Raw genomic sequence first — 141,545 nt, forward strand, 5'->3', positions numbered from 1 at the left:
GCCCTCCGCCCACCGCCCACTGGCGACGCATTCAACATGGCGTCGACTGCTGTTTCGCTTTCTGTTTCGCTTTCCCTTCGCCAGATGGGGTAGGGATGGGGGGACTCCCCCGTTCGGTTTTTGTGTGCGATATAAACGAAGTTTACCAAATAAATAAAAGCCCTCCACCGCTTCTCGTCTAGCGATTGGGTTGCAATATATCGCGTACGTGCTGGCATGCCATAAATATGTGGCCCATGTAGATGCGAGGCAACAAAATTATATTTCTGTTTGTATTTGCAACAATTTATTTTTCTTCACCACCCTTACCCACAGCCATTTCCCATTGCCACGCCCACCGTCGAGATAAAGCGAAAACATTTTTCCAGCTCAACTCGCTGCGCAATCGATAACGATGAGGGAGACAAAGGAGCCATCGACACCCAGACACCCAGTCGAAGGGGGGAGGCGATATTCCCGAGCTTATTAGATGTTGTATACCAAGTACACCCTGAAGGTAAACTTGAAAATATGTAGTGCAAGCAAATTTGGCCAGAGACCGCAGCTTGTGGCAAAGTCCGAAGAAGGACCAAAGTCCGGGGTCCAGCCCATATCCTTCCATATTTGAGTTGAGTCCAGGGCAAAGGTACAACGCCCTTATATATTCATGGGGCAACAAATTAAAGATTTTCACAAATCTGTCTCTCGACTCAAATATGTACAGAAGGTTGTGCTTCCGAAGGATTCTAGATGAATGCTGTGGAAGTAAGTTTAATATACCCAAGACTTTCCTTTAAAAATATATATATTATCAAAAATCATGAATAACTCTTTCTTAAAAGTTTCATAACTTTCTAAAGGTCACTAAAAACAAGTTTAAAGGAATTTCACAATAGTAAAGAAAGTAACCCAATGTTATTAGGGCTTAAAAACATTTTATGGATAGACCTATTAAATTATTTTTAAGGTAAGTTTACATCCCAATTCCACTGTTCAAATGCGACCTGCACTCAAGAAGAGCACGAAGAAAAACAAAGAAACTTCGGAGGAAAAGGAAAATGGAAGCAGAAAAATCGGAGCACAAGCAACAAGCCAACAAATTTAAAATGTGAAAACTTTGCAAGTAGTTGAAAGTTGGCAGCAGGCGAACGAACCGCAGTCGCCAGAGAAAAGCGGCAGAGAGTTGGATAATGGGCATGGGGGGAAATTCTTTGTCTACCCCTCTTTGGTGAGGGGTGTGCAGGTGCAAACAGGGCTGAGATACGGGCTCGAATACGGATACGGGACTCGATGATTTGATGTAGCTGAAAATTTGCCGCTGAGATTTTCTTTGTGGTTTCGACTTCTTTTGATATGAGAGCATTTTCCAACGTGGTGCACACTCAAGTGGAGTTTTCCCCAATCCCGGCACCTGTCATTTGCCAATTCAACTAAAACTTCAAAGAACCGTCAGTGCATCCTCCAGCCCGTAAAAGTAATCCCCCAAAGTCCGTCGCCATTTTGGACTGGGTGGCTATCACTACTCACGCCCACAAAAGAGTCGCAACCACAAAAACACGAACCTTCCCAGGAAATGGGTGTTATGAAATATGACGAGATATGAGCTCATATTCCACCCTTGGAGTACTCTTTCTCGGATTTTGCGCAGTCGCTTTTTGGGAATAGAAAAATCGTACTCCAGCCATTGACCAAGTTAAAATGGTTTCAATTTATGACAACTTTCGAATTATTATTTATATTTAAGAAAAGTTTTGTTCTAGTTATTAATAACCATGTTACCAGCTATTCACCATGCGAGTTTAACGTTTCAAAGCAACCACAAGGCACTTGGCCAAAATGCCAATCAAACTGGCGCTGAGCAAATATTATCACAACAAGGCCGCAGAACAATGTGGAGGCCATCAATCAAACAGCACTAGGCAGCCAAACGAATCGTCCATTTAGCCATCCATCCAGATCCTGGCCATCCAATCAACCAATCGCTCAGGCGTATCGCAAGAACAACAACAATTTTCCAATTAAGCGACCAAAAATTTGAGCATATGATGATTATTGACGATAAGAGTCGGACGAGAAGCACCCAACCGCCCTAGGAATCCCAAATGGTCAGCCGAAATGTGCAAATAAATCGCACAATTGTCTGTCTATCCGTCCGTTAGTCCTTTTCGGCAGGATTTCCTTCTATCTGCCAGCATCGAAACTAAAAGTTAGCTGCGGCCACGCCAAACCAAAACAAAGAAACTTTCATTTCCAATTTTCTTGATGTATTAAATTATTTACGCCCTCTTGAGCAGAGGATTCGTGTGCGTGGCTCTAATATGTGCTTCGTAGTCTGCATGGAGAACATATATAAACATGAGTATATATTATATATATGTATATGCTCTAAATTATTTTGTTAATGAGATGTCAGTTTAAATCAGTTTTTAAACTGGGTGAAATATTCAGAAAAATTCATAACAATATGTAAATCCATACTAAATACGATTTATAGAAGAAACTATACTGATTAACTATAAGATTAATCAAAGTTTAAAGATGATTATTAACTTTATTCTAAGAACTTTGTCAAAAAAAAGGCGTTTAATTTCTAAGCCTAATTTGAGCAATTATCTCTGGTTCTGTGTAGTTAGTTAGTATGACTTACCAGGTGAGAGTGTCTCAGTCACTTTTCACTGCCATTTTACTGTCACCAAGTCCAATCTGATTCACAAAAGCGAATCGCAAGGCTGGCAAATATTTACTTTAGAGGATGGTAGCTGTTGATTTTCACAGTTGGTGCGCAGAAAAGAAAATTTCTTAACTGTAGCCAATTCAATTTCACCCAGTGGGCCAGTGAACCAAATGTGCAGCGATCACCTCACGGCATCGACGGGGAATCCCCCTGCTCCAACCCGAAAGTAGTGGCAATTTATGATAACCAATTTGCGAGCTCCAACCATTCCCACAACGTCCTAAGACCAAGTCCATGGGGCAGTAGCCGAAGTCGGCTTAATCGCTCTGCTGCACGCATCGTTAAATGTTATTAGTTATTACTGAGATATGGTGTGCAGATCGGTTGTTGCCTCCGGGTAACAGCCAGTGCACAAACACCCACCCGCTGATATTTTCTGTTGTTTTTTTAAGATCTTATTAGCCATATTTATTCTTGCAGTTTCTACTCTCTTTTCCAAGAACTGATTTACTCCGAATTTATGCAGAGGGAAATATGGGCAGTTCTGGCGTTCTAGTGGTCTAGTGATCGCTTTTTATTTGGCAGATCATACAGTTATTACTTGAAAGGTAATAAAAGTCTATAACTTATGATATGGAACATATATATTCTTATGATATAAAGAGGATAATTATTCAAAGTGCAAAACATATAATTTATACAGAAAGATTATGAAAAATCATTATTTTCCTATTTTATTTATCTTTTCTTTATTAGCTAAATATTCTAGTTATCTTCTAAAAATAAAAAACTGAGTAAAATGAAATAAATAAAAATAGGATCTGAATCCATGACATATATATTGACTACCAAACACATATCCTATACGCTTATAGAAATCGAAAAGTGGCACTTTCTGGCAAGTCTCTGGCGTTGATCGCGGGATCTAAAAATCATGGATAAGCATCCATCCGTGGTTGGGTAACGAAAACATGTCAGCGACTAAGACATGGAGAGTCGGTCGAACGCATAACGAAATATGGCCAGTGCTAATTGCCCTCCGAGTAGCTACTGTTCCATCACCATCCCCAGGTCCAAGCGCCAACATCTGTCTGCGTCCCATCGAACACGCCAGTTCTTTCCGTCTGAGTGCGCCGCAATCTCCGATCGCAATTTATAAAAGCTCTGCCCGCCCAGCGATTTCGCTGCAGTAGCATCCCCAGATTGCCGGCAAGTGGACGTGGATATAAGCTATCGAAGACCCTCTTAAGTTTAGGTCCCTGGATAGCCGCAACCATTAGCAAGGAATTCACCATGAAGCGGCTCGAATGGCTTCTGCTCCTGGCGTTCGTAGCCTCCGTCTCAACGGCAGTAGCTCCACGAAGAAGACGTCACAGCACTGTGGATACGCCCGCCTCCAGCCTGAGTGATTGGAGCTCAGGATGGGGGTTTGGTCCTGAAATGGCGCTAGTGAGGAGGGTTTACGACGATTGCCAAGACAAAAATGACTTTATAGGCTGCCTAAAGCAGAAAGCTCTTCACGCTCTCAGTCGAGCACTGGATCAGGATTCCATTAAGATTGTGGATGGTCTGGTGCTGGAAAAGCAAAACCAGAGCGAAACGGAGAGTATCTTGGGCTCCCTGACGGATGCCCGTCAGTTTGGCAACATGGGACCCATCGACCGAGCCCTTCTCTCCAAGGCGGACAAGCTCATGCGGACGCATACGCTCAAGATCGATATGGACGGAGGCACAGGCATTGAAGAGGAGAATGCGGTGGGTCGTGGCCACGGGCACGGACATAAGAAAAAGAAGCACAAGGATGGGGGCCATATCAAGTACGTTGTGGCTGCCCTACTCACCGCCATGGGAATCGCTGGTCCTTTGGGTCTCAAGGCTCTAGCGGCAATCGCTGGCAAAGCTCTTGTCATCAGCAAGGTGGCTTTGACTATTGCCGGAATCATAGCGCTTAAAAAGCTCTTTTCGCACGACCACAGCGAAGAGACCAGCTTCCAGGTTCACGCCGGAGAGCACAACAGGTGAGTCCTGTCTTCCAACCGGTTCGGTTAAATATGGATTATCATACTCTAATATTAAATCCCCCTTAGGCGCAATACATATGTTATCCGGCCAGTGTCAAAGACGAGCGGTGGGGCTGGAGCCGGTGGCGTGGGCGTGAGCGCCGCCGGTGGCAGCTCATCGGTGGACCCTTATCGCTACTACTACGAGTACCACCAGCAGTAACGCGTGTGCGCAGTGTTTGGTCGGGGTCTGGAGAAATCTCTGCCGTTATGCGGCGGAGTCCTGAAGCAGCTAAGCTACCAAAGACTAACCGATCCACATATAGTCGGGCCAAGTGCAGCCCGACAAAAGCCGTTCACCTTAACATAGCCCTTAAGTTTTAGGCTAATCTATTATGCAGTTGCCTGAACCCTGAGAATGAAACCCAAATAATAAACGATATTGAAATGTACTTAGAGGTTATATAAAAGAAAGCTCCAATTTATTCAACTTAAATGGGGCTCTATAATAACAATTAATCGGAATCATCGGATATAACATAGCTGGCAACATTACGAGTTCCTCTAACGCTGCTCAGAAGGGTTTGTTGTTTCGCCGGTGCCCTCTAATCAAAGTAAAAGATTATAACATTAGAATCTTTAATTAGTTTCTTTTAAACTTATACAAACCGTATTATTTACGCTTACATCTAGCTGGGCTTTGCTCCGTGCGGCTGTTGAGGCAGTGGCACGTCCTCGTGCAGCACCACGTCCTTTGCCACGCCCTCTTCCCGTCGCGGGTGCTATAGATGAGTTCGCTTCGCTGCTCAAAACCGATGGGGACTTATTTTCTCCCTTTACTTTCACGCCCTGGGCATCAAGCATTTTTAACAGATCCTCATGCTTGTGGCGCACCCTAAAGCCCGCCAACTCGTCGTCAACGTTCTCATCGTTGGGCATGGATTCCATTAGATGATCCACGGCCTTTTCCTTGTAGAACCTGGTTAAAAAAATTTGTTTAAATAGAGATACTTGCGATTCGACGGCAACTTGCTTGACAATATTTTCTGCTGCCTCAGCATCTCTTCGCTCCACCAGTCGATAAGTCATCTCTGCCAGTGCCTTGGAGTGGAATAGCTTTAGAGGCTTATTCGACTTGGCCTCTTCGAAATAACGGTCCACCAACTCCTCCACGCGAGTGGCATTATCTGCCTCCTTAAATACATAATAATGGGAAAATTTAGCTTAATATAAATTCTCCATGATATGAAGATGTCCTAACATTGTAGATCTTTTCATCTTTCAATACTTACTAGTGCGCGTCGCAGGGCCTCCTTGTCCAGATTTACAGTCTCCGTCTTGGTACGCTTGATAAGTTTGCTGAACTGCACCACATCCTGCACATTGGCCACCCGCGTGCTGAACATCTGACTAAATCTAATGGTGTTGAACATGCAGGACTCATCTGTGTAAAGAAGGCGCAGCCGGATAAGCGGCAACGTGGGCTGCCTGGGATGACCGGTATGTTGGGAGGTTGCCCGCTGGAGCATGTCCTCCACACGATCCTTTGCAAATTGAAAGACTTTGTTAGAGGCATCGCCTTCGTCTAGTCCTAGTTCATCGGCCATATCGGGGAGTACGACAGATTCGAAAACGAAGGGTCGGACGGTCCGCAACGGAAGCGGATGGAGTTTGAATTTTCCCTTGTAGATTTCAAGGAGGCCGACGTGCTTCTTCTTAGCCTCGCCCTCAGACAATGAAGTGGGCACCGAGGAGCCTGGCTGGGAGACATAGAAATGCTTTTTAGCATTCTCCTCCGGTTCGATGCGGCAGTCGTGTTCATGACCCCAGATCACCAAATGCAGAAACGACGGCAGCAAATCCTCGGGCAAATAGTTTTTTGGTCCCCGATCAGCTCGATTCTGATGCACAACAAGAAGGTGGAACCAGTCATCCTCCACTTTCGACTCATTGCCGGCTTCACATTCAGCTGCCTTCTCGGGGCAGTTAAACTTGACCTTGAAGTCCTTGATGAGCCTGGCCAGCCGCCCGTCATGGATGTGACTAAGTCCGTATAGAGCCAACTGGCTCTCGCCCTTGCGCATTAGGACGGGGCTGATTTCCACCTGGCTAAGATCGGTCCAGCGGCCAAAGTAGTTGACTAGTCCCGAGGTGCTTAGCAGATCCAGGGAACTAAGGCGACCAAAACCACTGGGATCGTCGTGATTACCATGAATGGAAAACACTGGAATGGCAATATTTAGATTGGGATCCTCGTAATTCACAGACTGGTTGACAGCATTATGGAAACACTGCGCCTGATCGCTGAGGATCTCCAGGGAAACGGGACGATCTCCGAAAGTATAGCGACGCAGGAGTTCAATGCATCTGGTGGGGAATCCGGAAATTGCAATGGAAAAGATGCATCGTAATCTCTACTTACTTGTGCATGGAATTCTGGCTGGGTACGGCATCGTGAAAAAGGTCCCCGCCCAACAGAATCATGTCCACATCCTCGGAAACCGCCATTTCCAGGATCTCTTCGAAGGCTGTGAAACTGTCCTCTCCGCGCACAGCATCCTTTTCGCCATAGCCCAGATGATTGTCGGTGGCCACCATGATGCGGATCACGTTGTCCACATCTAGTTCTGCTCCAGCGGTGTCTTCCATGATGTCTCTCTTTAAAACCCCCAAAATAAACCGCGACTTTGCGCCTTATTTCGCCAGAGTTTTAAGTGTTACCAGGTCGCTTTATTTATTAAATATTTATACTACTTAATACTAAAAGTGCGGGATTCTTGGAATATTTGAATTATAGGAGCTGAATCATTTTAAAATTAATTAAAACCATAAGCTTTAAACAAGTTTTCAATTAAAGAAAGATTTGTCGTTTAATCTTTTAGTTATTCTTTTAATTTATATTCAAACTAACCCCTTTAAAGTATGAAATTGTTTGAATTAAGATAAAATATATTTTATTTTTCTCAAGAAACAGTGAAAAAACTATTATTAAATTTCCAGTATCATATCAACCACTTAACTTTACTCATATTTACCTAAATAATATATATAATATCTAATCAATTTGTATAAATCTCCCCTGAAATCTACAGGGATTGTAAACAATCTATAGCTAAATTACCGATAAAAGATCATTTGAGTAGCCTGTCAGCCAGGTAGCAACTTCACAATAATGCTTATTGATGAGAGCGAGCTTTTCTCCGCCATTTCGATCACAGCCCTTTGATCGCTTCAGTGCTATTATGAATGTTCTATTGGTTATTTGTTCAGTCCAGATATGGCATTATCACTTCGTGGATGACATCCTTCCGAGTGTGCCAGGCAAGATGGTGAACATGTGGTTTAATCACAATGATGAGCTTCCCACCCTCCTGCAGAGTCTTTATGCCGATGGAGTCGGTAGTGAAAATCTTTCGTTTGATGAATGGAATCACATCCATATTTTCATCGTAGTAACTAAAGTGGCTGAAATAATACAACAGATATTAAATTTCATAATATAACACATAACTTAATTCTTACCTGGATTGCCAGGGGGTGATCACATCGTCGTTAGGCCCGCCTATCATCACCAACCTATTGAGCCGCACCATACCCATCTTAAAGGATGTGGAATTGGAGGTCTTCTTCTCATTGTTAATCAGAGGGAGGAATTCGCTGTACTTCATGTATAGCTCCTGCCTCTGAGGATCATTCCAGTAGCCACCTACCGAAGTGTGCTGACCCACTCGTGAGTAGAACAATTCAAAAGCCGTCTTTGCCGCCAAATCGGGAAATATCAGATGCAGGAAGCTAGCTGAAATAAGACATTTATTTAATTATTATCATATATTAATCTTAATATAAATATGTACTATCAAAAATCAGAACACAAATCGAGACAAAAAGCGAAGCTACATTTTAGAGAGTATTATTTTTTTATGCGCTATATTTAGCCTAAAACTATGAAAATCTCTGGTAAAAAACTAACCTCACTGCAAGTTTCAAAACATACATTACATAATATAAATTAATTTTTTTGGAAACGTAATGCATTAATTCTCGGTTGATAAGGACCATTTTTATATTACATCTAAATAGATATATTTATAACCATTACTCAGCCATTCTTAGGGGAATCGACTTTAAGTTCTGAGATCACTGAGTTTAACTTACTTCCATATTGTCCCGCCTGTGGTGAAGATAGGGATATAAATGTCTTCACATTGTGATCGGGCAGACTTTGGATGGCCGCCCGGGCCAGAAGGCCGCCCTGTGAGTATCCTGAAAGTGATATTAGGAATCAGGAGAACAACAATAATGGCAGATGTACTACCTAACACTATAATGCCCTCCGGATGAAGCTTGCCCACTTCGTTGAGGTAATCCCTTACTTGGTCAACCTGCCGCCAGGCGTTCTCCAAACTATACCAACCACTGAATTTGTCGCAGTTGTAAACAATAGTCCCAGGATGAAACTACAAACAGAAAACAAACGGTTATCAGTTTTACTACGTTGTTTGTGACGCATTTCACCTTGTCACTATTGTTTTGGATGGTAAACAATAACAAGGGGAATCCAATAACAAACCTCTTCGATTTCCCGGACCAGAGATGACATTGATTCGGCTCCGGACAGGATTCCATGTAGAATGACTACCGGTTTGTAGGCCTGTGAGCTGTAGATTGCCGAGCAGAATGCGAAAAACGCCAGAAGGACTCGCAAATGAAGCCTCATTTCGCTCCGAACAATGGATTTGCTTTGCAACTGTTGTTGTTGATTGTATCCGTATCTTTATTTGCTGCTCTTCTTCTTGAACGTTCTGAATATGCGGGTTTTTAATCCGACATGCGAATGGCAGTCTACATTCAACGCATTTATGAGCTGGGCGGTATTTTTGAAAAAATACTTCTGAATAATAATTGATTTAATTAAATTGCAAATTTTTGTGCTACGATTTATTGGATCAATTCAGTAAATAAATTTAAACATATTTAAAATAAATAAATAAAAACAAATATAATAGATCTGTAGTTTAGCAGCCGATTCCAGAATCCATATTCATAAAGGCTTTTCAGTTTTACTTATAAAAAAGTTTAAAATGCAATTCGTTTAAACGAAACTGGAATGTTAAGCTTGGAATAAATCAAAATTCTAACATGTAGGCTTAATTAGCTCCAATAAAATCCCCGAGATCAGCGGAGCTTAAAATAATGCTCGTTTATTCACTTTCAACTTACACACGATCGTCGTTATATACTTTGCACTATTGTGTCTTGCATAAATTTAAGTCTAGGCGCAGCATACCCGCTTTGCAATTAATATCTACGCTCTGTGGCTGTCGATCCACAGACTCGTCTTCCATTTCTTACAATCCATTTGTCTTTCGGGCCGGGAACAAGGTGATTTCAAGGTATATCAAATATGACAACACTTAACAGTTTAGGCTTAGGGCTAGGGCGGCATCTCAACCGTTTTGTTTAAGAGTTCTCGATCTAGATTTGTAGCGGGTCTGTTCTAATTTACGTGATTCGTTATGCGGCCAGAGATCTAATAGTAGAAATCTAGCCCGTTCCGAGGGCTCAGGCCTCACCCAGCCACCTCTTCGCTGACAAAGTCCAGCTTAACCACCTCGGCCGGCAGGCACTCCTCGACGTCTACCTCGTTTTCCTGCACGTTGATGCGGTTGAGGGTCATAGACACGTCTGGTCCGCATTTCAAGCCCGCTGGCGCCCCAGCCGGTGATGCCGTGCCGTCGTCGCTGGAGGATTGGAGGTGCTAACCACATCGTCGGCAATCACCACCGTAGGGGAGAGAACTGTAGATACTGTGGACACAGTCGGTGCTACGGGCACCACGATCTGTGTCGACGAGCAGGTAGACACTACATGGGGCTGCTGCACCACTGTCGCCGTAGTAGATGTAGGGTGCTGGATGATGATGTTCTCCGTGATGGTGGGCGTATTGTTTGTCGAGGAAGCCGCAGCCTGGGCTGCCAACGCAGCGGCCTTTTGCATTTGCTGGTACTGCTTAACGGTCACCGTCGTTCCCGTCGTGGTGGTGGTCTGTGGATGCAGTATGATCTGCTTGGGCTGTGCCACCAGCTGCACATGCTGCACGATGGGCTGAGACTTAAATACTTGAGGAGGTGGCTGCTGAGGTGATTGCTGCGACTGTTGCGTTGGCAGCGTCTGGAGAACATGTTGCACCTGCTGGACGGGCACTTGCTTGGCGGGAATGCCGGCGTCCTCAAAGGCCTTCTTTTTCAGCGCTTGGCGGATCTGAGAGCTGCAATCAGCAAAGGTAAGTTGGGTTAGCATGAACACACTGGACAATAGGTTCCCTCGCCAGGATTACAGGATCACTTACACGGTGCGGTTCTTGATGCTCAGGCTGATCTTGGTCAGGTCGTCAGAGAAACGCATTATGGACGAGTGCAGCATGTCGATCTCCTCGTCCGTCCACTTTCTGCAGCCATGGCGAGGGAACAAAGGACACAGAAACACAGCGATTAGTGTCTGCCGAATCTCGGGACTCCACTGAGGATAAACTTACCCGGAGGGCGAGTCCGCGTTGGGATGCAGCTGCATGGTTAGATCGCCAAGTCTGCTGAATGCCTGTCCGGCGGCCGTGAATATCTCCCCCACCTGCAAGAGCATCCGGATTTGCATCCGGAGTCAGTTTGTTGTTACCGCGTGCAAATTCAAAACAAACGCACCGCCCCCCGCCCACCGTACGTCAACACAGAGAACATGGAACAACAAATTTCCCACTCGCAGGAGTGAGACAAACGAACGACTCTTGACTCTCTCCCGCGCCGCCTTTTTCGGACTCCGACGTGGGGCCTCTGGTTGTACGATTTTAGTGGGAGTGGTCGCCGGCGGATGTGGCTGAGCACTTGCACCTACCTTGGTTGCCGAGTTCATGGCCTTTTTTTCGCGGGGCGCTGCTTTTTAGTCGTAATTTTCTGTTTTGCCCAGCGTCAGTGTGACCGCAGAAAAGTCAAGGAAATATACTGTCTAATATATACTGACTTTTAAATACATACTTTCAATAACGTATTTATTTATGATATATACCGAAAAAAATTAAAAAACGAGCAATATATTAAAACACTGCACAACACTGACATCGTAATTTTTGCGCATATCGACTTGTCGATAGGCCAAACAGTTGGACACCGGATTCTAAATAGAGCCGTTAAAAGCCATCCTTAATATAAGATATAAAAAAAGATTTTGTATTTAAAAAGAATAGTTTATAGTTTATTTAGTTATATTGAAACAAAATAAGTTATTTAACATATTTAGGACATCTAATTTAACGAAGACCACATTTTCAGTCTTCCATATAAATAAACTCAAGCAAATGTTAACCCATTAATTTAACTAATGCTGAATTAAATTCTCGTTTTTGATCACTTCTGCTGTCTTACTATTTGTATAGCAATTTTCCCAAACAGATAATTTTAGATATACATATAAACAGCAAACTTTAAATATAAAAGGTTGAGCCTTTGCAAGTAACACTTAACAAAAAGAAACCTAATACTTGAATAACATTCATCATGACTTATTTGGCTACCTTCCCGGAGCCATCGTTTCCCTAAAATCCCTGCAGCTCATCGTTGCGAAAGTGATGCTGTGAGATGATATATTTTTAACTATCTCTTGTAACTCTTTGATGCTAGTGTTTTTAATATAAAACCAATTCCAAGCGTTGTTTGTACTCCTTATGATTGTTTCCAGTTCGGAATCAGTCTGTAGGTGCAGTTCACCTCAACACAATGTCAATTTCTGTCTGTAATTAAAATCTATTTACTTCTTATGCATCTCAGCTAATATAACTGTACTAACCCTCGGGAACCGCAATATTTTCACAATCGCGAGTGCCGTTCCAACAGGACTGCTTGCGGTGCTCATCATGAGCCGTGATCCGTCGATTTCGCCGCACCGTAAACTCAAGACCATTTAATTTCTTTTGAGAAATAAATTTTTTAAAGATTTTTCCTTGGATTTTGAGAAAATTATATGTACCTTTGGCTCACTAATTTTCATTGTTCCAGAAGTAGGCGAAACGCTGGGGGAAGTTGACTCGAGAAGTACACTGCCGCCGTTCACTTTATGAGCTTGTAAAGCCGCCACTTCACTCTTAAGGTCATTCATGATATCGGTGACAGTGCACAGTTTTTCCTCAAGGCTGCGTTTGTCTTCTAATAGGCTGGTGATGGTGCCATGCATGCGCTCCCTCTCCGTTTGATAACTGTTTTGACGAGATTTCTGCAATGAAAATCAAAATTATAAATGGCATAGTAAATTACAAAACTCCCAAAATATTACTAGAGTTGAACTCAGGTGCTCGCAGTCCCTTGTAAGCTCATTAACTCTCTGTTCATTCTCGAGGCTCTTTTTAACAGCATCAACCGTGGCTAGTTTTTGTTTAGTCAAGTCTTCCATAAATGCTGCCCGATTGGATGAAAGCTTAAGAAAAGCTTCATCCTTTTCTTTCATCAGCTGTCTGTTATTTTGCAGATCAGCTTCCTTCAATTTCTACGTTAAGATTCAATGAAAACTCTATTTTAAAACCGGAATTAATTCAATATTACCAGAGTTGATCGTAGCTCTTCGCATTGCGTTTGAAGAGAGCTATGATGCAAATCCACCGATGCCTCCAAGTTGCTCTTCTCTTTCAATATATCAGAAATGGTGGCAAGGAACACTTCCTTCTCCTTTTGGAAATAAGCCTCTTTTGATTGCTGAAATATTAATAAACAATACTGTTAATATCTTCCTTAATAGGAATATCTTAAGCATTACCAAATCTGATCGAATCATATTGCATTCCGTTGTCAATTCATGAACCTTTTCACCCAGGTCAAGGTTTTTGTTATTAGCTGCCTCCATGGCCAACTGGTGTTTACTCGAGTTTTCTTCCATGGATGCAAGTGCTGTCTTATTGGATATCAACTGAGCCTCAAGTCTAGCATTTTCTTCATTCTTCTCTCTAAGTATGGTCAGGTGTTCCTCCAGCTGTTTATTATTATTTTGCAGATAATTTTCTTTTTCTCGCTGGAATTGATTTGTTTTAGTTTTCTAAAAAAGATTAATATAAAATTAAAGTGAAAGAGGTTATTCAAATGAAATTTACTAGATCTGTTCGCAGAGTTTCGCATTCTTTGTTCAGTTCTTCAATTCTGCTGCGGCCTAGCTCCAGTTCCAGTCCTATTTCTGTGGATTTTTTATTGATTTCATCGTCCTTGGCTTGTATCCGGTCTTTGAGATCGGTGTTTATTTTTTCCAATTCTTCCAGCATTTTCTCCAGATTCTGGGTATTCTTCAGCTGTACTTTTAGCTCTTCTTGCCCGATCGCCAATTTGCCATTTGTTTCTTGCAGAGATTCAAGCTTGAGTTGCAGCTCGTTTATTGAACCATTTAGTTCTTTCACCTCACGTTTAAACTTTTCTGTCTCCATTGACGCCTTTTCCTCAACTTCTTCGAGCTGCTTTTCCAGAGCTAATTTGTACGCACTGGCAGTTTTCTTTGCGTCCATAGCATGCTGTAGCTCTGAGCGAAGCTGTTCAATTTGTACATCTCTGCTGGAGACTCCATTCTGGGCATCACGCACTTTCGATCGCAAGAGCTCTACTTCCTCTTCCAGGTTCCCGGACAATTCTTTGGCCTCGGAAAAGCAAATTTTTAGCCGTTCGTACTCGGAAAAGAGATCATCATAGTCAAGAAGCTTGGACGTAGCCGACTTCAGAGCGTTTTCCAGATCGGTTATCTTGGCTGTTAAAACTTCGAGTTTGTCCTTTAGTTTGCTGTTCTCCAACTCCTTCTGCTTGATAATAGTATGCATTTCATGTTGAACTTTCTCAAGCTGCATAAGGGTGCTTGAGTGCTGAGCATTGGCATCCTGAATCTCCGACTGTAAGGTAATCTTTTCTTGTCTCAATTTATCCAAGTCTTGAAGATATTGCTCACACTTTTCCTGGAACTCAATGGTTATCTCAGCCTTAGTAGAGGTTAGTAGACTTTGTAGGTCCTCCTGGCTCTTTTCGTACAGCTTTTGTAATTGATTTTTCTCTATTTTAGCTTCTTTCAATGCCAAATCCTGGTCAGATTTCGATTTTTCCAGCTCCCCAATAGTAACTTTCATGGTGCTATTATTCCTTAACATCTCCTCCCAGCTGTTTCTCATCTCATCAATCAAGGCCGTTGCCTTATCTCGATCTTCATCGGCTTGGCTTAACAGCTCCTTCAGAGTGGCTCCTTCATTATGTATTTCCACCAAGAAGTCAGAATCATTATTAGCTATTTGCCCCTTCCACCTCAGCCAACTTTAGCTTCAGAGTTTCTTTGATTTTTTGCAAATCGGACTGGTGCTGCGCAATTAAACCATTCCTGTCTTCCTCAGCCTGAGCAATTATCTTTTGAAGATCAGATTTAATTCTTTTCATATCTGCCTGACAGCGAGCCCTAACACAAGACAGCTCTTTCCCGGCCTGAAATAGTTGTTCCTTCAAAGTGGCTACACTGTTGTCATGTCGTTCTTTACTTTCCTCCAGCTCTAGGCTATAAGTACGGAATTTGGCTCGGTTTTCATTTTCGCTCGTCTCGATCTTCATCATATAGTCCAACTGCAGGTTGTTGATTTCATCCGTCTTTTTCCTCTCCAAAATTTGTATATCTTCTTGGGCCCTCTTCAACGATTCTTCGAGAACTTCTATTTTTTGCTTATATTCGGAAGAATCAACTGTCTGCTCCTGCTTAATCTGCAGTTTCAAAGAATCTGCCGCAAAAATGCTGCCTTCTTCGAGTTTCGCATTTCTTGCTTGGAGTTTTTCGATAATGCTTAGGTTATCGGAAAGCTCTTTCGCCTGATTCTCTAATTGATCCTGTTTATGCTGGATCTTCTCCTCCAACTCCGCAAGCCTCACACCCATTGATGAGCACCGCTCACCCATTTCCTCTATATCTATCTGCAGCTTAGCTATGTTCTCATCCTTCAGCTGCATTTGTTTCAATTGAATTTCCAATTTGGCCTGGAGGTCACACACCTTGTCCCTCAACTCTGCTAGGGATTCTTTAAGACACATTACTTCATGTAACTCATGATCTTTTTTATCGGAGGTGCTTGGGGCTGTAGTTTCTCTGGTAACTTTATCCTGGACCTCCTTGTACAATAAACTCATCTCGTCATTTTGTTTTTGTAGGGAACTCAATCTGATGCTGGTAGCTCTCAACCTTTTCTATTATAACGTTCTTTTCCAGGAGGTCAGATTCTAGGTCGGTCATCTTTACACGCATCTCACCGATAAGTGCCTTGTCTTCCTCAATGAGGGTCGTCTTATTTTCGACTTCCTGCTTTAATTGCGAAATTTTTTCACGGAGTCGCTCTTCTTCCCCTATAAAACCCTGTTCATGACCAATTCTCACAATCTGAAATCTCTGGCGCTTCAGAAAGCCTTTTAAGCAAAGAGAATCAAATGAGTCTTGCTTACCGGTTTCGCTCTCAATGTACTCCGGAGACCCGAGAAAAAGTTTTAGTCCTAGAACGCTTTGATCCCGATCCACTCGGGTGGTTCTGAAAAAGACGACTAATTCCGGAATGGTCATGGAGCTCGATCTGTTGGATGGACTCCATCAGCTTGACAAACTGCTGCATAAGATCGCTATCAACTTCAAACAAATGCTCCAGATCGCTGAACTCAGTACCTAGCCCGGAACTCTTCATGGACTCCACATCGAAGTTTGAGGGTCGCTGCTTTAGCTCCTCTCGGAGGGCATCATTCTCCAGGACACTTTCCAAAAGTTGGTTGGATAGACTTTCGTATTCCCGTTGGATATTGTTGAAATTCGACTTCAATTCATTAAGTTGTGACCTGAGAACTTGGTTTTGAGCGTTCAACTCTTCTACAAAAGATTCTGTATTCACAGTTTCCAAAAGTTTGCGCTGAGCATCTTCAACTCGCTCCTTAAGATTTCCAATCTCCGCTTGTAAATTCGTATTATCAGACTGCAGCTGCTTGCACTGCTCGTCAGATATTTTTTCCATCTGCTCATACTCCTCCTGAAGCTTCTGGTATTTTTGCTGGATAGCAACGTAATCTGCCTGCATGGTCTCGATGGTCATTTGTTGATCTAGCCACTGCTGCTCCAGTGAGTTATACCTGCCCTGCAGTTCTCCGAAGTCATCCTGGGTCGTCGATACCTGTCTGGAGAGTCGTTCGCATTCAGTGGTCTTTTGGGTAACCTCGCAGCTCGCCTGACTAAAGGCTGACTGCACGTTTTCCAATTTGGTCCTCGTTGCAGCAATCTCGGATCGCAGCTGATCACACTGGCAGGCGATCGTCTCGAGTCCCAAGTCATCCGTGATCGGCAGGTGCTCCAACTCCCGACACTTGCTGCAGATCCTCTCGCAGTTGGACTCAAGATCGGGACATATGGAACGTAAATCATCCTCTTTGCTATTGCGCAACACATCCCGAGAAAGCTCATTCAGGGATTTTTGCAAACCTTCAATGGTTAAATCCTTCTCGGAGAGGGCCGAAAGCAGTTCGGTTTCCAGCTGCTTGGACTTGGTCTTATGTGACTCAAAGCGCAGCCCCAGATCTAGTGCCTCGCGTTTATCCATTTCCAGCTTCTCAATGGTCCCCTTTAGCCTCTTCACTTCCTCCTCGTACTTCTCTATCGCCTCCTTTGCTATTTGGTTGGATTCAGTAAGGGCAGAGACCTCCAACCGCAGGGCATCGTAGCTAGAATGGTTAAAAAAAAAGAGTTAGTCGAGTGGATAGTAAAAAACGAAGAAATTAAAAACCATTTTCCTTTTAGAAGACTTTTCCACATAGGAAAACTTTTTACGCTGCCTGACTAAACGTGAGTTATCCGAGGGAATCGGGCATTTACAAAATGCCACTAAAAATAGAAGCAGCTGGCGGCATTAAAGTTGAAGTTGCACTAGGCGAGGTGTGTGGGATACACGGATATGTTCATGCAGTGGCAGTCAAAACAATAGTTGTCTCAATAATAGGTATATATTTCGTTTTGTGATTTGTAATCAGATTACGTTTTAATTACCTTTGGAAAGTAAAGCTTAAATTAACTAATTCATTTTTTCATTCCGTTTATATTATTTATTATTGCAAATAAACGTATTAATGCTCAGTGCTATTACTTTGACCGCAGTTGTCCATATGGTTAGGTGGATGCAGATCTTTTACCCTAGTCACTCACTCACTCACTCACTCTCTCCCGGTTTCAGTTAGCCAATCTATATGCGTTACATCACAGTCTAAAACGTTGGTGGATCGTCAGTAGGGCCGACGTCATCGATCACCCAAGACGATCCGCGGTGGAGTGTGGGAATAATGGGCGGAGGAAAAGCGTGCTGGTTGTTGGACAGCGGCAAATACAATGAGTATTTCGGAATTCCAGCGATTAAATTATCAAGAAGTTGGCCAGTTAACTGGCTTGTCGATCGGCTAACAGCCTTATCGCAATGCCAGAGCCACAAAGCGATCGAAGCAGGGGCGTCATCGCATCCAGTCAAGTCTATCCGCGAAACTGGCTCACAACTCTCGTCTCTTCCCTCTCCCAGATTCTCCCCAGAAAGACTTTTTTCTCGACGGCTATTTGCGTTGGCGTTTGTTTTGTTTTCGATTTCTACGCGAGCGCGCTCTGAGTGGAGCTTGTTTGCCCTTTTCGAACCGACTGCTCCGAGAAAGCGAAAAGAGCGAGCGAAAACTGCGCGTGGAAACAGTCGAGTAGAAGAGCTCGACGCGGTCTCCACCACATTTTCAACTCAGGTGAATTAGCGCCAGAGGTGAGTTTTCGCATTCAAGAGTGTGCATACGAGACTTTTTACTTATTCTATTATTTAAACCTTGATTTTCTCTTTTATAAAAAAAATTAATAAAAAAATAGATCGAAACCTTGGAGCTTGCACCAGAGCACTTTTTATTTTTACTTACTGTGAAACCGACTCCTGATCTTTTTTAGAAATATTTGTGAATACGGAAGGAATACTGCATGCCTCCTCTTCGTCCAAAAGGTTTTGGAGCTTCTGTTCTTTACTTAAAGTTGGGATTAATTCTTCTTTGAGAGATTGAGAAATACTGTTGGTTTTGGGAGCCATCTCCCTTCGTTGCGAATCGTTTGTGTGGGGATAAAACGTTGGCTTTGGCAGATTGCACATCTTTGATGGTCGCGGCAGGCGAGATTCATCTGTCACAGTTTGCAATAAAGTAGATGCATTCTCACCTTCTGATCCGGATATAGTCCAAGTGCGGCGTCGCTTCTGAATGCGGAGGTCGTTCAGTGAGGTGGCCGTAACGATTTTAAGCATGTCACGCTTGATGCGGCGCTCCAAATCCTGCACTATCAACTGGCTCTTGTTCTGGCGCACCTCCTCTGCTAGCTTTTCTTGCAACATCTTTACCCCGCGATCTAGTCGCCCCAACATAGTTCCATCGGATTGAACTTTATTGACCTGGGGTTTAATGCTGACCTTTTCGGCACGTTTAGCAAAGCTCAGGGTACATTGCGACTCTTCCATGATCGAAGGCTTGATTGTGCAGATGACGGAGGTTAAGGCATTGCCACCCAGCGATGGCTGCAGGATTTGAGTGAGTTTGGACTCACGAAAGTTGATAAGATTGTTCTCTACTTTCTCGGATAGGCTCTTGATAACGTTATTGAGAGAAATCAAGCTTTTGTTTATATGGCCGCCCTCCTTGAGGCGAGCACCACGGGCACCAGTTTGATCTGCCCTTTCGGATCCAGCCAGATCTACTAAGTTCAGCACGCTCAGAATTACAGCGTCATCGTCGCTACGATCCGATTTCCGGGACTCAATAACCTACCGGGCAGAAGGTGAAATAAGAATGAATAATAATAGCTGGACATAAGCACTCACTATCCGAAAAATGGCATGCGAGCGGCTGGATCGTTCGTTCATTTTGGTTTCGAGCACCATACGTTCTTTGTTGCCTGTACAGAGGAGGCGCAGGAGTTCGTCCTCACTGGTTATGATACACTCCTCGCAGTTTATGTTTACTACTGCGTTCCCAGACTCGAGGATTTTCACGTCCTGATTTTTTTGTTTAACAGGTCGTATATCTTCTCGTTGTAAATATCGATGTAACCCACGCGAAGTAGAAAGTCGCGCTGCGTGTCACTGGATATCTGTTGGAATATTTCCTTGGCGGCCAGCACGACGATACCCGGGTTCTTTCCGTCGCCCATCATGGTATAGGTCTTCCCTGCGATATATATATGTATTTATGGATAGGAAGGTGTATATATATATAGCACATGTACCCACCCGACGTTGTCTGGCCGTAGGCAAAAATAGTTCCGTTGAAGCCCTGCATGCAGGCGTGCACGATGTTCTTGGCCATCCGGTCAAACACCATCTGGTTGGTTGTGGCTCCATCGAATACATAGTCTGAAACTGAGGATGGGATTAAGCTAAAACGGACCAAAACTCAGATTGTCCACTTACCAAAGACACTGGGCTCCACGTGGCTGTCTACCATGTGGATGGAGCGGCCATCCTTCACCTGCCAGATCGTGGTGCGTCCGGACTCGCAAGGACGCACCTTGATGCACACCTGGATGGAACTTGCGTTCTTGGCAGCCATTTTTGAAAAATATTAAATTTTAACAAAACATACAGTAGACGAATATAAACAGAATATCAATGTTTTTAAAAAGCTCGCTCGACTGACATAGTTGTTTCTCTAAATAAATTCGAACAAATACCGCTTCGCAAGCGAACCAGTTCGAAGTGAATAACAACTTCAGTTCGAACCAGTTCGAAAGTATTTAAAAAGCTAACAAGATAATTATAATCTAGATGTAAAAAAGGAATCTCAGCTTATATCGCCATTTAATTACTAAAATATATGGCCGTTCAAAATAATGAACTTTATAATTGAAAGGAAACAAGACAGAGTAAATATTAAGGATATATTGTTTGGATTGGACACTGCGCTTGCATTGAATATTGAAATCAGAAGCTGAAAGGAAACTGAAGAAAAAACTGCCTGAGGAAATTTTAAACTGTTTGTTGTGCGCCAACATATGAATCATTTGATCACTTCTTGTTCGCTTTCATCCTCTTCACGAACCGGCTGTTCACTATCGACATTTGTTTTAATCGAACTAGTTCGATAATCACAATTAATATCGAAGCGGTTCCGTCGCTGATTATTCTTAAGCGGTATTTGTTCGAATTTAACGTCAAAAAAAGATGTCGAGTATTTTCGGTTTCCTTTGTGTCCCGTTAGAAAATATAATAGTCTTTTAACTGTGACGTTGTTATCGTAAATCGTTTAGATATAGAGCGTACAGATGGCAGCGAAAAACGCCAGCTCAATCCAGGTGTGCATCAAGGTGCGTCCTTGCGAGCCCGGGCTCACATCCCTCTGGCAGGTAAAGGAGGGACGCTCCATCCACCTGGCTGACAGCCATGCAGATCCCTGTGTCTTTGGTGAGTGGTCAAACCGAGTCCTAGTTCCTAGAAACTCTTTCTCATCCATATTTTAAGACTACGTATTCGATGGGGACGCTAACAACCAGATGGTGTTCGACCGGATGGCCAAGCACATCGTGCATGCCTGCATGCAGGGCTTCAATGGAACTATTTTTGCCTACGGCCAGACCTCGTCAGGTGGGTACATGTCCTATATAACCTCTTTCCTATTTCGTGTACCTTACCGTAAATTCATTTATATATGTCGCAGGAAAAACCTACACCATGATGGGCGACGGAGATAACCCTGGCGTCATGGTGCTGGCCGCCAAGGAAATATTCCAACAGATATCCAGTGAAACGGAGCGCGACTTTCTGCTCCGCGTGGGTTACATCGAGATATACAACGAAAAAATATACGACCTACTTAATAAAAAGAACCAAGACTTGAAGATCCATGAGTCCGGGAATGGGGTAGTAAACGTAAACTGCGAAGAGTGCATCATAACCAGCGAGGACGATCTCCTGCGCCTCCTCAGCATGGGCAACAAGGAACGTACGGTGGGCGAGACAAATATGAATGAACGCTCCAGCCGCTCGCATGCTATATTTCGGATAGTGAGTCCATTTTTATTGTAATTATCATTCGTACGTATTTTAAGTTCTGTCTCGCAGATCATTGAGTCCCGGAAATCGGATCGTAGCGACGATGACGCTGTAATTCAAAGCGTACTTAACCTAGTAGATCTGGCTGGATCAGAGAGGGCAGACCAAACTGGTGCCCGAGGAGCTCGCCTTAAGGAGGGCGGCCACATAAACAAAAGCCTGCTGTTCCTCAGCAACGTGATTAAGAGCCTGTCAGAAAACGTGGACAACAAGTTTATTAGTTTCCGTGATTCCAAACTCACGCGCATCCTGCAGGCATCATTGGGTGGCAATGCCTTAACCTCCATCATCTGCACAATTAAGCCCTCGATCATGGAGGAGTCGCAGTCCACACTGAGCTTTGCTATGCGTGCCAAGAAGATCCGCATAAAACCACAAGTCAACGAGATTGTATCTGACGCAACGATGATGAAGCGGCTGGAGCGTGAGATCAAGGTACTGAAGGACAAGTTAGCTGAAGAGGAGCGCAAGAACGAGAGCCAGCTAAAGGTGCAGGACCTGGAGCAACGCATCAAGCGCGATATGCATAAGATAATCTCAAGCAATTCGCTGAGTGACAATCGCCAGCAGAAGCGTCGTCGAACTTGGTGCCCGGCGGCATCGGGTCCTGAATCGAAGCCTGTTGAGTCTGGGATCACAGACGACCGTCTTCTCCGGTTTTCAAAGGTGTCCCACCTACCGAAACCAGAGTTTTTTCCCAATTCAAATCAACCCAAAAAATGGGACAATATTCCCAAGACCATAAACATTCTCAGTTCCCTGGATATCGGCACCGATGGGAACTCAATTAATGAGGAATTCCTCCCCGCAGAGTGCGTTGACTTTGGCTCACCACGCCCAGATGTCCATAAAGCCTTGTTGACCAGCAGGCGTCTTCCAGACCTGACCTTGACGCCGATCGCAAGTCAAATGGGACCCTTAACGTAAGTGTTATTGAAATAACTTCATTAAGATTTTGATCATCCCTCACAACATTCATCACTTAACACTCGCATCCATCTACGCTTCTCGATCCATGCACTCATCTGCAGCATGGAGAAGGTCAAGAAGGAGGTACAGGACCTGCAAATGTTCACCATCTTAGAGAAGCACTTTGAAAAGGAGTGCGAAGAGGTGCTGACTTTAAAAGAAAAGCTGGTCGAGGTTACATCTCAGCGGGATCAGTTAGAGCAAGATTTTTAAACAAGAAAGAGTGGTGAGTTAAAGGGGGTTTCTTTCGTTATGATCTCCTAAAACATAATAGGATCCAGAAAGATAAAATATTAAGATCCAGTATAAGATATAGCGAATAGTCGTCCGATATGGTTTTAATTTTCGAAAACTAGAAACTAAACCACCATTTCATATTTTCTAAACTAAAAACATGGACTAGGCTAGTGGTTAAGTTTGTACTAAAGATCGTTTCCTTCTTGTCTTATTATAGTTACGATGCTCTTCAGGAAAAGGTTAGCACCTTGACGGCAGACAACGAGATAGCAAATTTGAAAATAGGCGAATTGAAAGAGCATTTAAGTGCTTTGAAACAGAATGTGGCCAAGTTGGAAGTGGAAAACCGCGAGGCAGTGAGTCTCGAGTTTGAGTTCAAGGCCCATAAAAAAACGTCCAAGCTGCGGGAGAATGACTTGCTTTTAGCACTTTCAGAAAAAGATTTAGCTATAGAAAATTTGCAAAAGTCCCTGGATAATTTATCCCGGGACGTGTTACGCAACAGCAAGGAGGACCACATGCGTTCCATGTGTCCAGAGCCAGAAGACAGCTCCGACGGAAATTGTCATAAGTGCGGCCAACTAGAGCAGCTCCTCGTAACTGCTGAATCCAAAAACGCTGCCTGCGAGTGTGATCACCTGCGATCTGAGATCGCCCATGCAAAGACCAAGTTAGACAGCTTTGAGGCCTTCAGCCAGGCAAGCCGCGAGGACTCGACAAGAGCGATGGAAGAATGCCAAAGTCTCTGTAACCAGCTTTCTAAGGCTCAAGAAGACTTCGCACAACTGCAGGAAAGGTACGACAAACTGCAGCAACAGTGGGAGGCTCAACAGCTGGCCAGTAAGATCCTGCAGGCGGACCACGACGTTGTTCGGGAAAACTACCAGAGGTTAAAGAAGGAAAGCGATGACATGGGGCGAACATCAAGCACCTCTTCTGTGGAGTGCCAACAGTTGCGGATTGAGAAAACTAATTTGCAAAAGGAGATTCTAATTCTCGAGGAGCGAGTGGAGGAGGCCCAACGCATGCTTAAGGAAAGTCAGAACTCTGAACCCGCTATGGAAAAGATAAATATACAAAATCAAAAGCTAAAAGCAAAACTTACCGAATTGGAGACCAACTTTGAAGAGATTCAACGGGAATACGACTGCCTTTCCAACCAACTGATGGAAAGTGTCCAGGAGAACGATGCTCTGCGCGAGGAGCTGAAGCAACGGCCGAACAACTATGATTTGTTGTCCATGAAGAGTTCCGGTATAAGCACTGGATTCTGCGAACCAGAACATGAGCCCAATATAGGCAGTGACGTTCTGCAGCAGTTTATCAAGCTATCAGAGTCCGTCCAACAGATTGAACTCCAACACCATTCCGGCTTAGGTCGCCTCTTCAATGCGAGCAATCCAGGAGAAAGATCAAAACTCGCCAGTATTAAAACTTTGCCTCCAGTCTGCTGAGTACGTAGAAGGTGACACAGAACAGTTAGATACACACGATTCCGTCTGTCTCAAAGGTTTCCTTAAGCGACACAGGTTTCAGATTATGAGTCTAAGTCCGGAAGACTTAAATATGGAAAGAGATAAGCGCCTCCTTGATATTATTTCCCAGCTGGAAAAGGAAGTAGAAGAAAAAAGTGCCCTAATGGAGGCCACGGAGGCAACCATCAATGAGATGCGCGAGCAAATGACCAGCCTAGAGTCAGCCCTCCTGGAAAAGAGCGTTATAGTGAATAAGGTTGAGGACTATCAGAGGCAAATCGAGTGCCTAGAGAAACAAAATGCGGAGATGACGATGGTATACGAAGAGCTGCAGGACAGGGTAACCAGGGAGAACTCTCTGAGCGAGAGCCTGCTTAGAATTCAACCTGATGAGGATACCCTTCCAGGTAATACTTTAGCTATCGATACGAATAATAAGGAGGCGGATGCTCTGAAGGCATCTCTGGCTGAACAGAAGAACAAGGTGTGTGAACTTCAGGCTAAACTGGAAAACCAGGTAGCTCAGATAAATCTGAAAGATGATAGAATCGTCGAGCTTCAGAAGGACTTTGAGGAAATGAGCGAGCGGTGTTTATCAATGGAAGTGAGGCTTGCTGAGTTGGAGGAGGATATTCAGCAAAAGCAAGAGCTACTGGATCGCCAGGCACAGAAGCTGTCCGATGATCTACGCACCATCGATCAGCTCCAAGAGAGAAATGCCCAACTCTTTGAGAAAAATATTTCATCTGAGGTAGAGCAGAATCAACTAAAGGATCTTAGAGAATCGTTAAAGACAGCCAATGAACAGCTAATTTATATGCAGAAGACAAAAGAGGATAAAATGCAGGCCTTACAAGACGAATATATGCTGAAAATTGAGGAACGAGAGAAAGAAAACCGGGAGATTAGTCAGAAGTTGAAGGAGTGCGCGGGCCACTATGACGCCGTTGAGGCATCGTTAAAAGAACAGCTATTGCAGGCGAAGGAGGAGCTATCTACTGCTACAGCTAGCTATCAGACGGATTTGGAAAGGCTTAAATGTATTCTTCAAGAAAATATTAATCAGGCCGAGAGAGAAAGGAATAATTTGACTGCCCAACACCAGGCAGAGTTGGAAAAAATCAGGGAAATACTGAATCAGAATGTGGCTGAGGCTAAAGCACAAAACTCCCAGATTAAAGATCAATTAGAACAAGCGGAGGAGGAGCAAAAAATTGCACACTCAAAACTTGAGGAGATGAGCAACTCTTTTGAGGAGATGAAAAGTCATATTGTCGCTAAGACCGAAACCATTTCTTACTTGGAAAATATGAAAGCTGAGCAGGACTTGGCATTAGATAAACTACAAATGGAAAAAATACGACTGGAGAAGCTATATGACAATAGCCAGGAGCAGCTGCAAGCGCAGGCGGTCACTCAAGACCAGAATTTCTTGGTGGCCCAATCCCGCAATCAAGAGCTCGATTTGATGCTGGCCTCATCAAACGAGAAGATTAAAGAGTTCAAAGAAAAGTGTGAGGAGCAGGTTCGGGACTTGGACAAATTGAGGCAGGAGAAGATTGCATTGCAATTGGAAATCGAGAATATTAGTGCGCAGCATTCAACCACCTTTAAAGAAACTTGAAGAACTGCAAGCTGAGATTGGTACTTTAAGCGAACAGAGGGACTTGGGAAAGCAAGAGTTAGAGGAAAAACTCAATACATTTTTGGGAAAAATTGGTGATCTCGAAGAAAAACTTCAAGACGCACAACTCAAGGTCGTTGGACATACCGATCTTCTTTCGGAACATGAACGACTAAAACTCTGCCTTGCCAGTGCAAATGAACTGGCGTCCTCTTTGCAGAATACGGTTAAGTGCCTGCAATCGGAACTGCTTCATCTTCAGCAAGATGTCTCCAACCGAGATCTAGAACTGGAAAAGCTTCGCTTAGAACTGAAGCACGCCGTTGATGCAAAGACGACTGCGAGCACGGAACAATTACATCTAGAACATCAAGCTCAAAGAGGTCGAGGCACAGATGTCAGGCCAAACACTAGGGTTCCAACGTCAGGTGAATGATCTGAAGGGTTCGATAGTTGAGCTGCAGCTTAAGTTTAAATCTCTGGAAGGAAAAAAAAGATAGCCTCGAGTCTGAAAATGACGAACTAAAGGTGAGGCTAAGAAATGTCCAGAATCTAGAGAAAACTTTGGAAGAATTGGAAAAAATAAACGCTGATCTCAAAGAGCAGATACAAGCCAAAGACGTTGAAATTATTAAAAAATCCACGGACATAGGTCTGGAAACAGAGCTAGGTCGCAAAAAAATTGAAGAACTGAACAAAGAATGTCAAAACCTGCGGTTTGATTTGGTAAGTTTAATTTCTTTAACAATTTTAGTTTATATATTATTATACATATACATACAGGAAACCAAAACAATTCAGTTCCAGCGAGAAAAAGAACGCTTTGGCTGCACTATATCCCATCTGCAAAGTAATAATCATCAGCTGGAGGAAAAGCTGACCATGCTTAGAGAGAATAATGAAGAGAATGCCAATAAGGCAGCACTTGCATCCATGAAGCAAGACACAACTAAACACCAATTGGCCATGGAGGCAGCTAATAACAAAAAAATTTGAGCTGGAACAGAAGGTTCATGAACTCACAACGGAATGCGACAAGATACGATCAGATTTGGTAATAGTTAGGAATACCATTTTTCAACTTAAATTATTTATAAAATGCATTGTGTTTCAGCAATCAAAAGATGCTTGTTTCCTAAAGGAGAAGGAATCTTTGGATGCCACTATTTCTAATTTATTGAAAGACAAGCGTAGCTTAGAAGAAAAGTTGAGTATGTTCAATGAAAATGTGGGTAGAGCTGAGGAACTTGCAAAGGAGTTCGAGGAGCTGAAGGCAACTTTGGTAAAATGTGACAATCTTATAGTGTAGTAGATTTCTCATAGAACCGTTTTATTTAGAAATCGAAGGAAGCTGGATTTCGAATGGAGGAAGATAGCATGGCTCACACAATTGATAGTCTATTAGAGGATAAGCGCAATCTTGAGGAAAAATTGTGCACAGTCAGTGAAATTATGGCTAAACTTGAGCACGAACTGGCTGTTTTACAACCTTCCAAAGTAAATGAGTCAAATGCGCCCAATGGATCGCCAGTTGCGCCAACAGCGAGAAGGAGTCTGGATCGGAGTCCTGGTGCTAGTGGTCCAAGGGTAAATTTTTTTTTTTATTAAATTCAAGCCATTATAGTCCCTTTAATATGTTTATCGCAGAAATCACTCGAATTGCGAAAGAAAAGTCGAATTAGCGTTCATGATGAAAGGCGGCAATCTTACTGGAACGACTATAGAGAATGTGGCACCATGACAGATCCCGTGGGTAAGAGCAGTTGCTGTGGCGTAAATAGCCACTTTTTCCCATCAATGATTTCAATTTCAGACAACAAGTGCAACTGCGTAGAGCTGAACACCAAGCTGCAGGAGTGCCAGCGTCAGTCCTTCATTCATGAGAGCCAAGTGACAGCGTTGACCTTGGAATTGATGCATCATCCTTTAAAGGACGAGAATGCGCAATTAAAAAAGAGAGTTTTAGACGAGCAGGAAAAAGCACGGTCCGAGCAAAAACGGCTTAAGACTAAGCTTCAAGATCTTAACGCCAAGATCAATGATCTCACTAATACTGCTGCACTGTCCGCAAAATCGGTCGGCGACCAAGCAAAACCTCATACGACAAGTCTGAAACCTGCTACAGTACCGGCCCAAACTCAAACAGAATCCGATTTGGAGTCAATCCTAGAGAAAACGAACATAAAGTACCAGGATGCTGTTAGCTTGCTGCGTTTCCGTTACAATCTCATAAAGGAGCTGGAAGAGAAGCTCAGGCAAAATGAAAACAATGACACTTCGAATATAACATCCCTTTCGGCAGGTCAATACAGTGCGCTCAAGGTTGTTATATTTTTATTTTACCTTTACTTATTATACTTAAACTAACCATTTATCTTACAGATACAGTTTGAATCGCAAAAGAAGGAAATGGCTACGATCAAAAATAAGTACGAAACTGCAAAGCGCATATTGGTAATGCGGAAAGATGAGTTGGATCAAATGCGAGAACAACTCGCTAAATATGAACCAACTGTAAAAGCCAAGTAATTGCTATAATTTTTAAGTATTTGTTAAGTGTAAATAAGCTTTGGGGTTTGGTTTTAAATTCAAGTTTTGCCATGAAATTCTGATTTTTAGTTGATTAAAACAGCTGCTAGTCTGGATTAAATAGGTTGCACTTCACCGTGTTTTCTTTATTATAGAATATAAATTATAGTAAAATGTAATATTATTAAGTAAGCGAAATCAACCCCCATGTTTTGAGAAAAACACAGATTGTCTTTATAACGGGGCTTTATTGTAATGTCAATAAATATGTATATAACTTTCTAAGCACATGGATGTCTACTTATATTGCTTATGTAACGACTTTTAACTAATATATTTTAAACTAACGACTTAATCAACTTGCATTAGCCTTAAATGCATTTTAAGCCTACGAAAATGCAATCTATTGCACTCTCCCTGCGCCAAAATCGGGGCGAGAGCGAGAGGAGGGAAAAAGTGTCTAAAACCGAAAGTTACAAACTAAAACTAAGAAAACCAAAAATGCTCGCATTTACTTTTATTTCGTTTTATTCACATCATCTGCCTCAACCAATCTCTTGCTATATGCTAAGTTAGGTTACTCGTGAGTAATTAGAATAGATCTCATATTAAGGGTAGCTAAAACACTCAAAACAAGCCAAGTGAAATAAGTTACACATTGGATAGAGCGCGGTTAAGAGCTTACAAATAAATATCCAAGTAAATTACATTTAAATTAATTGAGGTAGAAAATTACTAAATTAACACATATATTGTTGGTCATAAGGCAAGTTGTAGCGACTCTTGTAGAGCCTGTGCTCATCTCCGATTGAAGATAACCATAAACCTAGGATAACTGAGGCATATTCAAACTAAATACATACAGGAAACGCGTAGTTACATCTATCTATGTCTTGCTTGCAGTGCTGCCACACAAACTAACTAGCCTAATTTATTTATAAATATATATATGATTCACACTGGATATCATTAAGGAGGTCCACCTTCGAGTGCTAACGACCGAATGCTGAGTATGCTGAGGTATTCAATTCTCTGACAAATAAGTACAGGCATTCATATGTATGTTTGTTTGTATCTATAAATGTAAATACGTATACCGAGTGTGCACTGTATACCGTATGTATGTAGGTTGTATAAATAATCAATTTCTTGTTTTCTGATCCCCTAAGGATACTAAATCTACTAGCAGATTTCTGCTGTTGAAAATTGGCAAGATTCCTGGAGATGGAGTACAGGACCAGTCACAACTCATGGTAGTTTTGAGGTTTGCTTCAAGGTTCGTTTGTGTTTAACTCTTTCGCTGGTTGAGGTAGTTCGGTTGAGTTGTTCGGATTCGTCCGCGAGTGTTCCTGAGATATGGTAACAACTGTGAATCAATGGACGACTGGCTAGACTTGGAACTGGAAGGCTGTGGCATGCATGGCACATCTGAATTATCTGCTGGCGTTTGGTACAATACTAACATACGTAAGTGTTAAATGCGACGGATCGTTTGGGGTCTGCTGCTGCTGGTCTAACAGGAATATTCTTATATATTTACAGGCTCTCTTTCAATGTGAAAACTATCTTATTCTAGACTACCATTACAAATTATTTTTCATGCAGGATGGGCTGTCGTGGGGGTCTCTCCCTTCCTATCTTTCTCATCGATTTGTATACACAGCAGGTACTTGTGTATATAAATATATATGTTTGTGTATAGGGGTATATATATATATATATATATAGGTAGATATAGATATCTGTATAGTTAGGTAGTTTAAAAGCACAACATAGAATTCTACTAGGCCAGCTCTGGCAGCGGCACAAATATGATTTTAGTCCTAGGTTTCACTATCGTATTGTATCGTATCGTACACATAAACTGGTATACATGAGGATAAGGCTACTCGTTACATATGTTCCATGGGTAATCGGTATACAACTGTTCATGTTCATATTCGTGGTTCCCTCGCTGGAATCTCTGGCTCCTCCTATGTGTTGTGTACTCCCTCGTCCTCCGAGTAATTCTCCTCGGCATCGGAGTTGGCCACCTCATGGTTGCTGCCCGATTGATTGATGTCTAGGCCCAGATCCATTGGTTCCGACCCATCGCGTCTTATATCGCCCTCGTGGTCCGCCATTTCATCGTGGCCCATCATCCTGCCGCCCGAGTTAAGAGCCAGTGGTCTGTGGGTATTGGGCGAGAGGCTTCCCGCAGCTTGATCGTGTCGCAGTATAGGCTCTATGGTCAGTCCGGGTCCGCTCTGTCCAAAGGCGGGATTTCCGGCGGCTAGCTTGCTAAGATCAAACTGTCCAGGGAGAAGTCCCGGCGGTAAGCTGTCTAGACTGTGTCCCATAGCATTTAACTGGGCCATCTTGGCGCGCAGAGCTGCAGCTGCTGCCTGCTCCTGGGACATACCCATGCCTAAGATTAGAAGAGAAGACGCAAATTATTCTTACGATCTCGGAAATCCAATGTGTTAGCACTCACCGAATGTGTTCTCTGTGATGAACTGCAGATATGTGTCCAGCAGGGATTGACCCGCCGCATTGCTGTTTGGCATCTGGACGCCCAAGTCTTTCGGTTGACCAAGAGCAGCTGCAGTGGCCGCAGCAGCAGCCGCTTCATTTCGCATCCTGGCATGTCCGAAATTGCTTAGCAGACTTTCATGGTAGCGGCTTAAATCGCTGCTGCTTCCGCCCATTCCATACAGACCGTTGCCCGTGGTCAAATCCTCGGGGTCCTCATCAGAGTCTTCGGCGTCATCCAAAGGGTCCACCGCTGGCGTTACTCAGATCTAACTTGCCCTGACCGCTGCCACCTCCAGCACCTCCGCCGCTGCTACCACTACCGCCGGTGGGCGAGGCTCTGGCCCTCAACTCCGCTGGAGATATCTTGACGCCTGCCTTGGCTAGTAGGCGCGAGGCCAGATCTGGATCAAATGCGCTGGGCATGGGCAGGACGGGCAGGTCCTTGGTGGAGATGCCACGATGCTGGCGTGACATGTGCGAGTGCAAAGAGTTTCGGGACTTGGCCACCGTGCCGCAGAGCACGCATCGATAGCCGGGACACACGGTGTGCTTGTCCTCCAGATGGGTGCGCAGTGTATGGGCGGATCGGTAGATCTTTCCGCATTTGGGACAAGGACGAGGATCTGTGGCGCGAACCCTCATTTCCAAGGAGCGTCGGGAAACTGTAAGATATAGATTAAACACAGATTAGTCTTAGGGGCTCATCAAAATTGCGCGTTAGAAAGTCCAATGAAAAGGCAGCTTGTCTTCGTTTGCTCTTTATTGTTCACCAAAATAGATTTGCCGCCTCCAAACACATACCTCCAGGCAACGCAGATACAAGATACTCGTACTAGATACATTTGTGTTTTGCACCTCAGACAATTTCGCAAACTAAAATGGCATACAAACTGTTGTACAATCGCTGTACTTATGGCTGCTTGTGTTTTCCCTTTAGGCTTTATAATCTACAATTGTAAAATTGTCCGCTTCGAAATAGAATTTATATTTAGTCAATATCGCGAATACAAACTCGATAGACCTTCTTCTTAGCCAGTTTTGCTGGAGCTTCCAGTTTTAGTTTTTGTGTGTTTCATTTTGATTAACATTATAGGAACCTTTTTACGTATGTCTGCTCTTGGAGTGTTATGCCGCCAATTGATTCGAATTACAGTTTACGGTCAACCTAAGGTAAACGCAACAAAATGTCTCCTTGAATTTTGAACTTTCTCTAATACAAATCGTTATCAGTTTCACATTCGTATCTCTTTCTAATGCTCAACTTTTAGATTACTTATTTTTCAGTGTTTTTAGTTTTTCCATTATTCGTTTAATTTTCTTTCGTTTTTGTTTTTGGCTAAAAATATATTACGCAGGCACATTCTATTTTGTTTCAGTATCAATATTCATAATAACTACTTTATATATTTCTATAATTCTATGTTTCTTTGTTTGCTCTTTTTTTTTAGCTCTTTATCTACATAGTTATCTCACCCTCTATGGCTTAATCATACGTATTTGCTTATGTAACTCTATGAATTAATGTTATTATTCTTCGATTTCTTTAGCTCTTTACTTTAATACTGCACATGCTGCTGTTTTTTACTGGAGCGTTACTAAAGTCGAGTCCTACATTTATATCTTCTCGTGTTTCCCTCATTCAGCTAATGTCAAGGAATTCAAAGGTTGAGATTTACTGTTGTCTTAGGTAAACATATCAGAGCTGTAGGTGTCTGCGTTTGTAATATACTTTATCGCATATAGGAACGTAATTATTGTTGCAAGTATCCTAACCCAAAGCGTTCATCCGCCGCCGCCAGTTAAGAAGCTTCTCTGGAAACTTAAATTCCCCTTCTTTGAACATCTAAGTCTTGTTAACAGAAAGATAACAAATTGGTATCATGGAAAAATTAATGAACTCATAAACATAATGAAATCTTAAAACAATCTTTAAATAATACCCCAATGAATGGCTGACTGAAACCTGTTAAATGGCCAAAAGGAACACTTATTCAGTTACAGAATAATACGAACTTAGAGAAGCTCCTCTAGCTGACTGGGCGGGCGGGAAGCGTTGCAGTAGTTGGCTTATAGGTAAGGATCTCTCGTGCGCTTACAGTTACAGTTACAGTTAGTTATAGTGGACTCCGACTGGGACTTGGACTACTTTTGGCTATCTAAGATAGATGCGAGTGTCTCGAGACTGGGTGATTCTTCTTTAGATTTGCATTGCAGAGTTAGATTCAAGTTATTGTCGCCATTGTGACTGACTGAGAAGCAGCAACCTAGAAAGCTTTTAGCGTGACTACGCGGAGTAACATTAGCTCACGGCCTCGCAGTTTCATTTGAAGTCCGGACCGCCGGCAAAGGGGCCGCCCGACGATCGCATGGCCTTCATCTTGGCCCACTGCAGGGTGTGCTTGATCCGCATGTGATTCCGCACAGAATTGGGATGCGCAAAGCGGCGGCCACACTCGATCACCGGACAGACGGGACTGTCACGCGGATAGTGTCTGTCCAGGTGCTGCCGGAAAACCCGCTGCTCCAGCGGTGTTTCACACAGCGGACAGGGCAACATGTAGTTACTGCTTCCGGATCCAGTTGCCGCTCCACTTCCGCTTCCCACGCCCGTGGCTGTGGCACCACTTCCCGGTCCACTACCATTATTCCCAGGGCTAGATGATGCCGCTGTCGCATTCGCAGCCGCTGCAGCAATGGTGTTTTGGAAGAGTTCCGGAAAATCACGTGACCTGCTCAGAGCTATAGTCCTGGCCATAAACAGATTGGCTGTCAATTGCTGCTGGTGCGACTGCTGCAGCTCATCCAGATACTGCTGCTGCTGTTGTTGCTGATGTTGCTGTTGTTGGTGATGCTGCTGTTGCTGATGCTGCTGCTGGTGTTGCTCCTGCTTCATGAGCAGCGTTTGGTAGAGCGTGGACTCGCTATCCTGGCGCGTTCGCTTCATGGTCAAGGATATGGCCGATGAGGCTGATGATGAGCGATCGTCCTCGTCCTCGTTGCTGTTGTGGTGCTGCTGCTGCTGCGGTTGCTGCTGCTGGTTGTGATTGCCGCTGCTGCAGTCCATATCCTGATCCTCCTCGCTATCGTTCCAGGATCTGGCCGACGGCGTGGGCGAAGAGTTGGCCGAGCGGTTCTTCTTCGTATTGTTGTTATTGTTCAGAATGCGATTGTGGTGATGATGATGGTGGCGCTGGTGCGGCTGATGGTGATGGTGCGGCTGGTGGTGGCTGCGCCGCTGGTCAAACAGCTGCTGCTGCTGTTGTTGCTGCATCAGTTTGGCCAACTTACAGGCCGCGGGACGACGGTCAGCGGCATGGGCTTCATGTGGCTGCTGCTGCTGCTGAAGGTGCAGTGCATCCTCTTCCGTTTCCGGCTCCATCACCTCCTGCTTGATGCCGCTCTTGGCATTCAGGAATGTGCCTGCTATCCAAACATTTCGATTGGGCGTTTGAGCGATTGGGGAGAGGAGGAAGTCAATGTGAGATCGAAAATCAGAAGCTAAATAAAGGTTGCTATTGGTTTCATTCGGCAGCTTCAATTTTGATGTTCAAGTGTGGAACGTGTGTGTGTTTTTGGTTTTTCTTTTCTTTTGGGGTCAATTTTGAGTTCCATCATAAGCAGCAGCAACAGCAACAACAGCAGAACTGAATTAACCGCGAACTGAATTTTCCAGAATTTTCTTTACAATTTTTCAGGTTAACCAATTACATTTAGAGCCCATTTCTGGTCTTTGATAACACATTCAGTTCTAGAGGTTTGGCTATTGCTTCGACTACTCTCTCAATAGGAAGTACACACACACACGCGGTTTTAGCCAATATTTTGGAAGACATTTCCATTTTTGTTTATTTGTTTAGCCAATTAAGTTCATTGAAATCTTTAGCATAATCATATAAAGTTCTTAAGTTTAACAATTCTACATTTATATTTGGTTTTGGGCAGGCAGGCAGGCAAAAGGTTATTTAAATTATATTACAAAAAGTGCAAACAATCTAAGGAAATGAAAATGGTTATAAATTATATACAAAATATTACTCTAACTGCAGTGAAACTCACAAAAATGTTGGTTTATTCCATTCATAATATATATAATTCCTGTTCTTAATAAGTTTAAGTCAAGTTTCTGATAGAAAGTTAAGTGATGGATTGGGTTTCCCCTTCTAAGAATGCAAAACGCACCAAATAGAGTGGATTTAGCCTAAGGGAAAAGGTTGGACCAAAGGGTGGTGGGAAGGCGTATCGCGTGTTATAGAACCATTGCCGGATTGGACAGACCTACAACTCTATATGCGAACTGCGATTGTGCATATATATAGAGAGAGATATTCGTGCAGGAACACACCTGGCCCCGTCCCTGATTCTTCAGATATACCTTTTGCATTCCGCCCGCTCCCATTTGCAGCGCCAGTGCCATTTCCATTTCCATTTCCACAGTTCGGTTTCGTTTCAATATTCGATAATAATAAATATTGAAAAATAAAACGCAATTTAATGTCTACAAAATTGCCAAGGCCCATGCCAGCGGGCAACTGGAATCGGAATATTGAGTCATTTTTGGGATGGCCAGGGATTCTCTATGGGGGTGGTTGGAGGAGACTTTTATACAGAAAAGCAGCAACAACAATAACAACTGGGTGCAGGTCATGACGCAAGGCGACCCCAAAAAAGCTGAAATCAAATTAAACAATTTAGTTCTGCCTTTGTGCGTGACAACTCAAGGGAGAAGGCAAACAATTCGGCTGCATAAATATATCAAGTGAAAAATACAATAAAATCCAATCGAATAAAATGGAAAATGCAATATGCAAGGGTTTACCCCCCTAACCCCACCCTCCACTATATTTTTTGCATTTATGTATATATATAGATATATATATAGCTGGCCCTGTCTGGCGAACGAGCTGGCATATGCTTAGATGCACATGAAACATGCATGGCCGCATCACAGTTTTCTTCGGCGAGCATTCCGAGCTCCTCGTCGATTGGCCGGCGCTCAAGTGCAGCCACCAGGACAGGATGGGCCAGGGACTCGATCGCTTTTGACCAGCCAAGCACATTTCGAATTTGTCACATTTGAGGAAACCGAAAGGATGTCAGCCCAGCTCACGTGTGAGGGCAGCTCCAGACTGCCAGCCAGCCTGCCTGCCTGCAAGTGACAGTCACAAGAACAAGTCCTGAACGAGGACATTGTATGTGGCCCGGATCAAATCAGGCGTAAGATTTCCCTCGCCCCTTTTCTCTGGCCAAGTGTGCACTTTTTGTGAAAGATGCGTTTGGGCACGGGGATCAGGTGGAGGAGCCTTCTCAGCCTCACCTCGAAACCCGGAACTGTGTGCGTTGGTCTGTGCGTAATTTTACAGCCACTTGGCCACTGCTCCCTCTGTCCGTTTTGGCCACCTCTGTGGCTGTGCATAATTAATGAAATATAAAATGCAAAACTCAATTTTTGCTAATAATTATGCATCATAAATGTTTATTTTTGTAAACTAAAAGGCTGTAAGGGATGTGTGGATGCCTTCTCCCATTAGATGAATAACTAAGGACATCATTTTCAATTTAGTATATGGAAATATCTATAAAAACCTAATCCTCTTGGCTTAGAATGTTTCTTCTACGGTTAGTAATTGTTAATTTCCGCTCACAAAGAAACCTTTGCGATTAAAGATTGTCTAGGGCGTGTACGTCTGACCATTCCAAGCTATTGGGCTTGGTGGGTAACTGCCATTGGCCATCAATTATGGCCGCATGCGAGCGCGTTTTCTGTGCCAATTCCCGTTAAGGAAACCCATTGGGTTATGCAAGACATTGGACTATAGAACCTCCGCACCCACATCAATTACCAGCGGAGCATTCAATCGCAGCGCGACGTCAATCAGTCGGAGGAAGAGTCCGAGTCCGAGTCCGAGCCTGAGTGCTACTACCTGAGATTCCAAACCCTCTACGAGGACTCGCATGTCGCGGTCCTGTTAGCGGCAATAGAAATTAGCTTTATTATAGATAAAGCGGCGACGCGACTCGGGTAACATTTCCTTTCGCGCCAAGGGGCCATTATAACGAATAGCTCCGCCTCTCACCCCTTTCCTTCATAAGCTTCTGGACTCCCGTTTTGCATTTGGAAAATGGAGTGCAGAATGCGAGGAGTCGGGGTGCGAAAGGTGCTGGCAAATAATGAATTTTTCTATATAAATCACTCGCGTCAATGGGCCTGGCCCATTGATATTATGGCCTGGCCACCCATTCCCATTCCGCGGCCAATGTGTAAACATTTCCGAGCGGCGCTTTGTCTCTGTCCAGGGGTCAAAAGGGTTGCCAAAGGGTGCGTCGTAGGTGTGTTTAACGGTCATTTCTCGATGTCTTGCGATCGTTATCACCTCGCTTATTATTATTATTATTATTGCTGTTATGCATATTTTGCCAGCGTAGCCTCTTGTAATTTTGTCCAGCCTTTTGTTCTTATTGGAATTTATTACTTAATAAGTTTTCTGGGGGTAAAATGGTTTTTGGCTACCCCTGCCCTGCCCAGAGACCCCACCCAATCTGATTTTTACGAGCGCTCACTCAGCAATATTTCCTTTGGCTTTTGAATTTTTGAAAGTGACCAGAAACGGCTGGTCCGCAGGGTCCGCAGTGAGGCAACCCGAAATCTTGCCAGATAATAAAACTATAAAACTGACGGTCGGACACTGGGTTTTTATTAATTTTTATAGTCCGTTTTATTTGCGAATTTTTGGCCATAAAACGGGTGAATATCTGCGGCTCAAGTATCCGTCAGATACAAATTGGCGACGTCCTGCAGTTTTTACGATCTCCGACCCCCGAGAAATAGTTGTGATTGAATTATGGATAAAGTGGATTACTTTCCCAGCAATTTCATATGCGACCAAGTGTCGTAAAATCGCTGACCGTATTCATTAGATTCATCCGCACTTCGTTCTGCGTCCGCAGTTAATTAGCTTTCAGGGTTAGCTTTTGTGGAAGGAGGGGGATATATATACCGGAGTGGGCAGGATTTATCTTTGGAGAACCCACTTTAGATTGCCAACGCTGCCCAGATGTCAGACGACACATGCCGGGACAATCCATCTCTGCATTTGTTTATCTTATAAATAAAACGCAGCCACAAAAGAAAAACAGCACGACGAAAAAAAAATGGCAAACTTTTGTCCGCTGAGGGGGCGGGGCATCGGCACGTACGGCCAGCCAAAAGCCAAACGAAATGTTGTTTAAACTTTGCAAACAAGTTTGCTTGTTCGCTTTGCTTTCTTCCACTTTTCTTTTTGAGATACTCTTCCAAAGGTTTGCTTAGGTTTGGGTTTGGGTATGGGATAAGAGACTAAAGTGATTTCGAAAACGAATCTGGGTTTTAAATTGATATTTTAATAATAATATTAATATGCGTAAAACAGGATCAAAGTTTAGCTTCTTAAAAGAATCCCTTTATCACTTCTTAAAGTTGGCAACGTAACCACTGCTTGTTAGGGTATCTTAGGTATTCGGTACCCTTTCTTCCTTTACCTTTTTTATCTTTGTTGTCCCTGCACACACAGATGACTGTAAGTGTGGGCGGCGACTTCGTTTCGCATTCCCTCATAGATAGCATTTGAAATTGAAAGCGAAATTGCCGTTGAGCATGTGTGACGACAGTGGAGTTCCGCAGGGGTAGAGAGGGGGGTGTGGACAACACCGAGTGATATATGAACTGGCAGGCGGCGGCCACCTCCCCCCACCAATCTTCCTCCAATTTTTCCGAATTTCCCAAACACCGACATCAGCATTGACATTCGCCATCGACATCGCAGTTTTTGGGAGAAAAGAGGAAGCAAAAAAAATGGTAAGTGACGCCTCGAATGCATATTCAAGGCGGACACATGCCAAGATCAAGTCGAGAAGTTTTCCTTAACACACACACATATATTGGGTATGGGATTCGAAGACCCAAGGATTCCAGGACATCTGCTCCTTGGCCTGTGACGAATGTTGATGGCCCGGGCCGATAGTAACGTTTGTTTGTTGGCCTTTTTTTTAACTTTTGAAATGAGAAAAGTTTTAGTGGGCCAACGTGTTTTTAATATGATTGAGGGTAGTAACTTGCAATCCCGAAACCAGCAATAGAAATCCCACGCATAAAGTGTTGCCTACTTAGGCGGGCCAGAATCGAAATTAGCCGAGCTTAAACGGCGGAGCCAAGCTGGTGGTGGCCATAAATTAGTCACTCGGCCCAGATGTGGGTGGTCCAGTTGGGACGCACACACACATACACATTACCTCTCACACACACACTCGCACATGGAGATAAAGCGAACAGGCAAGTTAAAAAGGATAAATCGCTTGTGTTCATCGCTCTTCGCACATAATAAATGTATCTTTTACTTGCGCCGCATGAGGAGCGTAAGTAACTCCCCGTGAACCACCAAGAAACACCACTGCCCAACCACCCAACCACCCACGCACCCACACACATGCAGCACAGCACTCGTGTATGAGTTGTATATAAAGTTAACAGCATTTGGCTATCTTTTTGCAATTGATGTATTACACATAAAAGTTTTCAGCTCGACCCGCACACACACACATTGAGACACTCTAGCATCCATGTACTATATATTATCTATGCCCCCCATATGTCTCCCCTTTCCTTTATATATATATATATATATATTCACGAATGTATGTGTGTGTAAGAAGTCCAAGACATTCACGAGACCACGTCCGCAAACAAAACGCACGCATACAATTACAAAACTGTTACACGTACGTGTGTCCCTTACGCCAGTGTATGTGTGAGTGGGTCGAACGGTCGAGCTTAGAGGAAGGGGATGGTTCGGGTAAGACAGCAAAGGAATATTGTTAACCGACTACAAAATAAATACGAAAACTTTTAATGCCCCCGGCTGCCGAGGCAAACGTTGAAAAATGCTTTGCCTTCCACACACACACACACAGACACATGAATGCCACACACTCACACAGACAGACCCATACCAACACACACACACACACACACAGACAGCCGTAAGGACAGCTGGGACGGACATGAACGTCTTCGGACTCATTGCCACTTGCAAAACCCAACTACACATACAGACAGACAGACAGCCAGAGTCAACTACACGAACACTTCAAGGGGGGAGAGGGGGCGCAGAGGTGGTTTCGTCCTTTATCTTGCTCACTCTCTATCTCTTTCTCACTGGGCTGTGGGTGTGCGTGTAAGGACATATGCATGCGAACCCTTCGTCCTCACCCGACGGCCCCATAACTCATCTATCAATTTTCACGTACTTGGACCGCAGTTGCCCCTTCTCTTCTTTGTACCTCATCCGCTCCTGCCACGCCCCCCACTTCCCGTCCATCCTCATAAAGCGTATGGGTTCGGCGATTGTGATTGTATGGTGTTTGTACGCCTGGACCAAAGAAGAAGGCGTCTTATTGCCAAAATGTTGCCCTTTGCCATCTTTCCCGTGGGGTAAAAACTCAGGCACAGTGGTGAGAAATTTCAGGGGTTAATCAGATACTAGAGATGGGTATTATAATAGTAACTTAAGACATCTGATTTGGTAATACAAATGCAACTAACTTTAATAAGAACACTTTCTAGAAAGATATTTGGGAGACTTCATAGAATGCTCTTTCAGTTAATTTTTAAAATTTTTCTAAATAATTTTATAATTCAACTTTGTATTATATGAATATGGAAATTAAGAATAAAAGTTGTTTATAATCTTCAAATCTTAAAAAAATATATCCTATAAAAAGTCCTTTATCATTTAGTTCCACTGTTCTTTTGGCCGGTTTAAAACCGAACCCGACTCCTTGGGACCTGTGTACTTAAAGTTTTCTTCTCGACATCCGCACACTCACTTACCCGCACAACTACACACACACAGCACAGCCCACACACACTCATGCAGGCACAGTAACAACACAAGAACGGACCCAACAATGAAAGCTGACAGCCCCAAATGTCATTCTATCTTGGCGGTCATTAGAACGGAGTTCAGAAGGTGAAGGGGGTGGTGTGGGTTGGGGTTGGGGTTGGTCCTGGGGTTTTTGCGATACGAAAGGGGTGGTGAGCGATGTTGGTTCTTGGCAAGCAATTCGCTCCTCACTTCGTCTTTGGCCAAGATTATCTCCTTTACTTTTGGTGGCAAGAACTTTTTGCCCTCCTTCCCTTCCGATGTCCTCCCCAACACCCCGTTTGCCCATAGCCTGGCTGCTTCGTCTTCTTCTTCGTTGTCTGTGCTATTCGATTCGGTTTTTTGGCTCGGTTCTGCATGAAGTATTTTACTCTTTTTCCATACACTCTCCGTCGCACACACACTTGTATTAACTTGGCCCATTGTTTTTCGTTGTCCTTGTTGCCTCATGCAACTAAACACACACATATACACACATAGAACACACAAGGGTTGTCGGTGTGTGAGTGTGTGCTATTGATGCGGCTAGTTTGATGTATTACCCCAAAAAACGAAATGTCTGTATCGCTTATGCGGGGTTCTAGACCCATGGAATGGAATAGAAATGGGCATTTTGGCATTTCGATTTAGTGGCTCACACACACACACTCTCGTATATTTGTGGAGAGACAAACGATGATTACGCCATCGGTTGCTCTCATTCTAACGTACACTTACCCATCTCTCTATCCCTTTTTTTGTTACTGTTGTGTGTTGTTGTTGTTGTTGCTGCTGTTGTCGGTACTGTGGGGTGCTCTGTCTCTTTCATGCGGGCCTTTTTATGGGCATTTTGTATAATACATCATCGACAAACATGTTTGCAAAGTGTGTACGAATATTATATGGGAATCTAACTTGTTGTTGCTTTTTGCGCACGCTTTCGCTCTCGTGTTTTCCTTCTTTCTGTCCATGTGTGTGAGTGTGTGTGTGTGTGTGGGGGGTTTCAGTGGGTGGTCCCTGGGAGGACTCGGAACAATTGCAAGGACATGTGCGATGGATGCTGACGTTGACGCCAATGGTGTCGGTAATGGAATGGCAATGGGCGATGGGCAATGGGCGAAAATGCTTAGGCCGTTCAGGGGCGTCGGTTGAGAGGGGGCAGTGAATGGAAGAAAAGGGGGCGGTGGACTCCGGCCAGCTGCTGATGGGGTTGGAGCGAAGATGGATGTTCGGGTGGGCGAGGGTCCGAAATGTATTCGCTTTGAATTATTCCAAAATATACAGCAGCCCCGGCAGCGACGTCAGCCGAGGCAGCAAAAAAGTTTGCCCAAAGTTTGGCCCACTGTATATAAATGTGAGTGTGTGTGTAAGTGTGTGTGTGTGTGTGTGAAAATCCACATGTACATCTCTCCATGAGTGTGTGTAAGTTCGTCTCGGTTAGTTTGGCGTACAGTTTTGTGAATTTGAATTAAATGTACATAGTTTTAGATTGCGTAATTCATTAGTACAGGCTGCAGCCTGATGCCCAGCCACCCTATCACTCGCACCACCCACCATCCACTGGCCACTATTCTCACTATCAACCAACCCCATCCCCACCCCCAAGAAGGCGTCAGCACGCACGGCCAAATGATGAACGATGCGGTCGTATGTGGTTAACGTTGCCGGGGATTAGGCGATCAGGGGTGTGGGTTACTTTTTCGATGTCTGCACGGGGGGTCGGTCGGTGGAAAAGGTGGGGGCGTCGGGGATTTACTATGCTGATAGGTGTACGTATGTGTGTGTGTGTGTGAGGGGGGTGGCCATTCAGATGCTGCGTTACATTCACTGAATAGCTTAAATAGCTCAAGGAGTTCCAGTCATTCCACAAGCTAAAACTTCGGTGATGATGATCTTAGCTTATCTTGGTCCTTAGTCCTTTGGGATTTCCTCAAAATTTTAAAACTACATTCTAGATTATTTATTTAATTTAAAGTATTCTATAAAGATTAACACTCTAAAAATATATTTTATAATGTTTCCTTTCCTTGCAAAAACTTTTCTGATAACCTGAAAACAAACCCAATTAGAAGAATATGTCCTTACATCCTTACTATCCCATCTTAGATGATTTAAAATCAGTATATAACCCATCCACTCTTATGTTTCAAGAACCCACCATGCTAATCTTTCTTCTGGCTGGCTGCTGAATCCTTTGCGGTTGCGAGCAGCTGTTGAAAGGAGCTCTTCGACTGAAAGAAGAGTCGAGTCAAAGATGAATTGCTTCAGTCAGTGGTCGAGGGTTTCCTCATGCATCCCCCCACAACCCTTTAGTTTCCGCCCGTTTTCCTTCTCGCTGGTGTCCTTCTCGCTTACTACACATCCATCTATCCATCCATCCAGCCTTCTCCATCTATCCATTCGTCCACCCATCGAACACTTGCGCCGCACTATTTACGGTACAATTTATTACTTTATGAGCAGCGAACTACTCACCCACAGCCGTCCCTGCCCCGCCGCCCGCCGCCTTTGTTTACGGACCAACGATTGTATTTAACTTTATTGCAGGGCGAAGGACGTTGTCGGGTGGTAGGGTGTCTTAGGTGGGTGGTTGGGTGTGAATGAAATGCGATGGTAATGAATGTATGAATTTAGAACGCAACTGAAAACTGGCGAGACAGTCGGTCGAGATAGTTTTTGCGCCCAGCTTTAGGACCCTACCCACAGGGCCGCCCCCCAACAACCCCCTTTCTATTCATCATCAGCAGGCGATGTGGTTGGGGAGCAGGACAGGAAATGAGTAGAGGAAGTTTTAGTTTCATATTCGCACGGATGAGGGTATCAGGGGCGTAGTGGGTAGTAGTGGGTGGCCGAAAAAAGGGGTTTTTAGATTGGCGGTGCCTGGGCGCTGGCGATGTTGGCACTGCGGTTTGGGTGGAGTAACGGGGGTATTAAGAGGGGGTAATGGAATGCTGTAGCTCCATCTCTATCCCTCGCACAAGCTATCCAATGCGTGACTGCCTCTGTGTGTGTGTGTGTGTGTGAGTGTGTCTATTTTCCTATGTGTGTTTGTGTTAGAAAGTTTGAATTGTATTGAAATTGTATTTTGTTAAAATTCATGTTTGTTATTGCTGTTTTAGTTGTTGTTTGGTTGTCGTTGGCCAACCATTTTGTCGTCCTGTCTAGCTCTCTCTTTCTCTCGCTATCACTGTGTTAGTGTGTGTGTGTATGTGTATGATTGCGGCACATTGGGCGTATGAGTAATTTCATTTGACTGCCTCTCCCGGCTTTTCGGTTTTTGCGTGTAATTCTCTGACAAAAACCGAGAAACTCTTTTTGTGTTAGATTTTAGTTGGCAATATAAATAGTGCAAAATAATATAGAAATATTCAGAGCTGAGGGGGGATGTGGGGTTGACTAAATCAATAAAAACACTGCACGAAAAAGGAGGACATTTAATTCAGATTATGTATCGGTTTTATGCCGAGTTATTCGGGTTTTCCTTTTTTTTTTTTTTTGGAAGGGGTGGTGGTGATGGTCCCCCTGTTTTGGGTCAAATGCTGGACAGTGAAAGGACTCGGGGAAATACATCATCGACACGTTCGCCGGGCGGCATAACGAACCATCCCCACCCAAATCCCGTCCCATAACCCAGAAGCCAACCCCTCTCGCCCACTTAGGCGCAGGATTCGATCGCACAAATTGCTCATTGCTGAGGAAATATTTGCAATAAATTTAGTTTATGGCGTCGGCTGTTGGCGCTCGAATGCCCGCCTGACTGACACCCCCTGCGACCCTCTTTGGCACCCACCGACACTCACTCACACACGCACATTTAACCTCGTTGTAGGTGGTGGCCCCCTGTCAAAGCCTAAATTATATGCCAGAGTGTGTGTGATATTTGGAAATATTAAAATGCAGAGCTCACCCGGCCATACGTGCTGGTTTATTGATGTAATATCCTTCAATTATTATGGATATTTGGCGCATTCCCGCGCAGTTGGATTCTTCTGTGTATCGAAATGAAGGGGGAGGAGGCGCCGCAAAAGAGTTATTTCTGTTCTACGTCCGCCCTTAATTAACTGACCTCAAGCGACGGCTGTCAACTCACCGCCCTCTGATTTCTATAGCTATCCTCCCCACCCCCTGGGAACCACCAAATCCCAGCTATTGGGATGTTAGAGACACACAGAGATCTGAAGGAAATGAAATGCAAACAAATGCTCCGTCTTGTGTTAGTGTCTGTGTGAAAAGGGATATGTTGGAGAGGCGGACGCTGAGTGGGGCCCACCTCCTCCTCCAAGGGGCAGCAACTACTTTCGCATGTGCGGCAATAATTCATCCATTAAAAGGGATATCAATGCGTCAGAGGTGGAGGACGAGGAGCGGGTTCGGTGGCAGCAAGCTGAGACCTCTCCACAAAAGGCAAGACGAAAGGCGGAAGCCAAGGAGGGGGCTGGGATGCGGTGGCATCGGGGTCAAATGGAAAAAGGACGAGCCGAAGCAAGTTTTCGTCTTCCGTTTGAAAACCGCACGCACACATGGAAAACCTTCCTTTTCAGCTCCCAAACCTTTCTTAATGCACTAAGGAAAATGGTTTAGTTTGTTGTTTTAAAATCTTTAGCTTATGTACTAAGTAAATGATGATATAAGGACAAGTATTATTGCTGATTCCTAGCTAATTATTAAAAATCATAGAGATTACAATGATCGAACTGCTCCTAATGAGAAGTAAATGTAAATTGCCTTTATTTTTTCTAGTGTAGCTATCAATAGAGGCTGCGAACGAAATCCGAAGCTCCGAGTGATAAGCGAGAAATGCCGACAGATTGCAGGCGCCGCAACGAAGTGGAGCCGAAGAACCGAAGAAGGCCAAAAGGACTTCAAATGGACTCGGCCATGGGACTCAACTCGAGTCTCGAGACTCACACACACACACATGACCGGCAACCATCCATATGGATTTATGTAAATTCTATGCCCAAAAATGACCTTTTTGCGAAGGTATTTCGGAAGTTTGGGGGCGGTAAAGCAGCAGCTCTGTCTTTGACTTTTGTAATATTTTCGTTGGAAATAAATTCGCATTTGAAACGGACTCGGACTCGGATTCGAATACGGATTCGGATTCGGATGCGGATTCTGTAAACGAAATCCTTAAGCATACAATTGTGAAAGAGGTGGGTGGTTGGGTGAGGGGCAGATGGATGCTTTGTTGCTACATACGACCACTTGAATTTAAAATACAACGTGGCAAAAAGGGCCACTGCTCGACTGGCCTGCTGCTCTCAACCCTTGGATTCCTTCTTTTTGGGAACCCCAAAATTCAACCCTGCCCGAAAAACGAAATAGTTTTGAGCAAAACTTTTGCATTTGGGCCTGTGTCTGTGTGCGTTAAGCTCAAGTAGCAAGCAGAGATGGGAATTTTGTTTAAATTTAATGTATTTCCTATGGCAAACACTTGTCCACTTGTCCACTCCCACCCACTCAGACCTATTCCTACATACATAATAATAATGGTTTTTCATTTCCATTTTTCGCATCTATTTCCAAACTGTTTGTTCGAGTGTGTGCGTGTGCCAGTGTGTTTGTGTGCGTGCAAAACAATTTCATTTGAAGTTTAAGCAGAAAATTAGAATTTTCAAGTGTTGCAATGGGTTTTCCAGCACCGGGACCACCCCTCATATATGCTATATGTGTGTGTGTGTGTGTGTGTGTGTGGAAACCTGTCCGCTGTCCGTTGCTGGGTTTCTGGTTTTGGTTTTTCCTTCGAAAGTGTATTGGTGGTGTGTGGGAGGATGCGTGTGTGGGGCGCACAATGACATAATCCCTCATCTACATAAACATTAGAGCGGGAATTTAACTCAAAAGTTTTTAGTCTCGGTTTCGTTTTCGGTCCATCCCCCAATTCCTCTGCCCCTGCCCAACGGACCGTGTGTGTGGGCCCAAAGTGTCTCCGGTTCTGGCACTTTTGCCACTTTGTTGCCCAGCTTTCGTCCCGCCTGTCCTTCTATCATACATATACATATAAATCTACTCTTGTGTAGGCCAGTGTATATCCCTGTATATATATAGAGATAGACGACACACACACACACACACACTCACTTGAGTGTGACGTGCAGCAGATGGAGTTTTTGAAATTAATTTGATAACATTTTTGTTTTGTTTAGTTTTCGAAGCCAGGCGGGCGTGGCATTCGGCAGCCGTCTAAAAATATATAAAGCCATCAGTGCATATATATTTGAAAATTATCTGCAACTATTTCAGGCAACTTGGACTTGGCAAAAAGTGAGTTCTTCTAAGAAATGGTTAGGACTTAAGTTTAAGTTTCAGACATTAACAGACAAGCCAATGTTTAGATCAGATTAAATTATGATGAACTTTAAACAATTATAAAGATTACTATATCCTTATCCCTTTAAGAACTTTCCAATATACATAGGCAATTCCCTTATTAATTTTCTCCTACCATACAAACTTAAGGAAATGAATTTCCCTCAGTTAAGTACCGGTTCATGAGCGGGGATCATCAACCTTTTCCACACAGCTCCCTGCCGAGCGACTTTGAGATGATGACATAACAATGTCTTGGACAAGGATACATTGAACGATTGAAGCTGGACCAAGATACAAAGATACAGAGCTACGGATACATGCGACAGCCGCACGCACTGCAAATGTATTTCCAATCATTTTACTCATTATCCGGGCAAAAGTTTTGCGGGCCCCCACATAGGAGTGAGTGTAAGTGTGTGTGTGTAGCTGACTATACTTGAACATTTTCATGTCCTTCGCTCATTTGCAGCAGCTGGAGAGGGATAGGGATAGGGATAGGGATGGGGAGGAGGTGGGCTGACCCATAAGCAAAGCTGGCCACACTAGGCGCGGTGAGTTACTCGATAAGGACCCCGCAGATACAGTAACTATGTGTGAGTGTGTTTGTAGGAAAGTGTGCGGCGTGTTGGCGTTAATGGTTCTTGATGAAATGAAATAATGGGTGCGTTTATTCACGTAATGTATTTGTATTTGTTACAGCAATAGCAACAACAACAACAACAACAACACTAGCAACACACATATTTACAATAATAACACAGCTCGTAAAATGAATAACTGAATGGAATGAATGATTGAATGCCGGATGGAATGAAAGCGGCGCCCAGGCGACGCCGACAAAGGGCCGAAGAGAACAGCTAACAAAACGCTTTTCGTTAGTTTTCATTATTTTCCGCATTTAAGCGTATTTATTCCGTTGTTAATCGAATTTATTAAATGCAAACACGCCAACAAAGCTAGTATATACACAGGGAGTAAGGGCAAAAGGTAGTCCAGCCATCCTAGCACGCACCTTTCGATGGAAATCCATGAAGTCTAAGCCAAACCCCACCGACCGACGGACTGGGTGCGTTTTGTTTGGGCCGGAAAATAATGTTTCTCGCATGCTTATTGCCTTGGCTGTGCCGGCTGCTAATTTTACGCATTTCACGCAGTATCAAGAGGGGGTGCAAAAGGTAAAGTTGGGGGTTAGTCAAGGTACGTCATTAAATGTCTATATCGGCTGGGAGTTAAAAACCCAATATATACACTCCTAAGTAAGTTATCTTTCCAGCAGATTCTAATCCTTTTCCTTGGTACTGAGGACTTTGACTCAGCAGTTTATAGATCAGAAAGATAATTAGGACAAGGAATGCAATTGACAGCAGTGATCAAATCGATCTGTAGAGGTAATTAGTGGCTTATTAATACATACTGCAACTACTTTCCCTTCATCTCATAACCAAAAATCTTTCTACTAAGCAACATTAGTTACCCAAGCCACTATGACAAATGCAGACAAGCGATTTAATCATCTAGATCACATGGAAAATGTATGCCCAACAGTTTTTCCTTAACTTGGCTCTGCAGTCGAAGGAAATGACATAAGATAGACGAGGGAGCGACGAAGACCAAAGAAATGCATTTGTGAGCAGCTGGCAAATAGCTGGGCAAACCAAATCGAAAGAAACTTTGCGCATTAGCTTCCAAATGCCAAAAATGCCCAAAAGACAGACAGCGCCAGTTGGTCCGGCCAACTTCTGTTCCGCCTTTGCCACGCCCATTGGACGCCCCTTCAACTTCCGGAAACTTTTGCATCTTTTGGTCTGGCCAAGAAAATGAGCAACTGGCCTCATATGTCAATGATTTCTTTCTACATCTTCGCCCACGTCGTCGTCATCGTCGTCGGCGGCGCCAAATGCAGTATTCGCACCTATCGCACTTGCTGCCAGGAATCCTTTTTTCTTTCTTTAACTCTTTTTTCTCTCTCAGATCTAGCTGATTTGAAGTAAGCCATCCTCCTTGGTCCTGTCACAGGCACACACACACACACACCACCACCAACGCCACCCCTTTGCTGTTATTATTTTGGCTGCCATTTATTTGCTGTCAATGTTTGGGCCACCTCTGGGACCACATCCCACCCACCTGACGAGGCCGCAGCCGCCGGCCTGGCTGTCCGCTTTCTTTTTTGTCTCCCCGATATCATTTTCATTTTAAAATGTCCTCGGCGAACGACAGCGAAGACGCCTCCTAGAGTCCAGCTTTTCTCTGTCCTACAGTTCCTTGACTACACTGAGGGAAATCTTTAGGTTTCTTTCTTAAAAATCTAAATTTGGTAAAATTTTGTAAAAGTATTTGTATAACTTCAACTTAATTCAAATTTTTCTGAGTGCATGTTTTCTTATGTTATTCTAGTCCTTTTTGTGCCCACTCCTCGAAGACAATTTCGGGCTAGCTCTAGGTTTTGGCCAGGCCGGGGGGGCCACTTTATAAATGTTTCTGCAATGGATTTTTGCAAAGTAAACTTTTTCCTCTTTTTCTCGTTCGTCTTTTGTAGTTTTCGGGGCCCGCATCTGATTGCGAGTGTGTGACATTTGTGGGGGCGGAGTTGAGAGAGGGAAGTAAATATATTAAAATGCAAACCCAACTCATATTACTGGGGACAGGAGCAAGGGGGAAGGAACCTTAGCTCTCAAGTCCTTGCGCACACATGTGCGCAATTTCCAAGTCCGTTTTCGGCCATTGCCAATGCCCACCAAATAAATCGAATGCACAAAAAAGCAATAAAACGAAATAAAATCTAAATATGTATGGTCTCGAGTGTCGCCCTTTTTTCTCTCTCTTAGAGAGGGGGTAGGGTTAGCAGAGTGGGCGGACAGGGCCAGGAAAAACAGAAGGCTGGCTAACAGCAACAGCAACAAAAAAAAAGAAAGAACTTATCATTTTTATCATTGCGCAAAAGTTTATCCTTTTTGCTCGGGCCGTTAATATTTTCGATTCGGATTTCGAAATGGCCAAAAGTCCCGGGATCCCAGGACCGCCCCTTCACCGTAACTGCTCGGAATTTCAAATGACTTTGGCTCGTTCCGAAGCTTATTGAATGTTTATGCTTTATTAAATTTGATTTCTCCCTTCTCTCTTTTCTCTCAAGTCCCAACTAAACTGACCAAGTGCTGGCCAACATTTGTTGCAATGATCTATGTGCCTTGAATATTAAGCGACACGCGGGGCTTAGAGTGTCTAGGATTCGGTTAGGAGACTGGCTGGTCTCTGCTCCTGAAGCCGGGGCTATTATCATTTTAATGTGCGTTAAATGCGACATTTGCGACATCGGACAAAGTGCGTGTCATGTGCTTAAGGAGCACAAACAAGCCGAAAGGAGCTGGGAATAAGGTTTCGGTCAAATCATATTTGTAACGCCTTTTCGTTGCACTAAGAAGAAAGGCCAGTAGATGTTAAGAAAGTTAAGGCAGTTTGAAGGTTAGAAATAATGCCATCTTAAGACCTCTTTTTCTTTCAGTGTAAGTTATCCCAACACATCCTTCCGTTCCACAATCGAATGGTAATCATAATCACAATAACCGTAATAGCAATAGCAATAGCCGTAGTTATGTCGATAGCAATAGTGTTTGGTAATGGCAATAATCATTTTTTGCCGCCCGTTATGTAGAACATTTGCACATACGTGAATGGCCAAGCGGACATTACGTACCCCGAGCCGAATGTGTTTATAATCACACGCTGGAATATCCTGACCAACAGTTACATATCTGTATCCTGGCCTAATGCGACACGTGCTTCGCGCATATTTCTTGGCACGCTGGACGGGATTGGGCAGGGGATTTGTATGGGATCTGGTTTCGAGGTTCTCCCTACCAACCAGCTAACAGCGACAGTTGGTTATGGGCCTAATGATGGCCGCTCTTATGGGCTGGTCAGCTCGTTAGAATCGAACATTGGTTAAACTAAGCTTGTTTATATTATTCGAATTAGAAGGAAAGGTTTTGTGAGTTTCACTGCTTAAATGCTAGTCTAATGCTACGACTTAGGATGGTATTTATAATAGTTTTACACACAAATATTGAATGCAATGATTAGCAATAAACCGATAAGTAATCGATAGGTAATTTAGATTCATTATTTCGCCAATTGATTGATTTACGATGATCATTATCGGCTTATCATCAACTGATAGTTAGTTACTTCCTAATATCTATAGAAAATAATGCAAATCATATACAAATATCAGTTTTCTTCTTTTTTTTTGGCTTTATAAATAATACAAAACAGGCACATATTCGATTAATCGATAACTGTTTTTTGTTTGTTTTTATTTCTAATTTATGTATCACTTTTTTTTTGCGTTCCTAGCAGCCTTAGGAAATAAATCACATTTTCGTTATTTGCCAATTAGTTTGCTGTTTTAATTACGTGTAATCCCTAATTGTTTATCGATAAACCGACAGTTAGTTACTATGCAAAAACATGTCCGGCAAAATGCAAATCATATGTGTAATGGTTTATCTCCTCTTCCAATCGATATGTAAATCATACTCAAGAGGCATATATATCTATATATGTATATAGTTTGATATCGTATCATAAAGTGTAAACGAATGGCAAGCTTGTAATCGATAATGAAGGAAAGATATTGATAGGCTAAACTCGACTTACCGAAATCACTGTTGATGCCGGAGGGTCCTGGCAGGAAGGCCGGGAATGCCCTGGAGGCCAAGGAATGCATTGGGGAACGAGTGCGAGCGCTGATTGTCGATGCCATCGAGGGTTCCATCGTGCTGACCATCGCCCCGGTCCGAGGGCTCTGTATCACTGCTGTTCGAATCTTCGCCCGCGCTCTGACCGAGATCGTGTTTCTGTGATGGATACGGAATATCGAAAGTTATAAATATCTAAACTTAAACCTAAGATCCTTATAGTTCCATCGCCTGAAAAAGCTACCCACCTGATTGGCCTGTTGTCCGTTGCTATTTTCCAATGCCTGCCCCAGTAACGATTCCCTCAATTCCATATTGCGCTCGCGGTCCTTGGAAGTATCGCGACCGCTCCTGTTCCGAGTAAGAGGATGCTGTCCGGCCACGGGAAACTCGCGGTCCAGCAGCAATCGCTCTGGACTGATGCCATGCTGGGCTCGGAACAAATCGGCGCTCTTGATGCGTTTCTGTGGCGGCGGCGTCAGGTGGCTCTTCCGGCTGCCCTCCATCTCACCCATGTCCCAGTGGTTGCTGCTGCTGGCCTATAGAGATTGGGGGAGAAAGATAAAGATATATCGTATGTGAGTTAAAGTCTGGAAAGGAGCAACCAAGTCGAGTGCTTGCATTTCTTGGAACTGCACACTTTACTTTGCTGGGATTGGGGTTCGGGTTTCTTACGGGCGACGCTGCCGACGATGCCTTCAGCTCCTGAATGGCGGGCGTACCGCTTGTCTGACCGCTGGTGCTGCCACTGCTGGCTGTGGCTGCCGCTGCTGCTGCCACGGCGGCGGTGAGTGAGGCAGCTGCTGCTGCTGCGGCCGCTGCACTCGAGGCGGTGACCGGTGGCGGTATTTGTGGCGCGCTGAATGGGGAGCTCAGGCTGCTGTTTAGGGATCCGCTGTTGTTGTTGTTGCTGCTGCTGTTGTTGCCGCCACTGCTGTGGTTGTTGCTGCTGCCATTGTTGTTGCTGGAGGCGCTGGTTTGGTTGGGCGGCAAGTAACTGCTGATCTTGTTGTGATTACTGCTCTCGGCTATATTGTTATTGTTATTGTTGTTGTTGCTCAGGCTGTTGCTGCTATTGTTATTGTTGTTGTTGCCGGTACTGCTGTTGTTGCTGTGACTCAAGGCGGCGGACAGGGCCTTGGAGTAGGGATAGCCACCATTGACATCCGCCAGACCACGAATCTGCAGCAGGTGAGCGGTCTTCAGGAAGTCGGGCAACTGTTCGTGGCTCACATTCACCTCACCATTGTACATAAAGCTAAAATTTTAATAAATAATATAAAATAAACATAACTTTAACCCTTATCTTAACCCCTAATTAAGACTAAAACTCACCTCAGCAGATTCTCAACATCGTCGCATCGCACATCGCGCAGGATGACGATCGGATGCTCGCAGGGATTGGCCTTGAGCAGCCGTCGGAAAGTAGGGGCTGCAGGCGCTCAAGACAACCTTGTGGGCGGTGAAGGAGCGCTCATCGCAGGCCAGCGTCACGTCCACGAAGTCCTCCTCGTCTCGCAAATGCCGAAAAGAGCTGAGGATCGAGGTCTGAAAGTCGTTCCACTTGAGGGCGTAATGTTGCTGGTGCTGCTGCGAGTGCTGCTGATGTGAGAGATTCAAGGAGGGCGGGGGCGTGGCCGGCGAGAGGGCGGATCCGGTGGCAGCCATCGAGAGCGAGGAGAGGGAGGACAGGGCGTGGGCGGCTGCGGCGGCGGATACGGAAACGGAGGAGGTCGCCGGCGGCGGGGGCTCCATTTTGACCACGCCCGCGTTGTTGTTCTCCGCCGTCTGGAGCTGGGTGGATTCGGTCATTTAAGTGGACCTCGTCTAGCCGGTATGGGATCTTATGGGGTTGTGACTGTCTTAATGGACCCGGTTGCTCCTTCTTTTGTGGCTAATTCCTTGGCTATTGTCGTTCAAATGCTTTCCCTTTGTTAGGTGTGTGTGTGTGTGTATGGGTGTGTGTTTTCTTGTTCTTTTTTTTGTGATAGCCTGGCAAATATTTGCACTGCCCGTCCGTGTGTGGATTTTCCGGATTCTCTGTTAATTCGGCGGCAGCCTCGCGCGGCCTTTGTCCATTTTCACCGGACTCTATATGCCGCGGCGCCCATGGACGGAGCTAAAAGCTGGAAAAGGAAAACGCAAAAAAAAAGAGAAAAAGAAATTGAGTTTAGTCTTCGAATGGCTCAAATCCAAATACAATTGCTCGGGCAGGTGGGCCAATCATTAAATATTATTACCAATTATTCATACATAAGCAGCGGGACCGGGCCGCTGACTGCCGCTGGATCCGCGGTTGGTCTAATGAAACCATTAATTACACGACCGGACCGGGACGGACCCTACGAACCACCACCAGACCAGACCAACGGGCCACTTGTCGGGGGCATTAGACGCAAATCAATTTAATTTAACCGTTTACAAGCCACAAAACAATGGAGCTCAAGTTGCCCGCCACTCCAGAGATCTTTGACATGCACTTGGAGAAAAAGATGGTAGGGTTTTCTAACGATTAACCTAAGGTGCCTGTAGTATCATGAGAGATATCTTAGCTAATAATCAGTAATAAACTGAAACTAGAAGAGAAAAAGATTTCTAAGACCTCTTACTCCCAAAAAGCCATTATAATTTCTTTCAGTGCACCAACCAAATAATTGTACAAGATCATTAGAAGAGCTAACCACCAACAATCCATCCATCTTCCCTGCCCCTCGCTCTATGACCTGATCCCAACCTGATCGATGTACCGCCATCAAAATATTTATAAACGCATTCATCTCGGGGCCGCTGGTCTTGGATTACTTTGGCCCTGCGCTATGGAAGATTCGGAATACATTGAATCTTAAGAGAGAGGCGGAACTACCCACTCCACCTGCTCTCGAATTCTTAGCCTGCAATTGGCGCCTGCAGTTGCAGTTGCAGGTTGGTAATTTTTCATGGTTCATGTGGAATTCCGCTGGAAAATCATGTTCACAATTTCCTTGGGTACTCACTCACTCACTCACTCACTGACTCACGTCGTTGACTTGATTAATGATGGGGCTTTTTAAACTCGATTATGGCCATCACTTTTGGCCGTGACTAAGACAATCGCAGTAGGCTGGACCAGCAATGCAAGGGTTAATTGTGCAATGAGTGAGTGGTGTATGATTAAAGTGGTTAGGGGAACTTTACGTTGGCCAAGTTAGTAATGCAAAGATTGTTCAAGGTAAGTAAGTACCATTAGGTAGTATATAATGGTTAGTATATAACCAATACCTAGTAACACCCTCTGCGTGCCTTCGTTTGCGCTAATTTATGAAGTAACCCAAAACAATTTCATCATAACACATTTGCTGGCAATTATTTCGTTTATTGAACAAACATTCGCTTTGCCTCGCACATCGCATAAATCGGTAGGTGTGGGTAGGGGGCAACTGCCACCATGCCACCGCGCCATACAATACAATAACTAACCCGGCCAAGACACAACGAAATAAAACAACAGATAGTTTCCGGCTTGGTAACCGAAAAATATGTAAATGAACACGGGCCAAGGGGCAGGACAAGGGGGCAAAAAAGTCAGCAACAAATACGCTTTTCACATGTAATCAGCAGGATATGTGTGACTGTGTGTGTGTGTGTGTGTTTGTGCAGGACGCAATTGCATTCAGCATGCCACACTTCAAAAATGTTCAACTTTCAAATGGCAGTGGTGCCTAAAAACAAAACATTTCACGATTTGCGTTTTGGCAGGCCAAAAAAGGCCAAAAACCGATGTGTGTGTGTGTATGTGTAATTGAAAGGGGGGTAGGGGGAAGGAAGGCATGTCCTGGGGGGAGTTGAGCGTAACATAATAACAAATAAATGTAAATGATAATGGTAAATAAAAAACGAATTACTAAACAACACACAATCATCCGCAAATACACAGATATCTAGGCATATATACACACCCATCAGGATATATATATATAACGATCCACCATATATATACATATATATGACTGTTCAAACACGCGTATGAAGAAGGGTTGGGGGCAGCGTATCTAGAACTGCGGAAATAACAGCAACAAAGGCTGCTGGCCATGGGCACAATCACAATTTGTACTAACTATTTGAATGCCCCGAAAACTTAAGCCCCGAAGGGTATATCAGACTAAGAGAGCACTTTGTGACAGCAAAAATAAAATAAAATAATATTTTTCTATAGTGATTTTAAACTATTTTCCTTAAGCATAAGACAAGATACAGAAAATGAAAAATCAATAAAAAATATTTGAAAACAAAGTGACTTAAAAACCCATCCAACCTACTACCACTTTCTCGCTTTGTTATTTTTGGTAAATTGATACTCTCCGCCTTGGCAAGTGAACTAAGTTCCTTGGTAAATATTTTAGCCCCTTGCAAACACCACCATTTCCCCTGACATAGACACTCCATCCATCCATCTATCCATTTCTAACTAGGATTCCCAAGGAGCTAGGCAGTCAGGAGGGCGCGTTATGATGATGATTGTTATTTTTACGATTTGCATTTGAGCTGTCAGTGGGAAAATCATTTGAATGTACACAAAGTCCAAAGTACAAGCTTCCTTTGTGAGTGTGTGGTGTTTTTTTATCTGCTTGTTTCTCTCATTATTTTTACAGTTATGTTTATATCGTTTATGACTTCACTTCATTGTTGGGGGGCGTTCGTCCTTATAAGGGGAAAGTGTTTGGGGGAAAGACATAAACCAAACTCACGCATGAACATAAAATCAGGAAATTGAGTTAAATTGGTTTAGGATGAGACAGTTTTCAGGGGTTTACTGTAGTTTGGAATATTACTTCTTAAATATTTTTTAAATTTTCTATTCCCTTTAGCAGTCTGCCTGATTAGTTTTCCTCTGAAATTTCGTTTAAATTTTTGGCACAAAATGTCAAATCGAATTATTTGCGATGTCAACAATGCAATTTCGGCAAGGCCTAATACACCGGCCCTCTTACCTCTCACTCCGCTCTAATTTTAGCCTTGCTTTTTATACACTTTTTTTTTAGAGGGGTTAGGGGCAGGGGCATGTGGCGAGGACCTCGCTCAATGCAGGCAAATTAGTTAAAAACCAATTAAAATCGCTCATCCGCCACGTTGACCAGGCCCACGCCACACGATGATTGCGGGGGAGGTTTTTGCAAGCATACTCGTATATACTTATATATATATATAGCAACTATACATAGGTTTAGCAGATACACATGCACACATAGCCTACACAGCAGGACGAAATATTCTAAAAATCCAAATTAGAATGTCAATAAAATGCCGTTTTTAATGAAATAATTAATTAGATTTTGCACATCAGCAATCTAACACGCATTTGCGGACCAAACGTATCTATGCCTATGCATGTGTGTATCTATGTTTTCTATTTCGAATAAAACCATTTGGTGGGTTTGGTTCGTTAATCGTGAGTGGAGATGTGAAATTCACACGGGGCCAGCCAGCCAGGCCTTTGGTCAGTTCTTTTCAAATTGGCTCAAAGATTATCGAAAAATCTAGTTAAAAATCAGAAATAATTACCAATACTATAGGAGATATAATATATTATATATATACTGCTAAAATAAAATCAAGTTTGAAATTCTGACAATTTCTGTTTGGTTTTGGCATTTTATAACCGATTTATTTGGTTGTATTTTCCAGCAGATTTTTAACCAAAAACTCTCTCACGCTCCCTCTCTAAAACACATATCAAAAACAGATGTATAAATTAGCATACAAACGCAATAGTTGTTGGACACCATTTTGTTTAGAATTTCAAGTTTCCAACGCCACCGCCAGAATTTGCATGCGTTGCTATCTCCATTTTCCTTATTATTCATCATGGTTTTCCCAGCGCGATTTGTTCGATTTTCAATTATTTAAATGGTTTTATTTTCGTTCGCCTCACATACACTCATTTGCATTTCTGGTCACCCCCCCCAGAACGCCCTCCCCCTATCGAGTTGGACACGCATCAAAGTGCCACTCAATGGCACTGGCAAGGAAAAACTAAAACGATAAGAGAAGACGACTCTGCTGGCAGCAGCGACTTTTCCTAATTGCCTCGGAGACTTTAAATTGAGACATGAAATTGAATAATTCAAAATAATTAGCAGGCCAGAAGACAGCCCTCAGTCGCAGTCTCATTCGCAGTCTCAGTCTCAGTCTGGTCTCGTAATTGCATTAATGATTTTGACAAATGACCGTCGCCAAAGTCGCCTTTGACTTTGACGTCAAGTCGCGGCGATGCAGATGAGTGGCCCAACTATATCAGGCCGAAGACTGGGTGTCGAGATGGATCCCAGGGGAATTCATTACATTTAAAGCAAAAATCAATCAAGGTGAGATACACTTTTAGAAAATGTTAGGAAGCTAAACTGGAAAAACATCTTATTTCAGAATGATATCCCTGTTAAGGCAGCATTTAAGCATATTTTCATATCCCATTTAACCCGAAAATCATCCAAAATCATTTTCCCATTTCCCCCTATTCACCTTTAAAGACACCTTCCAACTACCTTCTTTTTCATCTCAGTGCACTCAGCTTAGACAAATCTGCGATCTATTTCATGGATAGACATTGACGGGGCATTCGAAGCCAGCTGCTAATTAAACTAATTGAGTAATTTCAGAAATTCAGAAATTAAATGAGCAAATAAAAATGCCCAAAGACAACAGCAAGCTAAGTCAAATTTTTGAAGCGCAATAATCGCGAACGCAATCGAAACTTAAACCTGAAATGGCCTCTAAAATGGGCTGGTGACGAGGGGCCAGATCCCTCTCAGCCATCCGTCAGATGCGTGAGACCATTACTCATGGATCGCTTTGGGGCGATAAGAGTCAACAGACTGCAATGCGTTTTTATTGGCACCCACTATATATCCCTCTCTACTATATAGTAAGCTCAGGCACAACCTGTCCTAATTAATTTCCAACTTTACCGAAATGGCTCTCTTAATGGGGCGAGTCCACTGGCCGATAGCCATCTCAATGGGCCGCAATTAGCCCGAGGTTGTTATTGTTAGTTGGTAGTAGTTGTTAGTTTCGCATGGCCAAGAAATGTGTGGCCAAAATTTATGCAAATGCCAGTTGAGAGATGCCGTCACTCCGCCAACTTTTCAACTTTCTTTTGACCAACAGAAAAAGATACATAACTAGATATTAGATACAGATACATATGTATAGACAAAATGTCAATGAACTGTCGCCTGGTTAATATTGAAAAATATAAAAACTAAAACGAAGAACTTAAAAGAGAAGAAATTGAAGATGCTGGGACAGAAATTGATCTGCTGGCCGAAAGATTTTGTTAGAAAGAGTGAGTAGCTAAGCTGTGGTATTTGAAATTTACATAAAGTGGCCATAAATTAAATTAGCCAAAGCCAAAGCTGTAGACCAAAGTATCCGCCAGATACAAGAGATGCAGGCCAACAAGCGACCCAGCATCATCATTATTCGAATACAATTAACACAAAGAGAAAGCAACTACGACTGCTGAAGATACAATGGCCGTAAGAATAGCTCAAGATATATATATACTATGTATATACTGGCATTAATTTTCCCTTTGGTATGCCCACCGACTTTCGGTATTGAAAAGCCATAAAAAGTGGAGAAGGAGAGATCACGGCCAGTGGATCGTGCAAGCACAGATACAAATGTATCTCTCGTCGTAGTATCTACATCTTATAACATTTAATTCATTGTTCACTATTTGGCCTTTATGTGTATTATGTATTATGTATTCCATTTTGTAGTTTTCGTTTTCTGACGTCGTGTTTTTATGCTTTTTTTTTCAGCTCTCTTTCAGCCGATTCGATCTCGCGTTGTAAAGTGCTGCGGCTGGCTGGCTGGTTGGATGGTTGGATTGTTGGCCATAATGGAATACGCGTATTGGCCAAGTTGTGCGTGGCGCGTTTGTTGTCATTAAATTTGCGTTTATTTCATTGGTTAACTTGTCTCCTTTTCTATTTTTCTATCTGCCTCTCTCTCTTTCCCTTTTGGCCTCTTTGTTTGGCTTTTATTGTCTCGCGTCTTGTTCGTTTTCAATGTTTTATTTAATGATCGTGTTTACATACTTAGCCCATCTCCCTCGCCCACGGGCCTTAACTAAATTGTTTCTAGATCCGATTCAGATGTGGCCAATTCAATTTTGGCCTCTGGGCTATCAAAATTATTGTTGTTTTTTTTGGGAAATAAACTAGTTTCTAGATTTTATGAAATAGTGTCATTGTTTTAGTTCTTCAATGATTTTAGATACAGTATCTTATATGAAACTTGCTTTTAGAATGGCTAAATATGGAATCATTACTCTGTTTTGAATATCATTCATATCTATCCTATATCTATATATATACTATATATCTTAAACATTAAATCAGCACATTACAAACACCTTCTAACTGCCAAGCTAGAATCTAACCACCAGGAGACACAATCTATTATCGCTTCCTAACCAAAAGTGTCAATCCGATTTTCAGGTCTTGACCGGGATTATCCGGCCAAGCGGCTTGGCTTTGATTGGGTTCGGGGGTCAACTGATGGATGGATCGATATGCGACTGGCGTTGACGGCTGCGGTCAGGTTAATTATAACATTAGCCAACATTAGACAACTGGCCCAACTGGCCAGCCAACGTTTCTCGGCTCGAAGTATCCAATCCAAGTAATCGAAACACACACAGTCCAGCACACACACTCATGATTTGTGAAGCGGAAGGTGTTTGGCATCGCCAGCGACATCGTTTGGCATTATTAGTATCCAAATATACTTTTCCCACACTCGAGGTGGTGTTCACACCGACCGACCAGAGCAACCAACCTTCCCCTCGATGAGATTTCAGGTCCCCCGTCCGGGTTTTTCGATCGGGTTCGGTACTCGTAAATTTCCATATGACATTATTAGGTGGTTCGCTGCTCCTCTCTGGATGCCTCGGCCATGCCATGCCAGCTATTATGTCATAATTTTAGGAAAAAGTGAACCGCTCAACCAAAATAAATTAAAAATTGCTTTCATGCTTGAATTGTTCGGCTGTCAGGGGGAAAGGGAAAACTCAGTGAGTACTCCTCCGGCTGCCTGCGAATCTCAAAGCGAACTTCATTACCGGTCCGTAAGTATTTATAAAAAACATTGTGACATTGCCACGGATCGATCCGTTTGTGCCCCCATCCCTCCTACCCTCTCTCAAAGTGTTTATGGTCGATTGGAAGTTTATAATGGATAATATGTATGACCCCCTTTTTCTGTTCTCTGTTTTCTGTTTTCGAGATTCAAATTTAGAACGAACGAACGGGAGGCGGATGAATGAAGTGCGCAATATTCAATTAAAGTCATTATTATTAGTAATTTCCCTTCGTCAGCAATTGCCATTGATTGTTCGTTAGATCGATCCAGAGATCGAAAGATCTATCTATCCATCGATCGATCGATCCATCTAGAGGTAATCCCATACCCACCCGCACTAATTGATATTCGAGTGCGATAGACTCTCTCGGCCTGCCTGGGGGCCAGCTGCATTTCGTTTGGGGAAGCTAAGGGAGGAGGACGGACACCATACCGGAAAAATTCATCAATTTTCAATTTGTATGTATTAAGGCGAGTGCACCCCCTACCCTTCTCACCCCCTCCTTCTGGGCTTAGCATAATGAGGCATTATGCAAAAATGGCCGAGTATATTTTTTCGCTAATGAAGAGCTGTATTTTCTCTGCTCGTTTGCCTACATACGGACGTCTTTATTAAAAGTAATTAAGTCGTTGTAATTGTCATTTGACGAACTGTCTATTAAGTGGAAAATTTAGTGGAGGAGGGGGAGGCTAAATGAGATTGTTTTGACATCTCCTAGTAAGCCAATTCAATTTTAATCCAAGAAGTAATGACAGTTCAATAGATACTCCTAGGTTACAAATCTGATTTCTATTGGCTTTACAAGTTCCAGTTTCAATATCTTGGCTTAGGAATTGATATTAAAATTCCGAAACTCTAACAACTTGAAGTTGAAAACTACCCCATGGGGTGAATTTTCCCCCTTTGGAAATGAGAATCTTGCCTCATTCCACACTCGCTGGCGTCATTGAAGTAAGTAATAATTGTGTCTAAATTTGTACGCAGACCATTTGAATCTCAATAAAATTTATAGTTATGACGAAAATATCTCCCCCCAGCCCCTCATCACATCTCTGCGCTCTCTGCAGGCGAGCTTTAAAAGCATTTTTGGTTTTGGTTTTTCTACGTTTTGGGTTTTGGGTAGCCAACGCGACCGTATAGAAATTGAACTCAAGTGCAGACAATTGAAGCTCCTCAGAGAGATTTTTGGACTGCGGGTTTTCGCTTTGAGGTTGGCTGGTTTGAGGATAGCTAAGGGGGTACAGCAGGGGTATGGCACCCCTTTTTGATGATGTATATATATGTGTATGTTTGTACATATTTTTGATTTTGATTTCAATTCTCTATTTATATGTCTGTCGTTTGGTTTTTATTTTGTTTTTTTTTTTTGCAAGCGGTTATTAACCAATGCAAAAGTCAGCCGACTGTCGAGTACTCGCGCCATTTGGTTAATTGATTCCATCGTTTGCCTTGCTCCTCCCCCCTAACACCCACCCACCCTTAACCCTCTACAGTCTTGCCTTTATGTTTGACCAATTCGAATGTGAATTTGGATTTTTTATTGTTGCCATAGAGCGATGGACACGAGTAAATCTGTATCGCAGAGTGGTCAGTAGAGAAGGAGTAAGAAGGGGTTACACAGAGAGAAATCTATTTACAGTTAGATTAACAGATTTAATTTAAACTTTTTTCTTGAACCCTGCTTAGATTTCCTCAAAAATATCTCAAAGATATTCAAATATTTCAATTCGATTTAGTAATCTTTTCTCTCTGTGCACTGCCAAGGGGGTGAGCTGTATTTTATAGCAAATAGAGGCACCAAGGGGTGAGGCATTGGGACTTAGAGGAGACTGAGACCGCCACAATTACGCCAAATTAAAAGTAATATTGCGTCGCTCTTTGATTCTATTAAGACTGTTAACCGAAGGGGCAGCGAAAGGGGTGGTGTACAAAAGAGGGAATAGAGAGCAGCCCCGTCGAGGGGGATGCCAACTCGTTCAAATTTAACAACATTAAGAAGCTTTTCAATTGCGCGGCATTCAATTAGCGAATTGATTTGGCCAGTCCACTTAATGGAAATTTGAGTGGTACTCACATGTTGCTGCTGCTGGTTAACGCCGCTGCCGCTGTTCCACAAGATTCCTATGATCTGATTTAGTTTTGCCTCTCTGTTGCAGCTTGCTTCTTTGTAGATGTTGCTGCCTGCAGTTGCTTCTTCGCCCTTCAGCTGCTTGAAATTGACTCAGCCTCTGTAACAAAAGATCGAAAAAAAAACAGTTGACCATTAGAAGATATTTTAAATTGACCCTCGATTCGTTTGGGCCGGCGATAAAAGTGTCAATTGCAATCAGAATTTATTGCCACCTTTCGATGCGTGGCTCAATTCGTTGCATTTAGGATCAAAGCCAATATAGAGATCGACCGACCCAGAGAAATCGAATTCCAGACAGACCCAAAACTCTCTATGTGGGTTACCTGTTTACCTGTTCGTTCAACGGTCTAATTGCACCCACTTAGCACTCACACACACACACTCAGGGGAACTGCAACAATTGCTGTTGAATTTTTGGCCCTTTTGATCTTACCATATATAAATTTCCAGTTTGACAAGGCGGCCTGACCGCCTTTTGTCCTTGTTCTGTACAAACTGAAAAGATCTTAGTTTTTGGAGATCCCTTCTTGGACATGGCAAGTTGGTGCTGCGATTAAGGGTTAGTACCAAACATTACCCCATTTTTGACCCGAAAAAGAGAGCCAACAGAAAAAGAAAAACAATAAGCAAACTAATTACTGATACGCGTGGAAATTTTCAGCAATAACAACATCCAGAAAAAAAGGGTTCGGCCGGTGGTGGAAAATTATGCGCTGCAATTTTTATTGCCTCATTGTTCGTGGCATGTTGCTGCTGCTGCTGTGGGTGCTTTGCATTGTTCCGGCTTTGTTTCTTTGGACATTTTTGGGTTAATGTTAATTACCCGAACTGCTTTCGCACAGAAGAAACCCAAAGCAATTAAAATTTTTATGACGCACTGAGTTATTACTTCAAATCCACAAACTTGAGTAATGGCCACGCCCACGCTTGCTGACCTCACCCCCTCCAAGCCAAAGGACGTGAGAAACTCTCCCAGAAAACAAAACCAAAAAAAAAAAACGCTAAAGAAAAGGAAAACGAACGCCCACAAAACAGAGGGAAAAAGAAGCAAAAAAAAAAGAGGCCAACAGAATTTAGTTTCAAGAACAAGGAGAAGATATTAAAAAGATTTATTGTTTTATGATTTTCCAAGGGGTCACGACCGGGAAAAGTGCAACTGTTACGCTCACGATTTTCTACCTGGGCGGCAGGAGGTCAAAGGTTAATCTCGCTGGCTCGAAGGCTCCGATCGCAAGCCTTGGAATCGAAAATGGTCAGCCAGGTACTAATCTAAAACCTCAGCCACTTGCACTTTCACTGCCTCGAACAGCGGAGTGAAATGCTGTAATTAAACTCTAACTATCAAAATGCAATAAATTATACAGAAAAAAACCCCCTTTCCCTCTTTCCCTACGGCATTTTAACTCATCTGCGACTTATAACTCTCCACATTTCTTTCGTTGATAATTTACATAAAACGATTTTCGGTTAAATCTCAAACCATTCAAGCGGCTGCAAGTGAAAAGATTTCCGAAATCAGATATGTGAAAGTTTATTAATTAGCCAGCAAATGCCAGATCTCCGCGAGAGACCCAAATCGGCGACGTAGTTTGGTGTAGAAACTAACAAAAAACTTAACTAAAACTGGTTAAGGTTATTGGTAAGCTGATATAGTACAGAAGGTGTGGCAGAACTAAACTTTGAGACACAGAATGTGGCTTAAATTTTAGTGTATATTAAGTTAAATCAGTTATTTTATCAATAACATCTCAAAACGAAGTTGGTAGACTATGATCTTGGCTAACAAAGACCTACCTTTGACTAAAATGTAAACTTAACTTCTACTTGAATCCCTTACAGATAATTACAGATATGATTCACCGCTAATTATGCAAATAATGCCCGGTGATTCCTGTGTTTTTTCCTGTGATCATTAATTGAGGGCTGACGTCATTTTAGCCTTAATACAAGCCGAGCAGCAATGCTTGTAATTACTTCTTCTTCCACTACAACCAACAACTAACAAGCCACAAGCCAAAGTTGTTTTTCCCCCGCGCAAGTGGGCGGAAATATCAGGTCCAGAGTGGGGGGTAACAAAGGATTGCATGATTAGGACGCATATCAATTACTGGCTACAAGACTTCTCTCTCTCTAGCCGAGTTACAAGCCAAATGCGATTAACATAAAAGGTCAGCAGGAGCTGCGGGAAAACTAGAGGGGGACCAAAAACCCCAAAAAACAACAACAACAATGGAAAGTGGTTAAAAAAAAGTAGTAATAGGCGTAATAAGAATAATTGGTGATAGGGGGCCTTTCAGGGGGTGTGAGGGAGTCCTGGTGCGTGTTATGGGGTTAGTCCTGTCTAGTAGTTGTTGTTGTTGGAACGCGTTGACTTGTGACCATTTCATAAATACCGTTATAAACAAATTACGACAATAATAACACACTCACACAGCAACAACGTATAGCTGGAAATATGAAATTTATTTTTTATTGCTCACATTTACACATGTCCAAGCAACGCCCTTCGACATAGCCTACCCCCTACCGCCTTTTGACCCTTCTGACCCATCGAACCCACATACATGAAACCCAAAACATAACAACAAAAAAATATGAATTTCTAATGAAATTAACCTCCTGCTAGGCCAGCTCTTCTCGGTGGCGGGGTTAGAGTGTTTATTTGCTGACGGGCCCACAACTATCCAACCATCACAAAAAGCAGGCTGACCAAAGGACAGTTGGACACCAGAAGGAACCTCTGATCCTTACTCCCGAACTATGCACAGAAAGATAGGATTCAATATAGAACCTTAAACTTAGTTTTAGGTTACAGCATTTTTAGCATCTCAAAGGAAAGTTTAAAAACTAAATATCTTTCGGAAATACCCATTCTTCTAACTTTGAAGTATCTTATCTTAATTAACACATATCTAATAGTATGTAAAGCTTAAAAATCTAATGTTATATGTACTTCCCTTAGATTTTTTCACAGTGTACTCCTGCCATTGACCCCTTCACTGTTAACCGCCTTCCTTTCCGTTCGCACATTGTAATTTTTGGTAATAAAAACGTTTTTTACTTCATAATTTTTCGAGAAAAGGCGACTGCATTATAGGGGGTATATTAACCCACCTAGGATAATTGCAGGACTTGGGAAATTACTCAAAACCGAGGTTAAGGTAAGCAGTTGCAGAGGGAGGGGGTTGTAAGCCAGAACAAAGTTAAATTTGGCATAAAGCATCGAAATACTTGGAAGCGTTTATTTATGCGCATTGTGAATCACCTTCGGCAGATGGCCAAAAAAGAAAGAAGAATCTTAGCCAGGAAAAGAAGTCGGAGCAGCGGCAACTGTCCAGTTAAGCTTAAGTGGGTATTAATTTCTCCCCAGTGACGGGACGTCCTTGCCCCCGCACCACATTCCATTGACCCAACTGCCCATCTCCACCTTCTTACAACCAAAACAAGCGATTGCATTACCGCAAAACTTTGTGCCCAAGAAGGGGGAAGGAGCGGTAGATGAGGTAGGGAGGTAAGCAGTTAGTCACAAATACAATCGCGTAATTAATTAAGCGCGTCAGCTGGACACTGACCGCCGTTAGGGGATGGGGCATGAGGGGCAGGAAGCCCATAATGAAAGGATAAATACAGTGGAGTCAATACAATATTTTCCAAGTAAATCGAATACTTTTGTTATTACATTTAGGTGCATTGTAACTACCAAAATGTATGAACAAAGTAATGAAAAACTAAAAATAAACAAAACTATAGATAAATGATTTACTAATTCAAAATTATGAAAGAAAATAGAGTTATGGCCCACTGTCCAGAGTGGATGAACCCATGCTGGGCGGCAGTGCTTAACCCAAGACACACGCATTGTTGACCGGATGGATTGAATGTGGAATCGCAGTGGGACGGTTTGGAATCGGTGGAAACTCAGCAAACACACCTCAAATCGCGTTTTGTCCTTTATCAGGTAATTCACTTTTTAACTTGCTCTTCGCCTTTTATTCTGTAATTCCACTCCGAAGCCTCATTCTTTTTCTCCTCCAGCTCTCGTTTTTGTTTTTGTTTTTTTTTTTTTTTGTAATTGTTTGCCATTAATTACAGCAAAAGCAACAACAACAACGAAAGCAATAACGAGAGGCAACAAAGTCGCGCAAATATTTCCGCCTTAACCTCACTTCTCCTCACTTGGCTGGGCTGGTTGTTAATTTTATTTATAAGTCCGCATGACACACCTTCCTTTCAGTTCGATTTACGATCCGTGCATTAACGGTTAATGGCAGAGTCTGGTTTTTTCTTGCTGCTGCTGCTGTTGTCTCTTTTTCGCACCTCTATCCCTGCCCCTTTGCAGGCTTAAAACAATTGGCATTTGGCCATTTAATTGCAATCGTTGATGGCATTAGAACTTGCCCAAATATGATTTCCGTTTCCGGTTATTGCCTATTGCCCCCTTTCTTGTCACCACCACCACCCCTTTGCCAAAAGATATCATCGAGCAGGTTCGATGCAACACGAAGCTCTCGAAGATTCGTTTCAAACTCGAACCGAAGTTACCGAATGCCCATAGAACGAGATGGGACGAGTTGGGGTAAGAAAGAGAGCCACGCACTCATATTCATATTCATTCATGTGGTTGTTCGCTCGCCAGCCGGCAAAACGGCAAGAAAAACAATAACAAACCCCAGCTGAGAAAATCGGGGGGTTTCGGTTTGAAAACCTAAGAGAAACCCCAAAGAGATGGAGCCACCAAGAGCGCAATTCCCAGACTGCAGTCTCAAGTTGCACCAACACCAGCAGCAACAGCAACAACACCAAAACCAAAACCCACATTGAAGAAGAATACCCATAGAAGGCCAGTCCGAGTGGCGACTTCTTTGTGGAAAGGGCTCAAAAGGGCTGAAACGTCTTTTATTTATTGCAGCTTCGATTCTGCCATAGAGGTTGGGTTGAGGATTCGGGGGTGCAGTGGTTATGCCATCATCTAAGGCAACTTTCTGCAAGATGGTGTGTGGGCTAGCCAAGGCTCTACAGTGGTCTCTTTAAAACTTGAAAACTTTATAAAAACTTTCTTAATAACAAAGAGTTCTGAAAAATCAAATACTTTTAATTTGGTTTTTGAAGTTATTGATAATTTAGAAAATCGAAGACTGAACAGATCTCATTTTCCAGCGACCACTGTATCCTTTGGGTGTGTGCAATCTTAAGCAGTATTTTCGTTGTTTGCTTTTAACCAAGTTGGCGCTTGGCTCGCGGCCAAATCGAGAAATCAAATCAATAATTTGGCTGTGTGGCAAGAACAGCGGAGAATTGGGAAAAGTCTGCCAAAGAACTGCATTTGCGGCACGTTGCACAGGGCTATTACCTCCGCCTCCCAGTTTGTGCCACCAAAACAGACGACATCGTCATCATCTCGTCATCGTCATCATCGCCATGGGGTTTCCCCGATTTGTCCTGTCTACGAAAACGCTTTCACACAAGAACAACAATCGCGAACAGCGAAATCAAAAGAAAATCCGCAAGCATAAAAATCAAATAAAGCTGGGGGCCAAAGCGACCATGAAAAAAGGGAAAAGTGGTGTAGGGTGAGAGAGCGAGGTTGGCGGTAAATGGGGAAAGCAGGAGAGACACTGGGGAAAACGCACACGATGAAATGGGCGAGTCAGCGATGACACGTGCTTTTTTGCAGCTGTTTTTCGTGGAAAACTCGCAACTGTGCGAAAAAAAGGACAAAAACAAAAATCGCAAAAGCAACGCACAAACACACACACACATAATATTCGTTAAAAAAAGCGAAGCAAGAGGAAGATGAAACTGAATCGCGAATATTCACAGCCGACGACAGCCGAAGGCGATTCGAGGCCGTCAACTGCAGCAGCGGAAAAAGGATTAACAACGGGCCAAGGGTCAGGGGGGCAGTGCAAAAATCGGAGCAAAGAGAGCAGCGAAGAGTGCACAGTATCAAACGACAAGAGTCGCATCGTTTGAATGTATTAGTTTGCCCGCAAAGTGTGAGTGCAAAAGACAAGCAGCCTGCAGGTGGCTACCGATTTGTTGCCTTCTTTGTAGCCACAGTGGGAACTCCATAAGTTCAAATTAAAAAACATATTCAATAGTTTAATTTTATAATAAAACGTTTTCTATAATTTTTCTCAAGAGGAGTTAAAACTGATAAGATGTACATTTTTTGATATTCTACAAAAAATTACATCTTGTTAGTGATTACTGTACATTTGTATCCTTTGGTATTTGTGCTTTTGTAGGTGTTCGTATGCTTGTATGCATGCAGAAGGCAGAGGGATCCAGAAGGGGGAAATGAGACAGACAAACAGACTTTCAGAGGCCAGACAACCACAACAACAACAACACCGCAGTCTTTTTGGCGCGTGACGTCGAATATTCGAAGCCGGACGGAACGGAACGGAACGTCGTTCCATGGCAGATGGCAAATTGCATTATTATGCGAGTGTCTGCAATCTGCACAACCAGAACAACAACAACAACAGCAGCAACGACAGAAGCAACATCAACACAAAAACAAAGTGCAACAAAATAGGGAAAAAAACAACAAACAATATTTGGACGCTGCATCCATTGGCATCGGTCCCTGAATCGGAATCGGAATAAGAATCGGAAAGTCTCGCTTCGGTTTTCCATCGTTCGGTCGATTAGAAATGTAGGAGTGGCAATGGTGGCCTGGGTGCTTTCGGTGGCGATGGGTCATTTTTGCAGGGATTACATTTCGTTTTGTTCAAAAATTAATAGAATTTCATAAGCTTTTTCGGTTGCGTCGCTGTCTCTTTCTCTTTTTCTAGTTTGCTCTCTGTCCTTCGAATAAGCCTGTCTCGCTTACTCATTGCAGCACTCTCTATCATCTATGTAGCTATCTCTTACGCTCTCTATTTGCCGGCTCACTCTTTCAAATGTTAATTTGAATTTTTATTAGGTTTTAGGCATGCATTGTTGTTGTTGCTTCTGCCTTTCCACTGCTGTTGTCATGCATTTTATTTTCACTTAAAACTGCAATTGTTGGGGGGCCTTTGTTGTTGCTGCTTTTGGGGGGCCTCAGTCACTGTCGGTGCCTCTGCCGGCGTCGCTGCTGTCATCGTTGAAAGTGCGACTGCGTTAGAAAATTGTATTTGATAATACTAAACACACGGACAGCACACTCTGCTATAGTCGCAAACATATAGAAATCGCTTTTTTTAGGTCGTGGGCTGGGCAGAAACGAAATGGGCAAAATAACTCAAACTGCCGTTGTACTTTTCGTTACGTTACGTTCTCTTAATACTTAAAGTTCGGCTACGTTACGAGTCCTTAGGGTGCTGGGAAATCAAGAAATAGTTGATTCTTAAGCACTGAAGATAAGTGTCTTGCAATTAGACTTTGGAAGCCACAAAAATCTTTAAAGATTTTTCGGTCAGTTTTAGTTTTAGGAGATCTTAAACTTGAAATTTGGTTTCTTGAACTGGGCATCTTTCTTTATAGATTTTTCAGTTTCTGTCGTATGACTTAAAGCTTCAATTTATAATTAACCACGATCAAAACATCAAAAGCAATAAAAGCATTTTAATTTAAATTTAATATATGACAAAGCTTCCTCTTTAAAAAACTTGTTTTACGCAGTAGGAAATAGAGATACCTATTAAAACTTTATTACGTTTAATAGAATACGTATTTTAAAAACGGCATTAAATTGGTTTTCATATTTTGAATAATAAACTTTTTTACAAGTAAAAACTCACTATTTGATGTAAATTAAATATACAAAAGAACAGTCTGTTTTCTATGCTTCTTCAAGTATGTATTTCCGAGTGACCACTGTAAGGCACCCCCTAAAAACGCAAATGTTTACGTTGGCTTACGTTTTGAAAAGGTGTCGTTATAAGGTTCTCGAAGAATAACGGCAAATATTATGATGAGAGTATTTGTACAAATCGATGTAGCTATGAATATTCCGCTTAAATCCTTTGCTCCTGCAATAATATTTTTGAAGGATATATTTTTTCTGTTTTTTTGTTATTTTTTGATGATTTTACATGGCAGGTAGCTTTGAGAAAGTGCCACATCATTTTCATTTTCCCTGCACTTTCCGTGCACTTCTGTGAGCGATTTACTGATTTTGTGATTTTCTGATTTTGTGCCAACTCATGTGGCAATCGCGACTTTGGGCCAAGGCGCCGTCGGCGAGTGAGAAAGGCAACCATTGAACGAAATGGCCAAGTCCTCAGAGAGTCCTTTTCGGGCATTCCTTTGTTTCTTGGCCCGCTCCCTTTGGCCTTTCTTTTCGAGCGGAACTTCAATTACACATTTGCTCACATGCGAAAAAGTGAAAAGTCACTGGCCTGTCATGGCCCGCAAATCCAAATCTCATCTACCGACGGCATTTTTTTAGGGCCCTTTCAATCCCCTTCCCACCCCACAATTTTTACTGCCCATCATTGCATATCAGGCGGACTCTTGGCCACTTTGAAATCTCTTTTCATTTTTGATTGGAATTGTTGTCGTCCCGTTTGTGCGGGTCCTTGGCTAATGGCGATGGGCCATTTTATACCCTTTTTCGCAGGCAATAAAAACATTTTCCTCGTTTTTTTTTCGGCCACAAAATAATGAATAATATGAAGAAAAATACTTGCCCGCTCTCGGTTTTTCTTCATTTTTTGGTTCTGCCTTCTTGTGGAAAACAGAAAACGCATTAAGTGCGCGGTTTCCATTGTTTATAACATTTTTGCCACCCCACTGGAAAAAAACGGAGGCCAAGGGATAATTAAGAATGCTTATTTATCTAGAACGCAGTCACGGCGCCGATTGTCCAGCTCCCTTCCCAAATTTTCTGACCGCAGGGGGGCAGGAACCCCATGAAAAGGTTCGTAAAAAGCCAAAAAAAAACTTTTATTTTTTATGATAAATTATAAGGAGTGTGAGGGCAGAGGGGTTCTAGAAGGGGAACAGGGAATGAAAGGATGCGGAGAAGACGGCGCCAAGCAAAGGTCATTCGGAAGCTAAGTAGAGAAAGGAGGACGAGGCTGGAGGACTGATTTGAGACATGATGAAATGAAACGGAAATGATGGCTAAATGTACTTTTTTTCAACACTTTTTTAAGAATTAAACTTAAAAATAAAGGATAATGGATATTCCGAAAATATCATTAAATGTTACAAAATTAATATTATATTAAGTCAAATCCAAATGGGTCATAACGTAACACGTATTTATGATTCTAAACTAACCAATCGATTATTTTTCTTTAATGATATTTAAGGGCCTTAAAACTTAAGTCAAAGGTCACCTGTTCTTAGACACATTACCTCTCCACTAGCGACCCACAAGAGTTCAGCCTGCAAATGGTCATTCGGCTTCTGCCAAAGATTTTCTCCGCTAATTAGCCGGGGCCGAAAGTTGGCGAGTTGAAAATTACCCAACGTGAAAAAATCTTAGAAACCGAGCTGGAACTGGAATCGATGCCGGTGGGCAGCAGCAGCAGCTACAGCTACAGCGGCAGCGCACACGCAAATCACTTGTTTTTATGTAATTAACTGCTCAGCCCCGCCAACCCCCTTTGGAGATTTTGTACCCCGAAGGTTAACGGAGATTTGGCCTGGGCCTTAGTCCGGGTAATTAACCAAAAACCGATCGCTTCTTACTTTGTGTTTTTTTATTTTTGGCATAATTTCCAGCTTGGCGTTTTGCGTTTTTGGCTTGTAAATCTTTGTTAACTTGGTTTAGGTGTTAGTGGTTGGTCTTGGTTTCTCAACCGTTCAATGACCGATAAAATTGCCTCAACCATCGCGACCAACTCGACCGATGCCTTTTAGCGGGCTATTGATTATTAATATTTTGTATTTCTTTCTTTCTAGCCTTTTTCTGGTTAGTTGTCTTCCCAACACACACATTTTTTACCATTTGCTGTAATTACAGCGACGCGTTAATTGTTCGCCTCCTCTCTGCACTCGGCATTCCCCTTTTTGTTTCCCAGCATCCCCATGTTGCCACACATCTATTTGTGTTTGTTTTCAACGCCGGTGAAAAAACAGCGAGGCGAGGAATCTACACTTACGCGGTGGTTTCAGGTATCGAAGACCCCCCAACTCCGAATCGAAAATCCAGGCAAGTTCATTAGCTGCTATTACCATTATTGGCCATACTGCTATGCTGCTGCCACTGCCTCGCATAAGTTGGCAATTACTGCACAAAATTCCCCCCGAAAACATTTTCCAACACAAAATCTAAAAGATTCATTTATCAAATCGGAAGAGGACACACCATTTGGTGGGGACTGTCCTCAACGACCGCCACACCAATCATAAAAAGTATCTTAAAATTTTTCAAAAGATTCACACATTTTGGTTTGCTAGTTTTTGAGTTTTTTTCAAAATGTTAACGCCTTTTGTAAGTCAGTTTTTTCTGTAAGCCATTAACTTGGCTTTACGATCACCCAGAGAGATCGCAAATAAAGATCATGGTCATAAAAGATTTGTTAACCTAAATCAGTTTATGTTAAACAAAATCAAAGACTGAAACACAGGGCCATTTAAGAGCTAAACAAGCGAGAAAGTTCTAGTTTACTGTATTTTTATTGCGATTTGAACTAGTTAATATGGAAAATGATTTGGCTTTGATTTAAAGTAATTAAGATGGAGGTAAGTTATCTTTTTGATGACAAAGTTTTGATATTCTCATTTTAATATATGCTTTTCAAAATAAGTTATAAAAAACTTATTCTAAAAAAAGTTTCTGTTTTAATTCAGAACCGAGAAATATCCCTTAGCTTATGTTAAAAAAGAGTTCACTTTACCGTAAAAAGTGTTTTACCCAAGTTTATCAAAAAGTGTTGAATAAATGAAAGGGTTAAAATAAATATTTTTCCGAAACTTACCAACTTTACTGTTGTTTCTTCCAATTTTCTTGGAATTTCCCAATGATTGCAGAAGAGCGTCGCTGATTTTGCTGATGCTTTGGCGCAATTGTAAAAATTTGAACACTTTTGAAACACTGATGGTTATTTTCCAAGGATTTCCCTTTATGAATTCGTTTTGTTTGTTTTTTTTTATCTGGGACTTTTAGCACTATTTTGGTTAGCCGATTTAGAATTTAGTTTGATTATTTAACACTGCACAACTGCAATAACAACAAGAATAAATAAATGAGAATCAAGGGCAAAAACAGAAAGCGTTTTCTCCTGGATTTTCCGAGAAGCCGAGAAATAGAAGAAAGACGCCACAACAAGGAGAAGAAGAAGAAGTCGTCGCGCTGCACTTGCGTTTTCTGTTTTTTTCTCTTGCTTTTTTCGCAGCAAGTTTCGTGTTCTGGTTTTTTTTTCTGATTCTGATTGTGATTGTGAATCTGGTTCTGTGTGAATTTCGTTTTTATTAATAAAATGCACAACTTCCGTTATTAATTTTGCAACGACAACAATTGAGGCATGTGTGTGTGTACGCTTGTGTGTGTGTTTGTGACAAGCGCTGACAGGCAGGCGAAAAGCAAAAGCAAAGGCAACAAAGTGACGAGCATGAGCGTGTGTGTCGCCTAGGAAAAGCGAAAAGGAAACAAAAACAACATAACAAAAGAGCTAGAAAAAAATAGGGGCGGTGGGCGGCAAATCGAACGGGACAACCTGTCCGCTTTTTTTTCCCGCCGCTCTCCTTTATTTTGTGTTGTTTTTTTAACGCCCCCCTTTACTTCTGCGATTTCGCTCCTGTGCACGCGACTCGCTCCGTCTCGCTCTTTTGTTGGCGTTTTTTTTGTCGCTGTAGCTGCATTCATTCATAAAAATCAGGTTGTAAAAAAAGAACAACAACAACAGCAGCAGCAGCAAAAAAAATCGACTGGGATTTTATTTATTTATTTATGCCAATTTGCCGACGCGTTGCCGTTGCAATTTTGTTTTAGTTTTTCACTGGAAACTAGAATTTCACAAATTTTTAAGGAAAATAGTTAACACAGTTTGTTTTGGTTTGTTTTTTTTTAAAGTGTTTTTATGTTTGTTCCTTTTTTTTATCCAGTATTTATTTGATATTAACTTTGGTCTTATTGCAGTTTTGATAGTTTACTACCAAGCCATCAAAACATTGTGAAAATCACAAAAAATATTATAATTTAAGTGTTTTGTTATTTTTTTAATTGAAATATATATTTTTTTATTTTCAGTTTGTTTTTAATTTATAATTAATAACAAGAGTTTATTCAGCAGCAATTGCTGTTTTAATTTGTATCTTAATCTTGTATTTTAGCCGCACTTGAACCACGACACTTGCTGCCCGACTGATTTCTGAAAACTACGCGTAATAAGAGTCAAATCCGACGCCTTCGCCAGCTCCAAGTTCGAAGTTCCATGCGCGATGTTCGATGTCCGTTGTTTGGTGTTGCCTGGCAAACATGTTGTGTGCAACGCGTTCTTAGCCCCCTGCCCAAATGGTCCAACTCACACACACACTCATGCGAACATCGTTCGGACTATTATCTAAGCCATACAATCAGATTGTGTTTACTTTTCCAACCGGGCAAAGTGGCAAGGTGAAGACTGCAGAGAGTCCGGGAAGAAAGAAAGCCAACCAGCGTCGACCAATTGAATTGCAGAATTGCTCAAAAGTGTTTTTGGTAAGAAGAAGGCTAATATAAGAAGAAAAAGAAGAGAGGAGCAGTCTGAGTTTTTTGATTCATTGGGTGCTAAGTGCCAGAAAATGTGCCTCCTCTTATAAATTATAGTTACCATAAATAAAAACGCGTTTAATCGAAATAACTTATACGCCGTTTGACCTTGTTTATGTTTATTTTTATAAGGTAATAGGGAAAAAAGGATAAAATCTTTGATTTTTAAACTATGATGGCATCTTTATTAAAAGTTTCAAGAAAATATATTTCTTAAAAAGGAATTAAGGATAATGTTAAAATGAAATGATTAGTTTTAAAATTCTAAAGAAAGTTGGTTTTAAAAATGTTTTCCTAGCCTATTCTAAAAGTCATTGGAATGCCCAGTAGTTGGCACGCGGATTGCCATAAATCATTTGAACTCGTTTGAAAATGCAATAGAAATGACGCAACTGAGGAAAAATGTTCATTTGTAGCACAAAGGTGGGAATTAGATCAGTACTTAAAAGCGGATTTAAATGAGTAATTTCAATGCCTAATTTACATTACGGTTATCAGTATGTTAAAGGGAAACCGTATAGTTATTAGTTATTTTTAATATATTTTCTCATAACAGAAAAATCCTCATAATTTCCTTTCGTTATACTTATATTCATGCCAAAACAATAATTCTAAAATCTGAGACAGTTTTCATATAGATATACCTCACCATAATCTTTCCCTTCCTCAGATTTCCCACTTTCACAGTAGTCTCGCCCCTGCAGGAAGTCATTAAGCTGCCTAAGGCTGGGAATAAATAAAGTTTTCCCACCCACTTCGGCAGCCCATAGCAAAGCTATATAAGGTGCCACCCCGCGGCAGATGCAACTTTATTAAAGTCGACAAAAACAAAATAAATTTACGTGTAAAAACACTTCAAATGCGAGAACATCGAAATTGTCGCAGCAGCAGCCAGCCAGCCCAATGATGATCTTCAGATGCAACGATCTGTGGATGCAACAAACTGTGGATGCAACGGTAGATGATACCAAAAATGGAGCACAGAAGTTGGTGGCATGCGGTGGCTAATGTATCTAATAGATACAAGACAGCATGTCAAATGCAGCCATTGAAGCAAGGTATGAAATTGGATGGGTGGCGAGGGGTGTTCTTGAACAATATGCAATCTCGCACTGAGAGAAAAGTTAATGTATATCTTTGGTTATATCTTAGTAGAAACTAAAACAGGGATTATTACCAGTTTTGATTAGTGAATAAGAGGTAAAAGTTTTTATTAGGCCCAAAGATAATGCAAGAGAAGGAGAATTTTATCATTTCATAAGGAAATCTATTAGTAAGATATTATTTTGATTCCTTATTTATAGTACTTAGAGTCATCATAGTACCATAGTTTAATTATAACCAAAATATCTTTATTTAGAAGTGTTAATCATTCAATCTCTTCTTCTCCCAGTGTAAAGGGGAGTTTCTCTCCTCTCTCCACTTTTATCTCCACCTCAGCCCCAGGTCTGGCCCCACCTCGGCCACATTCTCTTCGCTCCTCGTGCTTCTCTAATTAACATTGGGATTGTAGTACGCTTTTAATTTATATCTTATTGATGCCGGCGACATTTGTATTTATTTTTACCCAGAGACCCTCTCGATATATATATATATAAACTATATCCAACAGGGGGAGGCTGGGTAGGTACTGTCCAAAATTCACTTCCCAAATCTATGTTTCCTCTCCTATGTGTGTACGTGTGGAATGTTATTTTTATCGAGAGTCAACGAGAACAAAATGAAAATTGTGGAAAGCTAAAATTTATATGGAATAGGTGTCGCATCTTGATATTTTGGGTATAATTATTGTTAATATTTCTTGCTGCCGCTCTCTCTCTCAGTTCGTTTTCCTTTCCTTTGTTGTTGTTTTTTTATATCTATACTCTAATTAAAATATTCGGTTGTTTTGCGCTTGATATATCTGCCTTTAGATATAGATATGTACATATATTTTAATGCCACGATCTGTCTAAATGATTTTTGTACGCATTTCAATGCTAGAAAGAAATTGCTATGAAAATCTAAAACTAATTCGTGGGCGGGGGGTTCAAGTTTATTTTTGATAAAAAACAAGAAATTTCTGTATTTTCAGGTTGCTTTTAATGGTTTCTGTTTATGACATTTGTAAGATTTTTTTTGTATTATTTTAGAGGAAAAGTTATTTCAATTTATTTCTATAGAAAATCATTTTCCTTTTTGTCAATTTCTATTTTTTATTAAAATTTAATCAAACTGTTAAAATATTTTGAAAATATGAAAAACTCTTTTTAAAACTGTTTTAAATCGATAAAGTCTCCCATCTATATAAGATATTTGTTATTTGTAAGTTCAAAAAACTAAGACTGATCAATAATTGAAAGACCTGATCTCCCCCACTGCCTAGTTTTTCCATTTTCCAGCCTATTCTCCTACTCTCCCCTTTAATGGAGTCATCTTAGACTGCCATTCCAAGGCCTAATAGGGGGATATATCAGCCATAGCATAAAGTCCCCGATCAGAGCCGTGGCAAATGACATTTCATTTGTCTTGCAGCTCTTGCGGCCCGGCCAAGCGGGTTTTCCTAGAGTTTTTCCAGGCAGTTGGGGGCAGGTGAGGGAAGTAAGCATTTGCGTTGGCGACCAGCATTCGATGTCAGGGATGAGTTATGAAGGCTCGCATTGTGCCATGTACGAAATAAAGCTCTCAGTTCCGGTGATCTCTGGCTGAGTTATCAAAGTGAAAAATAGAAACATGATTATGAAATTATCAAAAGAAATGCGTGTACGTGTGGAAATGGTAGGGGGAAAAAGTCATAGCACATAGTGTGTCAGTAAGAGATCTAGAGAGAGAGAGAGAGAGAGCAATCTTCGGTTGGGTGGCGCTTTCGTTTTGCCTGACATTACCCCACGGCCTTAGATTGGATGGAATTTGTAGAGGCAACGGCGGCATAATTAAAATCAACAACTAAGAGGGGGAAGATGGAAGGGTAACGAGAGATTAGATACCCTGGAAAACTTGGAATTATAGGATTAGGGAGACGATTTCCCTTAGAGAGTTCCCTAAAATATGCCTTTTTAAGACGTTAACAGTAACTAAAAGTTTAAAATTTTTTTAAAATATTAATAATTAAGAAAATTTAACTGTCTCTTTATATTTAAGCCATATTCTTTACCATAAAATCTATAAACTTAAAATAAGATTAAGATTAAGTTAAAATTTTCTTATAACTTTAAAGTTAAAAATCTATCTACTGGCTACCATCTGTAATTTCGTGGATCTCCGCGCGCAGCAATCTTTGCTCTGCCTACACACACGCGACTTTCCATCTCTTTCTCTATGACCTATTGCTCTCCTTTTCTATCGAACGTGTGTGTGGACAATGGAAATGATCGAGGTAAATATGACTGTACATATGTACGTTTATCTGTACCGCTCAACTCACCTTGCGGCGCACGAATTAAACGCCGAAAGAAAGAAAGAGAGATAGCGTGAGAGAGAGAGAGAGTGAGAGAGAGAGAGGGGGAGAAAGATCAAGAGAGCGTTTTTTTTTGAAGATGATACACGAACCATGAATTTAATTATGATAGAGGAGAAGAAGAAGAAGAAAAAACAATTTTATGGCCAACAAAAGCACGCAAATAGCGGCTTATAAGAGTATTAGTACGGGTCAGTAGGTGTAGTGGTATGTACCCCGATGTATGAGTGTGTATTGGTGCGGTTACTATATCTGTTATTATGTAAAATAAGTTTGGAATTAGGTACTGGACGGTGTATGAGTGAGTATCTGTGGAATGTCCGTCTGTCGGCCATCGTTTTTGTCTACGAATTAAGTGCCGTTGGCTCTATTACTCGCCTCTCATAAACCAAAATGGCGGCGATCACATTGCACAAGGTACAGTTGCCTCCAAAGCTTAGTGGACATACATAACTCATAAGACTAACTTGTATGCTTATTACGTAGTTTGATAGTCGGTTTTAGTTAGCCAAAATCAGATGTAGATGGAGTTTTAGTGTTTTTTATTTCATATTTCTTAGGTATTTTTGGCCTTTAAAAGTTGTTAGATTCCAAACTGAGGTACTAAAGAGATTACATCTAATAAGTTTAAAGATAGTTACATAAGCTAAGATCTTAAAATGCGAATCATAGTGTAATTTTTCTTGATTTTTAAACTAATTTCAGGACTTTCCCTCTAACAGTATTCAAATTACCAACCTCCTGTCTAGTCGCATCTACAAATTTCTTTGCAGCAGCCAAAGACAGCAAGAAAGAAGTTGAAATTAACTTGGACTAATGCTGCAGCTACCGTAACACATTAAAATTATTTAGTAATTCCTTCTCGCCTTCAATTAGTGAACCCGGCCAGGCAGTCTTGGGCCAACGGTTGTACTTCACCCATCATCAGTGGCAGAGTTGAATGAACCAGGCCAACACCAATACCAAATACCAAATCGGAGTTGGTCAGAGCTCTGTTAATTAGCCAGAAGCGCAGGCAAAACGGAGACCCGAGCACCAAAAATGCTAATAATAATGATGCCGCGAGAGTCAATCAATCATTTTGCATTTGCCGAAAAACAGTTTCACAGTGCAAAAAACACTTACACACATCTAACCATTTATCTAACAATCTAACTAACAATCTAACACACAATTTAGCCGCTGAGAGGTCGTTGCGACAGGCGGTGGCATGTGGTGCTGGATGAACTAATTTTACAGCGATTGGGCCACCCATTGCTGACGATGCAGCTACCAGATTCAGATACCAATACATTTTGATATAAATCTAAAGCAGTGAGAGAAAAAGTAGAGATTTTTGAGTCATAAAGTAGATATAATAATCCGGTTAATTCTTAAGGAAAATCAAGGACACTGAAAGACAACTTACCTTTAAATTAAACTTTTGTAAAACTTTAAATCCACAGTTTCTTTCAGTGTAGAACAACTGGCTGAGAACAAAAACTTGGTGCCGCATTAAAATATCTGCAATCATTAAAATTGCGCACGCTGACATTGTTTTGGAAATTGGTTGGCGGCATTGTTTAGAAGCTTGCCCCATCCCCGTGACAAGTTGGTAAGCTTTTGCTGCATTTTCGCCGATGACATCGCTTTTCCTTTGTGACGATCCAACGATGGATACAACGAATTATGCCCGATGAGAAAGGGTCTCGAGTGCCCTGGCCCGAGGCATCGAATTTGGAACAATAAGCTGAAAATGCGTCAAGTCTTTGGTACTGCAGGGGCATCTTCCCTTCCCTCGGATGACAAAACCCATTCACTGGATGATTCACAGCCCAGGAAGCCCTACGGCACACATATTAGAATGTAATCCCTGCTTCTAGTTTAGATGGATTTCAGCTATCATTTATAGTTGGGTTTCCAATGGGAATAAAGTATATATCTTTCTGTATCTTTCTGATCGTCTCTAAGGCATCCTTCTTACTAACACCTCCTTCTGCCTTAAATCTAATCAACTTGATTAAACTAAATTTAAGTTAATAGCTGCACTTAAGCTTGGCTAATGAAGTTACCTGACACCATGAACTCTTCAGTTTCCTTAACTAAATTACCATAAGAAAAGTGCATTTTCCCTTAAACATACAGCTATCCCACCTGCACTTTACTTTGACCTTTGACCAGTACGAAAACACAAACTAAATTTGTAAAAATGAATCAAGTAATTGGGCTTAGTAAAAGCGAATGTCAGCTGGCTTATCACGTCCATCGATCCGCTGTGACATCCCACAAGTGTCAGCTGCAGTTGGCCAGTAAGTATGCCTTGCAGGATGCCTCATTTCGGGTGTCCGAGCTCCTTTGAGCTGCTGACTGCATCCAATCGATGGGTGTGTGTGTGTGTGTAAGTGTGTGTGGAGAGTGTGTGTGTGGGCTGACCTAAAAACCCAATTGGAAGGGTAAAGTCAATAAAGAAGGCTTCGGCGAAGGGCCGACTGGCTGGATGGAGTTGGAGATACTCGAGCTCGGCCCTCAGGCCACCAGCTCCAGCTCCAGCTGCGTCCATTTTCGGGGCATGCCCGAGTGCATTCGACCGCAGCGCCTACCTCCTCTAGCTGGGAAGGACACTCCCCTCTCCCTGCGTGCGCCATCAATATCAATGGTCAGAAGTCAACCCACAGCTCGGCTCTGATTTGAATGGCAACACTGGGATTGAGGGACGTGGAGTGTGCATGTGTGTGTGCATTGGGCAGGGTCAGGGGGCAAGGTGGGTTCGCCAACCAACAGCTGGACTGCGGCGTGGCACGTGCTGGCGCCAATCTAGCGCAGATTCAACATTGCGCACTGGAAGGCTCAGCATGTGGATGCCATCCGAGCCAAAAACTTTGGGATAGGTCGCGCTCAAAGCTTGCGACCTCTCTGAGCAGGAGTTTGCACTGGAAAAAAAACATTACTTTCTAAATTTTGCAGAAGAATTTTGCAAAAATCATAAATATATTTCAGGTCAGTAGTTTGATTATTTGAATGAGTCGTTCTGGACCATTTAAGTCTTCAAAATATATCTAAATATGTTTTTAATCATAAAATTGCTTAACCTCTTAAATATTTTTCTAAGTGCAATTGGTTAAGGGTGCCTGCTTGTGGCCCTTGTTGGCCCTGAGCTTTCTGCTCGTGGTTGGGAACCCGGCTGGGCCTGGAACTGGAACATAAACGTCCGTGGGACGCGACACGGACACCTCGGTGCAGCAGCACCAACGACCCGACGCGACCACCAGCCAGTCACCCAAATTAGTTGCCAGCGATTCGCCTTTGCGAGTGAGTCCTCTCTGCCGATTGTCGATTGCCGTGTGTGTGTCTGTGCCTGTATGTTAGTGTCTGTGCCAAGTGCCAAGTGCTGGTGTCTGTGTTTGTGTTTAGCCAGGATTGCATTGCTCCAGCTCCCCCGATGAGCCAAAGCCAAAGCCAGGAGCTAGGCCAAAAGTGAGAGGCTGATCCTGTGATCCCGCCTCCGGTCCACTGTGCTGGAGTGAGTGTTAAAGTAATATGGCAAATGGATATAATATATATATCCTGATATTCTGATATCCTGACATGGTGATAAGTGAAAGGCGGAAGAAAGCTCGGGGGAAATCATGGCCGAGTGGCTCGCATCCTTCTTGTCCTTGTGCCGAAGTCCAAGCAAATGGGCACAGTGCCCCCTTAAAGCTGTTTTTCCCCGCAGGTTTAAAGCCCAGTCAACGCGTGCCGCCGTTTAATTATGTAAAAGGACTCGCAAGCACACATACACACATACACGTACACTCTCACTACTCTCAACTCGAATTGAGGCGCATAAAACACACATACATATATATAGATGTTTGTGTATGGAGGGCAGTCTATATCTTGCTGGATTTTATTTGTACCCCGATTCGTGGTCAAATCGAAATTTCATTCTTAATACAAATTGATTTTTTCCCATTTGCTCTTGCCACGCCGAGCCGCCTTGCTCCACATTTGTGTTTTGTTTTTGTTTTGGGCATCCGGCGGCGCACGGTGCGTATGATCGATTTTGAGTAGCTTTTTGTTGCAAGAAAGACAGAAAGAGAGAGAACGAGAGCGAGAGAGAAAGAGAGGCGGCCTGAAAAGTGCGGCAATTAAAATTAAATTGTTGTCCCCTCGTTACGAGGGGTTATGCCAGCCGGTTCAGTTACCCCACAACCTATGTGTGCTCCCCCCTCCCACACCCGTTGCCACCTCCTCCTCAGCTCCTTTTCCCTTTCCCTGATTGTGTGGCACGCGAGACAAGTACACACGCACACTCTCTGGAAAGGCAGGAGGAAAAACAGAAAGGCAGCAGCGTGTGTGCCACATAGAGTTGCTAACTGTGCCACCACAGCAGCTGGCAGGAGTCGCTCCAAAGACAGGCTTGACAGAGCTTTATATATATATAGGTATATAGACAGGGGAGTATATGTATGTGGCATATCCTTTGCATGCACGTGCTTCTCCAGCCAAAGTAATTTGGCCTAAACGGCCAAAAGCCTGGAAAAACAACAGCCAGAGAGCTGTGGAAAACAAAATTGAAGAAACCAAAAAAACATAACAAACGGCACAAAAGATAGCAAGGAGAGAGAGAGCCAGCAAAAATATTGGGGCACAAGCAAGGGGCAAGAACAGAGGCAGGCCGGAGAAGAAAAATCAATGATGCTGCCAAGTGCCTTTGGTATTCGCAATAAGGCAAAAAGAACCCGTTAACAGTCGGACTTTTCAGTGTATGGGTTTTAACTGCAATTAAAACTGAAATGGAATAAACATTGATTGGGCAGCCCTAACGACAGGCGACTTAAATGTCACTAGTTATCGGGCAAAGGTGGGTTTCTATCGGTATTAGAAGTTAAGCGGTCTAATTAGGTGGCTTGGAACTTGTTTAATTGCCAAACAACATTGAAATATCAATCAAAGTGTGAGTAGCAAGTTAATTATAAACAAATTCTAAAATAAATCAAATCAAGATTTAAGGTTTTAGTAGACTTTTTTGAGGATTTCATGAGAGACTTTCACCTACAAACAAGCAGCTGAATTCTAAGAACATTTATTCACATTCTACTGTAATATTATTAGAGTGAACTACTAACTACCATTAAAATAAACTACCTTTTTTAAGAAACTAAAACTAGAAAGTAATATTTGTGGGACTCATCATCCGTAACTAGGACTCGCCTAACTTAGCCAAGCAAAAAGTCCTTCAAAACCCTCCAAAATTGCTTATCTCTTCCTTTCAACCTCCCAAAACCTTATCCTATTCCTTTTCCCAAAACTTAAATAGAAAAAGCATTACGCAACAGTCAGCCTCAGAGCCTAGCATAACTGCAATCCCCTGCCAAATGGGTCAAGTTTCTGGCATCCAGCTAGCCTTGACTCCCCGACGACGGCTCTTACGCAGCCTCAGTGCCAAATAATGACGGGGATATGGATATGGATTTGATTTCGAAATGAAAAGTTCTGGTCAGGATTGGGCTCAACGCCAGGGATTACAGAGGCCTTAACACACACACAAACACACAGAAAGAGGGAAAAATCAGGGCAGAGTAAACAGGCAGGAAAAGCTGGTGAGAAGCAGCGACACCTTTAGAGGCACCATCTAACCTGCCCAGCTGTTACTAAACCTGCAGGGCAGTGCTCCTGAGCAGGCACTCGACTGGGCACCCTGCCCGGACACCGAGACTACGGGTCTCCGAATACGGGGCTCCCGTGGCAGCGACCACGGGACTTTGTTTACCGCACAAATTGCATGCAAGCTGCAGCTGTGGCTTCTGCGGTGACTGCCTTTGCACTGAGAAAAATTGCTAAAAGGTTTAAACAAAGTAATATTTTAGCTTATTCAAACTTCTTCTTAGGAAAGCTCTTTAAGGTTGGAAATTTGAAATTTCTTAAAATAGATGACTTCCTGTTTTTTTTTTTTTGAGTGTCGCCTCCGACCTGTTCAGACTCTGCCATGCGCAACTTTATTAACCCCGTTTTGAAGAGGTGGCAAAGCCATGCATTTATGCCCATTGTTTCAACCGGGCTGCTCCTCTGCCGCAGTTCCCGTTGCCACGCCCCCAGCTGCTCCTATTTGTTCCGATTCGCCCCCTCTCCATTCCCCCTCATCTTTTTCCCGCCCAGGAGGCCAAGTGCTTTTTCCCGTATCTGCAAAATTCTGGCTACCATCTCCAGTCGTTGTCGTTGTCGTGACCGCGCGCTGATGTTTGCCTCGAGAGGTTGCACCACCCCCTTGGAAGCAGCCCACCACCTACTTGATGTTAGGAGCTAGTGCACAGCAATTACCACGCCTCTTTTACCCTCTCCCCCCCTCCTGTGTTTGTTTGTTTTGTTGCTTGCGAGACGGTGGCGTCGACGACTTGGCTGGTGAAAAGTTTATAATTTTATTAGGCCCTACAGAAATTGGGTTAGTGTCGCTTTTAGTTGCATTTCCTAGCGACGAGTGACAACTTGGCAGCGGCGCTCAGATAGTTTCCACGCGGCTTTGTAGTGTTTACATGAACACCGCCATCTCCCCTCTTCCCTTTGCCCTTCTCCTTTTTTCAATTTTCCTTTCTTTGCCGCGCCAAGTCTTAAGAGGCTGTTGCCCGTCATCTTAGCGGTGGAAACGCAGCATTATGCTAAAAGCCATGTCAGCGAACTCTTTTGGCTGGCTGAGTTGCTTTGAGCCAGGTTTGAACATTAGGAATTGTTAAACAGAAGGTTTTCCAAGAGCTTAAAGGAAAGTTCTTACTCATAACAGGAACTTTGAACTTGCGGAGGGAATTTTTAAACAGCCAATCAATAGTTTAGTTCAAATTATTCATAGGGAAAGTTCTTTAGCAAGCAATTTCAAAGTTTTAAAACTTGCATTAAGTGAGTTATTAAAGGGTCATGGAAATACTAATACTAACCCATTTGCTTGGACTGGCAACTCATTTTCCTATCACAGAAAGTGTGAAAATCTATCAATTGGAATAAAAATCTGTGTAATGATCGCCGTTTTGTGTGAAAGTTTTGTACTGGAAGCGATCGTCTTCATAGTGAGAATTACGTCAGAAGATTCTTTTGGCCAAGTTACAAGCTAGAAACTAGCCACCAGCAAAGAGCAGGTAAGATGAACTCCACTCTGATTAGTCCATTCAATACGGTTTTTTTTTTGTATTTCTATTTCTATTTTTTTTATATTTGTCTTTTGGCCGAAAGAGATTTCTATGTAAATAAGAAGCCGTTTGTATTGTCTAGTAGTTGCTTTTCGGCTTTATCGCGGTCTCAGCAATAAATTTCATGAAAGTACGAATTTTAAACAAAAACTTGCCTATTAATTTGTACATATATGTATGTATTAACAGTGCGTATCATAGTTATAAGTCATAAGTTTCAAAATCTAACTTTAAATCTCTGAAAATGATTTACAGAAAAGCCCTTTTTAACTGCTGAATATTTCATTTTTAAATTATTTGGTTTGCCTAGCTATGAAACGCACTGTACCCACATTGACTTTAATATGTATCTCAGCTCATGTTGGCATCGAAATTTATGCATACGGAATCGTATTTTCGCCTCGATTGGCCCGATGTGTGGCTTTGTGGCTCTGGCTTAATGAAGATGGGACAATAATAATTTTTAATAGGTTTTTACTATTTTGGCTTAGATCAGCTTACGCGCACAGAGAGAATGGCCAAAAGAGCTGACGACGGGGAGGGAGAACTCGTGTTTCGACCAGCTCAAGGCAAATGGGCTGGCAATATTCAAATTGAATCGCTTTTATCTGTGTTTTGTCACTAAATACTAAATTGGCAACTAAAGTCGTTGAACACTAACCCGAAATCCAAACTGTAGCTACTTGCGGACTCCCAAGTTCGTCCGACGATTTGGTATTTGGCATGGGCACTGGCTATGCGCAAGTAACCAAGCCAATGAGATCATGATCCATATATATACTATATATGTATATAGTTAAAGTCCGAGCTAAACGCAAATTAAGGCAGCTTCTCTGATTGAGATGATTTGATTAGCATTTATCGCGGGCACTGTAATTGCTTTTAAGTTCTTGAGTTTATGGCGATTGGCGGTTAAGATTTGTTGATAAAAATATTTGTTGATGGTTACAAAGGAAGAGTTGGGGACGAGTTTGTATTTCTGACTATGAAACTGAGAGGAAAAGTATATATAATTCAGAGATCTAGCCATCTTAGCCATCTTATAAAAGACAAACTTATACTAATATTTTAGTTAAACAAATATCTTTCAGACTTCATTTTGTTTTTATAGTGCTAATAATTTCTTGTCTGCCAAATCAAGTCTTATATCTTGATATTTATCAATACAAAGGCCATAAATATGAATCACTTTCAGATGAGATTTAAGAAAGATTTGCCTTTAGTAAGCAGCATTTAAAGATTAAAGTGCTATCCCAGGAACTATCTTTTATCTAAGAATTGGATCTTTCACTCTAGTTTAACCTCCTTAGCGAATAACTCAATCTCCTCACCGCAGACCAGAGATACGAAAAAAGCCTCGACTGGCTAATGACGTTGGCGAGGTGACGATGGCTAAGTGGCTGGACGAGAGGTGAGAGAGCCAAGAACTGGTTCCGTCCGAATGAGACCGATCGGCAATTGGCTTGGGGCGGGGCCAGGTGGTGGTGGGCCACAGAGTCACGGGCCGAAACACTTCCGTAAATACGCAAAAACCAGTACACGGACGGAACAATCATCTCGGGCATTACTTAATCTTGCCCCGAAACGAGGTGCCAGCGTCGTCTTCTTCTGGACTGGCAAACCAGTTTGTGTCCCCAAAAAATGCTTTCAACGGAGTTGAGTTATTTAAGAAATAAATTTAAGGTTGACTAAATTCTGTTCAATTAGATTGGATCCATGGCTAGGAATGTGTGGAACGAGCCAAAGAGTCGATGAAATGCCCTATAAATCATGTCAGGTTACGCGGAGTTCAAAGAACGATCGAACCTGCAGCTGATTCTATGGGATGATAGGAGAAACTAAATACAGTCCCGAAACCCTAACCCCTATTCAAGTAGAGCCACGCAGCAATGTCACAGGTGTCTAGCGCATAGATACCTTTATATATGTATCTTTGTATCTGTATCTTTGTATCTCCTCATAGCCTTGTGGTCTATGACGTTGAGCAATCAACTTAATAATAGCTTAAGAAATTACATTTCAACTTCAGCTTGAATAAATTATCAATTATATTTTTGGTCAACTTGATGTGGGTTTCATGCTATGAACTTCCATAGAGCTGGCTTCGTTCATCGTTTTCCTAGAAAGGCTATTTGCAATAGCTACCTGGATGGATAACTATGAGGTACTAATAAGGTGAAGATATAACTTTGAATACCCTAAAACTACAGCTTAACTAGATGACCTAAAGAATTAGAGAAAAGTGAAGGGTATTAACTTGAAACTAGAAAGCTAAATTTTATCCTTGAACTAAACTTACTTAGATCTATTTGAGTAAGAGATCAGGGTTCAGGTATACCCCTTGAAAGAGCATACAAACAGTGATACAAATTGAAATGGATTCGTTGAACTGGCCTTTGCCTTCGCGGCGGCTTCCGTCAGAGTCAGCCACTGAAAATAATGAAAACTGCATATGAGATTTTTGGGCGGCCATGAAAATGTATATATAGAAAACTATTCAGATAGAGTTGGGGCTGGCTTTGTTCGCAGCTTGGCTGCATTAAAATGTTGGCAATTGAGTGGATCCGTTAATTATATAGCCCGATCAATTATTCATTTCCCGGATTACCTGAGAAGAGCGGCCAACGAAAAAAAATGAACTTAATTTAAAATGATTCTGCGAAATTCGTTTTTACTTCGCCGACTCTGTGCTTCCCAGTGGATCTCTCTCTCTCGCTGGATCTCTTCCTCAGTTCCTGGCTGATTTCAATATTCTTTATTGTCTGATTGAAGTGTGACGTTTCACTGGGCAGCTGTAGGTCCCGGCTTCGGGTCAAGCCCGGTCGGCTTTTGGCAAAGAGATTAATTGAGGTTGGCCTGGGGTTTGGAGATCTTTCGATCTGGCCGAAAACGGGAATTGCAAGCGCACCAATTTCGCAGCTTAATTGTTTGCTTGCATGGCAAATTGTTGGAGATATATGTATATATATATCTGAGTTTCAAGTGAATTGCTGGCTTCTAAAGCATCATCAATCTTGCCAGGCGCCTTTCAACATTTCCAAGGCACATCGATTGCGTTTCCACCAACTTGAAGGACTTCCGCTGGCGGGCAAATACTCCGCCATATACACCCTCAATCGGAACTTAATGCTTCTTTTCATTTCGCAGAAATCCATTCGAAGTTAAATCAGAACAGTTCGTTGTGGGATTTTAGGTTTATCCATACTACAATTGTACTTAAAATGATAGATATTTTATATCAAGGCAGTCATCAAAATGCTTATGTATAAAACTATTTTTTATGATTTTATTAAACAACAGTATCTGCTGATATATGTCATTTACGCTTTTAGAATGCATTGGGGCATAATTAATAGTTTTTCATAAAATCAGTCTAGCAGAAGTAATGATAAATGGCATTTAAGCAGAAAAATATTAACCTGTCAGTACTCAAAAAAATCTCATAAAATCACAAAAATATATTAAATATAAATACAAAGGTCAGAAATAATAAAAGAGCTTTAAAAAATGTAGAATTTCTAGTAAAAATAAGCAACCTTAACATACGTTACAACCCAAAGAACATCTCTTTAAAAAACTTCCTAACTTTCTGATTTACCATAATTTTCGCTACAAATTTTGGGTGGATTCCCCGTTTAGGCCTTCGCCCGCCTACTAATTAACACTTTAAAGACGAAAGACGGGAAAATTAATTGGCCAGAAATGCCAGAGGAAGAGATGCGAGTGCAGGCTAATTGGGCTACTCGGCTAAATGGCCTCAAATTGGACGCTTCGATGGCTACAACATGTACGAGTATGTGCCATTGCTTGGCATTAGGAGCTGACGATAGACGGAACATTGGCCAAGGAGCGAAGTCAGTCCCGGTGACGCGTTTTCCACCTGTCCGCGCTGCCTTGTGGTGATGACGTTGACCACCGGGGCAGGTGGAAATTTCCCTCAATGCCCCTTCTTCTTCGATTTTCAGCGGGTGCGTGTGAATGGGACAGTTGTGTGTTGTTGACTGGCCTTTTTTCCATTTTCCATTTACCTTATTTTGTTTTTCGTGCTCGATTTGTAGTGGGTAAATAGTTTTTTGTTGAAATTTCAATATGGTGAGGCGACAGGACTACAGGTAGATAGACCGCAAATGAAATCATCGAGCGAGTCAGCGGCCGTGGTCACGGTCGAGGGACATTCCGTGTCATAGATGGCGTTCAATCGATTTCCCATGGCGACGACGACGACACAGGGGAAAGGTCGGTCAGTCGCTGGCCGCAGAAATTCGATATCGGAGGCAGGATCTGACTATGGGAGACCAAAGCAAATAGTTAGCCTTTGGCAAGGACGCGCAAGGACCTCGTCCAAGGACCGCTCAGACAGACAGCCGGCGGGCATCATCATCAGCCTCATCCTCATCCTCGTACTCATCTTCCGCCACGGAGGCCGGTCAACAAATGCCGTCATCCCACCAAAGGCAAACACTTGCAACGCAGATGCAAGGATGCCGGGATGCAAGGATGCAAATGCGGTGTGGATAGCCTGCGGGAAGTAGATGAGTAGGGGGCGGCAGTGCTGCTGCGTGTGGGAATTGTAATTAGTGGCACTTTCCCAGTTTGCTTTGTTTGCACACACTCGAGTGTGTGTGAGCTCAGAGCAGAAGAGGTCCTGTCGCAGCATCCTTTTGCCTCCTTGTCTCCCCCTGACTTGCCAGCTCATTCACACAAACTCGTATATCCCCGTCAAATATGCACTGCAAATATGCCGAGTGAAACATTATATTTCACTGGCACTGTCAGAGGTATCACGGTGGGAGGGGGGCTGGCCGGGCAGTCAGGAAATCAGTTTCTGATGCCTAGGAATGCACTTAAGTGCAAGCGTGTAGTGCAATAATTAAGACAGGCAAATAACCAAGGATATTAATCCTGCAACTAAGGCTAGTATGATGTATGATCTCAGCGTTTGGAAGATATCCTTAAGATATAGAAAGGGTAAAATGCTGAATTAATCTTTGAATATAAATCTAGGAAAATGTATGATTCAATTTTGAAATATTTCATTAAGTTTATAAAATATTTCGAATCTGTTCTTTTACTCCTTAGGGTTGGAGTTGACTTCCTCACCTTAGAACCTGGGAAATTCCCATGATTTCCAGAGCTTTGAAAGTCACTTAAAGATGTTTTTCACACCGATTTAAGCCACTGATATAGCCACGCCTAGAGAAGGCCTAATTTCCTTTTTGTTTATTTATTATTTTTGGGATATTTACTTTCGAAAATGTTAGGCCAGTTCATCAAAATTATTTCAAAATTATGCAAATCGTTTTAGCTCAAAGCCAAAAACTCAAAACTGGAACGCACTTTCCCAAAAACGAAAGAAAACTCGCGCCTCAATTGGCCCTAAATCATTTTACTACCATTGGCCACCGTTGGCTGGTCGCTCTCTTTGGCTTTTAGCCCAAAAAAGTGGTTGACCGGATGGGGAAAACGTTACCCGCCACACACATCTTGGAAAATTATTTGCCATTGTTTGTTGGCCTCTTCGAGCGGGGCTGCAATTGTTGTTGGGTCGGGGTTTCCACCATAATTCTTTTAATTATATGATCTATTACATATGCTAACGGACATATTTCTCGCACACTTGTAACACATTTTAGCATATTTTATTAATTTAAATAATTCACTCGGGTTGCTCTCTGAACTGATGTTAGAGCGGCGATAACCCAAAGGGGATGAGTGGAGGGAAGTTTGTTCAACGATCAGTAACGAAATGTTAGGGAATACCACTTTCATACACTGTTGGACAAATATTACACCTAATGGTTAATCTTTTATGTTATAAAATACATTTTAACCTCCATTCTTCCAGTGTAGCTTGAGTAAAGAAATTCAAGTTGAAGAAAACCTAGCGGAGCGTCCAAGCGACCGCATCCACCTCCGTTAATTTGTCGAGACTGCTAATTAAATTCAGTGGAAAACTGCTGCATTTACAGCCCAGAGTCCGAAAGAAACTACATTTTAAATGAATTATTTTACATTCCGTAATTCGTTTATTATTTAACCTGCCCCAGGGCCGCCCTCGCATCTGGCCAAGTTTGGGTCTCCGGTTCGGTCCGGTCTCTGGGTCTTCTGATGGATTTGTCGGCGCTCTGGCCAAGACGGGACTTGAATAATGGGTATGTAAGTGACGTCTACGCCCAACGACATTCAAATGGCGGGAAGAGCATGGCAGAGGAATATCAATTTGTTGGCCAAAAGGGAAGTGAGATGGCCCAACTACGGCTGATTTTGATTAATGCGATCTGCAATTAAGGGGATTATCTTAGATAGGTTTTTTGGTTAGATTATTCCATAGACGAAAGACTTTTTAACTAATAAATAACTGTTTTACCTTTATTGGTATAAGGTTTTTAAATATTCAATAAAGTTTAATATTACATTCCTTAAAGAGTTCTTAAAAGAGTTTTTAATTTACGGTAATAACAAACCTATTTATTTTGAAAAACTAAAGTCAGTTTGATTTCCTACAACAAAGTATATAGACCTATATAATTTTTATGTAAGTGCAACAACATCATTTTCATTTCAAAACCTTGTGTAAATTACCTCATTGTTTGCCCTGACAATGCCACAAAGTGTACACGTTGCACCTGAAACCCTCGGGAGCTAGGGAAGCCCTGGCAATGTGGGTGCCAAAAGTCAACAGCTTCCATAATTCCCACTGCAACCTCCGTTGGCTGCCACACACAATGGTCGGGGATCCAAAGAAAAGATCAATCTGGCCCAGAAGCCAGCTTATTAAATGCAGCTAATCCTTTGGCGCCGCTGCATCAGCGATGCGTGCGTGTCAAGTGGCTGAGATTGAGCCGCGGCAGGGCGATGGATCGTCATTTGAATAATGAATGGGAAACTCAAAACCCAAAAACCCTAACAATGGAAAACAACAAGTGGCTCTTGGGATCCTCACGCGCCATCCGTCACCTGACAGACGACCCATCAGCGGCTGGCGGACCTCGTTCTGATGTTTTGACATCACAACATCATTATCTACTCGTCTAACTCGGACGGAGTAGGGCCATGCCCATGCTTGAGGTCGACCCCTTGAAGTCGAGCTGCCGTATGTGCCTCATCATCATCATCATCGCTGAGGTCGTGGAAAAACTCTTACAGTTTTCTTTGCCAGCAATTCATTTGTATTTCTCAAATGGCATTTAATGGGTGGAAAGTATTAGGTTTATAGCTTAACATATTGCAGATCAACCTGGCCCTTCTATCTAGATCTAGATTCTGGGGAATAACAGAATTTTGATTTATATTTTAAGGCAGATTGATTAAATTCTTGTTTAAGATATTCAAGACTCAAGATTAGGGTATCATTTAGTTTTTTCGATTCGTATCTGTTTCTTTTACATTTCTTTAAGACTCAACCATGCGCTTGTCTTGACCCGTCAAAGTTAAGTACTTGCTGGCCAGTTTGTTTTTGACGACACTGAATTGGCCCAATTAAGCTGCCACAATTGGTAATGGCTCCTCCGTGGGGGTGGAGAGGGACTCAGAGGCTGGCTGGCACTCGAACTAGAGACTGGGACCTAAAACCAATTAGATGTCACTGCTGGCCAGGGCTGTAAAGATTTAATCACTGTTGATCTACAACCAGAGAAGAAGGAGGAAAAGACCATAAACTAGAGAAGCACTTCAACGCCATTGCCATCGCCTTTCGATACATCGTGTTTTACAGCCAAAAAGAAAGTGTGAATCAATTAGCCCCGGACCTCGGGCTCAATCTCAATTGTTTGCTTTGGCGAAAAAACAATTAGAGAATTTTATTACCTTCGATTTAACTACGGACTGGGACCCAATTGTCTTGTGCGGTTGTCGCATGTTTGCCCGCTTGTTTGTTGCCGTTGTTGAGGTCGTAAAAATGTTTGCAGCTCATCCCAGGCCCGACGACGGGTCGTCGCCGGGTGAAAGGCTACACGGCGATAAAAACCACTTCATTGGATATAAGGCCCAACTATGTTATGGAGTTATGTCCGATGACGATTGCCATAAGTCTGGTTAGTACTGTTTTGGAAAAAGTAGGAAAAGTTATTGGAAGAACGACTAAACTCGTACTAGCTAGCTGGCAAACGTAGTCAGATTTAGTATTCCCATTCAAGATACATTTCCACCATATTAGTCTACATATGAACCAAAAATCTTTGATTAAGATTAGAAGAACTAACCCTAATAATATCACAATTAAGTGGCAATCATATTCCTGAGCAGGAAAACCTATGTTAGAGAGAATGAGGAGTCTGCCCAGTCAGTGGGATCTTTCATGAAATGCCCCGTCATCGTCATTGTCATCGTCACCTCCATCGTCAGCCAGCCGTCATCGTCGTCATGGCTGTTTCTATGAGGGATTGAGGAAGCGGGATCGGCAGAGGGGGTGAGCCAGACGTTTGGCACGCGTTCTCCTCACCGATCTGCCGCTATGCCGCTCTACCGTTCGAATGAAAATGATTAGTTTGTGTTGTCCATTTTGACAAGCGTTGTCATTTAGCCTGTCCAAACATTTTCGCTTGAGAAATTGAAAATTTGACAAATCCCCAAACTTTGTTTAATGATCTTCAATTTGTTTGAAATAAATTAGATTCAGTTTGTGATTGTTATTCTTAATATTTTATAATATAATATTAATATAAGCCACTTTTATGATCTGGAATCTCGATCACCAATTAAATTTCAGTAATTTCCCAACTCTGATTCGTACATAGACAGAACTTTAATCATAACCGAACCATAATTATGGGCTGAACCCAATTTAAGGGCCTAGGTTTAGGGAGCATTTTATGTGCAGCCTCCAATAAAAATGCTTTACGATACGATATGTATGTATTTTTCCCATAGTTTTCGTCCCGGATCGCATATGGAACGAATCTTTATTTATGGCATAATGATCGCCGACGTCCAGCAACTCTAAGACGGAGTAAGAAGGTTTTTGTTTTTTTTTTTTTGGGTTCCCAATGGCCGCGTCTCATCGCTTTACGATCAATGTTCAATTTGATTGTGTGAGTTGGGACTCATCTGCAGCTCTGCCCTCTTCTCTGGGCTCTCTTGATAATTCTTTATTATTTCTCTAAAACTTCACCTTTAATTAAACACGAAACGAAATTATAAAATTGTACCTGCTTTAGCAGCCGCCGTCGCTGTCCAGCCTCAACTCGAAGTCAAAGAGTCGCGGTCGCAACGGTTGTATAAGTTGATACCTAGGGTTTTGGATGGGAGGGGTATATCAGCGGGATGTATAATATGACAATAACTTATTCTTTTCTCTAATTAAACGTTGATTAGTGTACTTTACTTATGTTTAGTTATTAGTAGATGATTATTTGCTAACGTAACCTTAAATATAATCTATTAAGGTAAATCTTATGACAATATCAGTATTTCATATCTATATATATCACAATTTACTGGGTAACTGAAAGTTTCAACCTCTTAACATCCCCATCTTACTTGTTCTTATTTAATTCCCTTCAACTGCGGGAATTTCTACCTGGCCAGTACACCGCACTCCATCTCTTTCTGTTAACCACTGACTTACCAATCAAACTAGCTCTTTCCTCTTCAGTTGCTCATCTGCTTGCCCCGGTTTGGTGTCTTGTGTGTGTCCCCAAATTCGATCAATTTAGATACAAACAGCCATTTATGCATCAGTACCTTTTATTAAACTACTCTCTCTGTGTAAAAGTATCTGTATCTGTGTCTGTTTCTGTATCTGTATCAGTGTATCTGTTAGTGTGTGGGTTGACAGCAATACGTGCTGCCTTAATAAGCCCGTTAATGGAATATTAGGCAAAGAGTTTTATTTTTTTTTTTTTGGGGCAGGGGTAGTGAGCAGGGGGCATGCTGCGTCACAAACACTCCGATTGAGTGGGACAAAAAAGAAAGACAGAAGAAGAAAAAACGAAGAGGGGACACCGAAGTCAAGCTGAAATTATCAGAGGCTGGCTGCTGCGGCTGCTTCTTCAGCCTCTTTGCACACTTCCCAGCGAGGTGGGTATCTCACGGATACAGATACTTCTCAAACAGACACACACACATACGCACACGCACTCACGATCGAACGATTTTAGTGCTGGAATGCAATAAAATTGTATTTTTGTTTTGTCCGATTTGATTCAAGTTTTATAGTTTCGTCTGCTTATTGTGTGTAGGAGACATACTACTACATACTAAAGCGCAGAACATACACACAGATACACAGTGTTAGTATCTGTACAATGACAAAAAATTCCTAAACTGGTACAGGTATCATGGCTGAAATCGATTTACAAAACTTCGGGCACTTCACGCGGAGACTCACCAAATTATGTCCAACTGGAAGCGATTCGAATATTTATGGATACCGAACTAAACTAGTTTTTCTAATACGGATCTTGGGTATAATTAAAATGATCATGCTTGGAATGAAGTTTTTATAAAAGATCTAGATACATTTAGAGAGCTTCAAAAGTTAATAAAAGAATATTTGATAAAAAGATATAGTAATTAAAAAATATGAATAATCTTTTTTAGGAACAGAATATGTTAAATCCATCTTCTACTTTCATTTATTTATTAAATAAAAATATTCAAGTTACTCCATAACTTTATATAAACTAAACACACTTTGCAGATACATTTCCCAATGCCTTCAAAGATTTTCCTGATCCCACCCCCCAACCCCATGAATTTGTCATCCTTGCTGCCACAGTTGTAAAAGCTAACTATCTCAGGTACCAATGTGTGTGCAGCCGAAGGAGAGATGCTGGTGGAATGGGAAATGTATCTGTGGCTGACATAAAGCAACTAAAAATAATACAAATACAAAGCGATAAATCTTGTAGGTGAAAGAAAGTCGCAGGGGGTAACCTGGAGACGTGGCCATGGGGAAATGCCAGAGCTCTAGAGCTAGATGATGTTACTCGGGATGGAAATAGGGATGGGGATGGGGATGGGGATAGGGATAGGTCTAGGGATAGGGGTCTGCCCTTGTCGGCTCTCCAAAGTACTTTCCTCTAATGGCAGTCACACGTATTAGAATTACCGTTCGTATCCACTTCTTTGGGCCTTTATATACACACATAGATACCTATAAGTATCAAACTGTTTCAAATTAACGAAGAAAAGGGGAGAGAACGAGGCATGGCGACGTTTTTCGAATCGCTTTTGAATAAATTTTAGTCACAGATCTTTGGGGTCGGTCGTTGTCTTCGTTTTTGGTAATAACATTTGTCTAGTCCCTCCTCCTCCTCCTCCTCCTCCTTTCCTCTTTGCTTTTGGAGTCTTGGTATATACCAATATATATAAGTCCGAGATCCTCCTGCCCGATAAATGGAGAGATGGAAAGAAAGCATCTTGTTCATTATTTTGTGGCCAGATGGATGATGCGGGGGGAAATCTGTTGTTAGAAAGGTATCGTTTTCCTCGTAATAATTTCCCAGCCTCGGTCCAACGGAGAGGGCCATAAAAAATGCATCTCCATTGCTGGTACCGCTCGATCAAATTATGTAAATTTCCTTGGGTTTAATGCTAGTATCGAAATAAACGTTCCAACTACAAAGACAACGCGCCTGGTAATCAAGAAAATGTAGGAAAAGTATGGTAATGTTTGAGAAGATAAGAAAATTTTAGTATTAGTAGAAAAACAAATCATAAATTCGAATTTACAGACTTTGAACTAAAAAATCTAACTTTAACCTGCACCTTCCTTAAAACATATTTCCCCAAACTTTAAGTACGATATATCACACAGGTAATAAAGTTAAGAAGACAAAAGAAAAGAGGTCAATAAACTTGGCCAATTGTGCGGAGGCGGCGGATGGTCTTCTTACCAAAACTCTTTGGGTTGGGTTAACCAATTTCAGTCTTAGTCCGGCCAACAATTTGTAATCAAATCCATAACTAGATTTCTTTCGAAATATACAAGTGACCCCAGCAATAGATCATGGAACAAAGGCACTACCAACTAACCGTTGCCGAATACCATTTGTGGCAGATTCTGGTCAGTCTTTTGGCTTGCCACGTACAACAGCGAAATGTATAAATAATGTCTTGTCGCTAATTTCATAGGAGTTATTAATTAATGTATGAGCCCGAGTGTTTCTCGTGGCCAGCTCTAACATCTGCGGTCATTCCCATCCCCTACTCATTTGTATTCCAATTCCAAAAACCAAAACTAAGACTAAGACCAAGTTCGAGTCCAGTTGATGTTATGCTAATCGGAGGCGGAGAGCGCCCAAATGGCGGATGCTGGGGACGAGGGGCTCTACGGAGACATGTTCTCTGTATAAAATTAAATACCATTTGATTGCCTTTGTGTGTGCGGAGGGATCGCAAAGCATTTTTCTATCTTATTTCCAGTTTGTTTTTTTTTCCTAATTCGCTTATTATTATTGTTCCCTTTCGTGGCCAATAAATGCCCACTAACCAAATTTGAATAAGACTTGAAATTTCTTTTCAGTTTGGAAAGTTCATTGCACTGATCACTGAGAGGTGAAGTGATTAAAGTTTTATTATTGGAATTTTTGTTACAACACACTCGCTGGGTAATTCCCGGGAATCTAGAAAGGATTCTGCTGATCGTGATTCTTATCAGCAGGTGTCCTCCTCGATCGCTCAGTCCAATTATGAACCAAAATCGCATTTGTCGAACGTGATTTCGCACTCAAGATAGTTGCATTCCCGCCCCTGCTGTCCTTCGCTTCTGGGAATTGCAATTTTCCAAATGCATTCCTTCGGTGTCCTTTGTTAGCCACGTATTCCCCGAACGTGCGTCTTGCCAGCATTTTCGTACTGTTTCTAGATGACACACATGAGCAAGTGTTCTAATTCTAATTGTTTGCCTCATTTGCTAAAAAAAAAAGGGAAGAGAAAGAAATGCTTTTCAAATTCTTAGTAATTTTCTTACTTGATAAAAGATAAAATAAGGTATTCAAAGAGATAAATGGCTAGGGAAAAGTATGTAAATGGCAATTGTTTAGATGCCTTCATAAAATGAAAATCCTTTTAGTTTAGTTTTCTGAGGTAAAGTTTTTCATTTACTTTATATAAATAAAGAGGTTTTCTTACACAAAATGTGGATTTCCCAATAACAGATTTAAGCTGCATTTTAATCCCTCAGTAAACTGCTTTCTGCTGACTAACTTGAACCAAAAAACTACCATAATGTCTCAATGAAAACCATCTTGCGGGAAAAGCTGGGAAATACCTGCAAGGAATTATTGTCTTGCCACAAAACTTCGCCGAGCACTTACATTTCTTATTGATTCACATTTTTTACCGTCAATTTGCCAGCTCGCGGTCGAAATTACTCACAAAGTTTTCCAATGAAATGCATGAATAATGCCGAAAGAAGTTGGCCAAGTTCGCGGTGCAATCACAATTATTTTGGCTGCAGCTACCAAATAATGGTGGTAAACCCCTTTTGGCCTTATAGCCACTGAATGGGATTGGGCTTGGGGGATGGGGCATAAAGCATGGGAAGACTGGAGAATGTTACCGGGCATTCAGAGGTGGTGAGTCAGAGTCAGAGGGGCATCGCATCAGTAAACAGGAAACGCAACGCGAGGAAGGAGGAGCCGAGTGCCTGCAGCGCGAAATGTTGCACCATGCAGTCAGGCTCCACACATCAGGGGGAATAATAAAAAAGATTCTTTATTTCAGAAGGAGTAAATGTCTGAACAAATTTGAGTTGCAATGAGCGCACAGCCATAAAGAGATTACTTGGCAGCAGATTGCAATATCAGGCTGAGGCTCGTTAGACCCACATGAGATATAACATATAGATATATATCGAGAATGTGATTCTGCAGAAGAAACCCACTGCCAGATACAGATACATGTGCAGGGCAGGCAGATCGACCTTGAAAATGCAAACTATGCCGGCTAAAGAAGGCGCTACAGAATAAGTGATGAAGTCCAGGTCCTATCTGCTCTTGCCCCATGGACCCAGATCGCAAAACGAGTTTCGCCTGCATCTGTGTGGGGAGCGTATCTAACAGATACATCCGTATCTGTATCTGTATAGGGATACATGGGAAAAGTCAAAGCGAAGAACCGCAAAGCAAAACTCGGTCTTTGTGCCAATAGAACTTAGAATGCGGTAGGACGAAGACGACGAAGGCGGAGATGCGATGCTGCGGCAGACCCTGCGAGTTGTTATTCTCCGCGGAGAAAGAAGATTTTGCTTCTCTGTTTGTTGATTTCGCTTGGTGGGGCACTGCAAGAACCACTCCCAAACTTAAAAGTTTACTTTTAAAAAATGATATAAGTAAATTAATTTTCCAGTAAATATTTTTAAGATTAGGTTTTTCCTGATTTGCTTAAGTATAAAAATAAACTCAAAAATAAGAGGTGTAGATCATCATGTGCCTTTAAAAGTTTGCAAAACTGAATACTAATTATTTTCTCTAAGTGTAATATATACCGAAATTTGGCAATTGTGAGAAATGGGAGCAAGTTAAGCTTCTAAACTCGTTCACATGCGTTTTGTTTCTCGTTTTTTCGGTTTAGTTATGGGTTTTGTTTTTGTGGCAAGTCTGTGTGTGGGGGCGGCGATATGCCAGATTTGATTTTGACTTCACATGCATAATGGATACTCATTCAAAATTTAATTAACTTCATTTGTTTGCCACAAATTTGACACTTTTCGAAATTGAAACTGAGACAGAAGTTGCCACGTTGTCCCTCAAGCAACACGAACATACAATATGCGAAAGTAACAAAGTGCAAAAATGATTTATTATAAATTTTTGGCTAATGACTTCTTTTGAAAGTTGAAAAGCGATTTAAAATAACATAAGTACATATGTATTTTAGAAGATAATTAACCGTTAAAAATAGAGATGGATATCCCAAACAAGGTAAAAATTTAACTTTTTCTGCCAGAAACATATTTTTGAGAATTTTCTCTGTCACTTTTCCCATTGAAGTGCAGAATAGTAGAGATTTTATTATCCTGACTATAAACCACTTCAATGGAACTTCGGAGCTTTTTCAAAGGAGCCTCCAAGAGAAATCCTTGAAGGTTCAGCAATCAGCTACTTATCTGTACATCTGAATTCCTTGAAACCCATGAAACCATACGAAACCCCAACTATGCATTATTGCCACAGGCAAATCAGGCTATTACATACCGTCCAAGCTGAGATCCAAGTAGTCCGAGTGGGAATGACAATATAGGGCTTCATAAAGATGAGCGTTTTATGCATCCTTAACTTACACTCTATTTTAATTGCCGCGCGATCCGAGGCTCCGAGGCCCAAAGACTTTAAGTCCAAGTTCCCAGACCCGCCGATCTCATGTGCAATTAAACAATCCGTGGGCAGGAAGGGGCCTTTTAGGGGGAGGGGCAAAGAGGGATAAGGGTAAAAAGGCTGGTAAAAAGGCAAAAGCAAATTTACGTCCGCTGTCAAGAGGCAGCGACGTAGCGTATTTAATATTTTTCAGCGTGCTTTACCTTTTCATGTTGTGTCATCATCAGCATCAGCATTCAGCCACTGAGCGAGCGAGCGGGCGAGCAAGCGTCATTGCAAAAGATACAGATACTCGAACCCAATCCCAATCCCGATCCCGATCCTGTTCCTCCACAAATTTGTACGCTCAACTACAAACTAAAAAGTCTTAAAGTCTTAAAAGCATTTGCGGCCAAAAGGCAGAGCGGCGTTGGCAAAAAGTAAACACAATAAAGGCATAAAAATTGCGAGTGAGCAAAACAAATAAAAATCGAGCTGAGCGAAAAAAAGATGCGAAACAAAATGCTGACCACTGTCCATGGTTGAAAGAGGGGTTCCTTCCCCCTACGGTGAGGGGCAGGTCAGCACGTTGTTTTGTATCTGTGCTGCTCATTTGCACTTGGAATACAAAAGATACATTTTCGTAAGACCATTTTGACATGACAAGATAACGACAAGCAATCCGACCGAGCGACTCACCAGCCGGAGCCATCTGAGGGGGGTTCCTCAGCCAGGGGACACCCTGTTCCGCTCATTGGCTCCTGGCTCTTAGCTCCTGCCTCCTCCTCCTCCGCCAACCAACCACACAGAACCCACCGAGCCGACCTTTTACTGAGTGTTTCGTATTTTAATTTTCATTACGGCCACCTCGGCTTACCCTCCCAGCACTGAAGGAAATTTTCAGGAACACAGAATTATAGAAAATAATTTTAAATTTGGATTAAGATTTTTTCTTCAACCGAAACCATTAAAGAAAAACTGTTAGTCAGGCAACTTAGTTTAAGCTTGATTTTGAATTGAATCCCAAATTTTTCTCAGTGCTTTTTGCACTCTCCGCCGCCAGCTTTTATCCACTAAAGGTTCTTGAGAAGCTGCGCCAGCGACGACAGCAGCGAAGTTCGCGCAGGCAGCAGCGCAAAAGTGAGTATTTCCAAGAAATTGCAAATTATTTTTGAGCCGAGCGCCTGCGCCTGTTCCTCGTTCTCCCAAACTTCTCATCCTATACCTATGCCGAGCTCCTGAAGCTGGAACCGTGAGGCTCAAGTTGAGGTACCAAGGCAGCTCCTCGGCAGAAGCCGCCGCCAAAATGAGTTAGCATCCCAAAAACCCGGCCGGCTGGCTCTCGTGTCTGGGCAAGTAGAACCCTTCGTCCCGCGGCGAAAACCGCCGGTACTTCTACCCATTGACACTCACGTCCCGCAATCCTCTGGTCCTCCTCAGATGACTTTCTGGCCAGTGATCGCCGACCAACGCCATCAAGAAACTCCATCTGCCCCGATCCCCAGCTCCAGCTCCCTCCATAAAGTCGTGTTTATGCCTTCTCATAAACATTTTTATTTTAATGATTTTTATTATTGCGCACATTCGTTACTTTTTATACAACCCCGGCGAGGATCACTTCTGGGACCGCTCTGGCGTATCGAATTTGATTCGGCCGCCGTGTCCCCACAATTGTGTCCTGATCTTCGCCGGCTAAGTAGTTGCGCCTGTACCTGCTGCCCACCTATACAAACACACATAAATTTATATGTTTACTTAGCCCTGAAAATAAAACGCATTCCATTGATATGGCTGGTGGTAGCAAATTCAAGGATTTCGCCTCTTTTGGAAATATCAATTTGGTCGTTTAAGCTAAATAGAATGAATTAATAACCTCCCGTTTTTTAAAGGCATTAAGACTTTAAGTTTCTCCTTAAACATACATTAAAGTTCTTAAAACAAATTAAGTACTTATATAATCCCAATCAACTTAACTTAAAAGTCTCTCTTATCCTACCGGCTAATCAATTTAATCCTTAAAATTTATCATTAACAAAATCAATGAATGTAACGATTTAATCATTACCTTGGAACTTTGTTCCAAAGAGTATTTTTGGATGCCTGGACAGACATCCATTGGGGACACCTTTCATGTGGCAGGGACTGGGATAAGTTGATGGCTGAGCTGGAAAGGTCTCCGCATTTGCAACCAATAAAAATTAATTTACGTTCGATTGCAAGGTTTTCGCGCTCGTATCAAGAGCGCCGGAGCCGCCTCCGTTGATGACACATAAAATGCCACATTTACGGCCCCTTTAAGATCCCACTCGGTCTCTTCACTTTTAGCCAACATAAAAATGCTGACTTCGAAAAATGGCGATGTTTAAGGGTAAAAGCACAAAGTTGTTCATTCGATTTGCGTACTACTTGCCTAAAAAAAAACTAAGGCTTGAACTGAGAGATTAACCGCCATTGCAGAATTGGCTCGGCGCAGTTGGCCATTTGGATATTATGCCCCTTCTCTCTGAAACCCCCTTTCGATGGTTTGGGGATCGTGAAACCTTTCCAGGAATCAGAAACTGGGATCGACCGCACACCGCCTGACTGCTGCTGATATCTTCCCTTTTGCCTGTCCAGCTCGGCACTTCCACCTTGAACCTCATTGCTTTGATGTTTGCCCCGTTTGCGAGGCAGAAATTAATATCTCATTCGTTACTGATATGATTTGGCCAGGGAAAAGGTATTATGATCCCAATCATGAATGTATGAAGGTATAAAAAAACAAGAATTCTACTATTGGATTAGGAAATATTCATATTCATATACAAAAATGTCGGATTTAGCAGGTGTTACAGAGATTGGATTTAAATACATCTACAAAAAACACCCAATAAACATTATAAACTACATAATTTTATTGAATAAGCAACGTCTTAAATGCAAAGATTATTTATAAATAGGTCGCTGTGATTTTGGTTTAAATGTATCTTAACTTCCGGAAATAGGAAGTCCGTCATCTAGCGTCGACTATTCTGCTCCAACCGCGCCACTGTGCGCCGCAACTCGAGAAGCTCCGCCTGAAGGCGATCTACGGAGTCCGGATCTAATCCACTAACAGCTGATGGAGCTCCAGCAGGAACTGGAGCTAAGGGATTGCCAACGGAAGGTGGAGCACGGCGAGCAAATTTAACAGCTCCTTCTACGCTGGCAATAGAGAAGTCTGGATGGATCTGTGGAGTGGTTACTTGGCCACTGCCAGGAGTTGGAACAGATGACGCAGGTCGTGGTTGAGTTGATGAATGTTGGGCAGTGAGGGAGGGAGGGGTTCCTCTGTGGTTGGCTATTAGTTTTTGCAACTTGGACACGGCACTTTCGCGCTGCGATTCTAAAAGCAGACGCATCGCCTCCTGGTCACCCGACCTAGCCTTTTCCAACGAATCGGAGCCTTCGTCGATGAGCACATAGTTAACAACATGGGCATGAGTTCCTGGCTTTATCCGATATATAGCTTGACCGCCATCGCCTCCACTCAACTGCGAAAGGGCCGGTATGTCGCCCATCTTAGCCATCTCGCCACCCACTTGAAAAATCGATGTGTGCCCATTGACGACCAATGGCTTGGGCATTATGTACGGAGCGGAAACAAATTGGGAGCACTTCCTCTTGGTCTTGTCCACCACTGTGGCCACTTTGCAGCCGGCGGTGTTGCAGGCGCGAAGTGGAAGCAGTGCATCTCCGCCAGAAGCCGCATTTGTCGGCTGCTGCTGCATTTTCCAGATATTCAATAATTGATGTGGTGAAACACTATGTTTTGTTAGCTCCGGCGCTACAGTGCCTGTTATTGAACTATTATCTTAATTTTATCTTTTAAACTTGCGCTTTTGCCAAAACTAGCGTCTTCTGTTTTAGTGTGAACGTGTCTGTCAAGAGTTATGCTCTCAAGGGATTTGTTCGGAAATACCGAAAAATACTAGCGTGGAAGTGCGCATGTCGATAGACCGATCAATATATGGCGGGTAGTTTGAAAAGAGGTTACAGAATGTTAGGAAATAAATAAGGGTGACTGCTCTTCTTAGGAGACGTTATGGTGATTTTTTTTTATCTAGAAATGTAAATATTAATTATTATATATATATATTTTTAGACATTTCGGGTTATGTATTACGTAATAGGTTGCAATATTTGTTAAATTTACCCATTAGAAACCAACTGCATAAATTAAAAATGACTAGTATTGTTTTTAATAGTGTCTGTTTAATAAATGATGTAAACTCAATTGAAAACAGTCAAGTTTTAGCAAGTCGCAAAGAGTGATAATGAATAATTTGCATACGAAATCGTGGTGAGAGCATTCAGGTGTCTGGGAAATCATGCGTGGGTGCAACGACCACCTCAATGACCTCGAAACGGGGCAAATGGAGCTTGGACGACGAATCGGATGATGGGTGAAGCAAAGTGGAGTGGAGTGGAGGAGTTGCACCCGCTTCATTTACATTCCAAGTACTTTAAAAGCGGACGCGTTCGAAACGCGCGGGTCGTTAAAAGATGCTGTTCGGACATGGGGCAGCGGGTTTTTAGTACTGGAACTGCGACCGGACAGTTCCAGCCGCCAGCTTCTTTAATTTCCACTCGTCAATCATCCATCTCGGCGAACTTGGCCGGCACTCAGAGTTGCAGCCTCATTGTTGGCTCAAATGAAATAATTACTTTAGCACACAGCGACTGACTGACTCCGTCTGGAAATGGCCCGGCCAGGCCAGGCCAAGACAGTCCCAGACCCAACCAGGCCCTTCGTGCATCTGCATCCTTAGTCATGGCCAATATATCGACTCGCATTAACCACGACAACAACTGCAGTCGGCGAGGGCAGTGCAATAAAATCCTCCAACACGTTTCGTCCCGAGTCCGGGAATAATAAGAAATGAAATGCCATTTATTAAGCATTAATAAGTGCAAGCATCCACGTCCATCCATCCTCCAACCTCGATCTCCATCTCCATCTTCTCCAAGTGCGCGAGGAGCACTCCCATCTGACTCAGCATGCGATGGCTGACGCGATGCCTGTGGGCATTCAAATCGCTCTCCTGCCCCTCAACCATCCCATGACCACTTGGTTAGTGTTATGCTAACATGCAGCCTCCATTTTGGCCATAAAATCGCGTCAGAAAGCGCTGGGAGATCAACTCACAGGGTGGCAGGATCAAGGTCTAACTATATCTATCTAGCAAATGCTTATAAATGTGGGTCATTCCTCAGCTATTATATAAATATATATTAATTATTATAAATCAATTCAGAAAAGAACTTTCAATGAAATCTTTTAAAATGTTTCTCATTGAAACTCCGGAAAGGTTGTAGGTACATCCAAAAAGACTTTTTATACCCTTTGATGGCTGTGACTAATCAGAATTCTGGCCGAGTACCTGGGGCCTTCAAAATAAAAACACAGCAAAACGGCAAAAACTGCACACAAAAGGACCGTCGGCACCTGCAGGGTTAACTTAATTAAATTCCATTGCGTTTTGGCTCAGAAATGTGAGCAACATGATGCAATTATGAATTATAAAATTAATATAAAGCGCACTTAACATGCAGGACCGTCGACGGCAGCGGAAATATTTCGCCGAATCCAGCCCACAGACTCAAGCCCCAAAGAGCCAAACCGCAGAATTCTCCACAATGGCCTGTGAATAAGAGCTTCTCCTTAGTTCTTCTTTTTTGAGAGGTTCTTGGTTGCGGACCCTAAAATCTTAATTGCAGAGAAGGAAGGCATAAAGTGCAGCAACTTGGGGAGCTGTAAGTGCGGATTCGAGGGCAGCCTCTTTGAAGGCTACACCTCACATTTTGTTCGTATTATATTCTTGAAATGCGGCCCTAAGTTGGTATTAAGTTTAATTGCTAAAGAGAGTATTTTGATGTTGCAGAGCTTTACTGTACTTATGTTATTGATGTCTTTAATCAAACTTAGAAGCTGTCTTGAAATTGATGACGTTATTTATTATTAACCTGATTAGCTGTCAAACTTACTTTGAATACAAATTTAAGGCTATGTAAAGCTTATTACCGTAAATATGTTTCCTGGACTCTGAACTCTGCACCTCCACTCCCCAACTTAACCCGTGCTTTTGGACCCTCATCAAGGCTGATCGATTCGGACAGTTCGCATTGGAAGATTGCGAACTTTTCGGCGAGTCATGCCACTTTACACGGAATTTCGAGTAATGAGAAAGTATTAATGCTCTTGTGGGTGGGGCGTGGCAGGTCATTGAACTCTCTGAAATGATATTACCTGGCAGCAGGTGACAACCCTGTTCAATTGCTAAAATCCATGAGATACCAAAAAAAGAAAATGCGCACCAGCATCTAATGGCATGTGAACATGTCTGGGACTTGTCTGCCACGCCAAACAAGTTGCATCTCCTCCTTTTATTTTAGCCTTGTCTTGCCTTACTTTATTCCCAAGTTTTTGGCCATTGCATTCCACGACTGCGCCGGCCAACACTTGACAACCATTTCGGCTATAGTAACTGTAGCAACAACAATAAGAACTTTGGTTAAAAGAAACCAGTACGAGATGTTTTTTTAAAAAGGTGTATGACACTAACATAACTCCCTTATAAATCTTTCAATCTTTCTTTACTTTCAATATAAAACGGAAAGTCAAATAGTATATAGTTTAGTATAGAACTTAGCCTCTACAATTTCTGGGATTTTTTAAACAATAATTTTAGAATTGATCATGCACTGTTAAAAACTCTCCGCTTTCTGACCTAAACATAAAAAATAGTTAAAAATAATAATTTAAAATATTCTTTTTGATAAGAGTTAAACATAAATATAGAAAATTTCTCCCAAAACTTTTTAAAATATTCTTTTTTAAAGAGACTCTCTGGTTCTTCTTATATCACATGCGATATAGTTCGCCAAATTCCCGGGACAGCTCTGTACTTGAGTCCGATCAAGTGAACAGCAAGCTGCAAAGTCTCCAGACGGACGAGCTCAGGAGGTTCGGGAGTTGTTGTTGTTTTGGTGTTGGTCGTCTGGCAGACTGGATTCAGACACAGCAACAACCATAGGCGGCGGGACAAGCAGACAAACAGACAAACAGACAGAGGACAACACTTCCAGCAGTGCAAACTCGAACTGCGCAGTGCGCATGTCCAGCGTATGTAGCTGAGCTGTTAGACCCACACACAGACAGACATATACGCTACTCACACTTGCACTTGCAATGCGAAGTTCAGTGGGCAAAAGAGAAAGAAGAGGGAAAAAAGGAAAAGAAACGATCGCGAAAAAGGAGACGACGAAGAGACAACGAAACGGGCAAATGTTTCTGTTAACCTTGACTTTGAAATTCTCATTGCAAGAGCCGAGGAATGTACGCCAACATAGCCACATAAATATTTATATGTAGTGAATGATCGTGTGATCTCGGGGCTCTTCTTGCTTTTATTTTCGATTTCCTGTTCGGCGTGCCATTTGGTTACTTAATAACCATCTCTCCACTCTCTACTCTATCCTTCCAGATGAAACTAAGCTAAACGAGCCGTTCGAACTGATCTCAGTAGCTAGAAGATCGGCATTAAAAAGGAAGAGGCAGGAAGGCATCGTGGTTATAGCTCAGCTCCATTCAGGAGCCAACCGCAGCACTTTTGTACGCCGTGAGAATTGCGGAACCAAAAGGTAAGGGTCTAGTCTAGTATGATCTATTAGTTTAAACTTTTAAGCTTATACTTACTCTATGATTATGTATTACAACTTGCTACTTTGCAGAATTTCAGTCTTAAATCCTACTCTCATAAGCAATAAGTAAATATTTTTTAAAGGGTTTTACCAATTGGAAGTCTTTAAAATGAAAGTTAGTAAAATCCAATTTAGAATTTAAAAAAAGCTATAAAAAGTACCAAAAAAAGAAGTTAACCCCACAATGGCTTATTTACAACCTAATTATAAAACCATTCTATGGATTATCCTTACCGTATTCTTTTCGATTAGAAATCCATTGTGTATGCCCCAATTTCGACCAGCTGAATTGCATTCAGACTGCCAATAAATAAAGTTTTATTTAATAAATGGTCTCGACTTGTATCTGTGACCCACAAGTAGCCCAACCCAGAATGTCCCTGCTCAGGGCATCCGGTGCCCTGTGCATCCGCCGACCATAGTTGGCCCCATTAATCGTATTCAATACGACTATATCCTAGGAGTACGCTTCCCCTTCCCCTTCCTTATCCGTTCTTGCCCATTGAAATCCGCGTTGAATGGAATTTGAAAATCGATAAATGGCAATGGCGACGGAAATTGCTGTTGCATGGCGGTTGACACCGTGTTAATGGGCCACTTATAACGGCATTGTTAGCGCTGGTTGCACACGGATCTCATCCCCCATGCCAATTTATATATGTGGCAGTATCAGCTCTCCTCCCTGATCCCCTACTTTTGGCCTTGTTAGGCCCAATGTTGGAGCCTTTGCAGCTGCTCCTGTTTGTGGCCAAAAACAAGACACGTGCCCGTGTTCCAAAGGCATGAATTATAAAGAGGCACACACCTTGGTGTTCCGCTGCCTGAAAGGTGTTCCTTCGCCTGAGCTGCTCCTGCTCCTGCTGCTAATTAAATTTAATTTAAAACAAAGCTCGGCATTTCTTCAACATTTTGGGATTGGAGGATCCCTCTTGCCATCTCCATCTCATAATTGACGACTGCTGTTGGTGGTGGTGGTGGCAAGGAAACAGGGTCTTAAATTACCACAGGAAGAGTGTGGCAATACATTGGCTTCTGCTTTTCTTGCACAAAAAACTTAGATGCCTTGAAAATTATTAGGCTGCAGCGGAACGACTGATATTCCAAGCTTAAGGCACTGAAAAAAGTGAAGAAATACTTTTTCAACATGAAATATCTTATTCTGTCTTCTTAATATCACAAAGTTTAAAGGGTTAATTAATTATTTTCCAAATCATATTCCAGAAGAACATTTTCTCAGTGCAAGGAAAGGCATAATGCCCGTGGGCCAAGGATCCTGATGGATCTGGCGCCGGACCTTCCGCTAAGTACCGAGACATGTTATTGGCTTGTCGGTTTTTGTTATTTCTGTTGCCCTTGGTGCTTGTCTCCATGTGTGCGTCTGCTATGGATCCTCCTCCTCAGCCGCAGGACCAAAAGCAGGAGCAGCTGGGTCAGACTTAGTCGCTGTCTAAGCGAAGGCAGGTGGCTCGAGCCATTGGCGATTAAAGCCACCGATCCCTGGCCATTTTTAAAAAAAGGTTAAAAGAGGACAAAAAAGTAAAAGACAATAAAATATCAAAGGAGCGAGATTTTAGGCTTAGTGAATAAACCAAAGCCTTAGCCTTGGAAATGGGCTTAAATATTCATTGATCATTTGGCTGAACCAATAACGAATTAAAAATTGTAGCTAAGATATATCCCAAGGCCATATACTGATTCCCCTTCGATTGCATCTTCAATTGGAGTTCCAGTTAAGATGTATATCTTGGGGCCATGTCTGGTTGGCTCTCACAAACTGGACAGGTATTTGTTTACCGTTAGAAGGGGGCAATCAAAACGGCTCTGCTCTCGTGGCTGTCGGTGGATCTCTCCACTCCACTCCACTCCGAAACGAAGGTGCCCCACTTTAAAGGCCAGCGGCAGGCGATCGACTCAAAGCCTATGATTAAAATTTAGGTCCGACGGTCCATGTATAGTATCTGGTGCATGTGCGTAATTGGCCGTCCCAGTTCAGCGGTCGCGATCCTTCTCAAATTAAAGTTAACTCCTACCTTTCTTCAGAGGGGGGCAGGGAGCTACCTGCGGCCAAACTTAGATCCAAAACAATATCAACTTTAGAGGGGCTTTCCAGTCGCATGAGAAACGATTTGTTTTCATCCACAAATTGTATAACTAACGCCACAATTAGAGTAACTCACGTATGCATTAGCCTCTGAGTTATTGATCGAACCAAAGTTGGTAAATTAAATAATCAAAAAGCATGATAGGAAGGCAATAATATCTTTCAAGTCTAAGGTTATAAACTTGATAAAACCAATTATTCTTCCATTCCAAACAGTTTCATATAGAATGATTTTTTGATATTCTTCCAGGAAACAACATTTGTAGATTTGCATAGGATACATTTTAAAGAATGGTCTTGCAATTTATGCACTCTAAACTGAAATTTACGATCGATTTTTCTGGCTCAATTAGGATTTCCATAATAACTGAAGGCAGGTCAAACGGAAGTTTACGGCTAAAAATTGACATAAATTTACCATTGAAATTTCCATTTATTAATCAATTTCGATAAAGGGGAATAAATAAAAAAGAAGAATATAAACAAAAACAACAACAACGACAAATCTAAAAGAAAACGATATTGTTGGAGACTTTATTTTTCAAATTACGATAATCTACTGACTACCGTAAAGTCTCCAAGTTATTAAATGGTTCTTATATTCGCTAACAAAGACTGATCAGTTGCGCGGATTTCCGATAGGTGGCGATAAAGATGCTCTCCACGTATTTTGAATTTTCTTTTATTTGGCAAAATAACTAAATTACGATATCAATGAATAGTTCTGAACATTTTCTCGTTGCTTGGGCAAATATATTTTATATACGACTTTTGAAGAACATTCCCATACTTCTAGAGGTCATTTGTCATAAGTTCGTAAAAACTGGTCTCACAGTTAAAATGTTGAGTTTTTGGGCAGCTAATGACCAATACTAACTAACCGTTTAAGTTTTTTGATTATTTTAAAAAACATGTTTTTTGTCAATTTTTTGAATTTTTAGCGGTACGTCCATTTTTGTGAAAAATGGCAAAAAATGTCATTTTATGTCAAAAAATGCAGTTTTATTGGACATTAAATCATTTTTGTCTTCGTTATGGGAAATCAGGATGGACCAAATTTCGCATTTTTGGAAAGAGGTACCATGGTACCATGAAAAATGGCCAATGGAGACCATTTTTGGCTTTGCTATTGAAAAAATACTGATTTTTGGGGGAACATCTGGGTTTACATTTTAAACTGTGAATACAGTTTTATTGGAAATTAAATTATAAGCTCAACGAGATATAAAACTCCAAATTTGGACTATTATTGGCTTAGTTATTAATACTGGCGTTTTGAGGGAAAGCAGGGGTACATTTTTGCAAGAAATAGTAAAAATATAAAGTTTCTACATTTAAATGAAGTTCTATTGGGAATATAATTACGAGCTTAACAAGGTATAATATTCTAAATTCGAACCATTTTTTGGAATCCTAATGCAAAAAAATATTTATTTTTAAACACGAAGAAGCTAGAATCGTACTTTAAACTGCTTTAATAATATTTTAGTCATTTTAGTTTATTTTAGCCCCACCTAAATATTAGGTCAATAAACAGCTGAAACGGTCAGATTGTCAAAATACCTTTTCGCACTACACTTTGGATGCAATTATTTATTGGTTTTATTATTAAACCTTAAAAGCGGGACAGACTGCATGGAGACAGTGATTGTTGGTTTGCAAGACCGCACAACCCCAATCAGCTGTAGTTTTTACCCAGTTTAATTTGCTTGCTATGTGTTGGCCTTGCAGTTTTTCCATCTTACGCAAAAAATGCCGAGTTTTAGTTTAGTTAACGCATGTTACTATAAGAGTACCTCAGTCAAATTCTGAAGATACAGTTGTAGTTCCAAGAATTAATCATGAAGATCGTTGCTTTGACCATCGTTGCGTTCATCGCCCTTGCCAGTGCTACCTGCCCGTATGCTAGCTCCTACTCAGCTCCTACCCCTTCGGCTCCTGGCTACCCGGCTCCTCCTTGCCCCAAAAACTACCTGTTCAGCTGCCAGCCCAACTTGACCCCAGCTCCATGTGCCCAAGAGGCTCCTGCCTACGGATCCGCCGGAGCTTACACCGAGAAGATTCCGTTCTATGTGGGACAGCCCAACCGTGAGCAGCTTCAGCAGTTCCACCAGCGGATTGGAATGGCCGCTCTCATGGAGGAACTGCGCGGCTTGGGCCAGGGAATCCAGGGTCAACAGTACTAGTGACGGGATTGGATTGGATTGACACTCTGTACATTATAACTGGATCATTAAAATTAAACTGTTTAAAAAAAACACAATAATATTATTTTTATTTATCAAAATTCTACGATAGAAACCCCCCATTCGTCACCTGACATAGAATTGTCGCCTCTTCCGCTGTCTTAGTGTATATTATTACTGCAGTCGTCATAAAATAGATTATTGAAAACCATTTTCCGAGCGGTTCACCTCTTGAATTTCCCATTACTAAATGACTCTCCGCGATTGCCGAGGGATTCTCTCTCGCTGTGGGCATTTTTGTCAATGGATGTGGTGCGGGTGCCAAAAATATTGTCAGTCGAAATTGTGCGGTCTAGAGCGGTCGGTTGTGTTTCGTCTCCGCTGCGATTACCGTCCCGATCTGCTCCACATTGCCTAGCCAAGCAAGTGGATCACGCCTTCCGATCGCCTATATAGCCCGATATTTGTGCATATTATCCAGAAGTGCAGGCTGCCATTCCTTAAATCCAAATCGTTGCCATGTGTTGGGTTCCAGTTCTGCCCCATCGTGACCCCATTCGTTAAGAAAAAGTGTTTGTGTGAGAAAGTGTGCTTAGTTCTTGGCCATTTAACGATTAGTGGCCATAACGGCAGAGTGTTTGTTTATTTTGCTGTGCTGTGACCGCACAAAACGATTCCAAAAATGATTGCATAATTGGCTTTGGGGCGACAATTCACGCGAGACGCTCATCCATCTCAGCATATTTCGATTTCGATTCCTATTCCGTTGCCGTGATTCCATTTCGGAGCTAAGTTGCCACCATGAAGAAGCTGCATCTGGGTGCCAAGCACAAGGGCAAGTCCTATAAGCCCTTTAGGAACAAGAACCGTCGGGTGAGTTGAACTAAACTAAAGGATCTTCTTGATAGATTCCCCCCCTTAACTTAATTTTAATGTCGCGGCCCTGCCCCCGGGCCCGGGCGGAATCCGTATATTTTTATCCACTCGATCGCTAGCAGACTGCTCGCCCAGCTTGTCAGGCTGTTTGCGACCATTTAAATACATACATACGGAGTGCCTACAGTGCGTATTACAAATTAGTGGCTATAGGGCGGATGAGTGATGTTCTAAAGTTTATAGGATGCGAGATTACACATACGACGTGTTTACAGCAGGGATATTTTTTATATTGTTCTTAAAGATACCTTAAGTTAGAGTGTTTTAATCTCAGTAATAGCATGTTAAATAGCTGCTTATTTATACTTCACAGTTAGTAAATTTATGTTAAGATTATGTTTTTTGCTTTTTAATAATGTTCTTAAGAATATAAACTTATAATACGGACTGTATTTCGGTGACTTTTTCGTGTTTTTCTTGAAATTCTCTTGGTTCTCTCATATACATTTTGGGGGCCAAAGAGGCTATCAGACCTCTTACTCATCGTCGAAATCTGCTTGGCATGGCTATACGCATAGTCAATGTTGATACTTTTGCGGCACTCGAAACCACTTTACAGATTCTCGGGTTCCCCTTGCTTTAGCTTTCATGTTGTTTTTAGGCAGGCTGATTCAGAAAATCTTTGAAAATTGCATTTATTAGGTGAAGGTTATGTGCCCTTACTAATTATTGCTTCGCTAATAATGCTCAAAGTCAAAAATTATTTAATATATTACTTAACATTTCAAACCCACAGTTTTTAGTTTAAAGAACCGACCCTTCCCCAATCATTAATAAGCGATTGGCCAATAAGATTATTTTTATATCAGATTATCATTGTGTTAATGTCTTATCCAAACTTCAGGGAAACCAAACTAATTTTCCCTCTAATGCACTTATTGCAATCGCCATTTAAGCCATCCGAAAATGCTGACAGTGCCAAATGGCAGGTGAGGAGTAATTTGCTGACGCGCGGTCATCGACAGAGCCGGAAAAGTGGAAAACAATCGGGCTGACCATGAAAATATTTGTCAAAGGGGTTCGGGGCAGGTAATTGCACTGGAATCCAGAAGCAGAGCGTTGACCCACCCGCAGAAAAAACTAGCATGCAAAGGGGGAGGGGGTAAAGTAGAGTGGGTGGCGCTGGGGTATCGATGGCAACCAAAGTTCATTACTAGTTGTTGGGCACTTTGCCCATTGCAAAGTTTGATGGGGCTTTTGGGCAATCGGCGAAAGGTAAACAAAGAATCGACCCGAGTAACAGGCCTCCCCACCTCCCTCTTCAATACATCTGCAATTCAGGGGGATCCCCTTTGTTTTACGTATCACCTTTTGGAAATGTGTAAACGCAAATTCGGTCCGTCACCCGCGACCTTCCCTGTTAACGGTTTAAATGGGGAGAGGGAGAGAGCGTGGAAAGTAGTAAAAGTTAGCGGCTGCGCAGGGTTAAAGTGGAGAATTGACACCTGCGCATGCTCCTTCGCTCTTTCACTCTCTCGCTCTCTCCGCCCCAACAACGTGTCATTCTCTCTCTTCGCTCGTCTGGAAGTAATCGGGCGCTCTCTCCTTCTCGTTCTCTCGCCTCCTGTCATTTTGAGTGAGGAAATGGAAAACGGAATGTTTATGTTATGGGCACAGTGTGATGGGGAAATGTATTAAAAATGAAACAAAAATTCGAAAAACAAAATATCTTATTAAATAATGTTTTCCAGTTTAAGTTTGTAATTATTTAATATTATTTTTATTTTGTAGCCAAGGACAGTTTTGTATTGATACAATATTATTATTTTTGGCTTCTTTCTTTATGCTTAACCTAAAACTTAATTTTGAGTCCACTGCGTATTTTGAATGTCTCTTTAATACAAGTTAAGCAAGGTCTATTAAATTTAAAATTAGTTTCCACCAATATTCGTAAACTTTCAGCTTTTCAAATAATAATAATCGCATTAAAAGTAGTCACAAAATTGCATAGCTTAAGCTAAAGAGTCTTTTGAGCTTTAGATAATCTTAACAAAGGTTATATCTTAAACACCGTGAATCTTTCAGTTAAGTACTTACTATAGCTATACCTAATTTAAGAACGACTGCACTACGACCAACAGCTGTAACCCTTTTGGGAGTGGTTGCCAACAGGTGGACGCACCGCCACCACCCTTTTCCACCGCCTCAGCGACGTAAAAGTGCGGGTGCTATCGATTTTCCAGGCATCCGATGACCAGCGATGACAGCGCGCTCATTTCAATGGAGATTTGGTTTCTGAAGGGTTTTTAAGGGGGTGGGAGGTTGAAAAAGTCTCCCAATTCGCAGCACAAACAACTCCAGTCGCACAGTGGAACGAGTCTGCGGAATTTGCACTTGAAAACGAAATTTGTTTACATTTCTGCTGCCACTGGTGTTGGTGTGTGTGTCCGGGAATGTTCAGTATATATATATATATATTTCGAATCGAGTGGAGCATTTACGCACTGGAAGCGGACGAGAAAACTCTACACGATTTTCCCAGAGCGGAGCGGACTTTTCGCCTTCCACATACAGAAACGATTCAGTTTGCGTGCGGAGTAGAACCGTTTGAATGTCGGAAAGGCTAGGGACCCCAGTCGAATCGAAATCAAAGGATGTGTGAATCGAGTGAAATCCTGTGAAAGATAATACCAAGCAAAGGATATAGCTGCCAGTGAAAAGGTTTCAAAAACAGAAGGATTCGTGTTGGCTTTCGCAACGAAGAAAACAAAAAGAAAAACAAAGGCCACGCTCAACGGAAATCAGTTTTCGCGACCTATTCGACCCCCTCCGCCCGAGTTTTCCAGTACATTTTGTGTGCATATACTAGAAGAAAAAAAAAGTGCTGTGAGCAGAGAACCGCGACCCGACGCCACTGACATAAATTCCTATTTTTAACTTCCCTGGGGCCAAATCCCCACCGATGCGGAATCAATTCCGAATCGCCAGCCGTATGCAAATTGTGCTGAAATTAAGGCGAGAAAAGGCTGCGGAAATCCCTTCCAGTTAACAATTTAAAGCTATTTCGCCTGTGGCTTCCAAACCGTTTGACAATCGCTATCCTCTCTCTCTCTGTTCTGTCTATCTTTCTCTTTATCATACTATCCCACTCGCACACTGGATATCGGTGTTTTTGTGTCAGTGTCAAAATTGAATAGCGCCTAACCCGATGATTAAGCCGTTAAACGGAGAATATTGCCAATGTCAGTGCTAATCTTAATCACAAAAAGTGCAATAATTAAATTTAAATTTGTGTCCTGCCAAAAGTAGAAGTTGCAAGTGGAACAATCTTTAGGAATTTTGTACAAGTCAGACTGCTTTTATAGTCCTTTTACAACATAGAAACTAATGATGATTGCAATCTAACTAGTTCAAGTGTTAAGTGAGATCAAGTACAAAAGTAATCCCCCCGATAAAGTCATTTTGCCAACTTAAAAGACACCGAAAACTATACGTAACCATTGCCAGCTCAACAACTTGCCAGCCAGCATCATCATCATCACCATCACCATCATCAGCATTGCAGCATCTGGTGGTGCTGGTGCTGCTGTTGTCCTCGCACCGGGTCGTCGAAAACATCGGCAAGATATCTTCGTTCGAAGAAGACTACCGGGCTGACAGGCCCATGGTGCAGCGCGCCTCTTCCTCGGATGTACCCTCCGTTCAGGGTGGCCAACATCGAGAGTCTCGATTTGGCCTTGGATACCCCTCCTACCAGAGTGGATACAATAAACTATTCACACAGGTGCTATTCATATTGATGGACCTTAGTTCATGTTATAAATCTAAAAAGCTAAAAGTCCATAACCTCTTTAACAAAAGTATTAAATTTATTACTATTACTATTATTATACTTATGAGAACATCTTAAAGATAATGATTAAACCTCTTAAATCAATGTTGATAATATTTTAGCCAAGTTTTGAATTGTAAACTTGCCAACTTTTCACCAAAATGATATTACCCAGCGAATAATGAACGAATTTTGCCAACCCAACTTTGTATACATGAATCATAATTGCCTAGAATATTGCATTAAAAAAGCTTTTAGCTCAAATCAAAATATTTAGCCTCCTCCATTGGCAGTATTCTGCCTGTGTACTTGCCACCAACTGTTGCTTCATGTGGGGGCAACAAGAAATAATCAAAATCCAACATAGTGGCCTGCATTGTTGGGCCATTTGGGCTGGGCTGGTCTTTTGGCAGCAGGCCAATTTAATTTGTTTTGAATTTCAGATGGCCGGGCTAACTCACTTATCTTTAAAGCAGCCCTATTTGGGAAAAGAAAATTACTAAGTGGCCCCCTTTGTCTTGACTTTTCCAGGGTTCTGCCGACTCAAACTACTCACAACCGTCATCCGATCTGTCGCTAGACGAGGAAAAGGAATCGCTTCGGCGAGAAAAGGAACGTCAGGCCTTAAGCCAGTTGGATAAAGCGAGGGTGAGTTGGTTGAGTTTTTCTTTAATAGAAATGAAAATCGCCTAATGATTTCCCTTTTCGAAATCAGAGCAAACCAGTGGCGTTCGCTGTGCGAACCAACGTAGCATACGATGGCGCCATCGACGACGATTCGCCGGTGCAGGGCGGTGCAGTTTCGTTCGAGATCCGGGAGTTCCTGCACATCAAAGAGAAGTACGACAATAACTGGTGGATCGGCCGGCTGGTCAAGGAGGGCTGTGATGTGGGCTTCATACCCAGCCCCGCTAAGCTAGACAACATTCGCATGCAGGTTGGATATGAGATAGATCTTTCTCTTTTTTGGAATGTAATCCTTAAACAAAACCTAATTCAATTCTCGAAAAAAAAAAACAATTTCAGAACCAAACCAGACCCTCAAGACTGTATGGCACAAAGGGCTCGTCGAGCGGGAATCTTGGTGCGGGCGGACAAGCAGGTGCGGAGCCATCTCGAGGTAGCACACCCCCCACACCTGGTATGACACACATTTCATTCTCCTGATTTCTTTTGGGCGAGGTTTTATTTCGTATCTGTTGAATTCTGTGAATCGAATTAATTTCAATCTATATATATTTTTCGCTGTCTTCTATGTAATGTGTTTACTTTTGTAAATCGCCACAGTGGGGCCTCCTCAGTGAGGCCCGGCGTGTGTCTATGGGGCATCCATAGGTCCAAACAGACGGATGCCGAGCCCGGCTCGAGCTCTTCGATGTTTTATTGTAATTGGAGGCGTGTTTTATGATTTTCATTTCAAGCGAACCAAATCAGATCTAAAACAAAAAAACAAAAAAAAAAACAGTCAGCCAAGCTAAATTCCCGTAATTTTGTACTTTTGTGTTTGATCTAATTATATCATGCGACATCCATAAAAAAAACGAGTGCAAGTTTATGCTTAATTACGTAATGAGTTCACCTGGCAATCCGATGCAAATTCGATCCTACTAGTTATGCAAACGGTCTATATATATCGGCCTAGAGCTAGAGCCCCAGAGATCCCAGCATGAAAAGCCGAATCCAGATCGGTCTAGAGTGCTTGATCCCTTTGACTTTCCCCATAATCTCACCGCTGTAAACACACAAAAGTACACTCCTTATTATACTCGTACAGCTTAATTAGCCACGATTTTCTCCGTCCTAGTTTTGTCCAAATCAAAGCTCCTCGTTCATGGTCTGCTTGTAAACTAATTTAGCCAATGTGAACACTATTAAATGCACTCAAACTCTCTTTTATCCAAACACAAACGGTTGACAACACTAACAAAATGAACAACCAAACCACAACGCGACCCAAGATCCCTACAGTACAACACCGCGCAAGAAAAAAACAGGTTTGTCCACGTCTCTCATCCGATCTTCAGAAATCCATTTCAATCGCAAAATCTATCGCTAGAGTTTATAGTGAGTTTCAGGCTAATATGAAAGTATGAAAGGGAAATGGAAATGGAAATGGAAAGGAAAAGATTGAAAATAGTAGTTAAAAGCTTTTTCATTTTTAAGCTAATAAATGCGAGCCATAAAATTGAATAGTTTACAGATTTTTAAACTATAAACAACAGAATTATTAATCAATTATTATATTTCAACTTCTTAATAAATTCTCTTCAAATTTCGTAAGTAAAATGTTCTAAAAATTGCAATATCAGAAAACACTCATTCCAAAATACTTCCCATCTGTCTGTAAAACCCAAACACGCTGGTTTTTGGCCTTTACAAACGCTGTAATCTGTCAAAAAAAGTTTCGTAACAAAACCCACAAATCAAAACCCGTATTTAGTAACCAATTATCCATAGAGTTGTGTAAAATCTAAGCAAATAGAACACTTCATAATCGAGTAGAACAAAGTTAAATACTTGTAGGAAAGAAACCTCACCCTCGAGTTGGCATTTTGAAAAGCATTAAATGGTGCGTAGACCGGTTACAAAAACAAATTTAAATTCAAAACAACCTGAAATTCCAAAACCGCCGTAGACCAACACAATTTACCTGGCACAAAAAACACACGCGGATCGCTAATCTGTATGAAAACACTGTATATACTATAACTAACTATAACTAATCCACAAAGAAGCGTCTTACGTATTTACGATAATTAATAAATTGGCCTAGCAATTCGTACTGATCGATCGCACTGGCTCGTACCAATCATAAGCTCGCTCATCCGTTGCCATTATCTCGTCCTATTTGCCATGATACTAACGATCAGGTGACGAATCAGATTCCATGGGACCAGGACGACATGGCAAGACCCCCGTGGCGGCGGCCAACAAGGAGAAGCGCAAGCCGTTCTTCAAGAAGCAGGAAACTGCCAGTCCCTATGACGTGGTGCCATCGATGCGTCCCGTAGTTCTGGTGGGGCCCAGTCTCAAGGGCTACGAGGTGACCGACATGATGCAGAAGGCCCTCTTTGACTTCCTTAAGCACCGATTCGAGGGTCGGATCATCATTACGCGGGTTATGGCCGATATCTCTTTGGCCAAACGCTCCATCATGAACAATCCCTCGAAGCGGGCCATCATGGAGCGATCCTCCAGCCGGAGCGACTGCCTCGGCAAGGTGCAGGAGGAAATCGAGCGCATCTTCGAGCTGGCCCGCTCGCTCCAGCTGGTCGTGCTCGATTGTGATACAATCAATCATCCGTCACAACTAGCAAAAACTTCATTAGCGCCAACAATAGTGTACTTAAAGATTAGTAGTAGTAAGGTGAGTCTTTTGTTAGTTATGGTCTTAAATTTTAAATTAATTATCAATTTTTATATTTATTATTACAGGTTTTACAGCGTTTGATCAAATCACGTGGCAAATCGCAGGCGAAAAACCTCTCCGTTCAAATGGTTGCCGCCGAGAAGCTAGCCCAATGTCCACCGGATATGTTTGATGTAATCCTAGACGAGAATCAGCTGGAAGACGCCTGCGAGCACATTGCCGAGTACTTGGAGGTTAGTCAAATCGTTCTAACTTTGTGTAATTACTAAAAGACTTAGAATAAAAGTAATCTCCTAAAAAAATTACGTTACGCCCTATAGGTTATGACTTAAGAAAGAAAACAAAAAGTCACCAAAAATATAATCTCTTGCAGACCTATTGGAAGGCAACCCACCCAGATATACGAGCAGTACCGCCCATCGCCCGCCCATTGCCGCAAGAGGCTTCACCATCCGCCGATCCCGCGCGTCTGGGTCCGACGCCACCAGGTAAAGGAACACCTGCCCATCCATTCCGGGCTCATTTACGGTCGCATTACCATTCTCATAAGCGCGAATCCACCAAGTCCCAGTCCATGCCCAAGAAGCTGCGAAATTTCAATCAACCCAATATCGATATCGAAATCAGAGTCACCCATTGTCTCACCCCCAACGCAATCGAAAATAATAATCGATTAATCGACCCATTCAAAAAACACATCAGTATATGTATACATTGCAAAATGATGTATGCACATACCGAAAATCGAAATCAGATATCAGCAGTAAACTATTTTCATTTGCTTCTCAAACATACTCAAAACACAATTATACAAAATACAATTCTAAAATTTGTCTTTTTCAAATTCAAATTCCCATGACTGTACCGTTAAACCAATCGATTCTCATTCTGCCACTCTCTCTCCCTCTCTTTGGTGGGCACTCGTGATGTAAGCAGTAGATGGCGAGGAGTTTATCGATGAGCAGGAACCCAGGATGGGCATGTCCGGCGGAGAACGGGAGGGCAGTCGGGAGCGTGATCGCGATAGCAGGGAAAGGGAAAGGGAGCGCGAGAGGGAGCGGGATTATTGGGATCGGGAGTTCAACAGAGATCGCAGCTCCAAGGATCGGGAAAGGGACCTCGAGTGGGAGCGAGAGAGGGCACGCGAGTGGGAGAGAGAGCGGGAACGAGATTGGGATAGGGAGTTCGATTGGGACCAAGGTAAATTTCCGTTTATACTGTTTCCTTTCATTTCGTTTCCTTTTTACTGATAATATATACGTAAACTCATTAAGTATCACCGTTCGCCTTCAGATTCGAGTTTTGATCTAAAACTATCGAATGGTCCCATAACCGCAGTTTAGTTAGAACTACCTTGTCCCAAGATATAGCATAAACCAGTTAAAGATTTAGTAATATTTTAAATATCTCTCATACATTCTGTACATAGACGCAGGTCCCAAGTAGCTTCGGTACATATGACATACTTCGGCCCACATCTCCACCCATCGATTGTATGTAGCTACAGATCATGGCATATATTTACAAATCCCGCTTTCTAGACACCTTTTTTTTAACTTATCTTATACAGAAACTCCGGTATCCTCAACTTTTTCGTTTATTTCTATTGTTCTTTTGTGCCCACACTTTACAGCATTCACAGCACGTGATATACCCGGTCCCTTTACAACAATGCTATAGATCAAAACGAGTTAAAAACCAACCAACCAACCAACAAGACCAACACAACTGCGACATCAACAGTACAAAGCCAAAGACAATCGAATTGAATCCGAAAATAAAAACCGAAAACCAAATCAAATGGAACAAGCTTAAGCTAAAGCACCCACCGACCGACATCTCCTCTCCGACGATCAAGTACAAGTCTTTGTCTTTGCCAAGATCTCCAGATGAGATGCCTAGAAAATCCCATAGATTTTCCCCACTAACGTTAGCTGACTAAGATTATCTCTCTGCCGTTTGAGTTCTACTAACCGATTAACATGGAAAATGCACGCCAATCGTAGAATCCCCCCAGCGCGCTTTCTCAAGCATCCGACATCTATCGATCCAATCGATGTTCATGCATCCGAAATACGTTCGTTTTACCGACTGATCTCTGTACTTGTTTTTAGTTACACCGGGCGTTGTGCGCCTTTAAGCTGCCGCGATCTTCGCCAAGCTCTTCTACTCGATTTTCACATTCTTCCGGGTGTTTTCCAAGATCAGCTCCCAACTCAACCCGATTCAACTCAGTTATATAATATATATATATATATATATGTACCGTTATGTGTATTCCGTTGTTGTCGATCCTTATGTTTCCACCATTTAAAAGTTGCAAAACCAAATCATCCAATCGTTTAGATCTGGTTTAGTGAGTACCGAACCCCCCGTGATGTGTTTGCGTTACATAATTTTTGCCATATGGACCTTTGATTATCTTTATTACTGTCTCCCGACATCATCCTCGTTTCCCAGATCTAGTACTATGCCTAACTGACGCTAGGATTCGTTCGTTTGCTAACTTTTATGTTTCTTATTTTCAGCAAAAAAATATTAAATTTTTGTTACTGAGTTAAAGAACTAACCAAATGTTTCATCTTCCATTAACACCTTTTAGTTAAGTCTTATACTAGCTGAGTAAAAACAGAAATGGTTTTATTAGAAAGACATGTTTTTAAAACAATCACAAAATAGTTAGGTAATTATCCAAACTAAACTTCATTTTTTATAGTAAACTTTAGAAGTTTTCATTATATCATTCAAACTATATTAGGAACTTAACAAATAGAAACATTCAAAATCAAACATAAGTAAAAACTTTAAATCAAAGTAGAAGTCAGTTTTTAACTCCTCTATAAAGTTAATAATTTATCAAAGATCTAAGCACCGAACCTATATACTCCCAAGGAAGTTAAGATCACATTCAAAGAGCTTTCCTTGTAAAATAATTCAGAGAAAGGTATTCCCCCTTAGCTAGAGACCGCACAAAACACGTAACCATTGTTGATCAACATCCGGTCATCGAGACCTTTGGCCTGTTGCCTCCGCCCAACTATCGCCTATTGACCCCCTTTTTGAATGCTTTAGTTCTGGTTCTGTTTTCCGTTTTTCGTTACCCTTAATACCACAATAATGACTATATCTTCACTAACAAATTGCTGCGTTCATCGTCTTGCAGGAGGAACCTCTTACCAGCACAGCCGCCGACAACCGACCTCGAGTCGCCATCAGGAGCGTGGTGGTGGCGTGGGAGCCGGCGGCGGAGGTGGCGGTGGTGGCTATGAGCGGGACCGCGAAAGGGAGCGGTACGATCGGCGCGAGCGTGACCTCATGCACTACGACCTGAACAGCGACGAGCTGCTGGACGAGCGCAACTTTGAATATCCGGCGATGAGGAGCGGTCCCAGCGGCGCCTCCCACCACGGCCATCTGTCCAGGGGCGGACGCCTACTGGACGATCCGGACTTTGAGCGCGAAGAGGCCCAGATGAGGATGAGCAGCTCCCGCTATGGACCCTCGACCCGGATCGACGACCCCCGTGACCTGCCGCGGGGAGCCACCGTTGTCGATCGCGATGAATACAGTCCGCACAGAGGTGGTGGGAGTAGTAGGAGAATGCTTAATGCCATGTAGGAATCGTGGATATAGGGGTGGGATCAGATCGATGCGAGAGTGCCAGGTTTGATGGAAGCACGCGACAATAGTTTTGATCTTGACATGATACACCAGCCTCCGTCTCAGTCTCAATCTCAATCTCAGTCACAATCACAGTCCAGGATCAGGTCCAGACCGTTGGGCCTGCCCCGTCAATCCTCCCTGCCCAGTAATAGAGCACCCATGTCCTATCTGCCACGTCAGTCTTCATTGGGCACCCATTGGTTATCCTCCTCCTCCCAGAGCACTCTGGATTCAGGACCCCAATCTCGCCGAGAGCTTTATCCACTGCTGCACCAGCCGCAGTTATATCCCCAGGCCCGAACTCAATACACCCATTCGTACACATCCTCACAGCCGCCCCAGCACACAAGTCAGTCGCGTTCGCAGTCGTCACATGCCCACTCTCAGTATCGATACTCCGTGCAGGACACGTCCTTCGCCCACCCACCAAGATCGCTGCGCGAGGAGTTCCTCAGTCCCACCATGAGCAAGGTCGAAGCTGTCACGCACGCCATTCGGAACAAGATCATCGTGGAGGAAGACGAAGAGGATATCCTGAGCACGGATCGGTTCTATTAAAGAGATTTCAGTCGCCACCCCGCGTCGCTTAGGTTTTGGGTAACACTTTTCCGGGGGCAAGTTAGCAAATGCGCAGCAGTGCCAAAGACACACGACACATTTGTAAATGTTCCATTCGATGATCAGATCAATTTGTTAGTTAAAAACCACACACGAACACGAACACTAAACAGAAACACACACGAAAAGTAACAAAGGTTAAAGTTAATGAGAGCGTTTAAAGTGGCGGTTAGAGCAAACGTTAAAACAAACCAAGGAAGCAGCCCAATGCCAAGTGGGGCCTTATGTGTCTTAAATGCTATAGCTAAGTGTAATCAGATTTTATTTGAATAATGTGAATTTAAATTAAATGGTCTAAGCCTAAGATTTAAGCTAGTCGACAGTTGAAAAAAAAAAAAAAAAAACTAATTAAAAGTTAAAGGGGAGTCTGCAGCCACCCAACAGGATTTGTTGGTCTCGTATTTGTTATGCAATCGATTGACTAAGTAAATAAATAAGTGTCAGCTTTAATAATTTAGTGAACGTGTCTTAATCTAAGTCGAGCCACACAAACACAAACACACTCCTAACACACACACACACACACTCAATTGACTGTGAACCGATTGAAATCTCTTTAATCTCAAACCGATCTCTAATTCTCGCATCCATTCTTTATCTTCCTCTACGCAGAATTGACAACTTCTTTCACTTTCTTCAGCACATCTGCTAGGAATTCTTCTTCTAGTTGAACACTTGAAAAGAGTACAGTGCGTTTCCTAATTAAATCACTCTGACATTTTCTTTTGGACATCACTTAGACTTTATATTTGGTGACTGAAAAATCTTGGATCTTCCTAAAAAGCTAGAAACAAACTTGTTAGATAACACCTAATAGTTACTTCTAAACACACATTTTCATTATCTATAATGGGAACTTTAATGAAACGCACTGTCTTGTGTAGACTTTCTTCTTCTACTAGCAATACCTTCGACCTAGATACCTTGTCACACCATATCATGCCACACACCTGCCAAAAGCGCACAGTTCGCGTTTGCAGTTCAAAGTTCAAGTTGGATTGCACGCGAACAGGCCTCCAACCTGGGTTGGGATCGAAAGCTAGATCCCAGCTATGAACCAGGTTTAGGTATAGCGATTTAAAACTACCAGTGCCTTATAAACCATCAAATCGAGTTACACACCAGCACTCCACAACCCCGCCCTTCTGATATCTTCCATTTCCCCTGCCCCACTACCCACTGCCACCGCTAAAGTCAAAATTATTGTTCAAGTACTGTAAGTACCTACACGTAATGTCGAGACGAGAAGAGAAAAGTTGATCTGGCCCATTCCGAACGAGCACTCCTTTTACAATTCCAACCACCATGCTAAATTTGTCGATCATTAGTTGTCGAACTGAGCTAGAGCCCAACAATGATGAACCGCACTGCATTCAAATCGATCGCCACCTCGAGTAAGAGTTGATGTTTAGCTACTAGCTAGTTGATCTGTAAGCACACCCACAGAACCCATCCTAATGTCCAAGGACTACAGCTGAAGCCCCCAAAGGCTATAGAGTTTGTAGCACAGTGTAGCCAGGACAGGCCAGGCCCATGGACCTGAAGCAAAAGAAAACAAAAAAAACCCACAAAAATCTAGTACTTTTTATATAAGAGATACAAGGTGATATAACTAAATTTTTGGAGAGCAAATTTGAACAGCGCACGACAAATACGGATACCTAAAAGATCTTTCCAAATTACTTTCAAATGGTTAGCCTTTCCCCGAAGACAGAGAGAGAGAGATGGGGTTGGCCAAGGCACTGGAGGCGCTTTAACGAGGAACAAAAAATATTTAAATATAATGGAAAGCAGCATACGATACGCAAGCACTTCTTGTAAAAAGTGGCAAAAGAAAAATGATCTATGTATTAGCTAAAACCTAAATGAAATATTACTTTTTAATACTAGCATAAAGTTAAAAACAAAACTAGATACGATCCTTCGCAGCTAAGGAGGAGACAAGCGGAATACTTAAGTTTAAAAGATCAGTCGATGGGAATGTGTATAATGTTATAGTATTGCACATAATTCACAGAACTGGTAATTCAATATATGATAATGGTATATATTTAAAAAAACAAAACCAAAAACAAAAACAAAAACAAAATGATTCATATACATTTATACATGAATATGTACGTTCTTACTATAATTAACAAAATTTAAAACGATACAGATACATCAGCAGGCATTTTGGCGTGAAATCCAAGATATGAACATAAAAAGAAAAACAAATAATAAGAGATAACAGATAATAGATTATCCCAGGTATTGTTAGATACTTTCTGGAAACCGAAAGGTGAACTTTGCCATGAAAATTTCATCAGATCTGATAGGAATATGTTGAAGATATTTTGTAAGATGCCTTAAATTTCTCAACTCAAATTCTTTGAAAGTTTTGGAAAGCTAAACTTGATAAATTCATATATTCCATTACATAACCTTTTAGCAGATGGACAAACCAAGTCCTAATCAATTTTTGCAAAACAAAAACAAAAAACAAAAAACAACAACAGGTTTGCTTCTAATATATAGCAATTTTTTTGTAATAATAAAATCTTATTTCCGATTAAAAAACAAACAAAAACAAAAGCGAAAAACAAAGCAATTTCAATTCGTTGACACTCTTGAAAAAAAAAACTAAAAAGGAACACACACACACATGCAAACAAATTTTATAGCGAAAATACTGAAACTTTAAGAAGAGAATACGCCTATATATAATTAAATTTAGCGGTAATAACTTCTCTACTTTTCAAGCCACTTTAATACATCCAAAAAACAAAGCAAACTTTATTTCTTTTAGCCTAAATCCCTAATTAAACTGGAAGATTTGTAAAGTGGAAAGATTCGACAAGAGCACGCCTGAAATTTCCGTATTCAATATATTATGATTAACCAAAAGCTCCCTCCCACACACACACACACACACACACACACCGATTACCCCCAGAAAAATAAACAAGAACTAATTGTGGAAATATCAACCCCACACCAAATTTATATAGAATATTTTATACATGCAAAACATATACATATTGTAAAAACAAAAAACAAGAAACGAGAAAACAGTAACTAAAATCCAATCAGCAATTTCCAAGAATTGTATGTAAATAGTTTATGATATTTCAATTTGTTTACCAACTTATTTTGTTATGAACTTTGTAATATTCCTTTGATTTAATGGCTAGGATGCCTTCTCCTCGGCCATGATTTGTTGTTTTTAGTTTTCATTTTCCGCATTCAAATGTTGTTCACAATATGTTTTTGGAAAATACGTAGTTAAATGAAAGCTAAATTGCAAATAAAAGCAAATACAATAAAAATATTGAAAATAAAATGCAAATATGTTTTCAAGTGACAGGGTCAACGGTGGGTTAAAATTGTTGTTTTGCAAGCAAATTCGAATTGCCGTTTCGAAAACAACTTACACGCATACCGTAAAGAACATATCGCGTGGATGAGAGAGAGAGGACTTGGGCTCTCTCCCTGATCTCTCCAGTCGGTTATCACAAAGAAGAGCAACAACAACCGCAATGCATTGGAGAGTAGCCACTCAAAGTCAGGTTCGATGGCCCGGCAAAATCACTCTCAAAGTCAGTTCAATTTGTTTGCTCTGTGGCGCAGATCGTGAGCGTCTGAAAGTAATTTGCAAAAATTAGCACAATCGACCGGTTGTCCAGATTCTTAAGTATATTATTTAGCAAAGCAAATATGCCCCTTAATATCAAAAAGTGCTGGTCTGCGATGCAGTGGACAAATCCTGCGTGGAGCTGCTGGAACAGCATGGGATTAGTGTAAGTTCCCTGAAGCCCATGACGTGACAAGCGATTATGTGCTAAAATGTACAAAAGCTTACACCCATACAAGTGCTTTCGAGTACAGTGTTCACTCGGATGAAGGAATTACAAATAACTTTTAACTTATTACGGTAACTAAGTTGCTTTGAAGCTTATTTTGAGGTTGAAGTTGATATGGATTAGAACTATTATAAATTGATTGAATTTGTTACCTAGTCTCCACTGTATTTGAACTTGTAATCATGTAAAAGTGCTTCAGTGTGTTGCATTTAATGAATTGCACAATTTAATCAATGTGTTGACCATTTGTTTTTGTTTTTGACAAGGTTACCTACAAGCTGAAACTCCCCGTGGCGGAGCTGTGTGAGGAAGTTAAGGTAAGTGGCTGAGGGATTACGGCACAGGTGAAAAAAATTAAAAAAAATCTATAGTAGTATGTAAGAGATATGTAAGGGAAGCAATTGAAAGCTTTTTAAACCATTGAAGAGCCGTTTCAAAACACGTGCAGATGACTAAAGTATTTGTCAGCTTCACTACATTTAAATGCTGTTAAATGTAAGTGTTACATAATGACAGCATAACAACAATTAGTCAGTAACTAAGCACATAAGCTGAAAATCCGCACAGCACATGTATGTAATGTGTTAAACACAGGACTACACTAGTTAGTATGTGCCAAAGCATAAGTGTGCTCAAGTGTTATCGGCAGACTGATTTCCATCTCAACCGATTAGCAAGTGCTTTTAATTAAAATTGATAAGCTCTCATTCGGGATTAGTGGCAATAAATTGACCGACATTTATTTCATTTACATCACTGCTAATAAATTTAACAACAGTTAATCGGATTGTAATTATGTTTAAAGCACTTAAATCAAACAAAAAAAAGTTAAGCCATCCTGACAGTTTGTTGATTTTCCCTTAAATGAAAATCAATTATTATTCTTTAATGTGTTTAAATTTACGTTCTATTGCGAATGCATGTAATCTATGCAAACCAGAATTTGTTTTCTTTTATTTAAATCCATTCATACCTGCATGAGCACGTATAATAAATAAATATTTTGGATTTTATTTGATTTAGAGAAAAATGCTTTCTGTTGTTCGTTTCACAAAGCACAACAAATTCCAAGGGCCAAAAAACAGTATTCGATACAAAAATATGTTTGCCTTTGGTAACAAGAAAAACAATTTAATTAGACCAAAATTAGTTCATTTTAAACTGTGCTACCCAGTATTCCAGCATTAGAATGTTTATTTTAGTTAACTTCTTAGGCACAAAAAACTTTGGCATATTAAACTACATTTTTTGGCCATATTATTCTTTTTGATTACTAATAACTAGGCAGCGCTAGACATTCTTATCACCACTTTATAGGTTTAATCAATAAATGCTTATCAAACATACTTCCGATCAGACGATGTTGCCTCAACATTAAATCTATTGTTCCAAGTGAAACCGAAAAATTCTAAGAAAAACTCAGGCAGACCAATTAATACAGCCAGACCCTTATGCCATATAAAACCATTTTCAAGATAACGAAACTTATTACTCAACAGGTGCTAAGGGGTATCAATCACGCTACTAGACACCAGCAATTAGAGCACTTAGGGTGGTCAGTGCAATGGTTAAGGGAATTTTATGACAAATATTTGTATTTACACAGTTGCTAATTATTATATTACCCCGCATTCCAGAACTTTGACGCCGCCATCGTTCGCTCGGATACGAAAATAACCGCGGAAGTTTTGGCCGCCGGAGCCGGGAGTCTAAAGGTTGTTGGCCGCGCGGGGGCGGGTGTTGACAACATCGATGTTCCTGCAGCCACGTCGCATAATGTCGTTGTCCTCAAGTAAGTCCCTCATAAGCCTTTTGCGCACTGCAGCCCGGGAAAGGGTTTAGTAGGGGACAGTAAACAAAAATATGAACGTTTTTCAATGAAGTTTACAAAGTTGTTGATATCGTTGCCTGACGTGCTAAAAACCTTTCTTTTAATGATGAAAGTTATCGAAATCTAGCACAACCTAGAACCTAGGGCTGCATAGAGTCGTCTCCAATGAGGCATCTTCCCAATAATTATGCGCATTCTGAATCGCGGGATTGGCAGTCGCTATCGCAACTATCACAGCCCAAAAGCAGGGCCATGACTTGGGTCAATTGACGCCGTTTGACACGCATAATTAAGGGCCGACGAGTATCAGCGTGGGTTGTGGGTTGGTCGCGTCAATGTCAGATGGCCCACCGCATTGCCAAGGCTACAGAGGCAAGCGCGAATATTGCCACATTTCGCTCCCATCTTCTTTATTTCGTTTTTTTTTCGGGGGGAATTTGCATAATGCTGTCTAGTCACAACAAACGCCACCCAACAACCACACCAATGTCTATCGAGGCATTTAGGGAATGTTTAACTAAACTCTCGTCGCTTTCAGCACTCCGGGTGGCAATTCTATTTCAGCCTGTGAGCTGACGTGCATCCTAATTGGCTCCCTGGCCCGCCCCGTTGTCCCCGCTGGTCAAAGCATGAAAGAGGGTCGCTGGGACAGGAAACTCTATGCCGGCACTGAGCTGTATGGAAAAACCCTGGCCGTTCTCGGACTGGGTCGCATTGGTCGCGAGGTTGCCATTCGGATGAAGACCTGGGGCATGCGGGTAAATCCCCGGATTGGGTATTTACTTTGTGTGAAATTTTAATCGAACCATGATTGTCTTACAGATTATTGGATACGATCCCATCACCACGGAGGCGGAGGCAAAGGCAGCGGGCATTGAGAAGATGACGCTGGAGGAGATTTGGCCACTGGCGGATTACATAACCGTACACACGCCGCTCATCCCGGCCACCGAAAGTAAGTTAAGTCCTTGGACACAAGCTTTTTAATTGCTTGAAAAAACTGGACACGTGCTGGGAAAGGGTTTTCTCTGTTCAGGAAAGTCTTTAAGAAAGTATTTTTCTTTAGATCTAATATCAACGGAGACTCTGGCCAAGTGCAAGCAGGGTGTCAAGGTGGTGAACGTGGCCCGCGGCGGTATCATTGATGAGCAGGCCGTGCTTGATGGCCTCGAAAGTGGCAAAGTGGCCGGCGCCGCCTTCGACGTTTATCCCGAGGAGCCGCCAAAGTCTGCGGTCACCAAGGCCCTAATCAGTCACCCCAAGGTGGTGGCCACTCCCCATTTGGGTGCCAGCACCTCGGAGGCCCAGGTTCGCGTTGCTGTCGAAGTGGCAGAGCAGTTCATCGCCCTCAATGGAACCTCTCCCAAGTACACCAGTTATGCGGGCGTCATCAACAAGGATGCTCTCGCCCATTACCAGTGAAGTGAATCGAATTTGGACTTTATAAATAAGCTTACAATAAACATTGTAAAAAAAATACAAAAATCTTAAAATAAAGAATTAATAACTAACTAATAAATCAAAATACTCAGCACTCTCTGTACTTAATCTTTAAGTTAAATCGCATTTAATAAGATTAACTTCCTTAATCTCATTCTTCCTTTCAGTGTTTTGGCTAAAAATTATAGCTTTTTCCTGGGAAGCCAGTTTTATGCTGCGTTTATGTTGGAAAAGTTCAGTTTTCTGTGAACTTTTTTGGCCACTTTTGTGTAAGCCTAGAGCAAGTGTTGGCGGGTTTATCCAACTGAATAAACATGAATAGGTTGCAGTTCATTCACTGGTGTTGTTATGTGGATATACTTAAATATTTAGCAGATTAAAACTGAGCACACAAGTACAGATTACGCATTCTGTTTGGAATGCTGCAAGCAAATGGGAAAAGCAATCCAACTGCATGGAATTAAGTAATCAGAGAGAGATGTTGGCATTCTTAATGGCTCGTGTTGTTTTTGTTTATTAAATTATTAACATTTAGAGAAGGCAACTTTTCGTTTAAGTCGTAATTTATACCTTTGCAAATTTTTCTACGATTTAACAAACAGATTTTTATTGAGAATAGATTCGCATTTTCCTACATCAATATGGAAAAGCAACAATAGAAACGCGTTTTACGACTATGAATGGACCAATAATAGACAGAAATTCAAATAAAGAAATAACTTTCGTATGCAAATTCCTGAAATGCGAATTCGATTCCCAGTAGAGTGAACAAAAGTTTTTCGCAAATTATTATAAAAGAAAATCGCTTGCATTAAATTGTTTACATTTAAATATATTTTCCAGAAAATTTATGCAACCGGAAATTCGTGACAAATATGAATTATTTTTAATTTTAATGGTTTCATTTTGGTTCCCAAATAAATATGAGAGTAAATAAAAGTGAAATGAAATATTAAGTGATATGAAATATAAGGAAATTCATGTCCTGGCCATATTTCAGCACAGAAGGAACTACTCTTGTCCATTCATTATTTACGCTGGAGCTTCCTTGCCAACTCGATGGCACCTTTGCACGAATATTGTCATATGCAAACGAGTCCCAACAAAGGAGGATATGATTCGTCATGGTTCCATAATCGTCATCCTCCGACTGGTATACAAAGGAGTAACCAAATATTGAAGACGAGGAACAGGAGCTAAAGTTCAATTTCATTTCCATTTCAATCAGCTTACAAGTCGGCTTAACTGGAATCAAATTGTTAGCTGGGATAGAAATTGAACTTGGACCTTTGCTTTGCTTTACTATTACCATAGCAATTAAAGGATGCTTATATAAAGGCATTAATATAGATACCAACCATTATTTGGCTAATTTCGATTTGGAACTCTCCGTGGGTCTTATATTATATAACACTCACATTTCAAGTTCCATGTCATGTCATGTCATGACATAGAAAAAGACTTATACTTCTGTTCCACACTGTAGCTCTTACTGAGCTGCTTGGGATATGTATTGGAATTCTCAGTTGCAAATTATACCTCATGGCAATTGAAAATGAATCCAAAAGACAGGTGCTAAGCAAATGTGAATGCTATAGGCTGTAAGCTATGTGATGCCACTTAGAAAGGACTGGGGAAATTTAATTAGAAATCGAAACCGAAGGCACGCAAATAATTGTGCAACGCAATTAATGTTAACAACGAGGAACTCCAGTGCCCCCAAATAGTCTCAGTTGCCTCAATGCTCAGTCCAATAGCTCCCAAACTGTATGGCAAAACATTTGCATTTGGATTTTCGATTAAAAGTCCCATCATACCCCTTTTGTGGCACGCTGAGCCAGGATTACGTTGGGAACCACTAAAATAGATGCCAAATTTGTGTCCTTGAACTTGGAATTCTACAACGCACCTGGATAAAGGGTGTCCTTTTCATTAGCAGGAAAAGGGTTGCACTTATTTAAATTATTTGTTAATTTAATCTAATTCATTGGAATACTACCGCATTGAAATATCCTTCAAAACTAGAAGAGACTCCCCCTTAAAAGGCCTTTTTTTTATAAACAAACTTAAGCTCATTGATCTATTACTTTGCCCATTACGAGAGCATTAGTCCGGAAAACTCTAAAATCTGCTACACAATCTGACGAGGGGAAAACAAAAGGTTGTTCACATAATTGACTGTCAGACTGAGGAAGTATTATTGCAATTTGCGAAGGAAAATTGCCTCGATGGGTATCAGGAACCGGAAAATAATGTGCTCAACAGGAGCAAAAGCTGACTAAGCTGGCTAACGTGACCCGAAACTGGGAGCCAGGTGCTCAGCCAAGTCATCATTGGGGTCACTCTAAATTTAAAACGAATGATTTTTGACTGCCAACAGGAACAAATAAACAAAGTCCTCAGCATCCTGTCCAAACTGACCAACGGCAAACGGACAGTTGCGTCGTCCACTTGTCCCGCTCTTGATCCCCAGACTCTGCTGATTTTGTCATTCATAGACCACTTAATTTTGGCGCGTCCTCCTGGCCACCCAACAGTCGCCTACCTCCAACACCCACTGCCACTGTATCCCAGCCGTAATAGAAACGAAACGCACCGAAGGACACGAAGCACAGAGGCTATAAAAGCAGGATAGCTGGTGGCACGAACGCAGTCTGCAATTGACTACGGGCGTGTTTGAGTGCCGGAACGGAATACGAAATAGCGGAGCAACAAGTTGGATTTCAACCAGCGATATACGCAACCTGTTGGGATCAAGGATTAAGGATATGGGATTTAACTAAACAAATGACATCCGTTCTTTGTTGAATCTTTGCTCCTTTGACCATGTGAAAATCTATGACCATTAAGTGCTCCAAAGTCTGTGGTCCGTGGTTAGGTTGTCAAGTTGTCCAGTACCCGTGGCGGTGTCAGTTTCAGTTTTCAGTTTCGTGGAAAATAAAACTTTATTGCCTCTGAGGATGCCTGGCATTTCCGCCTCCATCGCGGCATTTTCATGCGTCTACGTCCTACTCGGTTGTCAGTGGAGCAATCCTTTGGCCTCTGGAACTGCTGCTGCTTTTGCCTCCACACGCCGTCTGTCGGACACGATAAATATTGGATTCCTCGCTGAATATTCCCAGATGCGAGTGAGTAATAAGAGATAGCCCACACATCCCCTCATGGTTATTGCTTTAAAGTTGGCCGAAATATTATTCAAAATAATTGGAAATTATCATTTTGTGCTAATTTTGTATGTACATGCATAATACATCAACCTGTCACATTTACAATTCAAATGCCAATCCCATTTTGGGCCACAAGTCAACGCATCCTGTCCCAAAAATATCATGGAACCTACAGCTCGGCATAATGATTGAAGGGACGATTGTCCTGCCCCAATCAAACACATCATGCGTCCCTTGAGGCATTTGACTATCATACTCTAACATTGCTGGTTATGTTATATACTTAAACGGATTATGCCAGACACTTTTAGGTTACTGAGAGATTTTAGGAATGTTTAAATATTTTATGAGAGTTTTTATTAAAAAGTTACACTAAATTATAGAAACCGCTAGTACGTTGTTTCTTTTTTACAGAAAATCAAAGTGTTTTTAAGTTGATTAATATAAATAAGTGGTGGGTGTAATAGTAAAAAAATCATCATATACAAATTAGAAACGGTTCCTAAAACCAAATTAAACTTCTACATAAAATATTTTAGGGTATTTCATAGCCTTTCCATAAAACCGAAATCGTTTTCATCTTGTGTTGATTTTCTGATTGTTTTTTAAAGAGGATTGACAGCGGCCATCTGTGCTGGCAAAACAATAATGGAGATAAATGCATTTTTGTATATCCTTTACATATCCCAGTAATCCATTCAAATCTAGGATCCTTTATGCTGAATTTAATTGGAACCCGGGAAAAACTCAATCATACTTGCAATAGTCTGCTGATGGCTCTTATTTATTTGACTGACTGACTAACGTAAAAGGAAGGCTTAAAAGCAAATCCGTCAAGAGTCCTGTTGGGATTTATAAACGGACCAAAGCCAAGCGATTCGGAAGTTTTTTCGGTTATGTCATAAACACACAAAAAATGTGAATATATAAAGATATATATGCAGTTTTTGTAAGCTGAACATTCGGCTATCTGACAGATTTATTAAATCAGATATTATGTTGACTCAATTGACTTTTTTATGAACTCGATACACGTTACAATATCTCTTTAAAAAACAAACTGTGTGAATCAAGTTTTTAAATCCACATAAACCGAAAATGGTTGCTTTGTCACTCATATTTATTTGGCATTGCCTGTTGACTGTATGTCAACTTTTGACAGAAAAATTCTGTATGTTTCCTTATTTGTTTTTCTTGTAAGTTTCATTTTTCCCATGAGCCCCATCGCTGTCCAGCTCAAATTGTCCTTTAGGGCATTAAAAACGACAAACGCCACATTTCCCTCCACAAGTATAAATATTAATCCGCATTAAGCAAAGTATATTAATTGCTTTAACAGAAATAAAACAGGAATGACCGGACTGGTTCGAGGAGTTACACATTTTTCATTTCTACAAACGGAAAATTGTATTTTAATTGAATAAATTTAGCAAAGCTCAAAGTTTTCTATCAAAAAAGAAAACATTTTAAATTAAATTAAAAATCGCCACAAAACAAATGAAGTTAAAGAAAAACATTTTCGGGGAGCATTTCCTCTGTCTGTCCTTCAAAAATCCCTTTTTAATTACACCTTAATTGACTTTTAAGGAAAGCAATCATAAAGGAAAGTATTTCCCTTACACTTTAAAAGGCCATTTTAAATGCGTTTAAAACATTTTCTTTTCATCTTCATTTCCACAGGCCATCACAATCTTCAAGTCTAATATATGTTATTAATAATTCCGAATTCCTCTTTAATTCCATGTATATTACAAAAGTTTAATAACTTAGTTAGTAACTTAATTATTACGACCTATTTTTAGTTAATTTTTAAAGCAAAAAAGCTGAAGTAGAACCCAAGTGGCTACAGTTTCAAAGACCAGAAACTATAGCGACGAATACTCCTTGGCTTTTGGGTGGGAGTATTTCTACTTTTCGCTTAAAATCCGCGTTCAGTTACAGAGAAAAATTTTGCCAAGTCCAAGGTTATGGTATTTGAAAACGGTTTTATGTTAACATGTGTACTTTAATTGCAGCTACCCATGAGCTTAAACCTCATCTTAACAACTGTTCCCTGTTACTATGACAGCTTCATCCTTAATTCATATTACTTCATGTGCTTTCCTCTCCCTTGGTTATAAAATGAAAAATAGGGCAAGTCAGCTATTTAATCTGAAAACTTGCAATAAATTTTTCCTTGGCAGTAGGAAGTTTCATAAGAGTCAATATAATTAATTGGTTATTAGGTTTATTTTATTTGCTACATTTTTGCCATCGAATGATAACTTTGTCATATTTAACTACTTAAAATTCTTAGTGAATATAAAATATCCTTTTGACCAAGGGTTTATACTTCAACTGTCAAAGATGAAAGAAATGACTTCGACCAGGAGTCTCTTACAAGGAGTCTTTGGGAGGACTTTTTTTTCTTACAACAAATTGAAACACTCATTGTAAGAAACTCTGAAAGCCTTTTGAATCATTAATTGATATTAAATTTATTCTCCTTTCATATTGATTTCTGGCATAATTAACGTAGTTCTTGCCGGAGGTGTCTGCCGCATTTCCTGCCCATGCCAATTTCCCAGAATCGATTTCATGACGCCGACTCAGATTTAAAGTCTGAACTGTGGAAAGATTAATTGAAGAAATCCGATTGGGAGTTAATTGTTTTTTAATAAGAGATTAAAAGAGCTTATCATGTGTATTTAAAACCATTACACATACCAATTAAATTTCAACTTTAAACGTTTTAAAAGTTATAAGAATGCTTTAACGGTTGCCTTTAATGCAGTTTCATTACCATTATTACTATTATTGTAATTGCCAAATGCAGTCAGCCAGTGAAAAGCAGACATGATTTGGGTAAAATTCCCAAACTGTTAGAATATTTTAATTAATTACCATTGAACTAACCACAAAGCAAATCTGGATTTTAATTGATGTTATTACCGCCTTTTAAATGGATTGATTTATGGATTATGGCTTTTGGTAGACCAATCTAATTAATTATTAGAACTAAAGCTATTAGTCGATTTGGAAGTGAGGTAAGAGGATGTTTTCAAATCAAATAAATTTTTCAATTAGATATAAACAGCATTTAGAAGGAAATCTATTAAAAAATTGTCTGTTTTTCATAAGAGTAGTTAGCTTTAAAGATGTTTTTGAAATCAAGAAGCTTAATTAAGTTTTTCAGATTTCCCAGAAGTTACTTCCAATTATTCTTTTCCCAGTTTCGAATTTAGCCAGAAATTCCCGCTGCGTTTCCAAGGTTTTATATTCAGATTTTAATCTGTTAAGCGTTTTCAAGGCCTATAAATATCCCAGCAGGTTTTCATGACAACGGGAAGGAGTAATATTATCCTGACCATGAAAAGAAAAGGAACACTTTCACTTACTGTCTGGCATTATTGAGAAATTACAAAATTGATAAATTGTTAACGCTGGGAAAATGCGTGATTATATAACCAAATTTATACGTTCACATCGCTGCCTCTCCGTTTTTACGCTACTCCAACTGACTTTAATGCTGTCGATGCTGGAGTTTACAATCCAAATTGACCAATCCCCGGAGCTCCAGCGACCTCTCGCCCGTATTTACCTAGTGTGCAAGCTGGGAGAGCTGGCCTGGAGTCCTTTATTTTCCGGTTTCGCCATGGGTGCCATGTTTTACGGCTATGGTTTGATATACCTTCCCACCAAGTGTCCCTTCGGGGGATTCTTCTCCAGGCTTCGTATAGCAGGTCTGTCCTTGTGGCAGCATTGCAGTCCCGTGATGTTGCTACCCTGGGGCCTAAAGGTGGCCCAGGGACTTGGGCGTTTCCCTTACCACATTTGGGAGTGCCTGGCTGAAGAAACACACTATGAGGCTGACAATTTTTTATTGTTCAGTGTCCTGGCTGTCATGCTCTGGAACTACTTGATGATCCTGGCCATAAGTAGCTTTGTCTTGGCTATAGGGCTTAACCGACGATTGTTGAGTGCTCGACACCTTGAAAGCAGAAATCACGAACTGCGGGCCTATGCCCAGGGAATCAACGAACTGCTCGGCTTTGAGATGTTTGTGATGACTTAATGTTGGGATTTGGAGGTCCAAATTAAACTTCTAACTTAAATGAGAGACCATTTTGATTTATAACTAAAATTATTGGTTTAAAGAAACTTTGGAACTCTTGAAACTGACTTTTAAACTTTCACTCTGCTTAACATTAAGCATCAACTTAGCAGGTGTCTAATTTAAACTAGGTCAAGCAGGAAGAGCCGAGACTTGGCATAAAAATATCCATAAATGGTTTAAGCATACTTATTTTAAATCAGATATCCTTGAAGTTTCCCAAATTAAGCAAGCAAAAAACTCAATAAAAATAAAGTTAGTTTTGCCTTCACTAAATTAAAACTTGAATATTATTAACCTCGAAATGCATTCCTTTGCAATAGAGAACTTTATTTTTGAGGAATTTTTAAATTAACCCCCCCATCCACAGGGGGAAACCAAGGGTAAATATTATTATGTTTTGCATTGCTTTGTTTATGCTTCTCTATGGCCCTTAACCACCTGCCTCAACATGCATAAATTAAGTGCCAGCCACAGCAGGGAGAGTTTCTCTGAGTGCCGAGATTCAAGTCCAATTATCCACGACTCAGCGCTGACCTTAAATTGCACTCCTTTTTTTTTGTGACACCTTAGGTGACGCTGGGCGGACTGCCCCTTGCCATCGAGGATGTGAATAAAAACCCAAACCTGTTGCCGGGCAAGAAGTTATCCTTCAAACCCGTCGACATTGGCCATAAAATGAGCGCCTACCGTGTAAAGCCTTTGAGGTAAATCATTCAATTACACCATTATTAAATTACTCCTGCATCAGTTACCTTCTGAAATTGTCCCTTTCCGGTTTCCTGTTTCCGTGTCTTTTTCCCTTTCCGTTTCCAGGGCGATGACACAGATGCGGGAAACGGGCGTAACCGCATTCATCGGTCCGGACGAGAGCTGCACCACGGAGGCTCTGCTGGCCTCCGCCTGGAACACACCGATGCTATCATTTGTGAGTAGACCCATTACTCAAATCTGGGTCACCAGTGTTCGATTCAAGAGTTGTAGACTTTAGCTTTCACATCTGACAGACCATTTTGTGAGAGTTAACGGGGATTACTGTTCCCAGGGGGATTGATTCACAATTTATTTGCCTATTG

The 141,545-nt window shown here is 41.9% G+C and overlaps 13 protein-coding genes across 25 annotated transcripts in view; 7 read left to right on the plus strand and 6 right to left on the minus strand.

The window, feature by feature from the left end:
* Positions 1-3,946: 3,946 nt before the first annotated feature.
* On the plus strand, positions 3,947-4,876 carry LOC108111655. Its single transcript, XM_017221189.2, has 2 exons — positions 3,947-4,671; positions 4,741-4,876. Exons 1-2 carry the CDS (start codon positions 3,947-3,949, stop codon positions 4,874-4,876), a joined length of 861 nt encoding a protein of 286 aa, XP_017076678.2.
* A 230-nt stretch (positions 4,877-5,106) lies between these two features.
* Positions 5,107-7,305, minus strand: LOC108112389 (double-strand break repair protein MRE11). The gene is made up of 5 exons (XM_017222233.2): positions 7,076-7,305; positions 5,946-7,020; positions 5,687-5,847; positions 5,323-5,632; positions 5,107-5,258 (listed from the first exon to the last, which is right to left on the minus strand). Exons 1-5 carry the CDS (start codon positions 7,300-7,302, stop codon positions 5,169-5,171), a joined length of 1,863 nt encoding a protein of 620 aa, XP_017077722.2. The 5' UTR covers positions 7,303-7,305; the 3' UTR covers positions 5,107-5,168.
* A 347-nt stretch (positions 7,306-7,652) lies between these two features.
* Positions 7,653-9,437, minus strand: LOC108112400 (lysosomal thioesterase PPT2 homolog). The gene is made up of 5 exons (XM_017222245.2): positions 9,224-9,437; positions 8,969-9,110; positions 8,809-8,916; positions 8,176-8,449; positions 7,653-8,118 (listed from the first exon to the last, which is right to left on the minus strand). The coding sequence occupies exons 1-5, from the start codon at positions 9,368-9,370 to the stop codon at positions 7,920-7,922; spliced, it is 870 nt and encodes a 289-aa protein (XP_017077734.2). The 5' UTR covers positions 9,371-9,437; the 3' UTR covers positions 7,653-7,919.
* A 401-nt stretch (positions 9,438-9,838) lies between these two features.
* Positions 9,839-11,629, minus strand: LOC108111314. The gene is given in 5 exon segments (XM_017220712.2): positions 9,839-10,383; positions 10,386-10,921; positions 11,003-11,101; positions 11,189-11,280; positions 11,542-11,629. Coding segments are annotated over 5 exon segments (906 nt in total). The 5' UTR covers positions 11,560-11,629; the 3' UTR covers positions 9,839-10,222.
* A 479-nt stretch (positions 11,630-12,108) lies between these two features.
* LOC108112193 (kinesin-like protein KIN-7O) lies at positions 12,109-20,389 on the minus strand. Its single transcript, XM_041819297.1, is given in 14 exon segments — positions 12,109-12,433; positions 12,490-12,912; positions 12,973-13,182; positions 13,239-13,388; positions 13,450-13,725; positions 13,781-14,887; positions 14,961-15,858; positions 15,914-16,206; positions 16,208-17,387; positions 18,603-19,489; positions 19,547-19,731; positions 19,734-19,892; positions 19,955-20,077; positions 20,135-20,389. Coding segments are annotated over 13 exon segments (5,916 nt in total). The 5' UTR covers positions 20,274-20,389; the 3' UTR covers positions 12,109-12,433; positions 12,490-12,603.
* A 463-nt stretch (positions 20,390-20,852) lies between these two features.
* On the plus strand, positions 20,853-28,891 carry LOC108111859 (kinesin-like protein KIN-7O). The gene is given in 17 exon segments (XM_041819295.1): positions 20,853-21,124; positions 21,182-21,304; positions 21,378-21,724; positions 21,782-22,695; positions 22,804-22,971; positions 23,196-24,378; positions 24,380-26,062; positions 26,064-26,450; positions 26,452-26,547; positions 26,549-26,803; positions 26,861-26,877; positions 27,017-27,131; positions 27,192-27,359; positions 27,416-27,664; positions 27,725-27,830; positions 27,891-28,399; positions 28,460-28,891. Coding segments are annotated over 17 exon segments (6,606 nt in total). The 5' UTR covers positions 20,853-20,985; the 3' UTR covers positions 28,607-28,891.
* Positions 28,835-75,542, minus strand: LOC108111869 (protein abrupt). Its single transcript, XM_041819300.1, is given in 12 exon segments — positions 28,835-31,013; positions 31,080-31,362; positions 31,364-31,782; positions 51,985-52,018; positions 52,020-52,184; positions 52,274-52,564; positions 52,701-53,283; positions 53,361-53,449; positions 53,451-54,151; positions 63,224-63,377; positions 74,143-74,384; positions 75,287-75,542. Coding segments are annotated over 9 exon segments (2,685 nt in total). The 5' UTR covers positions 53,838-54,151; positions 63,224-63,377; positions 74,143-74,384; positions 75,287-75,542; the 3' UTR covers positions 28,835-30,579.
* A 28,956-nt stretch (positions 75,543-104,498) lies between these two features.
* On the minus strand, positions 104,499-105,622 carry LOC108111989. The gene has a single exon (XM_017221720.1). It carries the CDS (start codon positions 105,475-105,477, stop codon positions 104,725-104,727), a length of 753 nt encoding a protein of 250 aa, XP_017077209.1. The 5' UTR covers positions 105,478-105,622; the 3' UTR covers positions 104,499-104,724.
* A 7,763-nt stretch (positions 105,623-113,385) lies between these two features.
* On the plus strand, positions 113,386-113,810 carry LOC108111997 (vitelline membrane protein Vm32E). Its single transcript, XM_017221733.2, has one exon. The coding sequence runs from the start codon at positions 113,393-113,395 to the stop codon at positions 113,735-113,737; it is 345 nt and encodes a 114-aa protein (XP_017077222.2). The 5' UTR covers positions 113,386-113,392; the 3' UTR covers positions 113,738-113,810.
* A 282-nt stretch (positions 113,811-114,092) lies between these two features.
* On the plus strand, positions 114,093-126,632 carry LOC108111938 (voltage-dependent L-type calcium channel subunit beta-2). Of its 12 annotated transcripts, XM_041819301.1 has the most exons (11): positions 114,093-114,610; positions 118,137-118,397; positions 118,977-119,093; positions 119,161-119,382; positions 119,472-119,586; positions 121,316-121,812; positions 121,881-122,048; positions 122,189-122,303; positions 122,752-123,015; positions 124,979-125,429; positions 125,583-126,632. In XM_041819301.1, exons 1-11 carry the CDS (start codon positions 114,539-114,541, stop codon positions 126,034-126,036), a joined length of 2,736 nt encoding a protein of 911 aa, XP_041675235.1. In that variant the 5' UTR covers positions 114,093-114,538; the 3' UTR covers positions 126,037-126,632. The 12 variants fall into 12 exon arrangements, 11 of the variants coding, with proteins under 11 accessions (XP_041675235.1, XP_017077166.2, XP_017077113.2 ...); XM_017221677.2 differs by lacking the exon at positions 118,137-118,397 and having other exon boundaries at positions 119,472-119,565; positions 121,328-121,812; XM_017221624.2 differs by lacking the exons at positions 118,137-118,397; positions 125,583-126,632 and adding an exon at positions 120,404-120,439 and having other exon boundaries at positions 121,343-121,812; positions 124,979-125,541.
* Positions 126,633-129,669: 3,037 nt separating this feature from the next.
* Positions 129,670-133,294, plus strand: LOC108111982 (D-3-phosphoglycerate dehydrogenase). Its single transcript, XM_017221707.2, is given in 7 exon segments — positions 129,670-129,805; positions 129,808-129,875; positions 130,205-130,255; positions 131,576-131,730; positions 132,308-132,527; positions 132,592-132,724; positions 132,836-133,294. Coding segments are annotated over 7 exon segments (996 nt in total). The 5' UTR covers positions 129,670-129,792; the 3' UTR covers positions 133,192-133,294.
* A 2,823-nt stretch (positions 133,295-136,117) lies between these two features.
* Positions 136,118-141,545, plus strand: part of LOC108111398 (guanylate cyclase 32E) — a 10,442-nt gene continuing 5,014 nt past the window's right edge. For both annotated transcript variants that reach the window (XM_017220847.2, XM_017220836.2), the window contains exons 1-3: positions 136,118-136,337; positions 141,043-141,176; positions 141,286-141,397. In XM_017220847.2, coding sequence (XP_017076336.2) covers positions 136,170-136,337; positions 141,043-141,176; positions 141,286-141,397 — 414 coding nt within the window. In that variant the 5' untranslated portion in view covers positions 136,118-136,169. The remainder of the gene's footprint in view (positions 136,338-141,042; positions 141,177-141,285; positions 141,398-141,545) is intronic.
* LOC108111406 lies at positions 139,756-140,516 on the plus strand. Its single transcript, XM_017220860.2, has one exon. The coding sequence runs from the start codon at positions 139,807-139,809 to the stop codon at positions 140,428-140,430; it is 624 nt and encodes a 207-aa protein (XP_017076349.2). The 5' UTR covers positions 139,756-139,806; the 3' UTR covers positions 140,431-140,516.

Source organism: Drosophila eugracilis, unplaced genomic scaffold, assembly GCF_018153835.1.
Source record: "Drosophila eugracilis isolate 14026-0451.02 unplaced genomic scaffold, ASM1815383v1 contig_534, whole genome shotgun sequence".
NCBI lineage: Eukaryota > Metazoa > Arthropoda > Insecta > Diptera > Drosophilidae > Drosophila > Drosophila eugracilis.

What these genes read in the sequence shown, in the direction of transcription:
- LOC108111989 (XM_017221720.1), bottom strand. Translation starts at nt 105,477, where the DNA reads ATGCAGCAGCAGCCGACAAATGCGGCTTCTGGCGGAGATGCACTGCTT.
- LOC108111655 (XM_017221189.2), top strand. Translation starts at nt 3,947, where the DNA reads ATGAAGCGGCTCGAATGGCTTCTGCTCCTGGCGTTCGTAGCCTCCGTC. An exon ending in CACGCCGGAGAGCACAACAG is followed by an intron (nt 4,672 to 4,740) that starts GTGAGTCCTGTC and finishes AATCCCCCTTAG; the next exon opens with GCGCAATACATATGTTATCC.
- LOC108111997 (XM_017221733.2), top strand. Translation starts at nt 113,393, where the DNA reads ATGAAGATCGTTGCTTTGACCATCGTTGCGTTCATCGCCCTTGCCAGT.
- LOC108111938 (XM_041819301.1), top strand. Translation starts at nt 114,539, where the DNA reads ATGAAGAAGCTGCATCTGGGTGCCAAGCACAAGGGCAAGTCCTATAAG. An exon ending in TCTGGGTCCGACGCCACCAG is followed by an intron (nt 122,304 to 122,751) that starts GTAAAGGAACAC and finishes TGATGTAAGCAG; the next exon opens with TAGATGGCGAGGAGTTTATC. An exon ending in GGAGTTCGATTGGGACCAAG is followed by an intron (nt 123,016 to 124,978) that starts GTAAATTTCCGT and finishes ATCGTCTTGCAG; the next exon opens with GAGGAACCTCTTACCAGCAC.
- LOC108112389 (XM_017222233.2), bottom strand. Translation starts at nt 7,302, where the DNA reads ATGGAAGACACCGCTGGAGCAGAACTAGATGTGGACAACGTGATCCGC. An exon ending in AGCCAGAATTCCATGCACAA is followed by an intron (nt 7,021 to 7,075) that starts GTAAGTAGAGAT and finishes ATTCCCCACCAG; the next exon opens with ATGCATTGAACTCCTGCGTC. An exon ending in GCAGCAGAAAATATTGTCAA is followed by an intron (nt 5,633 to 5,686) that starts GCAAGTTGCCGT and finishes TTTTTTAACCAG; the next exon opens with GTTCTACAAGGAAAAGGCCG.
- LOC108112400 (XM_017222245.2), bottom strand. Translation starts at nt 9,370, where the DNA reads ATGAGGCTTCATTTGCGAGTCCTTCTGGCGTTTTTCGCATTCTGCTCG. An exon ending in GGAGGGCATTATAGTGTTAG is followed by an intron (nt 8,917 to 8,968) that starts GTAGTACATCTG and finishes TATCACTTTCAG; the next exon opens with GATACTCACAGGGCGGCCTT. An exon ending in ATCACCCCCTGGCAATCCAG is followed by an intron (nt 8,119 to 8,175) that starts GTAAGAATTAAG and finishes GTATTATTTCAG; the next exon opens with CCACTTTAGTTACTACGATG.
- LOC108111406 (XM_017220860.2), top strand. Translation starts at nt 139,807, where the DNA reads ATGCGTGATTATATAACCAAATTTATACGTTCACATCGCTGCCTCTCC.